Source organism: Saccopteryx leptura, chromosome 3, assembly GCF_036850995.1.
Source record: "Saccopteryx leptura isolate mSacLep1 chromosome 3, mSacLep1_pri_phased_curated, whole genome shotgun sequence".
Lineage (NCBI taxonomy): Eukaryota > Metazoa > Chordata > Mammalia > Chiroptera > Emballonuridae > Saccopteryx > Saccopteryx leptura.
The window spans coordinates 253821665-253943560 of record NC_089505.1 but is presented as its reverse complement, the minus strand read 5'-3'; the positions used below and the strand labels follow the sequence as shown (position 1 = coordinate 253943560).

General features: G+C 37.4%; 1 protein-coding gene across 2 annotated transcripts; it reads right to left on the bottom strand.

Moving 5' to 3' along the window:
* Positions 1-3284: 3284 nt before the first annotated feature.
* PELI1 (pellino E3 ubiquitin protein ligase 1) lies at positions 3285-69312 on the bottom strand. Of its 2 annotated transcripts, none has more exons than XM_066378152.1 (7): positions 68989-69312; positions 17492-17631; positions 15276-15405; positions 11575-11676; positions 6371-6568; positions 6090-6278; positions 3285-5410 (listed from the first exon to the last, which is right to left on the bottom strand). In XM_066378152.1, the coding sequence occupies exons 2-7, from the start codon at positions 17560-17562 to the stop codon at positions 4844-4846; spliced, it is 1257 nt and encodes a 418-aa protein (XP_066234249.1). In that variant the 5' UTR covers positions 17563-17631; positions 68989-69312; the 3' UTR covers positions 3285-4843. The 2 variants fall into 2 exon arrangements, with proteins under 2 accessions (XP_066234249.1, XP_066234250.1); XM_066378153.1 differs by lacking the exon at positions 68989-69312 and adding an exon at positions 44280-44362.
* Positions 69313-121896: the final 52584 nt, after the last annotated feature.

Here is a 121896-nt window from a genome sequence, read left to right as displayed (position 1 = left end):
AAACCATTCTGCTCATAATCTTCTCCACTTCAATGAATGGCAATTCTACCCTTTCAGTTGGTCAGGCTGAGCTGAATCATCCTGGATTCTTCCTTAACAACCACATTGGATCTGCTAGCTAATATTCAGCTCTGCCTTTAAAACATACCCAGATTCTGGTCACTCTTCAAAGCAGCTACACTACCACCACTTTGCTACATGTGACCATCATTTTTCTCCAGGATTACTGCACTGGTCTCCAAACTGGTCTTCTTGCTCTCACTTTAGTCTATTTAAACCTTTTAACAATGTAAGTCAGAAAGTGTCACTTTGCTGTTCAAAATCCTATGGCCTCATCTCACTCAGAAGGTCCTCCAAGATCCAGTTTCATCCCCACGACCCATTTACCCTGTTGCTCTACATCCTACTTTTCTCCTTTTCACACCAAGAGCCACTCTGGCCTCTTAGCTAGTGCAGAAATACTCCAAGCATGCTTCTACTTTAGGACCCTGACAACTATGGTTTCCTCTGCCTAAATGCTTTGCTCCTGAGTAGCCACACCCTTCAGTTCCTTCAGATCTTTATGCAAGCATCACCTTTCCAGTGGGGCTTTCCCTTGCTCTGTTTAATATTGCAAACATTCTACATTGTCCCCACACACTTTGAACGTCCCTTTTGTGCTTTATTTGTCCCTTCAAAGCAGCTCACGTATCATGCTTTAGCTCAGGGGTCTCAAACTCAACTCAGCATGTGGACCGCAGAGCAAGATCACAGCCGTTCGGCGGGCAGGCCGCACTAGGTCTACAAAAGGCAACTGTTACGCAACACTTTTCTCACTGCAGTGGAAAACAAAAAAACATCAGTACAAGCACAATCGTACATGCAGTTTACTCAGTGTCACAAAATGACCAGAAACTGTAGTTCGCATCACAACTGCTGTTAACTAAGCTAATATCTAGCTAGGATGCTAGAGAAATGAAAAATACAAGTAGGCCCCTAGGCTTACTTAATTTTATCCAAAATATTTTGAACTTCGTGGATTAGTCTGCGGGCCGCACAAAATTGTTCGGCGGGCCGCATGTGGCCCGCGGGCCGTGAGTTTGAGACCCCTGCTTTAGCTTTTATTTTTCTTATTCGTTTCTATTTTTCCCACTAAAATACAAACCTTAAGATGAGAGGTAATTTTGTTTTTCCTGCTATATCACTCAATATTTAGAACAGGGCTTGCTACATTGTAGATATTCAAATACCTGTTGTATCAATGTGTGGATAAAATTTGAGGGCATGGTCTTAACATATACAGTGTGTCTGTAAAGTCATGGCGCACTTTTGACCAGTCACAGGAAAGCAACCAAAGACAACAGAAATGTGAAATCTGCACCAAATAAAAGGAAAACCCTCCCAGTTTCTGTAGGATGGTGTGGCAGCATGTGCGCATGCGCAGATGATGATGTAACACCGTGTATACAGTGGAGCAGCCCCTGGCCATGCCAGTCGAGATGTGGACAGTACAGAGGAAAGTTCAGTATGTTCTATGGCTCGCTAAATTTGAATCTGTGACCAAAGTGCAACGTGAATATCGGCGCGTTTATAATGAAGCGCCACCACATAGGAATAACATTACTCAGTGGGATAAGCAGTTGAAGGAAACCGCAGTTTGGTGGAGAAACCCTGTTCTGGTAGGCCGTCAGTCAGTGACGAGTCTGTAGAGGCTATACAGGATAGCTACCTAAGGAACCCTAAAAAATCTGTGCGTGAGCCCACATCGAACTGCACTGAATAGGTATGAAACTGGGAGAGTTTTTCTTTTATTTGGTGCAGATTTCACATTTCTATCGTCTTTTGTTGCTTTCCTGTGACCAGTCAAAAGTGCACCATGACTTTATGGACACACTGTACTTATATAAGAGTAATTCCAAAAGTGGGAGTGGGGAATATAAGAATGCAGTTCTGTTACATAGTACTTCAGTGATCCAATTTGCAAAAGGGTTAATACTCCGAACAAAACCACAAAAGAATGGATCCCAATCTTTTAGCCAGTGGTCTCTAAAATAAGGTAGCACAAGATAATCTCTTGGGATGAGGGACCAAAGTGTTAGAATTTGATTTATCTTATAAACTTTGCATCTCACATGGTTCCTGAGGTATCCTGAGGGAAGAGTGGAGTGGAAATATTCATGTTAGATGTAATTATGTATTTATATTATTATGCATTTTTATTATACATTATAATATTATGTATTATTATTTATTCTTATCCTGTTTAACATGTATTAGAATTTTATATGATGGAAATAAGCAATTTCATCTTCAAGAAGATAACCTGGTAAACAACTCCTCCTTTTGGATATTTACTGTGTCTTGCTTCACGACCCTAACATTTTAGATGAAGGAAAATTTAATCCCCTGTACAAATTAAGGAACATTTAGATATTTATAAAAGAGTTAAGCCATAAAGAATATTTTTCTTGAGAGTGCATTTAGGAGACCTGAATACGACTTTTTCTCCTTGGCCAGAATACTGACATTTCTCTAATAACTGAGTAAGTACAAGTATTCCATTTGACATTGGCAAAATGACAGAAAAAATATTCAAAATGCTTGAACAGAAAAATACCTGACCACTGATTTAATTACCTGAGTTTTCAAAACATGAGCTTGATAGCAAATGAATCAGGTTTTTCCCAGTTGGCTGGAAGAATTTAGGCACTTTGGGAAGAACATGAACCTTTTATAGTCACCAAGGTAGTATTTAAACATTCTGGTATGCAACCTTCAAAGAGCAAACTCTCTAGCAGGACTTTACTTAGAAAAGGACCTCAATTAATCAACCAATAATAAGCAAGAGATGCCTTTCCAAGAGAATCAGAGATTTAGAATTATATCTTAAATGTAAACTCATCAATTTCAAGTGAATATTTCTGAAGTGTAGAGATTTGTTCACAAGTTATCACTCTGATTTTCCATTCCCATTATGCAAAAAGGAACGCACAGAGACAAAATTCAAACATCTATTTTGAAAAGTATTTACTTAGTTTGAATAAATTAATTGCAAATAAAAATTCGCTACAATATATAGACTGAATAGAAATGACTAGAACAAATACAACACAGGACTTGTTTTCCTTGCATTAGTCACAAAGCATGTGACAATCTAGAAAACTTCAAAATCAGTTAGTTATATGTAGTTCTTTGAAAAGGGGGTAACAGCAGTTACTGATACATCACAACTAGTAAATTTATAATACAAATTTCCTGACATGCATTTCCTGAGTGAACCCAAATGATCATTTTTAAAAAGGAAATTTTGACAAGTTGAAGTAAAATAAAATAGTTCATGGCTTCTAAGCAACAGGTTTTGTTTTTGTTTTTAAACCAAAAGAAAATTCAGAACAGTGTTGTAATAGGATAAATTAAAGCTATGCTACAACATACAAAATTTTGCTAGAGTCAATTAAGTATCATACAACTTTTCAAACTAAAGGAAAACAAATCAAAACATCAAAATAATGATCTGTCTAATCTAAAGTGTATTGATTTCTACAAGTGCCACCGAAGGTTTGATGTAGTGCAATTGTCTATACTTTCCTTGTGGTGCATGAAAAAAAGGCAGGGGGGGGACGGGAGGCAGGAGAATAAACTTTTTCCTGCTTCTGAGAGCAGAAGAATTTATTGGAATCAGAGAATAAACAGACCATGCAAGGATGTCCCTCCACTCTGCTGTCAATGGTGCTCATCTGCCAACCAAACATTTCCTTGAGTCACACTGGCAACATTCCTTAGGATTCAAACCCAAAGTTAAGGCTGGTCTGTTAGATTAAAAAAAGGGGCACAGTATTATCACCCAACCCTTTGTATCTCTCTAGATTCCTTAATGTCTGGATAAGGCTAAACTCAGAATAATTATTTCTTTTTCTAAAATCAAATCAAGTCACTCTCCTTTCTTGTTAATTTATGCTTTTTCTTATGAAAATGATTTTTTTCCCTAGAAACAGTGAACAGATGAACCAGTTTATATCTAAAAAATAAACTTGCCAAATGTTGCTGATACTAAAAACAGATTAGTTATCACGGGAGAAAAATAGATAATCTAGATTAAATTGCATATTCAAAGGAGCGTATAAAATGTTTCTTAGCATTAAGTTTTTGTTATAGTACTACACTTGAGAGAAACATTAAGGAAAAAAACCTCTCCTGATTATCTTTAATGTGGTTAAAAACAAACACTTCTTATACAATGCTAATTTATATGAATTTGGTTTTACAAAGTGTTCTACTTTACCAAATTCCATATTTAGATGAGGGTGGGAAAAGAGGCTCTTTTGTCCTTCTTCCTAACTTCGCAAAGCCTTGAGCTATGCTTGCTAACCTACCATTCACACCAAGAGTGTGACACCATCATTACCACGCTACTCTATCAAAAACATTCTAGGATATTTTCTATAATAAAGATAAATAGAAAAAAAGTTAATATACATGTTGCTGTATTTTACAATGTCTGCAACAAATTGTAAACTAACATAGTTTGAACCAACAGTACCCTCAGTTATACAAAACAATTTTTCAACACTGAGGATGGGTGATTCAAAAACATTAAAACGAAGGCATCAAATTAGACTGTCTTTTCTCCTCAAAATAGATTTTAAAAACACAGAATTCAGAAGTCTAGTACTTTTAGAAATTCCTTTGCTTCAATTTCCCAGATTTTTGCCCAAAAATTGCAACTATTTATTATAAATGTTTAAAAAATTCTTCATCTTAATGCAAATGACCAGATCAGAAAAACTGTGACGTGGACAACAGGTTGAAGAACCCAACTCACTTAGCTTATAAATTTATAATGCAGTCCTGGAGGACAACTGTGTTAGTCTAGAGGTCCTTGGAAAATAAGTCTGATGTAGCCTTGTTCACCAGCCAACTGATGTGCACAAAAGGGACAGGCTGCATGGAAAGTATGAGTACCATGAGGAAGTGGGATCTGGGACCAATAGGCAGTTGTCTTTTCTGAACACACATGCCCACATGGGCTAAACGCATGGGTTGGAGGGCCGGCGTCCACATAAAATCCAGCTTCACATCCAAGCCACAGAGGGACATAGGGACCAACAGACCTACACATAGGACATTCACGATCTTTTCCATCACGTTCTTCTTTGTTTCCCCAGTTATGATAGCCATGCACGTGGCCGCAGTTTAGATATACCCATGGTTGCTTCTCATCAACAACATCTTTCCTCTTCATACTAGGAAATGCTAGTGTGTTGAACCCCACAGGGCACTGAGGTCTCGCCGCATTGATTTCCTGTCTTAAAGCTTCTAAATGCTTCACCGTAGGAGTGTGGGAAAGGCCTTCTGCAGTACGCCACAGCAATGTTGCACCACAGAGGTCAATTAATGAGCCATCTTGTAACTGATTGGTTTCAATTTCCACCTAGAGGAAACAAGAATCAAAAAACACATTCATCACTGTGTTTGGGATTTTTACATTTAGAGTGTTGGTCTTACATGCTCCTTACTCAGAACTGACATTTCCTGCAATTGTTACTAAATACTTAAAAAACATGAAAGGCAGTCATGAAAAATATAACTTTGAAAGATTAAGGATAAAATATTGAGCAGTACCATATTTCTTTTTGGTTTTATAGTAAATATAATTTATGATTAAAATAAAAGGGGCAGGCTGCATAAAAGGTATGAATACCACGAGGAAGTGGTATCTGGGACCAATAGATATGTACCATGTCTTTCCTGAACACACATGGTACATATGGGCTTACTTTCCAAGGCTCATCAGTAGGTCTCCTATTTCCAATAAATATCAAGGGCAAAGATAATACATATATAAGCAGAAAATACACCGTGTTGTTTAATTTAGGAAAGCTTAGGTTTTAAAATATATTAATAATAGGAAAATAAGTTTTTAGAGTATCCTAATTGAAACATTAAAATACTATCTTAAATATAGTATTTAGTAGCTAGTGTTTGATAATCAGACTTAGTACTGTGTCAACAAGAGATTTAAGAGTTTCTGGGAATATGTAATGTATTCAGTCCAGCTCACCGTATGTGTTTACTGTAGCTAAAATAAGAAGCCGCACCTCAATACTTACCATTTTTCCTCTCTGCTGAGCTGATCTGGTTTCACGTAGGCTGAATACATTTCCACACACTGATATTTCTCTCCATATTCCAGGCTTGGAGTCTTCCGTGAACCCATTACGTGGATGCATAACAAGGACGCCATTGGTAGTTAAGCCATCCATCTGCCCATCTGATGTCTTCCATTTGGCAGCCTTCTCCTAGTAGAAGAAAAGTGAGCTTCCATTTATTTTTAATTTGGAAATAGGAGCGATTATAAAATAATGCATCATTTAGGCAAAACGCTTTTTACCCCAAGAAAGATGTTCTTTGATGAGTCAAATCCTGCAGCATAAATCCGTGCTGTAAATGGCGGATTCCGTTCACATATGATTCTACAGGCAAATCTTGATATAGTGCTTTGCACTGACTGTGTATCAGAATTACTTTGACTTCCAGGAACTGTGTCAGTTACTACAAAATCAATGGGACTTTCGGTCGACCGACCAATCTAAGGGGAAAAGAAATGTCTATAAACCCATTCAAAGGAACACAGTGAAAAATTCATTCAAGGAAGGCACAATAAGGTGAAATCATTAAGCCTCTGAAATTTCTAAAGCTCAAACTGATCATACTTAACTCCGGTGGCATCTATACCCTTGAAAACTAATCTGTCAGACTTGCTCTGATATAATAATCACTTAGAGCACAGAATTAAGTGGGAACTTATGGCCCAGAATATATGAAACCCTCAGGGAATAGAGTTTAGGATGGTTGCGATTTCTAGATGGCTGTGGATTTAAATTTTAACCCCTTTAGATGGAAATGTCTACCATTTATTACTCTTCTTCTTTAAGAGAATATAGTTAACATAAAAATAAATTTTTTATGATGACCAGGATATTACACTATGAATACCATTTATATTCAGCTGAAATACAGTGGTGTCTTTAGGTGCTATAAAGGCGTACAAGAACACCTATCCTTATGTTAAGGGCTTACACAGTCTTGCTTTGAGTTCTTATGCACTTCATAGATTTTCTTTGTCTTTTCTGTCAGGTTGTCAGCTATTATTTCTTGCTGTAGGGCATACTTGCTCTAGCAGCATACTGTCTCTCCTCTAACCAGCTACTCTTACTCTGCTATGGGCTGAGAAACCAAATAACCAAACTGCAAAAAATAGTACTTCAAAAGGTTACTGGTAAGAGCCTAAGGGGTTTTCCAGGGACCAGAGAAAAGAAATTTCAGTGCTTGGCCTATCTGGCATTTATTTTATATGCCTAGATATCATTCTAATTTTTTTCCTGGTTCTTGGCCATATTTCAGAGACAAGGTTCCCAGGTAAGAGTTCTGGTTGGTAAAGTATCAGAGAATTTAAAAGACTTCAGAGTACTAGCTAGGAAATAAATTAATTTCATTTTGTAAGATGAGAGTTTAAAAGAAGAAAAGGAAATCAGTGGAATGGATGACAGAATTGATGTGTGTGACAGGGTTTTAAAGTAAACACTTAAAAATGATCAGTTCACTAATGTTATTTGTCACAAAGTAATATCATGAAATTGAACATGGGTACTGAAAAAAAATACTGACCCTCTACACAGGTGATGACTTTTAAAAGTCATTCTTTGCATAGTTGAGCCTCAGGAATTCCTCATATTAGCATACTTTTGGATAAAATTCTTTAGTGTTTCTGTCCTATTATCAAGTATAAAGTCTTTATTTAGTTTGGAGAGTTTTAAGGAGAAATTAATTGGTTAACTAATGTTATGACTAAAGGTCCCCTCTTTCCTTATTTTAAACATAATGATATCCAAAGAAAATGGTCTCAGACCTCTGAAAGAACTGGACTGAGAATTGATATTCAGAATCAAGATATTCCAAAGCAGCATTTATTTGGGAAGAGAGAGTGTACCAGGAGAACTGATATTTGATCTGGGCCCTGGAGGAGGAGATTTGGGATATCAAAACAATATTGATAATGACAGGTAAAAGAAGGAAGAAATCTAAGTATCTATAAAAAGAAACCTACATGGTTGTGCTCCAATGGCAAAACACAATTTTGTTAAGACAAACTTTAGTAACTCCTCCTCTAATTGCTTTTAGCTTTAAAAATACAGATCTTATCATGTCATTCTTTCCCATCCCCATTAAAAAAACTACCAGTCTCTTATTTCTGATAATAATTAAAAACTGACTTCACAATTTGCCTCCCATCTAACAATTCAGCCTAATTTCCTGTTATTTCTGTTCACACAAAAGTATTTTCTAGGTACAAGGAGCTTATTCATTCATCTTCTACCACACTGTGTACTTCTTTGTCATCTCTTTTGTCAGAATGCCTTTCCACTGGTTGGATTGGCAAAATGCTATACAACTTGATAAAAAAAAAAAAAAAGGTTCAGATAAAAAGGCACTGCCATAAAGTCTTTTCTTCATCCTTCTTCCATCCAATTAGAAGACTGATCTTCACACACTTAGACTGCCAGCATAGCACCTACGTATGTAATCAACTTGTAATGTCTCCTTTATTTACTTCACAGTGTCAGGTAATGCACGGAGTTGGAATTTGAATATCTGATGTCTTAAACAATAAATTTTCTTGTTCAATTGAGAAGGTAAGCAATCCTTGACTGCTTACTGAATCAGTTCCTCAAAGACTAGCTAATTTATTGGGGTAGTTTCTGACATATTTCAGGGTTGTTTTTTTTTTTACAGAGACAGAGAGTCAGAGAAAGGGATAGACAGGGACAGACAGACAGGAACGGAGAGATGAGAAGCACCAATCATTAGTTTTTCATTGCGCATTGCGACACCTTAGTTGTTCATTGATTGCTTTCTCATATGTGCCTTGACAGTGGGCCTTCAGCAGACCGAGTAACCCCTTGCTCGAGCCAGCGACCTTGGGTCCAAGCTGGTGAGCTTTTGCTCAAACCAGATGAGCCTGCGCTCAAGCTGGCAACCTCTGGGTCTCAAACCCGGGTCCTCCGCATCCCAGTCCAAGGCTCTATCCACTGCGCCACCGCCTGGTCAGGCTTTCAGGTTTTTGATGTAGAAATGTTTGTATCTTCCACAGGTACAATGCATACAGAAAAGATATGATCAATTTACTTTTTTTTTTGTATTATTTTTTTTTGTATTTTTCTGAAGTTGGAAACGGGGATGCAGTCAGACAGACTCCCGCATGTGCTCGACCGGGATCCACCCGGCATGCCCACCAGGGGGCAATGCTCCATCCATCTGGGCTGTTGCTCTGTTGTAACCAGAGCCATTCCAGCACCTGAGGCAGAGGCCATAGAGCTATCCTCAGCGCCCAGGCCAACTTTGCTCCAATGGAGCCTTGGCTGCGGAAGGGAAGAGAAAGAGAGGAAGGAGAGGGGTGGGGTGGAGAAGCAGATGGGCACTTCTCCTGTGTGCCCTGGCTGGGAATTGAACCCAGGACTCCTGCACACCAGGCCGACGCTCTTCCACTGAGTCAACCGGCCAGGGCTGTATTTTTCTTAAGTGAGAAGCAGGGAGGCAGAGAGACAGACCCTCACACACACCCGACCAGGATCCACCCGGCATGCCCACTAGGGGCAATGCTCAGCCCACCTGGGGCCACTGCAACCACAGCCATTTTAGTGCCAGAGGTGAGGGCATGGTGCCATCCTCAGCACCCAGGCCAACTTGCTGCAATGAAGCCATGGCTACAGGAGAAGAAGAGAGAGACAGAGAGAAGAGGGGGGGAAGGGTGGAGAAACAGATGGTTGCTTCTCCTGTGTGCCCTGACCAGGAATTGAACCGGGGACATCCACATGCCAGGCCGATGTTCTACCATGGAGCCAACCGGCCAGGGCCTAAGATAGGAACAATTTACTATTACTGGGGGAAATGTTTTATCTCTTTATGAAAAAGACAAAACCAAAACTGGTGCAATTTATTTCAGGACCTTCATAAGACAGTGACACTGTTCTATAATTCAGGATGCCTGGTTTAATCACAATTTTGCCCCCAACTGACTTTGCAATCTTTGACTCATAAGGTATCAGTAACTATTGACAAAAGATAGGGGATAAACAAATACAAAGTAATTTCTTAAATTAAAATTCTAGTCTATGAGCAAATATCTAGGTAGCATTGTGATTTTTAACCCTTTGAGTAGTACCAACGTTCATTTATGTTCTCGTGCCTCCTGACCATCCAGAGTACAATCATACAAAACTTTTTATTTTAAAAATGCGTAAGGCAACATTAAAAAAAGGCAAATGTATGTTCTTGTTTCCATAAATTGGTTAACAAACAAACATGATTTTAGGTTAATAGAACTGTAACTGAAAACAACAACAACAAAAAAAACAAAAAACTGTAACTGAAACTACTTTTATTTTTTGAAAAAAAAAAAAACCCTCACTCCCAGGGGTCAGCAAGCATGAAAAAAAACTCACTACTCAAAGGGTTAAAAAGCTAATTAAGCATATTCGCCTTAACTGGTTGTCAGTATAATAAAATGTGGAAAATTATCTTAATGCTGTGTTAAGTTCTTGTTAAGGCCCAAACTTTCATCTTCATTAAGGCTGTTATTTATTTTTAATCTTTTGGTAAAAACAACATCTATATTCTAATACTTTAGATACTAGTCTAAAAAATTCAGGATTCCATTAAAGAGGCTAGGGGGGAGTGAGTTACTTCAAAGAATTATTTTGCTACTGGTTATTATTAAAGGTATCTCCAGGCCTTTTCACATTCATTTAACCTTGTTAAGTAAAGAAAAAGTTAAAAAGTCACCGGGATATTAACTGTAAAAGCAACATTATTAGGTACTTAAGTTTTTGTCCAGAAAATCCCAGGTCTTTATAAAACCCAATATTAAGGGAGAACATATGAATTTTGTTTATATCTTTGTTTGGCTGTTCTATTAAGTTTATAGAAACATTCTTTTATACCATTGATTGGTATAAAATCATGATATTGAGGAGAAAAGAAACTTTTATCAACCAAATATGTGCTGAGAAACAAGTCTGACTTGACATATACAATATGTTAGAAACAGAACTGCCTGTACTTTTTGTTGTCTACGGAGGAAGGTAGGGAAGTAGTAGCAAAAAAAATCATAAACATGTACAGAATATTTCTTGGTTCTTTTTTTGGGATAATAATAGCTAATAGAGCTACTATTTTATCTATATTATTAACAGCTAAGTGTTTACCATCTTTACCTGGCATACCTCTGAGCACTTTACATGTACTAAATAAACCATTTAAGCCTCCTAATAGTCATATGAGGGAAGGTCTGTTAACCATACTTCACAGGAGGAAACCGAGGCATTCACGGGCTATGTTAAGTAATGCTTACCAGGAAATCTGATTTCAGAGACCACCTCTTAACTATGCTACAGTAACGTCTATGTATGGGGTTTAAAAAACAATATATAATTTAATGAAATATGTGAAAATATCCTTAATCTGAACAGAGCAAAAGTCACTAACAACAGGTTTTAACTTTTTTTTTTAAATGAAAAAAGAATTTACATATAATACCTGAAACATATCAGTGTTGCAGTCATGCGTATATTCAACCACCACTGTCTGGGCCCGAGATAAGGTATACGATATGCTGTGCTGGTCCTTGTTGCTTATTGCCTAAGAAAAAAAACATTAATAGCAAAAACTAGCTGGCAGGTCAATTAAATTGGATTTTTTAAAAAAGGTATATCTTTCCCCCTGAAATTAAGTTTAGAGATTAATAACTCTGTTAAATGCTTTTCTGATTGATTGATTTTTAGAGAGATAGACAGAAAAACATCGACTTGTTGTTCCACTTATTTATGCATTCGTTCTTTGATTCTTGTGTATGCCTTGACCAGGGATCGAACCCACAACCTTGGTGTATAGGAAGGATGTTCTAACCAACTGTCAAGGGGCCAGGGCCGAGATGAGTAACTCTTGCATAACCTTAGCTGTGAGAGTAGTTTCTCAGGTTGAGTGGGGTGCAGAAGAATACTTTGAAGTAGTTATAGAGTAAGAACATAATTTCATTGTACAAAAACAATAAAATTTGGGTCTTTCTTATGTTTTAAATTATAAGGTAATCAAAACCAAATCCCAAGTAGAATCTGAAAACAGTACTCAGTTTTGCTCTGATAAGAAGAGAATACAAATTCTTATAAGAGGAATTTTATTTCTAAAGTAACTCAAAAAGTTATAAAGTTAACCAATAAGCAGAGTTAACTGGTTTTAACCATTCTGTGACTGCAGATGACAGATATTTGTCATAGGCTGGGCCAGACACAGAAAAATTCATAGAACGATTAAACATTGTCAGAGGAAATGGATATAATGCTTACGACTGTACTTCTGACTTATCCCAAACTAAAAACATTGCTAAATTGAACTTTTCAGTTTTGTTTTCAGGTATGTTCTATGTATATGTGTTGAAGATAACATCAGAGGGGGAAAACCCAAACAAAGGAAGTAGAAACAGGCTGCGTAAAAGGAAAACAGATACAAGATACAAGACACAAAGAATGGTTATATGCAGAGAAGCTAAATGAAAAAAATGTTTCTCAATTAGAGTTTTGGCATTTTACATTTTTACTTGGTTTCAACTTATAGCTAATCTGTAATAAATAAAGCCTTAAAATAATATGTAGCTTTAAGATGAAAAAGGATTATGAAATTTTCATATACTATATAAAGAGAACAAATACCTGGGTACTCATTACCCAGCTTTATTACAGTTTACTAATGCAATTTTTGCTTGTTGTCTTTTAAAAGAAATTAAACTTTACTGATACAAACAAGGCTGTTTGCATGTCCCTCCCTACTCCCCTTTCTTCATAGAGGCATCTGACCTCAAGAACGCAGCATAGATCATTCCCATGCATGTTGTTCTTTTTTATTACACTTCATGTTTTATAAATATTGTATAATTGTTTCACAGGTTTTAAAACCTACAGTTACTTTAATTCAGCATTAAGTATCTGACTTTTCAATCAAATAACTGCTTAGTATTTTGGAAGTTAATTCTTAATTGCTAAAGAGATTTAAAAACAGAGGTTTTGTGTACTTTGAAATTGTAATCCTGTTTTTTATTTATTTATTTAATTTTTGCTATTAAACCTACTTAGATTGAGAACAAGAACTACATCAAGTTAAGTTCTCACTGGACTGGAAGGCAGGGTTTAACCCTTCATCCTAGATGACTGCCAGACTAAACAGTTTTCTTCATGACCTCATTCCACATTTCTCCAAAACTGAAAGGGGAAAGTCAATCTTTGATCCCTAAAAATTCTTGTTGTCTAGTAAAGATGAAAAGGAGCTAACAATAAAAATATTAGAAGCGTGACAGTAAAAATGCAAAGAAAAGTACAGAATATTGCAGAGGTAGGTACTGGAAATATTTTCCCATGATAACAGTTCTCAACCAGAGGTTATCTTAGCTATGTAAGGGGAATCTGGAAATATTTAGGTACATTTTTTGGCTTTCACAATGATTTGAGGGCTTAAAAGGCATTGTCTTGCAATGTGAGAGGGTCCTGCACAAGGAATAATTGGCACAACCTAAATGCCAAAGCACTCGTGTGGGGAAATACTAGAAAGAAGCTTCCTCTGGTTGGACCAACAGGCATTCACTTCCACCGCCTGCCTATTTAGCATATTTGCTCTCTTTAAAGGAGCAAAAAGAAACATCTAAAGGAAACTGTTCCTTTTCTACAATCACTGGGTTTCAAACAGTAGGGACTGAAGCTTTGACCTAAAACAAGGCATTATATAGCTATTTCTGTCTATTATTATTATTATTATTATTATTATTATTATTTTGTGTGTGTGTGTGTGTGTGTGTGTGTTAGAGACAGAGAGAGGCACAGATAGGGACAGACAGACAGAAAGGAAGGGAAATGAGAAGCATCAATTCTTCGTTGTGGCACCTTAGTTGTTCATTGTTTTCTCATATGTGCCTTGACCGTGAGGCTACAGCAGACCGAGTAACCCCTTGCTCAAGCCAGTGACCTTGGGTCCAAGGCTGGTGAGCTTTGCTCAAACCAGATGAGCCCGCGCTCAAGCTGGCGACCTCAGGGTGTCAAACCTGGGTGCTCTGTGTCCCAGTCCGACGCTCTATCCACTGCGCCACCGCCTGGTCAGGCTCTGTCCTTTGTTATTTATCTTACAAAAATATACCCCAGATGGTGTAATATTAATGTACAATATCCTGGGACTGCTTAGCAAAAGATGTAAGTATTTCTGTAAGTTAAGAAACACTTTTAATTTTTGTTCACTCATCATAGAACTAAATTCAGCCTGTGTTATACAATTGAAAGTACAGAAATTTACAAGAAATGTGAAGATCTAAAATTCCCCCTACCACTCTAGGAAAAGTCCTAGTGTCCTGAAATGGTGGCCCAGGTTTTAGAGATTTTGGCAGGGAAGAAAAAGGGGCTAAAAGCATTAGGCAAAGAGATTGAGAAGTTATACTGCAGATATAGTTCAGTATTTACTTTTTCATAGCTTTGATTCAATTTAATAATTATCGAGGTCTACTTTTTTTCAAAACACTATGCTAAAGTTATGAGGGTTATAAGACAAAAAAAAGAAAAAAAAAGAACATCCATAGAATTTTTGAGGAAGACCATAGTTAAAAAAAAAATGGCCTCATCCAGTATATAGGGGGATAAACGGTGATGGATGGAGACTTGTCTTGAGGTGGTGAACACACAACATAGTGTTCAGATGATGTGTTGTAGAACTGTGCACCCAAAACCTGTATAATTTTGGTAACCAGTATCACCCCAATAAATTCAATCCAAAGGGAAAACATTGCCTCACCCAAACATGCTTCTTGTACCTGAATACACTTCTTTATCCACTGCATTCCCTGCCAAGCCTAGGCAAGGGCCCTCTAGGAACAGCAGGAACGCCCGACTTCTCAGGGCAGACAGTTGCACAATTCTAAATATTAGATAAAGCCCCAGAACCACATCCACCCTTTTTAATAAGAAAAGAGAATGTTTCCTTCTAATTTCCACCCACTGATCCTGATTTGTCATTAAAAAAAAAAAAAAAAGTCTAATGCCTTCCATATGGCAGCCCTTCAAATATCATGTCTCCAAAGTGTCTTCTCCCATCCAAACAAAAGGAAACTTCTGGTGCAGAGTGCAAAGGGAATGCTAGAGAATATAAACATGTACAATAAGCCTTTCCATTTCTCCAAGTTAATGTACATTTATTTATTTTTTTTTTACCTTTGCAGCCTGAGGAGTACAAGCAATATGCACAGTGCTGGGCTTCACCCCATTTGCCTTAGGTCTTTTAAATAAAGCAAACCTGCTTTTCCTTCTTCCTCTATCGCCGTTTGGGAGAGACCCATTATACCTGATAGGGGAGAAAAGTTTAGGTGATCTCTTGTAAGAACCACACAACTCTGACAAATGTGTTACTTTGCCTTATATGATCCATCCTCAATTAATGATCTATTAGCACATTGTAAGTATTTAAATTTTTTTTTTTTTTTAAGCAGCAATTGCTGATCCCCAGCTGTCTCAGTATAAGACAAAATGAGATTTCCTTTGACCACATTCTGAATCATAGAGAAGTACCCTTTGGTTTATATATACAAAGCTAGAATTTGGATCCTGGTGTTTATCATGTTTTTCATTCTTATTTTTTTTATGTTTTTCATTCTTTACTTTGAGTTATCTATATTTTTCTTCCCTCTTTTACTCAAGGTAATCAAGAGCCAATTAGTAGCATTTCTGACTCCTTATAACTCACTTTTTTTTCTAAAGGTGACTGCATGTATTAATCTGACCTTTAAAAATGCAGTATATATTGTTGAAAATAGAGTCACCTCTAATTGTGAACCAGTTTAAATAGCTGAACCTTTGAAACAGGAATTTTTAGAGTTGTTTGTTAAGTCTCAGCCACTTGAATACACACATATACAATCATATCCACATATGTTGCCAAAACCTGTAAAACTGACATAGATGCCGCTAAGCCTCAGTTCAACATACTTGTCTTTAAGATCACATATCCTGAAGGTAAGCAAGTAAGCATGGACTGGACTAGTAGGAAGAAAGCTAAAAACAAAATACCTGGGTGCTTATTATGCAGTAGGCACTCTTGGGTTCTACCCCAAAAATCACCTCACTTAAAATCTATCCTCATAAAGGCCCTGGCTGGTTGGCTCAGTGGTAGAGCGTCGGCCTGGTGTGCAGGAGTCCCGGGTTCGATTCTCGGCCAGGGCACACAGGAGAAGCGCCCATCTGCTTCTCCACCCCTCCCCCTCTCCTTCCTCTCTGTCTCTCTCTTCCCCTCCTGCAGCCGAGGCTCCATTGGAGCAAAGATGGCCCGGGCGCTGGGGATGGCTCCTTGGCCTCTGCCTGAGGCGCTGGAGTGGCTCTGGTCGCAACAGAGTGACGCCCAGGAGGGGCAGAGCATCGCCCCCTGGTGGGCGTGCCGGGTGGATCCCGGTCGGGCGCATGCGGGAGTCTGTCTGACTGTCTCTCCCGTTTCCAGCTTCAGAAAAATACAAAAGAAAAAAAAACTATCCTCATAAAAACTCTCCTTTTACAAGCTAGGAATTAAGTTATTCCTCAAATGAATGAAGTTCCTCAGAAATCCAGAGGAATTAAGGTATTTTCTGAAGGCCACACATACATGTGACACTAGCATTTTATTTTTCTCATTCTTTTTTTTTTTTTAAAGATTTTATTTATTCAGTTTAGAGAGGAGAGAGATAGAAGGGAGAGAGAAGGAAGGAGGAGCAGGAAGCATGAACTCTCATATGTGCCTCGACCAGTGAAGCCCAGGGTTTCAAACCAGTGACCTCAGCATTCCAGGTCGACACTTTATTCATTGCGCCACCACAGGTCAGGCTTTTTTCTCATTCTTTACTGGGAGCAGCAGCTTAATAGTAATCTCCCCTTATTCACTTCCACCCCCAAATCATGGTCAATCTTGGGGTAAATGAGGCAGGGAATAGGAACAGTTTTGAGGCTGGGGGAGAATTTGATTGTAAAATGGCCTACATTAGTGGCTGACAAGGAAGAGACGGGAGTTTACTCAAAGACTGCCGTATGCAGAAATTACATTGACCCTTTATAAAAAATAAAATAAAATCAGCCGAGGCAAATTTTTCTAAAACAAGGACTAGGAAGACAAATGGAATGATATGTGACTCTAGACAAATACATTTTTTCATTTCATCTTTAAGCTCTCTTCTTTCTGGTGGTGAGGATAAGGCAAAGTCTATGCAGTATTTGAGCTCTTGTAAGTGATGACATAAAAAGGAGACATAAAGTACTTGATTTAGTAATATTATCCTGTAATCCTTTCTGGAAATAGGTAGGATATAAATTGTAAAAACAAAACAAACAAACAAAGAAAGTACTTTTAACCTAGATGTAAAGTTACTATATATTATTCAATTTCATGTCATCAGATAGAGAGACCTTACCCTAAGACAATGAGTTCACCGTATTTCACTGGTGCTTTGGATGGATGATTTTCTTGATCAGGAGAAAACATGAGCTTGGCTGTCTTTCTCAAATCTCTGTTCACTGGTCAGGAGCCTTGAGACACCTTTTGCATTATTTCCTAGATGAGAAAAATTTTCATTAATAATGAGATAACAGAGACGTTAGAATCACTTGTCAAAGATTTTAAACTGGTCATGATAAAAATTCTTCAATAAGCAATTGCAAACATGTTTGGACAACTGGGGGGGGGGAGGAGGCCTTGGCAAAGAAAAGCTCAGCAGAATAAAAGGGACATAGTAAAGAATCCGAACAACTGAGAGAAAAGAGACTGACAACAAAAACAAAAAAAACCCCAAAATCCCCAGAGCCTCATGACCTGTGGGAACGACAGCAAAATATCTGCCATCTGTATCACTGGAACCCAGGAGAGGAGAGAGAGTGAAGCTGAAAAAGTGCACAGAATCTCTGTTATTATTTCTTCCAACTGTATGTGAATCTACAATTATCTCAAAATAAAAAGTTTAATTAAAATATAAATTTGACACAGTATAAAAAACAAAAGCCCAACACTTCTGATAAGTCAAAAAAATCACTATAATAAACAATCCCCACAATATTCTCATGTCTATTTCATTAGACTAGGTATTTCCTGTATCTATTTCTCTCCCTGGTCCTCCTATTAGGCCTATTACAAAGGTTTTACAACAAAACTCTTATGCTAACCCATAAAAGTCTCCTGGTTTTATAATTCTACCAATAGGTTTCATAGGAAACTCAATGAAAAATGCCTACTTGTTGTTGTTTGTTTTGTTTTGTTTTTTACGGTATAGTAAAATAGAGCAGGTGTATTTTCTCTTTTGGAGAGAAGGCAACACCATATCTGTAGCCCAACAAGTAAAGGAGAAGGCTTAGCCAGTTCTACTCTTTTTTAATCCCTTATAGCTGATATAAACATTTAAACCAGCAATTCAGACATACTTTTACTATTAGTAAATTAAAAAATAACTAATGTTTACTAAATTAGTTTATTTTAAAGAAGTAAAATATACTTAAGTATTATTTTAAGAAAACTCCATTTGCCTGACCAGGCGGTGGTGCAATGGACAGAGCATTGGCCTGGGATGCTAGAGGACCCATGCTTGACCCTGAGGTGGTTGATCGTTTGAGCGCAGGGGCACTGGCTTGAGTGTGGGATCATAGACATGACCCCATGGATGCTGGCTTAAGCCCAAGGTCTCTGGCCTGAGTCCAAGGTTGCAGGCTTGAGCGAGGGGTCACTAGGTCTGCTGGAGCCCCCTGCTCAAGGCACATATGAGAAAGCAGTCAATGACCAACTAAAATGCCACAACTACAAGTTGATGCTTCTCATCTCTCTCTCTCTTCTTGTCTGTCTATCCCTCTCTCGCTAAAAAAAACACACACACACACAAAAAAAACTCCATTCATTCAAACACACTATAAAATCCTCTTATCTTCCCACATGAATTTTAATTAGAATTAAACTTAAATTTTAAATTCAGTTTTAATAACACTGCTTTGTCTTGATTTGGATTTCTATTTTGAGCTACCTTTTATTTTTAGGAAATCATGGTTTTCCATTTATTGTAGCAAATAATTTCCTTTTAAAAGGCTATTTATTTAAAGAAGTCAATTTAAATAGTATTAAATAGTATTAGTAAGTACACAGATATGGCAAAAATTTGAAAGTGATATGTGCATGCCCATAGTTGGCTGATATTAGTATACTGCATGTCTAGCAAGTATTAGCTAATGTCCTAGTTCTAGCTCTCTTTGAACAAAGCAATCTGTTTCTTCATCTCTAAAAATGAAGAGACTAAAGTAGACTGAAGAGAATTTTGGAGCTGAAAATATATGAGACCATATGGTCCTAAAATAAGAATTTACAAGTAACATGCACAAAGCACTATAGATTTAGTCCTACTGCCTCTATAGCAAAAGACACAATTTTTACCTTAGACAAGGAGGTACAGTAGGTGGCAAGTACCCATTATTCTATACTTTCTAGAGCTCTTGGCTAAATTAGCCAAGCAAAACAATGTATTTCTAATTATACTTATTCTGCTTAGGTCCCTTAAAAGGCCTGATTTTGTAATATTTTATCAGTGATATCAAAGTTTCAATCATAGAAACCCACTTAAACTTGGATTTTATTTCTCCCTAATAATTGAAAACCTATAGTAAAACACTTGGATAGTATTAGTTATAATAAGCCCATTTAAAGTTTTCTTAAATTTAAAATGGCATATAATCAATTTACATATAACTGGCATTCTTAAACTACAAATAAAATGTACCATGACAGCTATTACTGCTTGAACCTTTCATTGCAGTTCTAATACATGCTGACAGGTGACAGTTGTAAAAAAGTTGTTGGAATACTATGTATTCTGAGGAAAGATTAATGCTATTCACAGTGATGTTGAATCTTTAATAAAGCCCAGTAACTATACAGTGCTCTAGCACTCACTCTTTTTATATATTGTCTTTGTTTTAAAATCTGGATAAGATATAGAAGTCTTCAAAATCAATTCTTGAAGTCATGCACTTGAGGACTTGAAATGACTACATACATCAATCAAGTTTATTTTAATTTAGAAATTAAATTTAATGGGGTGACAGTAGTCAATAAGAATAAACATTTCTAGCGTGCGGAGGACCCGGGTTCGATTCCCAGCGAGGGCACACAGAAGCACCCATTTGCTTCTCCACCCCTCCGCTGCGCTTTCCTCTCTGTCTCTCTCTTCCCCTCCCGCAGCTGAAGCTCCATTGGAGCAAAGATGGCCCGGGCGCTGGGGATGGCTCTGTGGCCTCTGCCTCAGGCGCTAGAGTGGCTCTGGTCGCAACATGGCGACGCCCAGGATGGGCAGAGCATCGCCCCCTGGTGGGCATGCTGGGTGGATCCCGGTCGGGCGCATGCGGGAGTCTGTCTGACTGTCTCTCCGTTTCCAGCTTCAGAAAAATGGAAAAAAAAAAAAAAAGAATAAACATTTCTATAGCATTTGGACTGTTGATTGCATTGTGTGTCCATCACCCTAAGTCAAATAATTTTTCGTTACCATATATCTGTCCCTCTTACTTCCCTTCCCCCAACCCCCTCCCCAACTGGCAACTTCACATTTATCTATGTCCATGAGTCTCAGTTTTATATCCTACCTATGCGTGAAATCATACAGTTCTTAGCTTTTTCTGATTTACTTATTTCATTTAGTATAATGCTTCCAAGGTCCACCTATGTTGTCATAAATGGCAATACAGCATCATTTCTCGTGGCTGTGTAGTATTCCATTGTATATATGTAAACATCTTCTTTATTCAATTAAGTTTATTCTAATGCTTCAATTACTTGCCCCAGTTGTTGGTATTCAATTAAGTTAGTTGGTCAGACCCACCCATATATTCAGTTCTATCCCAATGTAATCTAGCACAAAGAAAATGAAACAGCACCATTAAATTCTCTAAAACTGGGGAAAAATTGCTAGAGAAAATCTTTCTACAATAATAAGTCTGTTTTCTCTATAATATTTTTACTTGATATTATATAGCTTTACTTGATCCTTGAAAATTAAGCATGTTGCTCTATGATCAGGAACCTTCCCAAGTTCAACAATAACAAAAAATTTAAAGACATATATTCTAGAATAGTGTTTTCTGTGTTTGGTGGGAAAACATAAAAAGTTAGCCAAAAAATATATATTAATTTGAAATAGTCTCATTAATTTGATTGATACAGCACAATATTCTATTCATTTGCTCTTCATTTGCTCTACAATTATTTTCATACCAAGCTTTCCCAAAGTAAAGACTTTCTATTAATATGTGATATAAGTCTGTTTCACTTGAAGGAAAACTGGGAAATCAATCTTTGTCCAAACTGCTCCCTCAATGTAACACATTTTTCTTTTATTATTAACATTACATATAGCCTTTTACTTACTATCTTCAAACACATCTATAAAATTCCTGCCCTCAAGAAACTAAAAGGAAGCAAATACTAAACAAGGGATAGACCTTAGGTAGATGTTTACATGCATCTTTTGAATACTTCTATTTTGGTGGGTGAGTAGGCTCAAAAGGGTGTTGAGATTTTAAAAAAAGGGAAAAAATTTAAAATATGAAAATGTTATGATGCTTTATGGTAATTATATACATGTATAATGTGGATTGCATATATTATCTCTGATGAAACAGATTTCTATCCATACTAGAGTTCCTTTGTGGTTGATTTCAAAAGGATGACAAACAGAAAGAACTGTTTGGTATATTTGTAGTGGAGCTATTTTATAAAACTAATTTAGCTGATGACTGAAGGGAGTTAAATTTATAGCAGTTTCTTGATAAGAATGAAAAATTAATCACCTTCCTTCTTTCACAATTCGCAGGATTAATAAGCAACACCTTTCCATAAAAGGAGAAAAGGGATAGGAGGAACAGTATGCCAGAAGTAGGAGTATGAGGTTATTCCTTTTTGCAGTGTCTCTTAGCTTTCTTAGTACAGCAGTGAAAGAAGTCAAGCATGTTCCTCTTCCCATCAGGGTACAGGGCACTCCCTGGGCAAACTCCTGCCTCCCCCTTCAGGTGGCAAATGACAAGCTAGTTAATAAGACTTTCCTATCTAATTCATAGGGCTATTGTGATATTCTATCACTTACAAGGATAACTTATTTTCATACTAAGAGGAAAGCAATTAATAGCTTTCCCAGGGGCAATATCTGTTCCTCTAAACTAGGGTTTCTCAACCTTGGCATTATTAACATTTCAATATTGTGAGGAGCTGGCCTGTGATAAGAGGAGGGTCAGCAGCAACCCTGGCCTTTACACCCCCTAGATGACAGTAGCTCACCTTCCCATCCCTTACCCTATGAGAACCACGGCCCTATAGCTCAGATTGAAAATGACAGCTTGTTTTTAGGAAGGAAATCTGTCCTATTTTTGGTATAGTGCTAGACACATAGTAAGGTATTTGATAAATGTTTCCTTACTAACATCATCATACTGATGACTTAAGGGGTATCACTAACCCTCGTTTTAGTAAAGGCAATGGCTTTACAGATACCTGCAGTTTCACTATTTTATTAGAATTGATAAGAGTGAGAATGGGATGGTGACTAATTATTAATATTTCTATGCATTTAAATATTTTAACGTTAAAACAACTTCTCTCAAGTGGTTGAAGGAAAGGGGCTGTAGCAGTAGCTATAAGGCCAGTTCTGGGCAGACTGACATTTAGAGAAATGTGGACTTGTAGAGGCCAGATAAGGAAATATCGTCTTGACTTAGGAGACCCATGCCTAGAAAAATTAAAAGCAGGCTTTGGAAAGCATGGAGGAATCCTTTGATATCAAAAGGGATGTCAATCTGAATCAACCTTGGATTAAGGTCTATCGGGCACTTGCACTGACTGTTAATTAGCAAAGTGCTTTCACATAAGATTATGTTATTTGACCCACACGACAGCCCTGTGAATTAGGTAGGAAAGTTATTAACTCCATTTTCCAGATAAGGGAACTGAGTGTGTCAGTCAGAAAGGCCAGTTGACTAGTAAAGGCCAAACCTTATCTGAAAGGGCTAAAACTAAAACCCACATACAAATTCAATATACATTAACCCATTTAATTTCTATCACAACTACATCAGTATAATTATTATCCCCATTTTATAAATGGGGAAATGAAGCTCCTAGAAGTTAAGTTGTCTGGGTTTTCTGATATCACTAAATATACCCCAGACCAGGTCAGGTGGGACTGACTCCTAAATAAGAATAAGAGACCCTATAATGGGGCCATTTAGGAGAGGGATTAGAAATAGAAAATACACCTGTGTAAAATAAACCCTAAACAAGTTATACTCCAGCAAAGACTGTGACAACTATTCAACTATGACTAGTGCTTTTTGAGGTTTGAACCTTTGTCATTTCCTCAATGTCCATTGTATTTGTCAACTCTGTTTCCTGGTAGTGACTAACAATAAAAACTTTAGTAAATAAAGGGGACTTTGCATGTTTGTTTAAGAAAATGGGGTGGGGAGAAAGGAACCCAAGGGGAAAAAAGCAGGGTATTACACTAAGGCAAATTCCTGCATATTGGAAGTGAGTCCAGACAACCTAGGAACAGAAGGTTTCAGACAGTCCCTGAGAAGTGATAGCCAAGAAAAACAGCAGGCGGTATTCCTGATTGGGGATGGGGAGTTAAATACAACTGGGCCACCCTACCCCAAAATAATTACTAATTCTCCACATCTAGAAAATGTTATTTTAAAAGACACAACAAAAGACTAAAACATTTTTTTATTGTCCTTGCCCATGCTTGCTTGGACTATATTCAATTCTTCTAGATTACCACCAAAGTCCTTAAAATGATAACATGCTTCTCAAAAAGCAGGACTAGAAATTCCCTGAGGTTTAATATTAAAGTCCTGAACAAAATTCTACAGAAAGCACCAAATTTGGTGGGGTTAGACAGTTATTTGGAACAAAAACATTGGATGAAAGTATATTCATGGAAAATTCTATCATTTTCTAAAGTCAGCATCCAACACTGGCAGCCAACTCATGCTTATGCTACCTTTTTTTCATAGTGGCTAACACTGGGCTCCGTCCCTGTGCCAAGCACTGTTATAAGCACTTGACATGTACTTACTGATTTATTCCCTGGAACAACCTTATGATATAGAAATTATTATAAACTGTGCTTTACAATTCAAACTCTAGTAACACTCTGGAACTGCTGAAAATATGAGGTGGGGGAGAGAGAGGAGGAGAGAACTACTGAGGGAAACTAAATTAAACAACAAACAGAAAATCATCCCCCACTCTTTCCTACTACATATCAAGTATTAAAGAGCAAAGAGTTCACATATATGCTATTGCCCTAACATGGGAATAAACTCCTATAATATTGACTAACCATTTTAATTTTCTCAGTAATTCAATCAATCATTTAAAGCTGAATTTAAAAGTTCCTTGGATAAAATTTAAACTTGGAAATAATGAATAAAAGATCCCACCCCCACCAATTTAAATCTATACCAATCTATGAAAAAAAAAGTAGATCACTGAGTCCATGGTCATATTTTAATATTCTAGGAGTAAACCATATTAATCTCATTAGGTTATGGGCCCTTCCAAAAAATGTATTAAGGATTATTTTAGATAGTTAAATTACTCCCAGAAATAGAATAATCTGGGATTTCTTTAGTCCTTATAAAACAATGACCAAGTTACATGAATTCTTTTTTTAAATGCAACAATAGCCTCAAAGTAGCTTGCCCAAGATATTTATTAATTATACAGGGGAAACAGTAACTTCACAGTGGGAGCGACCTGGCAGACACCATCTTAATCAACTGCTCAAGCCTCACATCTGTAATGAGATATTTTGCTGTCATGCATCTTCTAATTATGATGCACTGAGGACACATCAGTTGTGTGGTATGCTGCCAAAAAATGCATAACCCTGATCTAATCATAAGAAGACATCAGACTAATTCAAATTCATAAATGTTCTACAAGTAACTATTAGTACTTGTTAAAGGTGCTAAGGTCCTGAAAGACAAGAAAAAACAGAAATCCCCAGATTGGAAGAGATTAAGGAGATGCAACAACTACCGTACGTGGGATGTGGGATCATGAACTGGATCCTGGAATAGAAAAAGGCCATTAGTGGAAAACTGGTTAAATCTGAACACAGTCTATTAGTTCTACTATTAGTTCAGCTAATAGTATTGTACCAATGTTAATTTCCTGGTTTTGATAAATATACTCTGGTTATAAAGATTGCTGAATTTTAGAGGAAGCTGAGTAAAGAATATATAACTTAACTACTTGTATTCCCCATATTTTCTTTAAGGCTAAATTATTTCAAAGTAAAAAGTAAAAAAAGGGAAAACAAAACAAAATAGTCCTTTAAATTTAATAAAAGGCATTAAAATATGTATTCAAGATTCAAAGTTTGCCTCCTTTCAGCCATCTCGCCACCTAAGGGTGCAAGATTTCCAAACTGTACTGATCCTGTCAGCTCCGAGTGTTGTTCGTGTCTCATGTCCTTTCTGAGGTGAAACTGCACCATCCACACACCCTTTGGTTAGGAAAGTGTTACTGCACAAGTGTGACCACTCACTGGACTGAGCAAGACCTGAGCAAACTGATTCAGACATACTGACCAGAATTTGACAGAACCATGCATCATGGATTTTTCTTAAAAACAAAAACAAAACAAAACCAAAAAAGTTAGAATATAAGGGCAATTTTACTATTGAATGCTGTAGATAGTTTTAACAGAAAACACTTTGTATCTGCAACTCCATCACAGCTTCTGAATTAATGCTGTATACTGAAATCTTTAAAAGAGTATCTGAATTTGACTTCTGTCTACCTAACAACATGAATCCTGGTCTTAAAATGTTTATGAAAGGGAACAGAAAGGGGGAACTAGAAGGGAACAGCAGCTGTGGGTAATTTTGATTCTTTTCAAAAAGCCAGAGAAAGTCAAACATTTTTCTGAATTATTCACTAATTATTTCATTATGATAATGTTTTCTTCAAACTAGAAGAGACACTTATGAAGAACTAAGTAAACTGTAACTGAACCTAGGGCCAACTCTGAGAAATCTGTCCCTCGACAGATATATAAAGAGTTCTTTATGAATTATCAAACCTACAAAAGCAGCTCTGTAGGACATGATTTTCTCATCCTAAAACAATGGTGACAGTATTTCCCACACCTAATTGAATTTGTCATGAGGACTGAATGAGAACACAAAGTTGCACTAAAATTTGGATGTTGGGCCATCTGTTTGGTTCACTCACTAACATGTCACAGACTTTTGGGTCTCTTGAAATTATTCAAACTGTGCAAGTAAAACCAGTGATTTTCAAGGAATAAATGTAATGTAAAAAAAAAAAAAATCAAGTATTTGTTAAATACCTAATATGTATTTAGTTAGGAATACAAAGTAGGTCCTAGTAATTCTTGATTAATTTATGGTGATGCTGCCCCATCACTTAAGATTTAATTATTTTCTCAGAGGTTCACCTTATTTATTTCTCAGTATCTAAACAAATATTTTTAATCTGTTCTTGTAGATAACTTTGACACCATGTAGAAAATTCTAGTTTTTCTACTGCTCTTAATATATAACAGGCCCTGAAATATAATCAAAGGCCTCAAAATTAAATGCAATTAGTTTCAAGGTTGAATGCTGCATAAATGTTTTAATCTCAATAGGGAAAAAAAACAGTATATCTAAATGAAGTCAGATTTAGTATATGTAGTTCCTACTCAAACAGGGATGTTAACTAAGTCTTTTACAGTTTGAAAATTCCATTATAAGCTCTATTTAAAAGGTACAGGAAAAATGTACTTGCAAATTCAAATAACTAAATCTCCAATACGTATTATTTCTAACAGTAAAGTTAGCTACTGACAGAGAAATCATTAAAACTATTATTAAGCTCACCAATGAACAAAAGTTTCATCTTATGAGAATTCTAATTTTCTCTTTGGTTCATGATAAGTTCTGAAAAGTAGTAGCTGATCTTTCTTTGACCAAATCATAATGTTTTCCCTACCAATGTTTATAGCATTGTGTGTGGGAAGCTAAGAACATCTATTTTTTTTAGCAGACTGAATATTTTAAATCACTCAGTATGGTATTCCTAGTTAACTCTTTTCATTAGGAAAATGGTACATATATATAGATGGGATAGTTTTACAAATTTTCTCTCTCTACTCTAATTATTGTTGTGTTTTCACATTACAAATACCTCAATTAGTTAAATTATAATCCTTTTAAATTCAAATTATGACTGTAATTTGCAACTTTTCTCTTGTCACTGACTTAACTTTCATTTTATACATACAAGAGTGAGTGAATACTTCCCCCTCACAGAGTAAAAAATTATAAAAAATAAACACACACTACTAGGCAACATGTCAATATTCCAGCAAGCAAATTCAGTTTTTCATGAATTCCCTATAGAAAAAAAAAATCTCAATTATATCTTTTCATTTAATGAAAATAAAATGACTCAGAAAAAAAACAACACTTCTAGGAACTATCATTGTTCATTTTTTAGCAGAAAGAGCAACCCCACCACCACCAATAAATTATCAAATCTAAAATTATTAAAACTCTTTCCACTATATCAGAGGAAGAGCAAAATATTCAGGTAGAAACATTACTTAAAATCCTTATAAAGCAAGACTCTCAATATTTAAAAAATTTCTTATATTTTTCCCTACCATGTGAAAATGTTTAAATAATAAACTGTAGTTATCCCAAACATCTAGATCTCTTTGAGAGCAACCCAGAAGAAGATTTATGGTAAAAAAAAAAAAAGAACACACTAGATACTGAATAAGCTGTCAACAGCTAACCAAAATACAATGACAGCTCTATGATTCTGGCTACCAAACAATTTCCTTCACAGAGCAATATAATTCTCAAATTTAATAATTCAAAAGAAAACAATAGACAACAGTAAATTCTAAAGCATATAAAAAATCACTATAGCTTGGGCTGGAACAATATTATAAATGAAGAGTTTTCAGTTTCTGTCAACAAGCAATAAATACCCAGTTATTTTTCTTATGCTCTTTTAAGACTAATGGGAGGTGAAAGTAAATCCTCCTTAAAAACACAACAGCTTTGGAGCTTGAGATTTATTCAACCTTTTCCGAAATATAGAAGGAAATACAATTCATACATAACACACTTCTAAAGCGGAATGTGAAAAAAATGTGAAACAATTAAATATAAATGATCTGATTCATTATGATTCAATCATCCCTCTTACAAACTTACTTTAACCTGAAGCACTGACGTTACATTTAAAATTAAGCCACAAAACACCTATCTCTTTATTCCATCGCTATCCCTATAAGCCAAACAATCTTCTCACCAGAGGATAAAATCCAGATAGTATTTAAAGCATCTCTCAGTTACACTTGGAATCACACACTGAATAGCTGTCTGTCTGCTCAGCGTTCTTTCACTTAAGCATCTCCTGTGTGGGTGAGCCTGTGTTATGCAAAATAGGTAAACACTAAATAATTCTAGATTCTATTGGCTGAAGTGTGAGCTCACCTCTCTCTCACCTTCTTCATAAGGAAGTCTGCAGCCCAAAAGGGAAGAAACGGAAGTGAGCAGGAATCATAGAATAACGTGTTTTTTTTTATTTAAGTGAGGGAGGGAAGGTAGAGAGACAGACTCCTGCATGTGCCCTGACCCAGATACACCAGCAAGTCCACTTGGGGGCGATGTTCTGCCCATCTAGGGCTGTTGCTCCATTGCAACGTGAGCCATTTTCTTAGCATCTGAGGTGGAGGCCACGGAGCCACTCTCAGTGCTTGAGGCCAACTTGCAGGAGCCAATTGAGCCATGGCTGCAGGAGAAGAGAGAGAGAGAAAAAAGAAAGAAGGAGTAGAGGTGGAGAAGCAGATGGTCACTTCTTCTGGGTGCGCTGACCAGGAATTGAACCCGGGACACCCACACGCTGGGCCGATGCTCTACCACTGTGCCAACTGGTCAGGGCCATAGAGCGATTTTTAACATGGACTTAATTATCTATATGAAACTCTATAAATGTCAGAAGTATATCTGAGATACCAAAAACCTTTTCATATAGTGTAATAGTCTATTTTCACAGGTTTGGTATAATAATCTGTTAAGAAACACTCCTTTAAAAAAAGAAAACAAAAGAATCAATAAAATTCATATGTGAAGAAAGAGCACCCTTTTAGTTCTATCAAATGAAAGAGATTTTTTTGATATTGTTGTAAAATAGTATATATCCCAGGCATAGGAACAGGTAAAAATTCAATCATATTTTCAATTGATCATACTTGTTTATTGCCAGCTTTATACTTTAAAATAAATCAGATTAATTTGCTGCTTATGAACATGGGAGAAATGACGGCAGTACCAAGAAATAAGTTGGGAGTATACAAGCTTCATCAAATAGTAGCTACCGAAGGCATTAATACTTACTAATTTTTAGCTGCTCTTAGATTATCCTACTTGTAAACTTCATTGGAGGAGTTACCACCTGCTACTCCAAATTTGCCCATGTCTTAAGAAATGTGCTTTCTGCCCTTTTTTATACTAACTTTAATTTATTGTATTAGTATGGATTCAAGTGTCCAACTCAATATAACACCCTCACCCCCCAACCACATGTCCCCCATTATACCCACTTTATCTCCCTCTCTGTAACTCCCTCCCCAATTCCCTCTGGTATTTGCTGTCCTGTTATCTATATCTATGTGTTATGTGTATATATATAATTTCACTAATCTCTTCACCTTCTCTGATCCCGTCCTCTCATCAACACCATACAGTTTCCTCTGACAGCTGTCCCTCTGCTCCCTGTGACCCTGCTTTTGCCTCTATTCTGTTCCTCAGTTCACCCTGTTCAACAGATTTCACATATAAGTGAGATCATTTGTTATTTTTCTTTCTTTCTTGGCTTATTTCACTTAGCATAATAATCTCCAGGTCCATCCATATCATCACAAAAGGAAAGATTTCCTTCTTTTTAATGGCTGCATAGTATTCCATTGTATATATGTACCACTTCTTTTTAATCCACTTGTCCACTCACAGACACTTGGGCTGTTTCCCGATCTGGGCTATTGTAAATAATGCTGCAATAAACATAGGAATGCATATCTTCTTTTGAATCAGTGTTTTGGGAATCTTAGGATATATTCCTAAAAGTGGGATAGCTGGGTCAAAAGGAAGTTCCATTTTTAACTTTTTGAGGAAACAGCATACAGTTTTCCACAGCGGCTGCACAAGTCTCCATTTCCACCAGCAGTGCAGGAGGGTTCCCTTTTCTTTACACCTTTGCCAGCACTTACTGTGTGTTGATTTGTTAATGAACGCCATTCTGACAGGTGTGAGGTGGAATCTCATTGTGGTTTTAATTTACATTTCTCTGATGATTAGTAATGTTGAACATTTTTTCATATGCCTATAGGCCATCTGTATGTTCTCTTTGGAGAAGTGTCTATTCAGTTCCTTTGCCCATTTTAAAAATTGGATTGTTTAGTTTCCTGGTGTTGAGTTTTAGAAGTTCTTTATAAATTCTGGTTATCAAGCCCTTATTAGATGTAATGGCGAATATATTCTCCCATTGTGTGGGTTTTTATTTTGTTCATGGTGTCTTTTGCTGTGCAAAAGCTTTCTAGTTTGATATAGTTGCATTTCTTTATTTTGTCCTTTATTTCGCTTGCCCGTGGAGATAAATCAGCAAATGTATTGCTAAAAGAGATATTGTAGAGTTTATTGCCTGTTTTCTCCCAAAATGTTTATGATTTCATGACTTACATTTAAATCTTTTATCCATTTTGAATTTATTTTTGTGAATGGTGTAGTTGGTGGTCTAGTTTCATTTTTTTGCATGTACCTGTCCAATTTTCCCAACATTATTTATTAAAGAGACTGTCATTATGCCATCGTATACTCTTACCTCCTTTGTCAAATATTAATTGACCATAAAGGCGTAAGTTTTTTTCTGGGTTCTCTGTTCTGTTTCATTGATCTGTATGCCTGTTCTTCATGCCAGTACCAAGCTCTTTTGATTGCAATGGCCTTGTAGTATAACTTATCAGGAAATGTGATATTTCTTACCTTATTCTTCATTTTCAAGATTGCTGAGGCTATTCGTGTTTCTTTTTGTTCTATGTAAATTTTTGAAATATTTATTCTATATCTTTGAAGTATGCCATTGATATTTTAATTGGAATTGCTTTGAATTTATAGATTGCTTTGGGTAGTATAGACATTTTAATGATGCTTATTCTTTCTATTCACGAACACAGTATATGCTTCCACTTATTTGTATCTTCCTTGATTTTTCAATGTCTTATAATTTTCGGAATACAAATCTTTTACCTCGTTGGTTAAATTTATTCCTAGGTATTTTACTTTTTTTTGTTGCAATAGTGAAGGAGATTATTTCCTTAATTTCTTTTTCTGACAGTTTATTGTTAGTGTATAAAAATGTCACTGACTTCTGAGTATTAATTTTACATCCTGCAACCTTGCCAAATTCATTTATCACATCTAATAGTTTTTTGATTGAAACTTTAAGGTTTTTTATGAACAGTATCACATCAGCAAATACTGATAGTTTTACCTCTTCTTTTACAATTTGGATGCCTTTTATTTTTTCTTCTTGTTTGACTGCTGTGGCTAGGACTTCCAGAACTATGTTGAACACAAATAATGAAAGTGGGTACCCCTGCCTTGTTCCTGATCTTAAGGGGATTGCTTTTAATTTTTGCCCATTGAGTATGATGTTCGCTGTGGGTTTGTCACAGATGACCTTTATCATGTTGAGGTATATTCCCTGTATTCCCGCTTTGATGAGTTTTGATCATAAATGGGTGCTGGATTTTATTAAGTGCTTTTTCTGCATCTATTGATATTACCATGTGATTTTTATCCTTTTTTTATAAATAAATTTTTATTAATTTTAATGGGGTGACATCAATAAATCAGGGTACATATATTCAAAGAAAACATGTCCAGGCCTGATCTGTGGTGGCGCAGTGGATAAAGCGTCGACCTGGAAATGCTGAGGTCGCCGGTTCAAAACCCTGGGCTTGCCTGGTCAAGGCACATATGGGAGTTGATGCTTCCAGCTCCTCCCCCCTTTCTCTCTCTCTGTCTCTCCTCTCTCTCTCTCTCTCTCTCATCTCTAAAATGAATAATAATAATAAAAAAACATGTCCAGGTTATCTTATCATTCAATTATGTTGCATAACCATCACCCAAAGTCAGATTGTCCTCCGTCACCTTCTATCTAGTTTCCTTTGTGCCCCCCCCCCCCCATAACCACCACACTCTTGTCCATGTCTCTTGGTCTCGTTTTTATGTCCTACCAATGTATGGTATCATGCAGTTCTTGTTTTTTTCTGATTTACTTATTTCACTCTGTATAACGTTATCAAGATCCCACCATTTTGTTGTAAATGATCTGATGTCATCATTTCTTATGGCTGAGTAGTATACCATAGTGTATATGTGCCACATCTTCTTTATCCAGTCTTCTATTTTTTTTTTTTACAGTGATTAAGGCCTTTAAGCAAACTCTTGGCCAATAGAGCAAGAATCCATAAAAGAGTAGTGTCCTTAACATGTTCACCAAGTCCAAGTTGGCACCAACACCATTCCAAATCCCTGCAAATGCAACCCAATACCAGTTTGGTCCGTTAGGAGCTATCACAAGGAGCAGGAGTCCAGAAAAAGTCCACATCCAGGAAAATTCCGCATGGCACTAGAATTGTTGTCACAATTCTATACTTTGCTGCTCATGTCCAAGTCCCAATGACCCCTGGTTCTAGCTGGTAATGATTCAGGTAGACAGGAAAAGCCAGCCCTGGCCAGTTGGCTCAGTGGTAGAGCGTCGGCCTGGCGTGCAGGAGTCCCGAGTTCGATTCCCAGCCAGGGCACACAGGAGAAACGCCCATCTGCTTCTCCACCCCTCCCCCACTCCTTCCTCTCTGTCTCTCTCTTCCCCTCCCACAGCCAAGGCTCCATTGGAACAAAGTTTGCCCGGGCACTGAGGATGGCTCTGTGGCCTCTGCCTCAGGCACTAGAATGGCTCTGATTGCGGCAGATTGACGCCCCAAGATGGGCAGAGCATCGCCCCCTGGTGAGCATGCTGGGTGGATCCCGGTCGGGCACATGCGGGAGTCTGTCTGACTGCCTCCCCGTTTCCAACTTTGGAAAAATACAAAAAAAAAAAAAAGCCATCTGCAGCATGTGTGGAGATGGAGCTTCTGTTCTCCTCTGCCGGGAGAGATGAGACCAGGTTGCTTTTCCCTGGAGGTCTGCGACTGTGGCGTGGTAAAGAGAACCTTGGGATACACTAAGCTGGGTGGCAAAGGTAAATTCATAATAGAAGTTGGCAAAAGGGGGAAAGAGAGTTCTAAATTAGGAGTAGGTCCCAGCCTGAAATATGAGTGGGGCATTGAGGTAGGAGGAATAAAGGAAACACTATATATTAAACAAAGCAGCAGAAAATAGGACTATCAACACCCACAACGGAGATCTTCAAGGGAAGAATAAAAAACCTGACTATTCAGGCAAGACATAGTTAAGTGGCCCTTGTGTAAGTGAGATCAGTTTACCTGCTTCTTGGAAGAAATACCCTAGGCTCGTCCACAGTGTCGTAGATGGGGCCGAAGGCCCTGGGCACATTCAGCCTTCAGGGGCAAATCCCAGCATTCTGGGCAAGGTTAGGTCATAGATGGCTGGAGCAGGGCTGGAAGAGACTGAACCCTAGAGGAGCGAGGGGGAAGCCTACCTTCCAGTATCCCCTTTTCCTCACAGCAAAGGCATATAAGCCTGGCAGGCTTTAGTCAATGACCTTCCTATTCACTATTGAAGCAGGACCCAGATGGAATCCTATGAGACCCCTTTGGGGCATTGGAGCCTTTAAGGTCGTATCCTAAAAGCTGGTAGTTCACCTGATCTCTATTGGGCTTTTTCTGCCTCTAGGTATCTTAAAAGCCATGCTCAGAAGAACTCACTGAGGGGTTTGAGGATCCCCTTATTCTTCTTTTTATGTGATGAATCATATTTATTGATTTGCAAATATTGTATCAGCCTTGCCTCCCTGGAACGAATCCCTCTTAATTATGATGTATGATCTATCTGATGTATCACTGGATCCGGTTTGCTAATATTTTGTTGAGAATTTTAGCATCTATGTTCATCATGGATGTTGCCTATAGTTTTCTTTCTTTGTAGTGTCTTTGCCTAGTTTTGGAATGAGGATACTGCTTGTCTCATAAAATGAGCTTGGATGTCCTCCCTCCTCTTAAATTTTTTGAAATAGCTTGAGAAGGATAAGTGTTAGTTCTTCTTTGAATTGTTGGTAGAATTCATCTGTGAACCCATCCGGTCCAGCAGTTTTGTTTGCTGGGAATTTTTCATAACTGTTTCAATTTCATTTGTTCTAATCGGTTTGTTTAGGTTTTTTGATTCTCCCAACTAAGTTTTGAAAGATTATGTGTGTCTAGGAATTCATCTATTTCATCTAGGTTGTTCAATTTTCTGGCATATAGGTCTTCATAGTATTTTCTTGCAAATCTTTGTATTTCTGCAGTGTCAGTTGTTACTTCTCCACTCTTTTCTAATTTTATTTGAATCCTCTATTTTTCTTGATCAGTCTGGTTAAAGGTTTGTCAATCTTGTTTTTCTTTTCAAAGAACCAGCTCTTGGTTTATCGTTTGTATTTTTTTTAGCTTCCATGGCATTTATTTCCATTCTGATCTTTATTGTTTCCTTTCTTCTACTCCCTCTGGGCTTTCTTTGTTGTTCTTTTTCTAGTTCTTTCAGGTGCAGGGGTAAGTTGTTTATTTGAGCTTTTTCTTGCTTCTTAAGGAATGCCTGTAATACTATAAACTTCCCTCTCAGGACTGCTTTTGCTGTGTCCCATAGATTTTGATTTGGTGTATGTTCATTTTCATTTGTTTCAAGGAAATTCTTGGTTTCTTCCTTGATCTCATTGTTAACCCATTCATTATTTAATAGCATGCTATTTAGCCACCAAGTGTTTGAATGTTTTTCAGTTTTTCTATCATAGTTGATTTTCTATTGTAGTTTCATGCCATTGTGAACAGAGAAGATGCTTGATATGATCTCAATCTTCTTAAATTTACTGAGACTCGTTTTGTGTCCTAACATGTGGTCTATCCTAGATAATATACCATGAACACTTGAAAAGAATGTATATTTTGCCGCTTTGGGGTAAAAGGTTCTGAAGATATCAATTAAATCTAGTTGATCTAGTGTGTCACTTAAGGCCGCTGTTTCTTTGTTAATTTTCTGTCTGGAGATCTATCCATTGATGTTAGTGGGGTATTAAAAACCCCTACTATTATGGTATTGCTGTTGATCTTGCCCTTTAAGTCCACCAAAATCTGCTTTATATATTTAGGTGCTCCTATATTATGTAGATGCATAAATATTTACAATGGTTATATCCTCCTGTTGGATTGCTCCCTTTACCATTAGTAGTAAACTCCTTTATCCCTTAGTACAACCTTTGTTTTAAAGGCTACTTTGTCACATGTAAGTATTGCATGAAATATACTGCTCACAAAAATTAGGGGGTATTTCAAAATGAATATGAAGCAATAAAAAAAGCACTTGATTTTCTTTATTAAACAAAAACATCAGAAAAGCAAACGATAAGTCAAAGAAAGTTGATTATGCAAATGAAATGCAAAACCAACTTTATTTCATTGATGAAAATGTGCTATACAAAAGGCTGAAAGTACTAGAATATCTGCATGTTCCCTGATGTCCTAATTTTTGTGAGCAGTATACTTTTTCTATCCCTTTACTTTTTTTTAAAGCAGCATCTTTCTATTTATTTATTTATTTATTTATTTATTTATTTATTTATACAGGGACAGAGATAGAGTCAGAGAGAGGGATAGATAGGAACAGACAGGAATGGAGAGAGATGAGAAGCATCAATCATCAGTTTTTCGTTTTGACACCTTAGTTGTTCATTGATTTGTTTCTCACATGTGCCTTGACTGCAGGCCTTCAGCAGACCGAGTAACCCCTTGCTTGAGGCAGCGACCTTGGGTCCAAGCTGGTGAGCTTTTGCTCAAGCCAGATGAGCCCACACTTAAGCTGGCGACCTCGGGGTCTTGAACCTGGGTCCTCCGCATCCTAGTCTGACACTCTATCCACTGCGCCACTGCCTGGTCAGGCTCCATCCCTTTACTTTTTAATCTATGTGGATCTTTTGTTCTGAGGTGAGTCTCTTGTAGACAGCATATGTACAGTCCCGTTTTCTTATCCATGCAGCTACCTTATGTCTTTTGAATGGAGCATTTAATCCATTTACATTTAAGGTTATTATAGATATGTCTTATTTAATGCCATTTTATTTTTTAAATCTACAATCCTCTTTCTCTTGATTTCTTTTTTCCTTTGTTCTTCTTACAGCAGGCCCCTTAACATATCTTGCAGTACTAGCTTGGTTGTAATAAATTTCTTTATTTTTTTTTTCATGACATAGAGAGAGAGAGACAGGGACAGATAGGAAGGGAGAGAGATGAGAAGTATCAATTCTTCATTGTGGTATCATAGTTGTTCATTGATTGCTTTCTCATATGTGCCTTGACTGGGGGATTACAGCAGACCAAATGACTCCTTGCTCAAGCCAGCAAACTTGGGCTCATGCTGGTGAGCCTTGCTCAAACCAGATGAGCCCACACTCAGCTGGTGACCTCGGTGTTTCAAACCAGGGTCTTCCACATCCCAGTCCGACAGTCTATCCACTGAGCCACCACCTTGTCAGACCCTTGATTCTTTTATTGCTTGGGAAACTTTTTATTTCTCCTTCAACTGTAAATGATAGCCTTGCTGGATAAAGTAGTGTTGGTTGTAGGTTCTTGTTTTGTATAAGTTTGAATCTTTTTTGTCAATCCCTTCTGGTCTCAAGTGTTTCTGTTGAGAAGTTGGATGTCATCCTGATGGGGGCTCCTCTGTAGGTAATTAACTGCTTTTCCTTGCAGCTTTTAGTATTCTTTCTTTGTCTATTATTAATTATGATTGGTATAGGCCTCCTTGGTTTCTTCTTTAATGGGATTCTTTGCTTCTTAAACTTGTGTGACTCTTTCCTTCATCTATTTAGGGAAATTTTCAGCTGTGATTTCTTCAAACAGGTTTTCTATCCCTTGTTCGTTCCCTTCTCCTTCAGAAACCCCTCTGATGTGGATGTTGTTTCTTTCATGTTGTCACCGAGGTATCTTAGAATTTCCTCAGTCTTTTTGAGCCTCCTCTTGTTGTGCTGTTCTGCTTCTGTGCTTTAGTTTATCTTGTCCTCTAAATTGCTGATTTGATCCTCTGCTTCATCCAACCCGCTGTTGATTCCTTTTAGTGCAGTCTTCATTTCTGATATTGTATTTGTCATGTCTGGTTCTTTTTTATGATTTCAAGGTCCTTTTTGATCCTTGCTATCTCTTTGTTTAGGTACTCATTATGACCATTCATTGTTGCTCTAAGGTCCTTGAGCATCCTAAAAATCATTATTTTAAACTCTGCATCTGGTAGTTTGGTTACTTCCATTTCACTTAGTTCTTCTGCTGGGGATTTCTTTTGGTGATTCATTCGAGTCATATTTCTTTGCCCATTTTGTCTGTGTATTAGGTAGTGCTATCTGACTTTGCAATTTGTTGTGGTGTCTTTATGAAGAAGATGGGCTCCAGGCCACTTGATTTCCTTGCTCTAGGAATGCTTCTTGAGGGTAGTATTTTTCCTCCTGTTGTGAGTATTGAATGCAGTTGGTCCTTTCATAGGTGTGGTTATCCCTTCAGGCTGGCTGGCTCTAAGGATCAACCTTAATCATATGTATTAGATACTGGGCAGTGTATGCACTGTTGGGAGCATTTATCCTCCACAGTGTCTGGTGCCTGCTGGACTCCTCCTTTCGGCATGCTGCTTGTGTAGTTAGCTGAGTCTAGGGTTGGTGCTGTCTGCTACCCACTACTGGTTGTTGGTTCTAGGTCTTCTTGGGTTGGCGTCAGCTGTTGTTTGTAACCTGCCATTGGTTACCTGTCTGGAGCTACTGCTCTGTTCACTGTTTATGTCTGAGTTTCCTGTGTCTGGGTAGTGTTGGAGGGACCAATCTGTGTATAAGGATCAGCTTCCTTCTGCTTAAAGATGACAGCAGCTCTGTAACAGCCCCAAGCTCTGTAAGATTTTCATCCACTTTCAGCTGCTCTATCTCCTCTTGCAGCTGCCTGGTCTTCCCACAAAGTCTTCTGTAGAAAGACTTTAGTGTGGGCTCAGACTGGTCTCCTGAAACCAACCCCTCTACAGGTTGCAAGCTTGGTGAGTTAGGGCAGCTAAGGTTGGGAATACAATGTTAGTGGGACCCCCTACTTTAGGGGTCTCTTGGTCACGAGCTCAGTACAGGGTAAGTGGTCCCTACTTCAGAGCCTAATCCCTCAGCCACTGCTGGCTACTCAAATTTTACTTCTCCCCAGCAAGGTGAGCAGCAGGTTCAGATCAAGTGGGGCTGACAGTCCTCTCTGCAAAAGTTCTTACAGCTGGTAAGACCCTAGTCTCAGGGAGGAAAACTGGGAGAGTCTTCTCCCTGGGCTAACTGTGACCCCCCCTTGAAAGTGGCTAATCCCCTCAACCAGAACCAACAATAGGCTTGCGGGGACCCACACTTTAAATGTCCATGCTCCAAGCCCTCTCCTTTCCCTGTGGAATCTAGTGCAATGGAGAAGACTATCAGCTGACTGTAAGTTCCACTCCATCTAATGCACATGAGCCACTGTTCTGGTGCTGATCACAGAAGGTGGAACTCACCTCAGCTGGGCCAGGTGTGAGGAGCCCTTCCTTAGGATACCACTCTAGCAAGGGTTGTTAGGTCCTGAACCAATGTTCTCTGCAGATGGCCACTGGATGTGCCAGTCCTGGGCCTCCCTGGAGTGAACCTGGCACAGACCAGTGGGAGACACTGCCCGTGACTGACCCTCAGCAACCTTCATGAGTTTGTAGCTGCTTCTGCTCTGCCCAGGTGTATGTGGAACTACCAAGCTGTGCACCTAAGCTGGATTTTATGCACACTAGGTCTGGGGGAAGGTCCACAAAAGGCCAAGGTTCCCTGAGTCCAGCCTCCTTCAGCCTCTGTCTGCTTGTTGGGCTAAGCTACTAAAGAAAACCTCTGGTAGAGTCTAGAACCTTTGGCAATTCAGAGATTAGGAAGGGTGGTGGGTATGGCTCCACTCCTCAGCTTCAAGTGTCAGTCTGTCTAGACTTTTCTCACAGACCTCAGTAGTGTGTGGTCACCAGTTCAGTGGGTATGGCCTCTGAGACCCAGCCGGGTGGTCTGCCTGCAGTCAGGACAGTTTTTACTGAATACTGTGTGAGGTAGAAGCACCAGTCATTGACTCCGGAGCATGCAGGGGAAATCTTCAGTCTCAATGCAAAAAAACTGAGTCATTGACAGGCCCCCTCCTTCCTGGCTTTGTAGAACAACCCAGTCTCCATGGGTTGGACTGGAGAGACTCCCAAGGGCGGGGCAGTTGCTTTTCCTCAGGCTGATACCACACAGAGGCGACTGCTTCACCCATGAAAGATGGCAACTGAAGTACTGGAGAATGACTCAGCACAGGGGTTCTGGTGGCCATCCCCCACAGTGTCTCTCCCTGGACCACCAACTTCACATTCTCCTCATGCACCTGTAGTCCTCTCAGCTCTTCTCTGCCATAGCACTGGGTAAGGGCTGTGAATGAGACTTTCTGCACTGGCCCTTTAAGATGGAGCCTGCATCTCTGAGAACTCCCATCTCTTTCTCACAGACAGAAACTTTGGCTCTTTTCACCACAAAATGCTGTGTGGGCGCCTCTTCCAGGCTCTGGGGCTCTAAGCTGGGGCTCCGGGTGTGGGGCTGAGGACCCTCCCCTCTCTGCAGTTAGAGTCCTTCCAGACCCTCCACCACCGCTTGCCCCTGGGAGCAGGGCAGCTCTTTCCCCATCTCCGCCCTTCCTATCAGTCTTGTTGTGGCTTCTTCTGTGATCCCTGGTTATAGACTCCTCTTCATTTAGGCCAAAATTGGTTTTTCAAGATGATTGTTCTTAAATTAGGTTGTAATCTGATTTGGTCCTGGGAGGTGGCAGTTGAAATGTCTGCCTACTCTGTCATCATTTTGGAATCCCTCTTGTTTTATTAAGAAATTAAAGTTAATGGGTGACACTGATCATAAGAGTAGACAGGTTTTAGGTGAACATCTCCACAGCATTTGAACTGTTGATTGCATTGTGTGTCCACCACCCAAAGTTAAATCATTTTCCATCACTGTGTATTTGTCTCTCTTTATTCCCCTTCCCCTGGTAACCACTTCACTGTTGTCTATGTTTTTGAGTCTGTTTTATATCCCACCTGTGTGTGAAATCATGTAATTCCTGGCTTTTTCTGATTTACTCATTTCACTTAGTATAAAGTTCTCCAGGTCCATCCATATTGTCATAAATGGCAATGTGTCATCTTCTTATGGCTGAGTAGTATTCCATTATATATATGTACCACATCTTTATCCAATCCTCTATCAAGGGACACTTTGGTTGTTTCCATGGCCACTGTGGATAATGCTGCAATGAACATGGGAGTGCATGTGTCTTTGCGTACCAATTTTTTTTTTGAGTTTTTGGGTAGATACCCAGTAAAGGGATTGATGGGTCATATGGTAATTTTATTTTTAATTTTTTGAGGACCTGCCATACTGTCTTCCATAATGGCTGTACCAGCTTACATTCCCACCACCAGTGAATGAGGGTTCCTTTTCTCCATAGCCTTTCCAACACTTGTTATTACCTGTCTTACTGATAACAGCCAATTTAATGGGAGTGGGGTGGTATCTCATTGTAGTTTTTATTTGCATTTCTCTAATAGCTAGTGAAGATGAGCACCTTTTCATACATTTGTTAGCCATTTTCATGTCTTCTTGGTATAACTGTCTGTTCAGGTCCTCTTCCCATTTTTTTAATTGGATTGTTTGCTTGTTTGTTGCTAAGCTTTGTGAAGTCTTTATATATTTTGGCTATTAACTCCTTATCAGAGTTATTGTTTGTACATATCATCTCCCATTTAGTTGGCTGCCTTTTTGTTTTGTTGTTGGTTTCTTTTGCTGTACAGCTTTTTAGTTTGATAAAATCCCATTCATTTATTTTTGTCTTTACAGTCGTCCCTCACCATATCATGGTTCACTTTTCGCAATCTCATTGTATCATGAATTTTTAAATTGTATATATCCAATTTTGTATTGCGGATTTTTTGCTGTATTGTAGGATTTTGCAGCATATAGTTATTTTTATATATTTATTATTTTAATTATCTTTGCAGTAAAATAAGCAAAATAAGTGTGGGAAAGGTTTATAAGTGTGGGGAGATTTTATAAAGCCTTAATATATATATAAATAATAAAATAAATATAAGGCTGCTACTTTGTGAATTTTGCCTATTCCAGGGGGGTCTGGAACCAAACCCCTGCGATAGATGAGGGACCACTGTACTTTCCTTGCCTTTGGGGTCAAATTTATAAAATGTTCTCTATGGCCAAGGACCATAAGTTTAGTGTCTATGTTTTCTTCTATGTAGTTTATTGTTTCAGATCTTATTTTTTTAAGTCTTTGATCCATTTTGAATTAATTTTTGTGCAGGGGACAAACTATAGTCAAGTTTCATTCTTTTGCAAGATATGTTTTCTTATGGTGAATGGTTGTGCAAGGAAATAGTTTACTTCTCTACACAAAGTTGAACTTCCTTTGTGCTTAATCACATTTAAAAATTTTTTTAAAAACATGCTAAATTAAGTCACAAGAGTAAATACTAGGTCATACTTGTTCAATAAGCGGCATATGCAAACCACCTATACCAGCAGTTTTCAACTTTTTAAATTATATAGTACACATAAACTAATTATTAAAATTCTGCACTTCTGCACACCTAAAATATATTTTTTTGTTAATTTGAGAAACGAAAAAGCATAATTTTGATTGATTTACCCAAAAATATATAGTAATAGTAGTAATTACCCTTTTCACTCCTAAGTGACTGTTTAAAAAAAAAAAATCAGGTGCCTATATAGGGGTCCTTGGGTTATGACCATCTTGACAAACAATGTTTTGAGTTTATGACACTCACTTCCCTAAGAACTTAAAAAAATTGAAACCTGAGTGTTTTAGCTTCCACCATTAGCGTCGTACTTACAGACTATTTGAGCGAACTAGTTCCAGACTAGCCTGGAACAATTCTTCAAGAGGGTAGAGAGACCTGCAACAGATCCTATACCCTCTACATCAGCTGCTTCTTGAGATGAAACATCTCCTGCAGGTTCCTTAGGCAATCCTGATTCACCTGACCCAGTATCTACAGTACCTTCTGCAGGTTCTCCTGCCTCTCCAGCTTCCTTCTCCCTATAGGTCACTCTCTCCCATCCTGCAATGCCCCTTCCAGTGTGCAAGCCAACCACAGGAATAAAGGTAAGAAATTCTTTTTACACTCATTTTTGGGTCATTTTTCCTGCTAATACAGTAGTGTACAGTACAGTATCTTTGTCCTTTTTCTTTTTTCTGTGGCTTAGCTGTGTTTCCATGTTCTAAATTATGATTTTAAAAGTGGGTTAGGATAGGTAAGTGACTTAGGCTAGGGTGTGTTTCGACTTACACCAAAATTCGGGTTATATCACTGTTGGAGGAATGGAACTAATGTCGTAACCTAAGGACCCCCTGTACTTGTATATAAGGATTTCTGGTACCAAGAATTAAATGAATCAGATGTAACCTTATAATGCAATGTGACCAGTAAGATGCAACTCTATTATATGACCTATATATTTATGGTCCAAGATAGGGCATTCATACCAGATGGTTATTTTTGTGTTGGCTGTTGTCATTTTTTTATTTGACAAAGGGAAAAGAGGTCACTTCCCCTGACTAAATAGTCAAGTATTATATGTTCTAAAAATTTGGCAGCACATTGGTTGAAAATTGCTACCCATTAAACTGATATTCAACTTGAGTCTAGGAGCCAATCTCACTTATATAAAAACGCTTTTGGTGATCCTAAGTCTAATACCGTGTCACCTAACACCTTGCCACAAGATGAACCACCCTTTACTCTATAGCAAGAAGTTTAATTCTGTTGTTTCCCAGCATTCCACAACTGTGTCCCATCCCCTGAAGTTGTTCAGTGAATCTGCATAATGTTTCTGCTGGCAAAGGCCCAAGCAGGTTACTGTGACATAAATCTGCTCAGGTATCCTGCTTTTGTCCAATGTAGATATACATCCAGTCCAGGAAACATATCTATACAAATGATCTAGGCATATTTTAAGATTCTGCTATTTGGTGAGCCTGCCTGGGTCATGTGATTCTACTCTGATGAAACTGCTCAAGAAGCCGGGCATGACAGGTCCAATACTCATACTAAACAGAATGTAATTGTGACTATGCCACAACAAAACCCGAGGACTTGTAATTCTTTCAATCAACATATTGATTCTATACTAATTATGGGAGTGTATTTCTAACTCCTAGGGCAACCAAGATACCAATAGCTCATATACTATGATCATGAACTACCTTAGTGATTAAGAAGAGCATTAAGTGTATAAAAACTTCTTATCTATATCAAGCTCTATGTTTATATAGAATAATCTCTTGAGGAAATATATTTTTCTTAAAAAGCACTAAGACATTAAAAACAAAACCTCTATATTGTGTGAGTATGTGAACTATTTTTATAATAGGGAAAAGTCCCATATTCATAACGGAGAAAAGGAATAAAATTAAATTTTTAGGCTTTTCTTTCCCAATCTGAATACTGATTTTATTTTTAAAGAACTTTTTTTTCTTTTTTCTTTTCACATATGCTTTATTTACACTGATAGTTGATTAATAACACCAGGAAGGCCAGTCAAATACAGAAAAATTTTAGTTAGCTTTCTTGGTTGATGGGAATCAAAGTTACCAACTTTGACAAATGAACCTGAAACTAAATGACCTTTTGCCCACTCTTAATTATCTGGCCTGACTTATAGGTGTCTCAAAACTTCCTTATTTTCATCTACAATGCCTGAACTTCTGGCAATTATCTCAGTTGAGGTCAGGGACCAATGATAGACTTCCAACACCCTGAAATGTTTAAAACTTATTCCAGAAAAAAAAACAAAAAAACACTAACAAGACAAAGTGCACTTACCTCACAATTTCTAGGTCTTTTCAGTTTTTTTTTTCCTTTTTGTATGGTCCTATTTTTCTTCTTTAGTTGTAGTAGCCTAGGTTTTGATTTCACCCCTTGGACACAAATGATAGCCTAGAACGTGCTTCTTCTCTAATGATCTCTGAACACTTCTAAGGAAGCAATGAAGCACTCATTCCTCAGTCCCTTTGCTTCTAGCCACACCCACAGCAGGTGTGTAAATTATGACATCCTTTAGTTGCACCTCACTGGTGACACTTAGGTCATGTTTCTCTAACACATAAGGCAAACTCACATAGATGGCATTTGTTATACCACAATAATTCTTTTCTGAATATCTACATGTGCCCAGCTTTTTACTCACCCACTCCTTTTGTGGAAAATGTACACTACAGTGTAGGATTTTTCAACAAAGCATAATTAATTCTTCCTTGTTAGGGGTAGGACACAGAAAAAACAGTATCACTGGTTTTACTGTATGATATAATAACATTTTAAAGCTGGAAAGAACCTTAGAGAATATCCTGTTCAACTTGCTCAATTTTCCTTTCAATTCCCTCATTTTACAGATGAGAAAAAAATCTAACTCCAGAGAGGATGTTATTTGATGAAAGTCATTGGGCTAAGTAGTAGAGCTCGTTAATAGATCTTTTTGACTTCTCTATTAGTTTCATTAATTTTAGAGGCAATACCACGAACGCTAAAGAAGAGAGCAGTTAGCCAACAAGTAACTCAATACCTCTCGTTATGTAAGTACTATCACATGAGATGGCCAAATCTTCACCTCTAACTCTATTCTCTGCTGTGTGTTGTTACAATTTTATACCATAAAGAAAAGGCTGAAAATTAGACAAATAAAAGCAATGAATTAACATATCATGGAGATTTGTTTCTTTTTGCTCACAAGATAGGGCATGCCTCCCTGAATTGGCTGCCCACACACACACACACACACCCTTTGCGGTCTATCCTAACCTGGAAGTCTCCTTAAACAAAACAAAGAAATCTAAATAGCAAAAGTATTGCTACACAGGGGACCCGAATAGATATTTCTTCAAAGAGGACAGATGAGCAATAGACATAAAAATATACTCAATGCCACTAATCATCAGAGAAATGCAAATTAAAACCACATGAGATATCACCTCATGACTGTTAGAATGGCTATAATCAATAAATCAACAAACAACAAATGTTGGCAAGGATGTGAAGCCCTCCTGCACTGTTGGTGGGAGTGCAGACTGGTGTAGCCACTGTGGAAAACAGTATGGAGGTTCCTCAAAAAATTAAAAATGCAACCTGGCTGGTGGCATAGTGGATAGTGCTGAGGTCACTGGTTTGATCCTGAGGTTGTTGGCTTAATCATGGGGTCATCAGCTGGTTCCCAAGAGTGCTGGCTCAATCCCAATGTTGCCAGCTTGACCCCTATGGTCACTGGTTTGAGCTCCCATCAGGACACATATGAGAAACAATCAACTAAGTGAATTGAATTGATACTTTTCTCTGCTCCCACTTCCTCTCTCAAAAATGAAAATAAAATAAAATAAATAAAAATGCAACTGCCTTATGACTCAGCAATTCCACTTCTGGGTATATATACCCACAGAAACCCCAAACAACTAATTTGAAAGAATATACAAACCCTTATATTATCGTAGCATTATTTACAATAGCTAAGATATGGAAGCAACCCAAGTGCCCATCAACTGCTGAGTGGATAAAAAATTGTCATATATATACACACACACACACACACACACACACACACACACACACACACACACAATGAAATATTACTCAGCCATAAAAAAAGAAATCTCACCATTTGTGACAGTATAGATGGACCTAGAAGGTATTAAGCTAAGTGAAATAAGCCAGAGAAAGACAAATACCATCTGATTTCACTTATATGAAGAATCTAAAGAATAAAATGAACACACAAAATTGAAACAGACTAATAAGGGGGGTAGAGCAACTGGGTGAAAACAGGGAAGGGATTAAGTACAAACTGGTAGTTACAAAACAGTCATGGAGATGTAAAGTACAGCATAGTGAATATAGTCAACAATACTATAATGACTATGTATGATGCCAGATGAGTACTGGAAATATTGGAACACTTTGTAAGGTTATGAGTGTCTAACCACTAGTTTGTACACCTGAAACTAATACAAAATAATATGGAATGTAAACTATAATGGAAAAATAAAGTTTAATAAAAGGGAAAAAAAAAGTAGTGTCATAGATGACCCACAGAATGGGAAAAAATAAGTTCAAATCACCTGATACAGATATATTTATATCTAGATACAAATACATAAAGAACTTTTGCAACTAAATAATAAAGAATAAATTACCAAATTAAAAATTGGTAAAGAGCCTGACCAGGCGGTGGTGCAGTGGACAGAGCGTCAGACTGGGATGCGGAGGACCCAGGTTCGAGACCCTGAGGTTGCCAGCTTGAGCACAGGCTCATCGGATTTGAGCAACGCTCACCAGCTTGAGCCCAAGGTCGCTGGCTCGAGCAAGGGGTCACTTGGTCTGCTGTAGCCCCCCGGTCTGCCCTCTAGACATAATAGTGAGGATATTATGTGGGAACGGTATATTAATAGGCCGACTAGGGAGATTGTGAAGGCTAGTATTGTGTTCACGTAGGTCAAGGACATTTAATAGTTATGGGTAAGGCCATAGTTTAGTGAGTCGAAATCACTTGTTTTAAACTATCATTACTCAGCTCATTCTAATCCTTCTTGTGATCATTCATAGGCTAGGCTAATGGCTAAGAGGGAAATGATAAATAGAGATATGATGAGTATGGTGGAGAGATTGTTGGTTTGGGTTGCTCAGGGGAGGGGTAGGAGAAGGGCGATTTCTAGGTCGAACAATAAGAAGGTAATGGCTACTAGGAAAAATTTTATGGAGAAGGGAAGCCGCGCAGATCCTATAGGATCAAACCCGCATTCATAGGGACTAGATTTTTCTGCATATGTATTGGTCTGGGGGAGTCAGAATGCAATAATTACTACTAGGGTTACTAGTAGGGTGTTGATGGAGATAGAAATCACTACGTTAATTACTCTTTTTCGGACTTACTACCGAATCTAACTGATTGGAAGTCAGTTGTACTAGTTAATACTAAAAGAGTATGAACCTCATCAGTAAATAGAGATGTATAGGAATAGTCAAACTACGTCAACAAAATGTCAATATCAAGCTGCGGCTTCGAATCCAAAATGGTGGGTAGATGTAAAGTGGAATGAGAAAGCAATCAATGAACAAATAAGAAACCTCAACGAAGAATTGATGTTTCTCATCTCTCTCCCTTCCTGTCTGTCTGTCCCTATCTGTCCCTCTCTCTGACTCTGTCTCTCCTACAAGAAAAAAAAATTGGTAAAGAATCTGAACAGACATTTCTACAAACAAAAAATACAAATAGCCAAAAAGTACATGAAAAAATATTCAACTGATCATTAGCCATTAGGGAAATGTAAATCAAAACTACAATGAGATGCCACTTCATACCACATAGGATGTCTATAATAGTAATTTTAAAAAGACAGATAATGACGAGTATTGGCAAGGATGTGGAAAAGCTGGAATCTTGAGGTAGGAAAGTAAAATGGTGCAGTCACTTTGTACAGCAATTTGGTGGTCCCTCAAAAGATTAAATATAAAGTTACTGTATAACCCAGGAATTCCACTCTCAGGTGAAATAAAACACGTTTACACAAAGATTTGTGCACTAATGTACATAGTGCACATTATTCATAAAAGCCAAAAAAGTGGAAACAACTCAAATGTCCATCACTGATGAATGAATAAATGAAATGTAGTATATCAATATAATGAAATATTATTTGGTAATAAAAAAGAAATAAAATACTGATATATGCAACAATATGGATGAACTTTGAAAACATGCTAAGTGAAAGAAGTCAGTCACAAAGGATTATATATTGTGTGATTCCATTTCTATGAAATATCCAGAAAGTAAGATCAGTGGTTGCATAGGGGGAAGGAACGGGGGAGACTGGGAAGTAACAGCTAAAAGTTATAGTTTTTTTTCACGTGATAAAAATGTTTTAAAATTGTGATGATAGTTGTACAACTCTGTGACTATACTAAAAATCACTGACATGTATACTTTAAGTGGGTAAACTGTGTGGTATATAAATTATATCTCAATAGAGCTGTTATAATAAATAAAGCATTAATCACATTTAAAAAATACCTGCCATAAACTCAAGATCACTGGATGCTGGCAGACACCTGGAAATCAAATACTGATTTTCTGAAGAATAAAAGATCAGAAAAACATATGCAGCTTTAGAACTTACATAAGTTTAAAAATTCTAGATATTGTAACTTCTATTTCTTCTAGAACCAGAGAAACTGAGAGAATCATCTGAACATTCTATAAGATATAAAAGTTTTCACAGAGCTGAAAACTTCTCAAAACCAACTGCTTTTTGTACCAGAAAACAGAAAATTCACAATTAGGGTTGGAATTTTAAATTTCATATTCTGTTTCAATCTAACTTTAATTGTAGACATGGGTTTCTGCTTAATGTTTTTGCTGACACCTTACATCCCTTTCAACAAATGCAACTGAGGGATATTTTCTCTCACTACAATCAATTAATCAATTCTCTAGCCCAAACTGGATGTCCAACAATTCAGTTCAATTCTGACACTACTTGGACTTAGCTCAGATTCTATAAGTTAAAGGCTCAGTCCCACCACCTCAGATGCCAGTCACATCCAGGCCACCCTTACTTTCTGACAGACTGGCTACATCTTTACTTACGTTTTTTCATTTTATTATAAAGGGAAATATTTGTTTATAGTTCTACTTGGCTAAATAACTAAAAATAGTTTTAAAAACCTAATTCTTCTATTTTACCAGATATCTTTCCACAAGATTATGAAGAACTACCCTTCTTCCAATGTTCCAGATTAGCACTTTCCAGTAACTATTAATGACTTCTTTTACTAACATAGCAACTGTGGGCTTCCCTTGCAGTTTAATTAATTTAGGTATTGGAGCAATTTTTAAACTGACAGCTATAGATTCCCTACTTTTAGTTTTGTGCATCTAGAGTCACTAATAATGCAATTACTAATCCAACGAATGTTACTGAGCATTCACTACAATGCCAGAAGTTATGGGAGTATTCAAACTAATCCAAAAGATATGATTCCCTCTACCATCACTCAATCACTTATAGTTATGGGAAAAAAAAAAAGTATAAATCAATCAAGCCAAATCAAATCAGTATAGGACAGGTACTATATTAAAGCAAAAGACCATAGGTACTGGAAGGCTCCAAAGAAAAGTTACTACTTTGGTGGAACAGGATCCAGGGAAAGCTTCACTGAATGTATGTGTTTTGTGGGGTTGTTGGTATTACTTTTTTTTTTATACCTTTGACCATAGAGTCCATCACTGTGTTCACTGAGCCAAGTATCTACAAGGACAAATAGCAAAGCTTCCTATTCATGCTAGCTAAATCAGGTTATTCATACATTTACTGAACACTCGCCAAACTCTTTTTTTTTTTTTTTTTTTTGGTATTAGGAAAAAGCAGTATTATAATAAGAGTTTATTTTATTTTGGAATAAGAAAGCCAGAGTTCTCAAATTTACTGTGTTACTTTGCAACTCTTGCTTTACTTTCCTTCAACATTGTGTAGGTGGAGGAAAGAAACCAAGACATTCAGAACAAAATGTGAAGTCAAAGGAAATTTTTAGACAGTAATAAATTGTTAAAATGACTTAAACTTACTGTTAGAATAATCTTTTATAGAGAAATAAAATGCAGGCACTTTAATACACCCTTGACATTCAATGGAAACATACTAGGCTCAAAATACCATAAATTCAGATCTTATTTGTTCATACTAATTTGGCTTCTTTTTCATATAGGTAATATCTCAATAAAATGCAATTAAAATAGGTTTTAATTTATTCTTACTACTTTAAAAAATATTTAAATTCTTAATAATTCATATTATTCCATTTTTGCTGATTATGAAAATGTTCTTCAGTAAAAATTTAGACTGTTTATAAATTTTCCAAGACCACTCAAAGTCACATTGCGGTTTTGAAGGTCCACTTTAAATAAACCACTCTCTATAAAACAAGCAAATAAATACATTGCTGATTCAAAAAGATGTAGAATACAGCCCACAACTGCTAATATAGTTAAATTCTTATAGGAATGGATAGACATACTCATTCATAAATATTAATATAACGTAAAAATAGAAGAAGCTACCTAAATGATTATATCTATATTAGACTAAAATAGAAGTATCATTTTCTACTTCATTTCATATTTTTGTTAGGAAGAATAACCCCACAAGAGGTATCTTATTTTCCTTTTCAGTAAAAATTGAGCTTTAATTTTCAGATTAAAACCAGTCATAGAAATCAATGCACAAAGGGCATCCCCTCATCACCCTTTACCCCTACCCCATCTCTCCCAAGACCCTGAGAACAGAACCTTAGATCTCATGGTTCTTTATAAATTTCTTGGTCCAAAAGCCCAGTTTGCTTAAGGTGTTAAAGTGTTAACCTAGAAAAACATGGTAACCTGTAAAAACACTGCCTTATATTACAGAACTATCAGCAAATTTGACTACTACAGCTAATAGGAAAATTAGTATTATGGTATTTGTTGAAGCAGCACCAAATTTTATACTGATCTTCAGAGGTGAAAAGTCCTAGCAATTCCCATTTATATATTGCTTTAAAACAGTAATTTGGAAGAGAATTCATACAAACTCCAAATCAGCACTAAGTACTAAAAAACAGAAAAAAAAGGTCTTTTCTAGTTAAGTCCTAGTTAAGTGCTAACCCTTAAAATGGAAAAGGAAACCACTATCAAGTGTTAAGGACATCTACTTTCTGCTGCCCAGCAAACATTCAGCCTTCCTCTGGTATAATGGTATCTTCAGTTCCATTTTTGGAAATAGTTTATTATGTATCTGGTGGAGTTGACTACGCCCTGAAACTTGATGGCTGGGCATATGGCTCAGTCCCAGTCAGAGCTTCATATTTCCCCCCAGTCTGACTGAGCCAGTAAGATACAGTGAGACTTTTGCTGGGTCTTCTAGGAAAACGATGGTTACTCTTTCCAAATATACATGACACTGAAGAGTTAGGGGCTGCATGGCTTGAAGCTATCTTTTGCTCATGTAGGGCTGGAGAATAAAGCCAACACTGAGAAAGCAGGGCTGAGAAATGTACAGAAGTAGAGTCTTGGTGACACTGTTTGAGCCTTGGGCGGAGCCATTCTTGAAGCCACACTTATCCTGGACCAGTTTACACAAACCAATAAATATTTTCCACATTTAAGCCAGTTTCAGTGGCATTTTATTGTCACATTGAGAGAATCTGAGCTGATAGAAACACTATGTTAAGTGTATTTATTCCCACAAGAGTAAATACACAGAATTCAGTTCCAAAAAACAAGGTAAAAACAGACTCTTCCCTCCTAAATGATTCTGGCTTTTCAAAGCTCACTCTTCCTCAAGAACTCCTTCCTGCTAAATTCAAAGGCTACAGGACTTCCTGCTTTTATACCATCTTAATACAAAGAAAAAATTGTTTTTTGCCATAAATAAGAATTTAAAAAATCAATTATAGAAAAAAGAAGTAACAAGTATGGGGGGGGGGACACACGGAACACAAACCATCTATAGAAGTTGTAAATGGGCCCTGGCCGGTTGGCTCAGTGGTAGAGCATCGGCCTGGCGTGCAGGAATCCTGGGTTCGATTCCTGGCCAGGGCACACAGGAGAAGTGCCCATCTGCTTCTCTACCCCTCCCCCTCTCCTTCCTCTCTGTCTCTCTCTTCCCCTCCGGCAGCCAAGGCTCCATTGGAGCAAAGTTGGCCCAGGCGCTGAGGATGGCTCCATGGTCTCTGCTAGAATGGCTCTGGTTGCAACAGAGCGACGCCCCAGATGGCCAGAGCATCGCCCCCTGGTGGGCATGTCGGGTGGATCCTGGTCGGGCACATGCGGGAGTCTGTCTGACTGCCTCCTGGTTTCCAACTTCAGAAAAAATACAGAGAAAAAAAAAAAAAAAAAAGAAGTTGTAAATGGTAACCAAATGTGCTTTTAAACTAAAGGCCTAAATGAGACTCAGAGACTAAAGCTTATACAAACTAAATTCAACTACATACAGACTCTAATACAAAGACACCAAAATACTAAAATCAAAGTTCCTATTAAAAAAGCAGCTAATAAAATGAAAATTAAAAGGAAAACTTGGGAAATAGAAACATTTTAGACTTTTAAAAATGGACAAATCACTAGATAGTTTCTAAAGAGATATCAATTCTAAAATATAAAAATTATTTATTTAGACATTCCATGTGAATATGACATGCTACTGAGCTGCCAAGTCATTCTGAAAATGTTTAGAAAAAGACAACAGAGTGTAAATCACAACTAAAGACACTTAAGAGTAATGTAAAAGTACTTCCATTTTCTAGGAATTTTGGTGACTTAACTGCTAACAAGAAATATAGAAAAACAAACAGCACACATAGAATAATGGAATTAAGATGTACTGTATATCCTTTTGCTTCTCACATCATAATAAAATGAGCTTTTACCTAATATTTTAGATCTGCATTTTAAACACCAGGTTTGAGCACTGAATGAATATTCTTTTTTTTTTTTTGGTGACAGAGAGAGTCAGAGAGAGGGACAGATAGGGACAGACAGACAGGAAGGGAGAGAGATGAGAAGCATTAATCATTAGTTGTTTGTGACACCTTAGTTGTTCATTGATTGATTTCTCCTATGTGCCTTGACCTAGGGGCTAGAGCAGACTGAGTGACCCTTTGCTCGAGCCAGTGACCTTGGACTCAAGCTGGTGAGCCGTTCTCAAACCCGATGAGCCCGCGCTCAAGCTGGCGACATCGACCTCGGGGTCTCGAACCTGGGGCCTCCACGTCCCAGCCCGACGCTCTATCCACTGTGCCACCACCTGGTCAGGCTACAGTATTCTTATGATCACAATGAAACCATTAATATGGAGTCTGCTGTGAGAAAGATGAGACAAATTATTAGTTGAAATAAAATAGAGTGATTAAGGAAGTTCTTAATTAATTTTTTTCTTAAGTGAGAAGTGGGGAGACAGACAGAGAGACAGACTCCTGCATGCGCACCAACCAGGATGCACCCAGCAAGCCGCCTACCAGGTGATGCTCTGCCCATCTGGGGCTGCTGCTCTATTTTAGCACTTGAGGCAAGGTCAGGGAACCATCCTCAGAGCCTGGGGCTAACTTGCTCCAACCAAGCAATGGCTGAGGGAGCGGGAGAGAGAGATATAGAGAGAGAAGGGAGAGGGAGAGGGGTGGAGAAGCAGATGGTCACTTCTCCTGTGTGCCTGACTGGGAATTGAACCTGGGACTTCTACATGCTAGGCCAATGCTCTATACTGAGCCAAACGGCCAGGCCTAGTTAAGGGAGTTCTGGAGTCAGACTGTCTATGTTTGTCTCCTGGTATGTCATTTAATAGCTGTGAGACTTGGACTAACTTCACTAAGGTTCAGTTTCCTAGTTTGTAAACCTAAGATAATAATATTATTAACATGTATGCAGTGCTTATCATAACAGGTGCCTGGCATTTTACAAAGGTCTTCACATATTAATTCTTTAACTCCTAAAAATGTTCTCAGCAAATAAATATTATCATCTCTGTTTTATAGATGAAGAAACTGAGGCCCAGATCAGTAAATTAGCTGAGGTCACACAGCTAATAAATGGTAGGACTGGCATCTGGGATAGGAATCTGGAAAGTCCTGACTAAGAGTCTACACTTATAATCATTACAGGCTATTACTTTTCACTAGTATTACCTAACTCAAGGGTTGTTATGAGAATTAAACAAAGTACCTAGCATATAATATATAGTAGCTCAGTAAGGGTTTATTGTTACAGTACTTCTGATAGCCAATTTCTATTTACTTAAATATATTATCAATTATTTAGAAATGATTAGTATAGAAAAAATTCCTGCTAAACAAAATATTTTGCGGAGGGGAACAATGCTGGAAATTAATTTTATGAAGGGTAATAAATCACTCTTCAAAACCTTCTGTATTTGGTACTTTTGAGGTTCCCACGTGTTTGACCTTTAACATGGGAATATGAGGTACCTTTGAGACATCCATGAGAGGAGTTGGAAATGTTTACACAGGGTAGGTGGGACAAAAGTAAGTTTATAGTAGTGAGTACATAAAACACACAATTTATTCTTGTATTATTAATTATTGTATTACTTCCCATATGAATAACTATAGACCTACTTTTGCCCATTTTGTATATATAGGAAATATAAACCTGGGAAGCTTCAACATACAGATGAAATTACCTAGGGAAAGCAAATAGAGTAAGAGAAAAAAGCCTAAGACTAAGCCTTGAGGAATTAAAAAATTTAGTAATCCAAGAAATCAACAACCTCTAAAATAAAACAGTATCAAGGTGCTGGTTATGGTGTATGGTATCCTGGAAGCAAAGAACATTTCACAAAGAAGGAAATAAGGTGGTCAACAATGTCAAATGCTGCTGGGGCAAGGAAGGAGAGAGGGGGGATGGGGGGAGGGGAGGGGCACAAAGAAAACCAGATAGAAGGTGATGGTGACGGAAGACAATTTGACTTTGGGTGAAGGGTATGCAACATAATCAAATGTCAGAATAATCTGGAGATGTATTCTCGGAACATATGTACCCTGATGTATCAATGCCACTGCATTAAAATTAATAAAAATAAGATTAAAAAAAAACACAATGTCAAATGCTGCTAAGAAGTCAGGTAAGATGAACCCTGGAAAAGTGTCACTGGATTTTGCAACCTTATCTCCACAGCTATTTAAAACAAAAAACCACTGGATTTTATGATTTTATTTTGAGCATATTTATATATAACTTTTTAAAATCAAGAATAGCAAGTCGCTGGCTTAAGCAAGGGGTTACTCAGTCTGCTGTAGCCCCACGGCCAAGGCACATTTAGTTATGTTGATAATAATACTGATCTTCCTTCCTACTGCCTCCAGCCCCCATAATGCCCATCTACCAAGGGCATTACTGGTGAGGTATTTCATAATGAAACTATGATCTAATGGCATTTTCCTGATTGGAAGTTAAGCATCATATTAGACACTAGGAAGACAAAGAAAAAAACATTCAGTTCTGTCTTTAGGACACATATGTAAGACAATTTAATGTCAATTTAATATGATAAAAGTAGTATCTGAACCCTATGGAAGCAAAGAACACTCATCACAGTTCAGGGGTGGAGTCAGACTGCTTATGAACAAACAATATCCACTCATTCATTTTCTGAGCAGCTCCTATGTACCCTGTATGCTAGAACCTGGGAACACAAAAACAGTAAGCTTTACTATGTGTGCTCACGTAGCTCATGGTTTAGTGAAACGTGTCCAAATATGTAAGAAGAAATTCTAATACAATGTGGTAAGTACTGTAACTGAGGTATTAACCCAACGACAGTAAAAAGGCCTGAGACCCTAACTTAGAACTAGAGAAGTTGGAGAAGACTCTAAGAATAATAATATTCACAATAGGCTTTGAAGGATGAAAAGGCTTCGGCCAGAGACATTTAATACAGAATAATATATACAAAGGTTCAAAACTGTTTTGAGAACAGTAAGAATTTCATTATGGCTTAGCAGAGTAATGAAGGGACACTGAGAAAGAAGCTAGAACGGTAAGTTAGAATCAAAAGTCCAACCATTTAAGGACTTTATAAGCCAAGATAGAATTTGGAACAGATTTTATAGAAAATGGGGAACCAGAAAAGGGAATGACATAACTTTTTTTTTTTTTTTTTCATATTCTCAGACTTGACAAACTTAACATGATTCCACCCCCTGCTCCAACCTGTCCTACCCCTAATCTTTCTGTTTTGGTAAATGGCCCCACTATTAACCCAGTAATTGCTCATACTAGAAACCTGGAAGTCCGTTATACCGCCTTCTCATCCCCATATCCTGTCCATCTCTATGCCCAAGCACTTCACTTCTAAAACATATCTATCTCTCCCACCTCAAGATTTCTGCTCATGTTCTATGTATCCTCAGCCTGGAAAAATATTATTCTGCTCTTTGCTTAGCTATCTCCTCATTCTTCATAGTAGCTCAAGTATTCAAGTTTTAAGAACTGCTTTCTCTGACCACCCAATATGATCCTGCTATTCTTTCTCATAGCACGTTGTTCTGATTTACTTGTTTTTAGTATCTATCTCCATTACTAGTTGGTGATTTTCATTTGGAAGGAATGGTCTCATTTTGTTTTCACCTGTATACTCAATGTCTGCACAGTGCCTTCTACATAGTAGCTATTCAAGAAATATTGGTTTAGCCTGACCAGGCGGTGGCGCAGTGGATAGAGCATTGGACTGGGATGCAGAGGACCCAGGTTCGAGACCTCAAGGTCGCCAGCTTGGACCCAAGGTCGCTGGCTTAAGCAAGGGGTTACTCAGTCTGCTGTAGCCCCACGGCCAAGGCACATACGAGAAAGCAATCAATGAACAACTAAAGTGTCGCAATGAAAAACTGATGATTGATGCTTCTCACCTCTCTCCGTTCCTGTTTATCTGTCCCTATCTATCCCTCTCTCTGTCTCTGTAAAAAAGTAAAATAAATATATAAATATATATTTTTTAAAAAAAAAGAAATATTGGTTTAAAAAAAGAATTTTTAGGAAAACAACTCTGAAAGCAGTATGGAGGCTGTGTGAGGAGGAAGAGGAGAAAAGGGAGGATGAAGATGTGAGAAACATGAGGAGGTGAAGAGCAGCAAGATCAGATAAGAACAGCTCAGGTGAAAGATTATGAAGTACTGTACCTTAGGATGGTAGAAATGAGGATAGAGAAAGGCAGAACTTGAAAAACCAAGGCAGAACCAACAGGTTCCTGACTTGGGCATGTAGAGAGTGAAACATTAACTTCCATCAGGATGGAACTGGAGGCAGAACAGAAAAGGAAAGAAAAATAAAGAGGTCTTTTTGATCATGATAATTTAGAAGAATTTTAGTTATATGTCCAGTAGGAAGTTGGAATTTTAAATGTGAAATACATGAGGGAGGTCCTGGTCTGGGGGCAGATCTTTCCTTCTTTTTTTCCTTCTTTACCAAACCAAATCAGGATGTCATTAAGAATAATAAAAATTTCCAATTTTTGAGCACCTACTTTATGCTTGACACTGTGCTGAAGGATTTATATATTATTTCTTTTCCTTTCAAGAACCCTGCTAGGAAGCTATTCAAAGCTTTGAGAGGTTAAGTAAATGGAGTCAACTAGGGAACAGAACTGCTCATCAGTGGGGGAGGGATCTGAACCTAGTTTCTTTCAAACCAAATCCTTTTTTTATTGCACTACCTTACCTCTAATTCGAATGACCTTTCCAGAACCATAAAGCTGGTTCTTCTGGAAAGGAACAACAAAACTAAAGGAGTTGTCAGACTGATCAGACTGTGAAAATACAGAGTGAGTCTATGAGTCTAGGACAAGACACTACGAAAAAGTACAAGTCTAATGAAACTTTTTTTTTTTTTTTGTATTTTTCTGAAGCTGGAAACGGGGAGAGACAGACTCCCGCATGCGCCCGACCGGGATCCACCCAGCACGCCCACCAGGGGGCGATGCTCTGCCCCTCTGGGGCGTCGCTCTGTTGTGACCAGAGCCACTCTAGCGCCTGGGGCAGAGGCCAAGGAGCCATCCCCAGCACCCGGGCCATCTTTGCTCCAATGGAGCCTCGGCTGCGGGAGGGGAAGAGAGAGACAGAGAGGAAGGAGAGGGGGAGGGGTGGAGAAGCAGATGGGCGCTTCTCCTGTGTGCCCTGGCCAGGAATTGAACCTGGGACTTCTGCATGCCAGGCTGACGCTCTACCACTGAGCCAACCGGCCAGGGCCAAGTCTAATGAAACTTGATGTGAAAGAGTTGGAGAGAAAGTAGAGTTCTGATTCAAAGGCCTTCTAAGCCAGAAGGAGCTTCATACCGTAATTTATTTTTATAAAGTGTAGTCCATGGCACACAGCAGCAGAACATCTGGGAGCTTGTTAAAAATGTAGTCTCAAGGCCCACCCAGACTTACCGAATCAGAACATGTATCTTAATGTGATCCCCAGGTAATTCACACAACACATTGTCTGAGCAGCATTGATCTGATACCACTTCATAGATGAAGACACTAGCTGGATTAAAAACAGAACTCATGCCTCTTATCTCTCAGTCTAGTATTTGTTCTGCTGCATTATGTGCCCTCCAAACAGAAACAACATCACTTTGAACTTCGCTAACCTGAGGTTTTTGCCATAGAAACATTTAGGAGCTGAAGTAAGTTTAAATCAAGTTTTCCTTGACCATTTTGATTTGTTTCCACTCCATTGGGAATTTTGAGGGCCCCATAAATTTTCTCTAGTTGTGTTTTTTGTTTGTTTGTTTTTTACAGAGACAGAGAGAGAGTCAGAGAGAGGGACAGATAGGGACAGACAGACGGGAATGGAGAGAGATGAGAAGCATCAATCATCAGTTTTTCGTTGCGACACCTTAGTTGTACATTGATTGCTTTCTCATATGTGCCTTGACCGCAGGCCTTCAGCAGACCGAGTAACCCCTTGCTCAAGCCAGCGACCTTGGGTCTAAGCTGGTGAGCTTTTGCTCAAACCAGATGAGCCCGCACTCAAGCTGGAGTCCTTGAGGTCTTGAACCTGAGTCCTCCGCAGCCCAGTCCGACGCTCTATCCACTGCGCCACCGCCTCATCAGGCTCCAGTTGTGTTTTTAACATCATAACATGTCTTAGTCCATTCAGGCTTCTATACTAGAACACCATAGAATGGATGGCTTATAAACGACAGAGATTTATTTTTCACAGTTCTGAAGACTGGGAAGTCCAAGACCAAGGCACAAGTAGACTCCTGTCAGGTGAGGGCTTGCTTCCCCGTTCACTGACAGCTATCTTTTTGTTGTGTCCTCACATGACAAAAGGATCAAAGAAACTCCCTGGGGTCTTTTATAAAATAACTCACTAATTTCATTCATAAGGGCTGTGCCTTCATGGCTTAATTATTTCCCAAAGGCTCTATATTTCTAAATATCAACATATTAGGGAAGTCCTATAATACTTATATGTAAGTATATTAAAAAATTTAAAGCCCACTACCTACAGGTTGTATCTTTGTGATCAATGATCTCTGACTCAAATTGTTTTCTGACTATTTTACTTGATGATGAGTTTTTCCATGTGACAATTCTTCTTTAGAGTTTAGCCATGATGACTCAGGGCACCTAGATGCTATGAAGGAGCTTTCAGTTTAAGAAGTAGGAGGGAATGAGGGGGCATATTGAATCATTAACAGCCTACTCAGTTCTGAAACCTAGCAAATCCTTTTTAGAAGCCATTTTAAAGACAGCTTCAGGAGGCAAATTCTGGCTAAAGCCTTAAAACACTGGTCTGTAAGAGCTGAACTATGCACAAATAAATTGGCATGCTATTTCTAACAGAGACACAACAAAGAAGCTTTAGCAAAATGTGATTTTCTTTTTGTTGAATAAGTGTCAATAATGAATTAAAAAATAGTTTGGTATTGTTGAAGTCACAAACCTCTTCAATGTTGAACAGTTTAAGAGTCCACCTCACAATTCATTGCTTCTTTGATGAATAGGACTAGTTTAGAGACTGAATCATCCCATTTTGTGAAAATTACAACAGTTTAAGAGCCCACTTCACAATTCATTGCTTCTTTGGTGAACTAATAGGACTAGTTTAGAGACTGAATCATCCCATTTTGTGAACAGTAAAGTAGTAAGTAAATTCAAAAAGCTTTCAATTACATGATATCTGTTTATAGGACTGTGGCTTCTAATTAGAGGCCACCAGTTTTAAAAGGACACACATTTAACACATTTGCTCATAAATTTTAAAGTTAACTAGTTTTATAATTTGGATTTTGTAATTTAATTAGTTTTGGTCCTTTGGTAAATTTAGAGTATGGTAGCCATTTAGAAGAAAAAGGCATTATGTTAACTGTCATTTAAAATGAAAGGAAATCAGCATTTAGCGTTTCCAATACGTGCAGTCCATTGAATCTGTTGCAAACTGTGAGGAGCCTGAAGTACTGTGGACAGTATCTGCTGAGAAGGAATACAGCACTAAGGGTTTGAAGAACCAACAAAGCACTCCCAACTGTTTTCACTTATGGTTAAAAAATAAAATTAAATTTAATTGTGCCTTCTAAAGATTCAGCCAACTACGCTGAACGCTACAATAAGTATCTATCAACTATCAACTAGCAAGAGAATCAGGGCCAATCACCTTGTAATTCATTCCATGGAAGGAAGGAGAAGTTATAAACTTCTTCACCACATTACTGATTTTTCTGTCCTTTCCTCTTGAGTGTTAAAAATAGTTTTTCCCCCAGGCCATTTATAATAAAGCTAATATCACAGTGATGATGAAGACCCTGTTTAGCTGACATTATTGGAAATGACAACAACATACACCAAGTTAAAAACAGCTTTGAAATTCCACTGTGCTGTTAATTCCACTATCAAATTTTGCTAATTTAGGTATAAGTTTTGATAGATGCAGGGTCAACTCATGAGGATTTAAAATCAATGTTTATTACTGTTTCTGACATTTTTCAGTGCAAAAAGTATTGCATTCTATAGGTCACTCAGTTTTTTCTTAAGAGTGTCTCATTGGATGAAGCATCTCTTCACTAGAGCACATAATAACAAGGATAAGAAAAGGATAAAAAGAATCTATTCAGGTTAGACACAAATAGGAAAAGTGTCCTTTACCTGTGACTTATTTAGGGCCTTAATTTATTCCAATCTTAATTTATAAGTATACAAAATGGCAGACAAATGTAGAAAATACTGTGGAAAAGCAACGGGCTCTATTAAGCTAGCAAAGGAAGATAAATAAAGCTAGTGGCAGAGTGAGAAGAGAAAAACATGACAGAGATGAAAGAAGAAAGGCAAGGATGTAGAATACAAGTGGATCTTGCAATGCTGAAAAGAATAACCGTGAGAACTAATGCTGTAAAAATCTATAGAGCTTAAGTAATAAATTGAATTTTTAAATAATGCTTAATTATTGTTCATCATTATTAATTCCAAAATTAAGTATAGGCTTTTTAGTGGTCATAATGTTCAAGTTGACATGAAATTTAAAATGCTCCTTTTACAAAGCAACTTTTTTTATTGAAACGGAATCTGTATTATCATTAGAATTTTCTACTTAATTCATATATTTGCATTTTTGCTCATTAGGTCATGGACTCTTTTAGATCCAAGTTACAATAACTATCCATGGTCATGTTTACCATTTTATGAGAACAAATTTTTTCCTTTCCTTACTTCCATTGCTCCTCCCTTCCCTCTCTCTCTTCATCCCCTACCTTGTTATTTATGCCACAAAAATGGAAATGAAAATTAGATTCATAATCCTACCACCAAATCTACAGACTGAAAGCTATTTCTAAAATGAGCCACATATCAGTATGGTCACTGTCATAGAATTTCAAAGTCCTTCATGAAAAACTGCCATTTTTATTTCACAGATGAATTAAAGATAACCTGTTAAAGACTTTCCTAGAGTTAATGGAAAGCCCAGAGATTTAACATGGGCTCTGTGTTCCATTCTAATAGGTTAGTGTTTAAAGCACTTTAAATAATCCAGTATAACAGCTCAATCCTGATAATACGTGGAGTTTATGAAAAATGGGTCTGGATATTTATCTATAAACACACATACACATACACATATATATACACCAAAGGAACAACATCTCTGACTGAATTACAGAACTAGATTTCTAACAACTTTCTGGGAAATGTTTAAAGTAGAAAGTTTTGTTAAAGTATTCCCTATACAGTTAAATACCTATATTCTTAGTGGTCACATTATGCAATTTATTCAAAGTTCACAAATTCTACTTTATTCTATTAAATTCTACTATTACTGATTAAAAATACAAAAGAAAACACTGTGCCCTCCTATTATGTATAATTAACTAGAAAAAAAGGTTTTCTTTATTCAATGTTATCAGTAGAGTGAAATCTTTCAAATAAGTTTAGTTTCTCAGGTTAGGAAATTTATTCTTACTAGAATCAATTCCTATAAAAACCATTCACAACCAGTAATCTCTATTTGTATGTATATTGTCTGTGACTAGATGTGAAACTTCTGTATTTATGATGAGTTTTTTTTTGGGGGGAGGCTTTAAAACATTTGGAGCATAAGACATCACTTTTCTATAATTTCAATTAGAAAACTTAAAAACAGATCTTTATGGGAAATCAGCATGTTCTTGAAACAGCTACTAACTTGACAACTGAAGCATAAATACAAGATTTGAGAGTTGAATTCATTTAGGAAAAGGTGTGCAAGTCTTTCAGTTCCCCAGTGTATGACCACCAATAAGAAAGTTACGGTTTCATTACATTAGAAATGCCATCTCTTTAGTCTTGAATACATAACACAAATGAAACTTACCTGCATGACTGTTTTGAGTACTTAAGTTTTAAAAAATGTGCATGGTCTTGTATATGTGTTTTACTGTATCAGACAAAACTTAATTAACTATATAAATAAGCAGAGTCTTCCATATCAGCCAATCTCAGAGATTATATCCTTATTCCAAATGATGCTACAATTGTCCCAAATATTATTTAAACTCCTTTACTAATTTTTAAAAAGTTATTGCCTTCTCAGAGTGCATCTGATTTTTTTAGAAAGCCTGAAGTTGTTTCCTGTTGTCTGTCAAAATCCTGAGTCATAGCTGATAAATAAAATGAGATATAATGTGGCTAATCCCCCCTTTTCCTTAAAATCAAAGAGAAAAAAATATATATATAGTAATGAACTATTTTCATTTGTGGCACTTTAACTGGTTTAGAAGACAATTAAGAAAAAGTTCCAAAAATATTTTGAGTAATCTGGTTTTAAAAATAAGAGTACTGTATAGCCCTGGCTGGTGCCTCAGTGGATACAGCATCAACTGGCATATGGATGTCCTGGGTTCAATTTCTGGTCAGGGCACACAGGACAAGCGACCATTTGCTCCCCCCCCACACACACATACACACTCTTCCCCTTCTCTCCCTCTTCTCCTCCCCACAGCCAATGGCTCGATTGGTTCCAGTGTGAACCTCGGTGCTGAGGATAGCTCCACTGGAACACATCAGCCTCAGGCACTAAAAATAACTAGGTACTCGAGCATCAGCCCTGATCGGGTTGCTGGGTGGATCCCGGTCAGGGCACATGCGTGACGTGAGTCTGCCTCACTATCTCCCCTCCTTTCACCTAAAAAAGAAAAAAGAAAAGAAAAAAAATAAGTGTATAGCTTCCAGGGTAGACTAAAGTAGACTTATTTTAGATAAGTGTATAAATAAATATTCTTTCTTTAAAGCAAGGACAGATATCCATGCCCTACACAATCTGGTCTCCTCTACCTTCCCTTTATCTTTCTGACTTAATCTCCAGCTAAAGGTTCTCACCTAGCCACACTGGTCTTCTAGTTGTTTCTTGAATTCTAACCAATCTCCTACCTCAGGGCCACTGATTGTTCTTGTGATTCCCTCTGCCTGGAATGTCTAGTCCAAAATTATCTGCAAGGCTTATTCCCTTACTTCCTGCAGGTCTTTACTTCAATATCTATCACCTTCTCAATGAGGTCTTTTCCGCTTCCACCTCCCATCCCATACTCGCATCCCACATATTCCCTCTTCCCCTTCTCTATTTTATTTTTGTGTATGTATGTCTGTGTGTAAAACTGTTCATTATGGAAAATTTCAAACATACACAAAAGTAGAAAGAATGTAAGAAATATCATGTATCCATCATCTACATTCAACAATTTTCAATAATTGGGCCAATCTTGTTTCACTTATTCTCCTTTTCCCTCCAAATTATTTTAAAGCAATAATCCTAATATCATAGTTTAATTCATATTATATCTCTCGAAGGTAAGGACTCTGTTTAAAAACCGTAATACAGTATCATACCTTAAAAAAATGAACAATTCCTTTTCATCAAATATCTAATCAATGACCTAATTTCCCCAATTTTTCATAAACATCTTTTTATAGTTAGTTCGTACAAAGCAGGATCTAGTAACTGAGGTCCACAGTGCATCTGGTGGATACGTCTCTTGAGTCTCTTTTAATCTTCTAATTCCCTCTCCCTCTCTTATTTCTTGCTGTTTATTTATTGAAGAATCTAGGTCATTTATCCTTAAAAGTATTAAATATTTTACTTATATTTATAGTCTGTGTCTTATTAGATTGTAAGCACCGTAAGACAGGGATTTTAGTTTGTGTGATATCAGCATCTAGACCAGTGCCTGACATATAAACAGCATCTAATAAATACTAAATGAATATGTGACATTAATGCCAAAAGTCCACTGTCCACTCAACAGCAAAAACTAATCACAGCACTCCTTCCTGCTGAGTCTGACCTAGGACTCCCAGTTTTCTGAACATACAACACTCTAGGCAGCTATCGCCAAGCAATCAGATATGGTACCTAAGGTGAAACCTATAAGCTATCTCTGCTTTAACCCCCTCTAAAAATAAGTGTGCTTCTTGCTCCAAAACAGATTCAATATACCCTGTATGTTCAAACTGAGCTAAAGTTTAGCATAATAAATTACTGTCATATTTGTCAAGTATGCTTAAACATTTCTTAGCTTATTTTACAGTTTAGAGGAAAAAGCAAATTGTAGCCAAAAAAAATAACAGAAAAAGAATCTGTAGAAGATGGTGGGAAACTGGGGGTACTACATATTTTTAGAATTAACATCCCAAGAGATTCATTATAAAATAAGAATCAGCAATACATTTTTTGAAAAGGAAGTAAATTACATGTGTATTGAATTAAAAGCTTCTTAAATAACAACAACACGAATGGTCAAAATTAACTACGGAATGACGGATGTCAGGGCTGCCCCATTTATAGGCACCAGCAACACATTTTGTTTTTCTGTAAATGGTATTTTGAGGTGTATAAAAGTATCATAGGAGTGATATAAAGACTACTATGTAGAACCTTATTTTTCTGAAAAAAAAGTTTATTATGGAAAAAACAAACTAAAATATTTTGTATAGTATTCTGAAAAAAATAATCAGGCCTTCTTAGATTCATTTAGAATAATTCATTTCTCTTAAACTACCTGATGAAGCTCTTTTCCTCTAAGTTTATTTCTGAAGAAAGCTATACTAATTTAAAGGCTCCAGTCAGATGTTCATATTTCCATTATTTATTTCTATTTAAAAGGGGGGAAAAATCAGAAATTCCCTAAAATTCACTCAAGAAACCTTGTCCTTTATTAGTTGCAAATTCATTCAGCAGCAATGAAAGTTATACAGGATATACTACGTGTAATACGTTAGGCAATTATTTTTAACCTTTGGAAGAAAAAATTAGGAGTGGTCTTTCAAGATAACATAAAAAGGCTAATAGTATAACTTGAAATTATATCTAATTCTTTCAGTGACCAGTATTTCTTGTTTTGAGGTTCCCACATATTAGCCAGGGAAATTTTTTCTCTAGCAGAGGTCAAACTTTAAGCAAAACAACAATAAATGGCCATTACCACGTGTAAAAAAAAATCTCTGACAACCCCAAGTCCCTGGAAAGAATGATTTGTAGTTACTTTTCCTGTATGATCTATTTAGAGAAAATCTGAAAAAGATGGCTGGAAATCTATAAACAGAAAGTGCTGAGTGGAATCCAATGTTTATAGAGTTTAGCTAAAATTTTGTCCCTTATATAATGTTGCCAGGACTCTTTTAATACTGTACTCTTTAAAAACATCTTCATCAGGTTTCCTTCATTCTGTTGAACTTCTTCCTTCTTTCTACTAGCTCTTAAATTTGTTTTATTCTCTTCAATTAAAAGACGTTAATGTAACTTTTGGAATAACATGATTTTTCCAAAGACACTTCTAGAAACATCTCAGTGCCACCATATATTTGTCATTATGAAATTTTAATATATACAGTTAAAATGTATGTAATAAAATAATCAATATAGGCCTTTCTGATTTAATAAATACTAGGATAGGTTCATATTCATGGGCCATGGTAAGATGTATGTATTTCAGACTGTTAGATAGTTTTCAGTTCTAAGTCTTTTGGTTTAAAATCTTTATCAGCTACAGAAGCTTCTGTCTGAAAACAGATGTTCACAGAGTAGGACTACTCTAGTCCTTATCATATGAGTTACTGGACAACCACAAAAATGACGGAATTCTTAATGTACAAGTGACATTTTGACAACCTGAAAGGAAGCTGAAACAAATTCAAATAGAAACATCCTCAGGCTTCTCCTTGAAACTTGCCACTGTACCATTCAGCAGTATTAGAGACTCAGTTCCCCGCCCTGGACTTTGCAGTCATTTCCTTTCAGAGGTCCCAAAGAACTCAGGAAACCTTCAATGCCAGCCTTTACCGGTCAACACTAACTTCTGCATTTGGACTCTAGTAATCGTGCAAACGCATTGTGTTAGTAGCTTCCATAAAGTACAAATGCCTCTGGTAAATTTGGTATGTAAATGCTACAAAAAAAGTGCAATATAACCAACTGTAAGATCACTTAAATGACAATTTTAAGGAGAGCACAGATTTCACACACCCCTAAATCTGCCAGTAAGACACAATTTCCAGCTCGCTTTTTTCAAGTTAACAAACACTGCTCTTATTTACAGCACTTCTATAACAGTAATAAAAACCTAGATGAGTTTTCATTTTAGAAGTCATAAATTTATTAGATGAGGCATTATAACCAATTCATTACATGCAACTTTCCATACATCTAACTGTTCTATTTTCCAGCTGGTTGTTTTAAACTCAAGATCTCTTTTAACATACTACAGAAAAGGAACCCTTAAGAGAATTGGGAAGAAATAGCAAATGTCTCATTTTCCTTTTCTGATGTATCCATCAGAATGTAAGATCTGAGGGTAACTTAAGTATTACAATATTACATTCATGAGAATTCAGGATAAGTGAAAGTATGCACTGTTACTACAGTTCTGATCATAATTCACCTAAAGAAATAATTAGTAGAAAAGATGCTTGATTTAAATATTTGGTACCTTCCAGTTTGGTTCAACTACCAAAATAAATAAACTTTATCCTCAGAGTTAGGAATTTTCCTCCAGAAGAGGCTGTTGGTATGAATAAAAAAAACACAAGGAATTCATATGTTGTATTTGTATAATAAGGACGTTTTTTAAGCTGTAAATCTGATCACTCTAAGAAAACATTTTCTCTATTAAAGAAACTATCATAAACTGAAACAAATCTGTAGAAACTGAATCTTTCCACAATTCAAAATTTTAAATTCACACTACTGTGCAAACTGAGTAATTTTTTTTAAAAACCCTTGTTTCTCCTCAGTTGTAAAATACATATTAAACATAGGAAAAGACAAAGCAAGTTCTGAAACAAAAGATCAGCTGCTATGAAAGCAAAGTAACATTTTGTAAACTAGTACACAGCCTTTGAAACAAACGAATAGACATTTTCATACATTAAAGCTTCAGTCCTTAGCAAAACCAGCACCTTTGGATAAAGCGCTCATTTGATTATTTGTTGACATTCTGTTTAGTGACTTAGGGATGGGAACGTCGTTGGTGCTGTTAAAACTAAGTAAGACATATCTCCCTGTGTGTAGTGATTAAAAATTGTTAAACCTATATTTAAGAATTTCTGTCCTCCCGTCCCCCCTCATTGCTCTCTTGCCTTCAAGAGACCTGCCATGTACAAATATAAAAGTAGATGGTGAGGTGAATTTACGATTTACTGTATTTTCTCCACTTGGCGCCTTTTTAAAGAGTCCTTTGAGGTTCTAAGGTTCAAACACTATGTAAGAAGAGTTATTGTTTTAACTACCTAACAATTACTCAGACTTCTTTTAGACTTCAGTTAACCTATAAGTAAAATGAGTATGTTTAACTTTTCCACGGGGGCACTGGAGGACGAGTTTCAACTCATAAATGCTTTCAAGGTCCTCAGACACCAGGCGTGGTGGAAGTTCAAGTGTATCCATCAATTAGTGTTCTTCCGGGCCTCAGTTTACCCACTTACGAAAACGGGGATATTAACTTGTTTCGTAGGGGTCTCAGAGATGTAATTAATTAGTGTTTTAAAATACTCTGAGTTCCTGAGATGAAAGGAAATGCGAGACACGCAGAGATGATGACAATAATCATAACAATAAAAAGAATGACTAACTTGGAAGTCTGCCTTATATAAGGAAAGAGAAAGAAGTTACCAGATTCGCACAAACAAAAGAAAAGCCCACCGCCCCCTTTGTTCCTCTTTCATTTCTCTTTTCCTCCCAGGCCCCGCGGAGCTCCCCTCCCGCAGCACGCGGCCGGCGCGGGGCGCAGACTTGGCCACCGCGCGCTCCGCGCCCAGGCGGAGGGGGAGGGCGCTCCGGGCCAGCTCCTGACAAAGGCGCTTCCTCCAGCGAGGGCGCGGGATGCAGGCGCCGCAAACTCCACTCCCCACCGCCTCCGGCGCGGGGGCGCGCAGGCGAGCAGGGAGAGCCGGCCCGCCGCGCAAAGAAGCCACCAAGGAAGTTGCGCGTCCACCTCGCCCGCACACGTCGCCGGCCCTACCGCGACCCCTTCCGCGGCGCGCCGAAGCCACTCACCGGACAATTGCTGGTGGCCGGAATCCCAGCACAGCTCCGAGTCCCGGAGCAAGGGGGTGAAATGTGCGAGCGCGGGGAGCGCGAGCAGACAGCGCGGCGTTTCGCCGCCGCCTTCCTAGCCAGCCGGCCAAGCTGGGCGAGGGGAAGCTGGCAGCGGAGCCGAGCGCTGAGGAGACGGGGAGGAGGGAGAGGCGCGGGGCCGCTTTGTGGTGTGTTCTGGGCAGGTTCGACGCAAATCCGAGCGCGCAGCACGGCTGGAGCTGCTAGTGGAGGCGGCGGCGGCGCCCCCCGACGGTCCCTCCGCCTCACACCGCCTCTCGGTCACTGACACACTCTCGGGGAGTGGGGAGGAGACTAGTAGGAGGCGGGCCTGAGGGAGGGAACAGTTATGGGTCACAGCAGGAGGCGGTGCCGTGGCACCGCGTGGTCTCTTGGGAGTTGTAGTTCTCCCACTGAAGGAAAAAGGAATACATTATTGAGGACTCTTCCCGCTGCCTCTGCACTGCGCATGCCAGGGAGTGGGAAGAGGTTCGGTCCCCACTGTTACTATGGTCACCGACACACTAAGGAAGAGAAAGCGTTTGGCTCTGCTGCTGACTGAACAGGCCCTTCTTGTATTGTGCTGTTAGAGATCCCGCCCTTAGCTAGCTAGTCCTTCTTACTTCGCTCCACCCCCAACTCTTAGCCGCACCACTCACAAGTGCCCAGTGAAATCTTATTTCCTCCAGATATTTCAGTCTTCTCTGCTGTTTAATTTTGTATCACAAATCCTGAACCACAAAACACCCATACCCATTTCCTTCTCCTCAAGCGAAAACTATACTTCAAATTCATTTTTTTTTAATCTAATATTTGTATAGATGTAGCTGCTTCTAGTAACTTAACATTTAGGTTATAAAACTATTAGGAACATCATTACTATTAGAATCCTACAGTTAATTGTTTTCACTTAGACACATCTAAGTCAGCAAAGATAAAGTTCAGGGTTAAAATTTTTGTAATTTACTTGACCAGTGTAAAACAATGCAGATTATTTTAAGGTCTACAACTTTTAAGAAATATAAATTTCATAAATTGTAAATTTAAAAAAATTAGTGCAAAGTTGAAAAACTGTTTACTGGATATATATTGGCAACCTTTCATTTGGCAATAAGAGAAGTCTGAACCAAGGTCTGAGTATGTTGTTGGGCTGGTCAGCTAAGTTTACACCCACAGGTGGTGGCGAAGGGTGGTAAAAGGCAGGGCATGTTACTGGATTTCCGGAGGACCAACTAAAGTCGACCTGTCCCAAGCTCTCATTTTCCTTCTTTGCCTACCTAGAACCCCATATCCAGAAAGAAAAAAAATAATGCTTAGAAATCAGAAACACATTAAAGTGGGGAAAGTCAAGGTTTTCAAATAGACTCAAAATCAGAAATCTTTGTTTGCAGACCACATATTCATTCAAAAAATATTTATTGAGCCTGACCAGGCGGTGGCACAGTGAATAGAGTGTTGGACTGGGATGCAGAGGATCCAGGTTTGAGACCCTGAGGTCACCAGCTAGAGCGCTGGCTCATCTGGTTTGAGCAAGGCTCAGCAGCTTGGACCCAAGGTCGCTGGCTCAAGCAAGGGGTTACTAATCTGCTGTAGCCCCACGGTCAAGGCACATATGAGAAAGCAATCAATGAGCAACTAAGGTGTCACAACGAAAAACTGATTGATGCTTCTCATCTCTCTTCGTTCCTGTCTGTCCCTATCTATCCCTCTCTCTGACTCTCTCTCTATCTCTGTAAAAAAAAAAAAAATTATTGAGAATACTATATCCAGGCATTTTACTAGGTCCCAGAAACAGAGATACAAGAATGTAAAAGAACATTTCTTGTTTTTCAAAGTGTTTACTGTACAAAGGAGGAGACAGATAAATAAACAAACTCAGTGTGATAAATACTATAATAGGTGCTTTAATAAACAGCTACCCAAACTCAAGCAAAGTTAGGAAATGCTTCAAAGAGCATTTGAACTTGAGGCTGAGTAGGAGGTAGTGTGTTTGTGTATTTTGGTGGAGGAGGGGGAAGAGAGAAGTGGGTGAGAGCATAGAGTTGGGTGTGGAGGGCAGCAAGAAGAGCAAAGTGCTAGAGGCATGAGACCAAAGACTGTTTTAGTTCAGCAAAGAATTGAAGAGTGCTGGTGGTAGAATTAAGTTTGGGAGAGTGAAAAAGGAGACATAGAAAAGGTAAATGAGACAACTTAGATCATGAAGAATCTAGTACAGTGTGCTAAGTAATGTGTGCTCTTTTCTGGAAGCAATGGTAAACCCTGCCAGGATTTTAAGTAGATGAAATTTTGGTAAGATATGCATCTTAGAAATGCATTTAAAGAAAGATGAAAACCTGAATTAAGGCACCAGCAGGAGACAGAACTGAGTATCATCAGACATTTGAAGGATAGAATTAATAGAACCTCAAAATTGCCGGTATTTGGGGGTGAAGGGTGAGGGAAAGTTATCCTTTATGCTGCTTTTGGTTTCCAGTAGCAAAAAAACCCCCACTTCTAACTGACTTAACCAATAAACCAGTATTGACCTGTGTAGATAGAAAGGCCAGTGAAAAGATGGGCTACAGGGCTGAATGATTCATCAGTTCAGTGATGTCATTTAGGACATGTTTGTTTGTTGTTTCATTGCTTTTCTTTCCTTAGTATCAACTTTATGGTCAAATGACAGCTGCCAACAATTTCTGTGGCTGAAAGTTTTGCCATTAGGTCCCAGAAGAGACAAAACAGAGAGTCATTTTTGGAAACTCTTTTAGAAAGAAGGGAAAACTACTTTCTCCAAAGCCTCAAGAATTGATTCATATGTCTACATAAACTAAAAATGGTAGTCAGGGGATGACATGCTGTTAATTATCTTAGGATAAAGACATATGCCCTTCCCCTAGACCCAAAGGAGTCAGCTTCCCACAAAGCTGTGATGAGGAGGTGTGGCTATTATTTGCTATCCCAATGAAAGTTGAAATGATTACCCAAAAGAAGAATTGAGGCTAAGAATGGGGTTGGGGTGGGGACCACAATATCTACTACAAGGAAGGGTAAAAAGAATGACCCAGATTTCTGGCTCATATGATTATGAGCTAGTGATGTCATTCATTGAGTTGGGGAACACAGGAGATTGAACATCTTTTTGAGGGGGAATTTGATGAGTTTACTTTGGCTGTGTTGAGTTTGGACATATAGGTGGAGAAGTAGACTGGGAAATTATATATATATATATATGACTCTAGTGCTCTCAAGAGAGATATATACTACAGAAGATATAATTGAAATATACCATCATAAGTATGGTAGTTGATATTATGGGAATGGATGAGATAAAATGCTCAGCAGACACAGAGGAGTCAATAATAGCACCCTGGGGAATGCCAGCACTTAAGGAGGAGGCAGGAAAGTCATGAAAATGCCTGGGAATTAGCAAGAAAACTAGGATATACAAAAAAGTATGAAAATTTAATCTATAACCAGAAAAAAGTTAGTCAACATAAACAAATCCAGAGATGACAGAGATGGTAGAATTAACACTTAGCAACATTAAAACAATTGTTATAAATACACTCCATAGGCTGAAAGAGAGAAATTAAAGACATGAAAAATGGAATTTCTAGAGATTAAAATTACAACTTCTGAAATAAAAATTTCATTGAAGGGGATTAACACTCTGAAGCAGATTAGGCCTTCAGAAGAATAGATTAATAAACTTGAAGGCATAGCAGTAGAAATCTAGCCAAAATAAAACACATGAAGAAAAAAAATGCTAAAAACACAAAAGCAAATATTAAAAAAAGAAAAACAGCCTCAGTGATCTGTGGAATAATACCAAGTATTCTGAGATATGTGTAGCTGGAGTTCCAGGTGAGACAAGGGTGAGAGGGAGTGACAAAAAATTATTTTAAGTACTATAGCTAAGAATATTTTCATATTTGATAGAAATTATAACCCAGAGACTCAAGAGCTCAATGAGCCTTACGCAAGGTAAACAAACACGTTCACACACACACAAACCATTGCAAAAGACATCATTATTAAATTGTTGAAAACTAGTGATAAGAAAATATTACAAGCAATCAGTAATGAGGAAAAAGTGTATTCTTATTCTCTACATAGAGAAACAAAGCCAAAAATATAGAGATCTTCTAATCAGAAATTCTATTAACTAAGAAGCCAGTAAAAGGGCATTGTTAAAGTGCTGAAAGAAGAAAAAATTATTACAGAGAATCTCATATTTAGAGAAAATATCTTTCAAAAATGAATGCTAAGGAAAACAAACTAAGGCTCTGGACAGGTGACTCAATAGATAAAGCGTCATCCTGGTGCGCCAAGTTACTGGTTTGCTCCCTAGTCAGGGCATGTATGAGAAACAATGAGCACTCACCTAAATGGAACAACTAACTAGAACAGGGGGTTAATGCTTCTCTCTTTCCCTCCACCTCTCCCTGTTCCTCTCTCTCTCTCAAATCAATGGGGAAAAAGACAACAAAAAGAAGTTGAACGTTGTCATTAGAACTGCACTACAAGAAATGCTAAAGCAATTTCTTCAGCATTAAAAAAAAATAACACATGGAAACTTGGATTTTTACTGAAGAATGAAGAGTGTCAGAAATGGCAATTATATGAGTAAATATAAAAGACTCCCCCCCCATTATACTGACTATTTAAAGCAAAAATTATAACACTGTATTAAAGAGTTCATAACATGTAGAAGTAAAATTTTTGACAATAGTTCAAAAGATGGAAAGGGGAAATGGAATTGTAAGAATTTACATGGTAAATAAAGTGTTATACTAATATTTGAAGGTAAATTATGATGAATTAAAAATGAATATTCTTAACCTGAGAATAGCCATCAAAAATAAAACAAACAGGTATAGCTAGTAAGTCAATAGTGGAGATAAAATAAAATCCTAAAAAAAAAAAAAAAATGCTGGAATGGAGAAACAGAAATATAGGAGAATTCTGTGTTCCTAATGACCATGGAGCCGACAGGAAGCTTCAGCAACTCTGGACTCGCCACTTCCTGACGTCTTTTAAATGAAAGAGAAATAAACATCTATCTTGTTTAAAGTCATTGTTATTTTGTGTTCTGTGTCGTGTATAGCTAAACCTAATCAGAACAGCCAGTTGCAAGACTATAATAGTTTCATAAAATAGAGAATATTTCTCAGAATCAGGTACACCCACACATTCTCCAAAATTTGCCACATTGCCAGCAATTTCAACATAGTTCTTGGATTCACATATTTGGCACTAAAATTCCAGGGGTACTCCATCCAAAGGACATCATTTACTATCAGTTTGATCAGTTTTTCTTGAAGGGATAATTATGTGTAAAGTGCTTAGTGCAGTCCTGGGAATACAGTAAATGCTCAGGCAGTGTATATACTTTGAACCTGAGCCTCAATAATAAGGTAGCTATACCTCAGTTTAGACATATGTATGTTGGCATTTGTATTCCAGAGTCAGGTGTGGAAAATCAAGGTGATATTCATTTATATATCAAAAACTGTGGATCTCATTTTGAAATTACAGCTTTACTTCTACCATACAGTTCTTCAAAATCTGCGGTGTTTTGAATTCAGGACTGCTCAGTTATGGAAAATGAGTTAGCCTCCAATTACCACCAGCTCCATCTTCATATCTAGTCTAACACCTACATTTCCTTGTCTTTCTGTTGCTTACCTGAACTTTCAAATTTAGTAGAGTCATTTCTGAAAGAATGTGAATCCCAGGGGACTAATCAGTGGATTTTTTTTTTTTTTTTGTCTCTGAAATTATAAAAAGCTTTTCATTTTGGGAAGTTGCTCAGTAACTTCCAACAAGTTTCTTCCACCACTGGACTACATAAAAATCTCTATTTCTACTCTACTCTCAAATATCCATGAAAAAGGCACTCAGGATATGAAATAAGGCAAAATCACAATATTGGCACTTTTCTCCAAATTGTGCAAGAAATATAACTTGCTAGTAAATGAAACAGGGGAAACTGGGCATACCAATTTTATGATTTGAAGAAACTGCTGCAAACTTATTTTTCTCCTTTTATTGAAAAATATAGCCTGGCCTGTGGCGGTAAAGTGGATAAAGTGTTGATCTAGAATGCTGAGGTTGCTGGTTCAAAACCTGAGGCTTGCCCAGTCAAGGCACATATGGGAGTTGATGCTTCCTGCTCCTTCCCACCTCTTCTTTCTAAAATGAATAAATATAAAAAAATTTCTTTTTAAAAGAAAAATGTTTTATCTGCTGCAAATAAACATCTTTTTGTTTTAGTCAAAATTGCTCATATCTTATACTGACAAATTAGATTTTATTAGTTCATATGTGCTAAAAGTTGTTTGTTTTTTATTCGAAGTTCAAGCAGATTTCCCTTTGGGATCAGAAAAATCCTAAACTTCATGTTGGATTCTTGCTGAGAGTCTCATGTTTGAAAGCAATAAAGGTGTGTGTGTGTGTGTGTGTGTGTTCATTTTAATATTCAGATAATAAGTAGATAATCTCTCAAAACTCTTACCTTCCAGCATTCCCCCACAAAATAAAATTATCTTTTAATGTCCTCAAAGTCTCCAAATAGCTCATAGTCAACATGGAACATGCTCCTATTTTAAACCTGTGAATGGCACATAATTTGAAGGCCTGTGCTTTCACTCAAAAGATTTGTAGGCCCCAAATGCTGGCTCTGACATTTAGATATATTTGGAAAATGTCGAAGACAAGCTAGTTAAGATTTTAGTGTTTTAAAGGAATATGCTTGTATGCCAAAGAATGCAGCTTATATATTCTCAATATTAGTGCAACTAACATGTATGCAAGCAGTTACTTTGGAACTTTAAAAAACACTGCATAATGAGACAACAAATTTAGATTGTATTTATATTTCCATCCCTATTGATTAGTTTGCTCATGAAATAATGACATGTTTTTGAATCTCAAATTTTGTGCACTTATTCTTTCATCAAATACTTATTATGTATGCTATGGATGCAAAGATTAATTTGTCATATTTCTAGCCCTCAAGAAGCTTATAATCAAGTGATTAATAAGTGCAATACAATTTTCTAGGTGTTTTTCTAGAAGTACGTTCAGAAGATAGTGGGAATGTAGAGAAGGTAATAATTTTATAAGATAATGCAATCAGAAAACACTTCAAAGAGAAAGTGGTGATTGAGCTGAGTTCTGAAAAATGAGTAGGTGCTCACCAAGGGAGCCAGGACATATCATTAGAACTTGACTTAAGAAAAGACATGAAGAGTGAATGAAACAGCTGGGCTCATTTAGAGAACTACAAGTAGTTCAGTATGGCCCGATTACAGAGTATAATGTGGGTATCCTGAATGATGAGGTTCTGGATCAGATAATAGAAGTCCTGTATGCCATGTTATGCCAAGGAGTTTGGAAATGAGGAACCATTGAAAGAGTATAAACAGGAGAGTGATATAAATCATAGTTAGGTTTGAACATAGTGATCAGTTAAGAGAATATGCAATAATTCAGATGAGAGACGAGGAATTAACCAAGGAGCTGTGGTTATGAATGAAGGGGACAGATACCAAAGATGTTTAACAGGTAGAATAAACAGGACTTGATTGCTGCTTGGATGTTGGAAGTGAAGGAAAGAAGAGGGAAGGATAATTTTTGAGGTTCCTGGGTGTGTAATTGAACAGTATATATTGGAGTTATTCATTGAGATAGTAGACCCTAGAGGAGAAGCAACTTTGCGGAGAAGGATAATAAATTGCATTTTGGACAGTTGAAGTGAATGTGATGCTATCTAATAGGCATGAAATAAATATTTAGGATTCATTTAATCACTGAACTCGAGTGTGGATAAGATCACCCAGGAAGAGTGTGTAGAATAATAATGATGACACTAGTTAACATTATTGCATTATTAAGATCTTACTTGTGCCAAGCATCTGCTATAAGTTATCTCATTTAATCTTTGCTATCACTATCTGAGATAAAAAACTTTTGCTAGTTACTTTTATATGTCAACTTCATTGGGTCATGGGGTCCCCGTATATTTTTTAAACATTATTCTGGGTTGTCTGTGAGGGTGTTTTTTTTTGCATGAGAGTAACATTTGAATTGGTAGATTGAGTAAAACAGATTGCCCTCCCTAATATGAGTGGGCCCCATTCAATCAGTTGAAGGCCTGTTTAAATAGAACAAAAAAGCTAACACTCATGCAAATAAGAAAGAATTTCCTCCTGCCTGACTGCCTTGAGCTTGGACATTAGCCTTTTCCTTTCTTTGGATTCAAATGGACACATTGGCTCTTCCTGGATTCTAATCCTGTCAGCTTTCAGACTGAAACCACATCATCTCCTCTTCTGTCTCCAGCTTGCTGATTGCAGATCAGCCAGCCTCCATAATCATGTGAGCCAATTCCTTATAGTAAATCCCTCCCTCTTTTTCTCTTCTTTCTTTCTTCCTCCCTCTCTCTTTCTTTCTTTCTTTCTTTCTTTCTTTCTTTCTTTCTTTCTTTCTTTCTTTCTTTCTTTCTTTCTTTCTTTCGTTCGTTCTTTCTTTCTTTCTTTCTTTCTCCCTTCCTTCCCTCCTTCCTCCCTCCCTCCCTCCCTTCTTTCCCTCCTCCCTCCCTCCCTCCCTCTCTCCCTCCTCCCCCCTCCCTCCCTCCCTCCCTTCCTTCTCTCCTTCCTCCCTCCCTCCCTCCCTTCCTTCCTTCCCTCCTTCCTCCCTCCCTCCCTCCCTCCCTCCCTTCCTTCCCTCCTTCCTCCCTCCCTCCTTTCCCTCCTTCCTCCCTCCCTCCTTCCCTCCCTCCTTCCTTTCTTTCTTTCTTTCTTTCTTTCTTTCTTTCTTTCTTTCTTTCTTTCTTTCTTCTTTCCTTCTTTATCTATTTATTTCTTTTGTTGGTTCTTTTTCTCTGGACAGCCCTAATTAATATAGTGCTTTTCCCTTTTAACAATTGAAGAAACTAAGAGGCCTGAAATCACTTAACTACAAAATTGTGGACCCTGAATTCAAGTCCAGTTTATTTGATCTCAGAACTTGATCCTTTAGCACCAGGAAAAGACTCTTGAGGAATACCAACATGAAGGACTGGCAAGAGGAAGGAAGACGCACCCATAAAATGAACAGAAGTAACAGCAGAGTAGTAGAAAGAAAACCATTATGCTGTTGAACAAACTCAAAAAGAGATAGGAGGCTTTGGCTATAAATAAATGATAAATATTTATTTTTAGAGTTTGAAAATCAGAAACACAACTAGGCAATACCCAGAGTGTTCTAAAGAAGAAAAAAATTTAAGAGTTCTTATAGTTAAATGCCCATTCTTGCCTGACATGTGGTGGCGCAGTGGATAAAGCATCGACCTGGAAATGCTGAGGTCGCCGGTTCAAAACCCTGGGCTTGCCTGGTCAAGGCACATATGGGAGTTGATGCTTCCAGCTCCTCCCCCCTTCTCTCTCTCTGTCTCTCCTCTCGCTCTCTCTGTGTCTCTCCCTCTCCTCTCTAAAATGAATAAATTAAAAAAAATGCCCATTCTTGCCCTCCATTCTTAGCCTCTGTTTTTTTTTATTTAAATTTTTTTAATTTATTCATTTTAGAGAGGAGAGAGAGAGTGAGAGAGAGAGAGAAAGGGGGGAGGAGCAGGAAGCTTCAACTCTCATATGTGCCTTAGACCAGGCAAGTGCAGGGTATTGAACCGGCAACTTCAGCATTCCAGGTCAATGCTTTATCCACTGCGCCACCACAGGTCAGGCACCTTAGCCTCTGGTTTTGTCTGAGACAATTATCAGTCAGATGTCAGGTGGTCTGAATATATAATCATTCAGTGGATCTGAAGGTCTGGTATAAGTCCAGGTGCTGAGGTCGGACTGGAATATTAAAAAATTTAAGTTCCAGGCTAGTCAAAGCAAGAACATAATCATTTCTTTATGCTCCACTACTTGACTTTAGTAATTTAGCAGCTTGACTATAGTGACTCCATTTCATTTTTTTACTCCATTGCTCAATGCATTAGCACAGAATCCAGAGGAGAAAAGTGTTTTAAAATGGGGGAGGTTAGGTAAGACAAGGTTTGAAAGAGTCCGTTGTATTTGGCAACAAAAAGGTCACCAGTGTTTTTTCCAAAGCACTGTCTTTAGAGTACATATTTCATTACTCACAATACAAAGAAATGAAGAATTTTAAACTATTATTTTATCAAAAACTTTTACTTTCTTATTCAAGATTTTTAAACCTAAGAAAACATTGAAAAATAAAGAATTAGATCTTGGTTTAACTAATAAATTATTTGTTGTTGAAAATCCAGTGCTTAATGGATTCAGATCAGTTAAGTGTTATCATTAATATATGATTCTAGATCTTTGAGATACTCCATTATTAATTACTGATTTTAATAGATACATCATTGAGGAATATATATAGTATGTTTATAAGGTTGTAGTTGGTCCAGGTTTTAGATTAGGTTCCATGGGAAAAGGATGGTACCTATGACTGATATATAGGAAACTGGATTCTTCTTGTAAAATATAATATTCTTATAAAAATACAGATGATAAATGAATATTTTTAATAAAACAAGATATCTCTAAAATCTAAGAGTTTGTGAAATAAAACCAATAGATGTGATGACTTTTTCATGATTTTTTTCTTGCCTTTTCTCCACTCCTTTCCTAGCTTTCACCTATCTGTTCATGTTTCCTCATCCGCCCCCACCCCCTTCATCATGTATCCTTCTAATAACATCCTTCTCAATGAGTGGTGTCACCAATCTCTTAGAGGACATTTAGAAATGTGTGAGGGCATTTTTCATTTTTCACAATGACTGAGTGCTACTGTTGGCATTTCAAAGGCAGGGGCCAGGGATACTGCCCTTGAAACACTGGTTACATTAACTGATGTGTTGGTTATATATGCAACACATCCATTGTTTCAATAGTTATCCTTAGATTTTTTAACAGGGTATACTTATTTTAATAAAGTTTAAAGTTAACATTCTTTAAGCAACTCCTAAACAATACAAGAAATCTAGAAAGATTATGATCATACCTTTCCATAGTATTTAGTTCTACCTTGTTTTTAACTTCCTAAAAATTATTTGTCATCATTATTTTTTTTATTTACAGCAAATACTTATTTTTCCTTATGTGTTCACACCCTCACCAATTGTTATTTTCTGTCACTTTCATTTTAGCTATTTTAGTGAGTGTGTAAATATCCATTGTAGTTTTTATCTGCATTTCCCTGGTGATTAAATGAAATTAAGCAATTTTTTTATAAGACTATTGGCTGTTTGGAAATCTTTTCTTTGAAAAGTCTAAGTTAAAGTTTTGTCCATTTTTTTCTATTATACCATCTTTTTTTTCTTATTGATTCTTAGGAGTTCTTCATATATTCTAGTTACAGTCTTTTATCAAATATCTATATATTATTTTCTCTCACCTGGATTAATTTTTATGTAAATATCTCAATTTGGGGTTCTTTCATTACAAAGACAGTGTAAATTCAGACCCTATACTCACCAGTTTTGGTTTAGATTTCTCCCAGGAGAATTTTTCCTATACTCAGAGCTCAGAGCAAAAAAACAAATTAATTTCTAAACTTGTTCAGTTTAATGGACAAAACTTTTTCTAGCTCCTTTTCACTTACCGTGCAGCTATTTGAAAGTCCTGACATTAGCAGGAGTCTCAGTTTTAACCTCTGCACTGCAGGTGCAAGGGCACATCTCCTGTCCCTCTGTAGGCATTCAGCACCTGGCCTCCAGCCTTTAGTTTAATGCCTCAGATTAAGGGCTCCTGTGAGCACAACTTTTTTTTTTTTTTTTGCAACAGGGATTTCTCTTTCTTTCCCTTAAGCTCAGCTATGTATTTCATTGTTATTTCTGTTGTTATAGCTACCCAGCGTGTCTACTTACTTTTATCAGAAGAGGCGGCTCCAATTAGCTCAATCTGCCATGATGTAGGAACCGATTTTTCACTCATTTTTGAAAACGATTTCAAACACTTTGCCATAACTACCTATATTCTTCCTGTCTAAAACTTTTTACCAGTATTTTTAAGAACACATCCAACTTTCTAAAATACTACTTCATTAGTGTTCAAGTAAAAAGAAATATACGGACTGTTAAGGATAATGATCCCTAGAGTGGTTGTATAGAAAGTCTTGTTACATGGTCAGGGGAGGACTCGGGAGCCAGGATAGGGCAAGGAGAAAGGTTAGGGTAAAGTTATAAGGCTATCAGCTCGCAATACTCGCTTTAATTTTTGCTATTTCATCCTCTCACCTAGGTTGGTATACTATATATGAATCAAGTATTTTCTTGTTAGTTTTTTCTAGTTCTTCAAATTACTTTAGTAAGTAAACTAGCAAGTTACTCTCCAAGCGCCTTGATTTTTAAAAATCTCTGTGTAGACCTGAGTACGGGAATCTTGGACTTTGCCAATAGAAATTTCCTATTTGACATCTCTCTTTGTAAGGATTGATTCCTCACAACTAGCTCTCCCTAACTGGTCCTGCCTTAATATTTTCTCATTCCCCCTGCAGTTTCACATCCTGCCTTAATCATCTGTGTCTCTTCCTGCCTGTCCTATCTTCACAGTTACCTCTCAGAGATCAGTTTCTCTACAACCCCACCCCACTGTGTCACTGTATGGAGCGCCCAGCCTCCCAACCTGAGTCACCACACACCCCCTTCTCGTGTTACCAGCCCAAGTTCCTGCCCCCAGCCTGTCTCTTCTCAGATAAAATCAGCATTGCACATTAACAGAGACACAGTTCCATTTTTTTACTAGATTTAGCCAGCCTGCAGTTTTTCAATTTATAGGAGTATGTTTCTAAAATGCATTATTTGAAAATGTGTTTTAATTTAGAAAGTTTCAAGATCTATAGAAACAGAGAAAATACGCTAATGAACTCCATGCACCCAGCATCCAGCTTCAATAGTTTTCAACTCTTGGTAGGTCTCATTTTACCACTACTTCATCACGCCCACTGGTTTATTTCAAAATAAATCCCAGATGCCATATAATTTCGTCTGTATTTCCATTGGTGTCTCTTAAAAAGTGGGTATCTTTATTTTAAAAACATAGCTATAATGTAATTATCACACCTAAAAATATAAGCCCTGAATATTTCATTAATATCCTTAAATAGCCAGACAGTTGTCCTGAATTTGGATCCAAAAAGGAATATACATGCTGTTGGTTGTTATATGTCTTAAATATCTCTCTCTTTAAAAAAGCAAACTTGTATCATAAAAAAATTTCAAAGTATGCTAACTAATATATGTATTAAACACTCAGCTTCAGCAATTATTAACAATCTGTCATTCTTTTTTTTTTTTTTTTTTTTTTCATTTTTCTGAAGCTGGAAACAGGGAGAGACAGTCAGACAGACTCCCGCATGCGCCCGACCGGGATCCACCCGGCACGCCCACCAGGGGCGATGCTCTGCCCATCCTGGGCGTCGCCATGTTGCGACCAGAGCCACTCTAGCGCCTGGGGCAGAGGCCACAGAGCCATCCCCAGCGCCCGGGCCATCTTTGCTCCAATGGAGCCTCGGCTGCGGGAGGGGAAGAGAGAGACAGAGAGGGAAAGCGCGGCGAAGGGGTGGAGAAGCAAATGGGCGCTTCCCCTGTGTGCCCTGGCCGGGAATCGAACCCGGGTCCTCCGCACACTAGGCCGACGCTCTACCGCTGAGCCAACCGGCCAGGGCCAATCTGTCATTCTTTACTAGCTATACCTCCACCAACTCCTGGATCTTCATTGCACTATTTTTTTACAGTCTTTTGAGGTGAAATGTACATATGTTTAAATATACAACTCTTAGCTGTATAATTTTGACAAATAGATATGCCTATGTAACCCACAACCTTATTATCACACAGGACATTTACATCGGTTCCCTATGCCTCTTATCCCCTCACAGGAAACTACCATTTTGATTTTTTTTGTTGGTTTGTTTTACCTTAGATTAGTGCCTATTCCAGACTTTCATATTCTTATATCTAGCTTCTTCTCAGGATAATGTCTGTGAGATGCATCCATGCTGTTGGATTAGTTTGTTTCTTATAATTACTATCACTAGTACAATATGTTTATCCTTTATCCTGTTGATGAACACTGGGTTAATGCAAGTTTTTGGTTATTGAGAATAAAGCTGTTATAAACATTCTTTTTTTTTTTACAGAGACAGAGAGAGAGTCAGAGAGAGGGATAGATAGGAACAGACAGACAGGAACGGAGAGAGATGAGAAGCATCAATCATCAGTTTTTCGTTGTGACACCTTAGTTGTTCATTGATTGCTTTCTCATATGTACCTTGACCGCGGGCCTTCAGCAGACCAAGTAACCCGGGTCCAAGCTGGTGAGCTGTGCTCAAACCAGATGAGCCCGTGCTCAAGCTGGCAACCTCGGGGTCTCGAACCTGGGTCCTCCGCATTCCAATCTGAGGTTCTATCCACTGTGCCACTGCCTGGTCAGGCATAAACATTCTTTTATGAATCTTTTTGTGGATATGTTTCATTACTCTTGTATAAATTTCTAGGAATGGAATTATTTGATCCAAATGTAGGTTTATGTTTAACTTTATAAGGAAATACTAAATTTTCCAAGGTGGTTTTACTATTTTACATTCCTACCAGCAATGTATGAAATTTCAAGTTGCTATGTATTTTTTTAAAAATATTTTTATTCATTTTAGAGAGGAGAGAGAGAGACAGACAGACAGACAGACAGAAAGGAGGAGCAGGAAGCATCAACTCCCATAGGTGCCTTGACCAGGAAAGCCCAGGGTTTTGAACCGGCGACCTCAGTGTTTCCAGGTTGACACTTTATCCACTGCACCACCACAGGTCAGGTCATATTCTTGCCAACATTTAGTATTATTAGTACTTAAGTCTCTTTTAAGCTCCAAGTCGTGTGTGTGTGTGTGTGTGTGTGTGTGTGTGTGTGTAAGGGTTTGTTGTTCAATTGAATTGCTGTTATGGTTTTTGCTGATTGCATCCACATATGTTTCATATATTCCTCTTTCCTTTGAATTTTCTGTAAATTGGTAGTCAAGTCTAAAGGCATAATCAGATTAAAGTTTAGTTTTGTCAAGGCTGTTTCAAAGGTGGTATTATACAATCCCATTAGAAGGTTCATAGTGATATTTATTTATTTATGTATGTATGTATGTTCTTTTGTTTGCCATTATAACTTTGGGATAGATTTTTAAAAATACGATTGTTGGATCAATGAATAAATGTATATATAATTACACTAGATTTAATTTATAGAATTTTAGAGGCTTATTATAAACTACAATATGCTGTTTAGGAAAGTATTAGCTAGCTGCAGCATTTTACTACATGAAAATGCATACATGTACAATCAAACCTCATTATACATAGTAGTTACGTGCTGTAAAGTCATTGTGAACACTGAATCACAAATATCAAATCATTGCTTCTAGAGGAAATACAGGAATAAGATGCAAACATCTGGTCATGACACTTTAATTACCTGATCAATACATAACCTTGTTTCATGTTTACTTCTGTTTAAAGATGCCTTATTTAACATAAATTATTTACTCATTAACATTGAACTCACAGTCAACAACACTACAACTCATGCCTGAATGAAGCTTATCTAACACACTTATTTATCTGTAAGGCAACATCACAGTCTTCTTGCACTTAGGAACACTAGACAGCACCTCAGTACTATAATTGTGGGCCATTTTATTTTTTTATTTATTTTTTATTATTTTTTTCATTTTTCCGAAGCGGGAAACGGAGAGACAGTCAGACAGACTCCCGCATGCGCCCGACCGGGATCCACCCGGCACGCCCACCATGGGGCGAAGCTCTGCCCACCAGGGGGCAATGCTCTGCCCATCCTGGGCGTCGCCATGTTGCGACCAGAGCCACCCTAGCGCCTGAGGCAGAGGCCACAGAGCCATCCCCAGCGCCCGGGCCATCTTTGCTCCAATGGAGCCTTGGCTGCGGGAGGGGAAGAGAGAGACAGAGAGGAAAGCGCGGCGGAGGGGTGGAGAAGCAAATGGGCGCTTCTCCTGTGTGCCCTGGCCGGGAATCGAACCCGGGTCCTCCGCACGCTAGGCCGACGCTCTACCGCTGAGCCAACCGGCCAGGGCATGGGCCATTTTAAACAATAAAATCACCAACAAAAAGCACAAAAATGTGAAACATGGCACTAACTGGACCTCAAAATAAGACACTTACTTAAAGTGTGAGAGCTGAATCAAGAAGGCAGAGCATTATCTCATTCCACCCTCAGCCAGGAATGGAAGCATCAGACGACTCAAATTTCAGTTGTTCTGTGCATGTCCATGATTGATTTGCAGAAGCACTACAGGTATTGATTTGGGGGTTATAAATACTATAGTGAGTAGGCAAATTTACAAATATGTACCCCAGGAATAATGAGGATCAACTTTGTATATATCTAACAGGGTTCTCATCTGTTCCCAATTAACAGAAGTTGGACAACTAAAAAGAAGAATGAACTTCCTACTTTCTGCAAACTTAATGAGACTCTATTGCCATGAAACTTGGGTTTAATGTGGTATCCTGCCCCCAAATATGTATAGATTTAAGGATAACCATGACTCATTGTGATAGGAGAAGAATTAAGGAGATAGGATATTAGATATGCTAACCTTTTTACTAACAAAGAACTCTGCCTAGGTGAGAAAAACAATGTGATATGTAGAGGTGGAAATGACATGAAGTTTAGCAACAGAAATATAAAAGTGTCTAAGAGAGCTAACATTCTGATTTGAAGAAAGAGAAGATTAAGAATTGTGTACTTAATCAAGGCAAAAAGTCCAGTTCTAAGATATTCCAGGGAATGGGAAATGAGAGACATATTACCTAATGAGGAGGTCTGGTGACTAGAAGAATCAGTTTACCTGGGAGTTGAGAAGTAGAGGTGAGATGCAAACAGAACAGACTTTGCCTCACCAGTGAAAAAGAAAATAATTTTGACTTTGACTTGAGAGTGTATGTATGGGAATCCGTAGTAAGAATAGACCAATTGACTCCAGAATATGGGTGGGGAAAAAAATGCTCTCAACCTGAGTTTGAACCTTGGAGACAATTTGTTAAGAGTTTGGTTAATTAATTTAGTAATATCAAATTAGTATAAGAAATAAAACCAAATGCCTGTGATTTACATATTGACATAGATTCGATGCCCAACAAGACCTCTGTAAATTGTAGTCATATATTTCACTTTCCTACTAAGCAAATGCGATAGTAAAGAACATGATCAGGGATACTACAGGGGATACATAAAATAAGGGACATATTCTCCAAATATTAGTATTACAAGTACCTTTCTCACCTCTAACCTCTAGTAATTCAAGAAAACTTTTTCACTCAGACGTAGTTTTACCAATTGCTAAGAATAAAAAGAAATTCAATAAAAGGCTTGTCTTGTACATTTAAAGTGGTAGAATTGATATAAAATAAGAAAAAGAGTTCTTTTGCTACAGGGAAAACAATAAGACCTTGATTCTTGTCTTCTTCAGAGAAAGAATTCAACCAAGAGAAAAAGCACAGCAAGTAAAGGAAAAATTTATTGACTGTTCAGGAAGAAAGTCAGAGAAAAGGGGATCTTGGAGAAAGATTCAGATGAGCTGCTGCTGCGCACTGCTCCCCTGGTTGCAAGTCTCCTGGGGCCCCTTAGACTTAGAGCCTAGGAGAAAGAGAAGGGCGTGGAAAATGCACCTGGATAGAGGAAGAGAAGAAGGAGGGGGAAGGGAAAGGCACAGCTATGCTCCCAGAAAGGAGAGAGCCCTGGGACCTCTGTCATAGGGGATTTTAATGGTGGGGATTTTAGGGGAGGTTCCAGGGAGAATCCTATTCTCTGGTTTTCTTGTTTGTTCTCTAAGGGGCCACTGGAGGGTCTAAAACCACAAAATGGCAGTGTGCCAGGGGATGAAAGGTTCGGGGTGGGAGGTGTCTAAATCTCATGACCAGTGATTTGAAATCAGAGGGTCTAAACCATATGACCAGCTAAGGGAAGAAAGGTCACCTTGGGGGTAAGGTCCTTGTTTTCCCAGTTTTGCTGTTGCTAGGCATCTGAATCTTTCTGCCCTGGTATCTTTTTGCGTCTGGCTTACAGTCGTTGCTCTGCTCATGTCTATCTAACTGCCTACCACACTTTCATAATTGTAAGTTCAGTTTGAACTTTTGTTTACTTTCTAAATTTTATTGTTCAATTAGAACCACATAATACTACTTACAATGTTATTTTTCTATCCAAAGTAATTTGTTGCTATTCATAGCTCAACCATAGCTATCTACCCTCATCATTTACCCTCCAATTCCAAATTTTAACAGATCTTTCAAATGGAGGAGTAGACTGGGCTAGGGGTTGCAGATAACTAAGTGACATGTAATAATAAAATCAGAACAGGTCAAATTACCTTGAAGGCAGGGCCTGATGTAAAATTTTGACAGATAACGAACAGCCTGATTAGTGGTTATGTGGACTGTTAAATTTAGAGTCAGATCTAAGAATTGGGAATGGTCTTTAGCCAACAATCACTGTTGCCTCTCAACTTCCTCCTTGGAAAAATATCTGCTTTGCTGCAATCATTGCGCAAATGCCAAATACTGTCTGAGATGTTCTTATCCTGCCAAGAATACCCCCTCCCCCAAGCTCTCATAGACTCTGTGAGAAAGGTTTCCAATTTCCAGTCTCTAACATGCCACACCTAATTCCTGGTCAAGCAAACCTCACAAATATGTTAGTTCAAGTGGTCCCTTAGATCACTAGGGTGGCCAAAAATGCCCAGGGAACAGAAGAGAAATAGAGCCTCGTAGATAACATGTGCCTGTTTAGCTCTTATGTGTGACTCTTAACACAAATAGAAAGAAGAAATTGCCATTAAAATTCTACTGATATTACAAAGAAAACTGGATAGAGGGTGACGGAGGATGGTCTCTCTTTGGGTGATGGGTATACAACAGAACTAAATGACAAAATAACCTGGAAATGTTTTCTTTGAATATATGTACCCTGATTTATTGATGTCACCCCATTTAAATAAAAATTTATTTATTTTAAGAATAAAAAAAAATTCTACTGATATTGAGATCAATAGTCATATTATGTCTTGATTGATAAGCATAAAAGGAGCACAGTAAAAATTTGTTGTATGGGTGTAGAGTAGTAAGATTGATACAAAATAAGAAAATAACCCCTTTCATAAATTGAAGTTTAGTTAACACTTTTGTTTATCAACTTTCTAGATTTAATTGAACCATGAATATATACCACTTATGACATTATTTTGCTATTATAAAAAATTTGCTGCTATTCACTCCTCAACAATAGCTATCTACCCTTATTTTTATCCCCCATTTCCAAATTTCAACAGGCTATTCAACTGGAGGATTAGACTGAGCCAAGAGTTGAGGCCAAACAGGTGATACTTAAACACAAAGAAATGGAATACATAATGTAAATATTTGACAGTTCTATTTGACCATGAAATGAGTTAGGTGTTAAGATTTAGAAATACAACTGCTTTGAATTTTTATTGATGATATGCTGAATTGTGGTCTTGGCTATTGATATGGTTGGCCACCTGTGAATAAAAGGTAAATATTTGTACGTGAGAGCATAAGCAAGTTGGCTGGCTTAGAAGAAATTCCAAATCTATCATTATAATTGTAACAGAGAAAATGCAGTCAAATAACATAGTAAGAATAAAAAAGAAACGATAGGCACTTTCACCTAAAAAATCTCAATTATCTTGAGATCATTTATGCAGCAATGAAAATGGACCTGCTAATGCAGAGGTAAAAGTAAACTCCTGAGCTGCTGAAAAAGGACAGAAGGAGGAGGAGGAGGAGAAAAAAAGAGGAGAGCGAGGGGGAGGGGGAGGAAAGAGGAGAAAAAATAATTTATAAACCTTACTTTAAAAATGAATAGAAAATTCACTAATATTTATACTCACTTATATAAACTTGATTATTATATTTCCCTAGCCACAGATTAGAAGCAAAAATCATTTTTTTCTCCAGTCATTACAGACCCTAAAATATCTCGAATGTTTACTGTGGTGAGGAGTAGTTGCATAAATAGTGAATTTAATCCTCTGAGGTATGTATAATGAGTCCCCTCATTTCACAGACAAGGAAACTGAGGTAGGGAGAAGTTGATAAATGTGCCCAAGATCACACAGAGAAACTGGTAGGGTCAGGATTCAAACACATGTGTTTAATCAGACTCCACGCTTTTGGATATTAATGGCAGATGTCAGGGTCTGTGAATACAGGTTAGCAGGGGTTCCTGCTGTCACAGTCTACAGGAGACAAGGAACTATATGAGAAAAGTGAGCTGTCAGGAGCTAGGACTGATGGTGACAACAGAACAAGGAAGAGTCTGAGGGTTTGGGGGCTCCCAGACCCTTTACAGTTTATATTTTATTCACTCTTTGCAACCATCAACATCAGCACTTTATGGATAAACAATTGAGGCTGTAAATAGTTAAATAAATTTTCCAAAGTTGCATAATTAGTAAACAGTGAACCTAGGGTTTGGATTTTATCTTTCTGACATGAAAACTTAATTTTTTTTCCTTCTGTACCTCATTACCCTAGCAAAACCCTACAAACCCAGGAACAGAAAAAGTGTTTCAATCTGGGCCACTCTGAATAAAAGGAAACGGCCCTGAACAACACTACTCCAGCCTGTAAGGACTTGGTGAATTCATAAATTGGTTGAATGTAAAATTGATTCAATAATAAATATATAAAATTTAGACTCTAATAATCAGGAACCAGTTACATTATATTGATTACTCTCATTTTATGAAATTGGGAATATATAGCATATTTCTAAAAGTGTAAAAATAGGTAAGATTAAAATAAAACTCATTAATGGATTTAAGAGAATGAACTTTAATTATCTGGAAAATTCTCCTTTGTGGAATATCTCTTTTCTTTTTAAATAATTAAAAATATAGTTTTTTACAGTTGACATACAATATTAGTTTCAGGTGCACAACAGAGTGATTTGACCAATTATAAATATTTCCTTTCTAATGACACCAGATAAATAAAGTTTTCTGCATTGGGAAATAGTACAAATAGACATGTTAAATAAAGATTAATCCTATTTTGTGTCACAGGGCCCAACAAAAATAATCTCAACATTTTAATGTCAACTTGGATTATGTATTAATGCTGAATCGCACAGTATCTAAAAAATGTTTCTATAAGTTAGAAATTATAATTTATCAGGAATTAAAACAATTAAAATGATAAAGAAGGTGGCTTCCCCCATACTATGCTTTTGGGAAGAAAGAAGGACGCCAGATATTCTTCAAAGACTTCCGAACTTAAACTTCAGTTACTCAACCCTGGCTAATCCAAGGATTTACTTTAAAGAAGAATGTAGATAGTATGTCATAAATGCAATATTTAACTGTATTTCTTATACTTTTCTCATCTATAGTGCTTCATTGATTATTGATCTCATAATAATAATTAGGATCCATTATGTACCCTCTGAGCTATAAAGACAGAACAGCTAAAAACTACAATATATTCAATTTAGTTTTGAAAGTAATTTCTTTTTCTCATTTAAAAAATTAGTCAACTATTGCTGATCTAGTAGCTTTCAGATAACTCAAATATTAATTAGAAAACTTCATTTTCCAGTCTATTAATGGAAACATTTAAAAAACTTTTTATGGAAAGTATTCCTGTAAATATAAGAAGATTGTGTTTTTGTCTATTGCACATTACTTTCATTGACTTGCATGTTCTTTAAAAGTCCCATGTTCTGCATAGGTGTTTGATGTATTTAAAAAATTTTTTTTTAATAATTCAAAAATAGCTACTAAAATTCTTCACTTGGTTAATAATGATCATAGACAACATTTAAATAAGCAAAAAAACCCACTTGTTATTGAATAGCTTTAACATTTTGTTTTTGTTGAAAGAAAACTTTCTGTGAGAGATAACTACTTAATTTAGACCTATATATGTGCACTCAGAAGTGGTGCTTTATAACAACAATAAAAACATAATTATGCATGAAGATTAGTTTGTTCAAGCCCTTTTTTAAATTGTGGGGAATAAAAAAAAAAATCAAACAAATGGTTGTAGTTTAAAGTATAAGAGAAAGAAAAACAGTTTCTTCCTGAGCATTTACATTGTAGATGTGTAGCTACAAGTATTCTTTCTAGATTTTCCAAGATGGTTTCAATTTTAGTATTCCGTTTTGCAACCGTGTTAAACCATGCACTTTGACTTTTGTTTCAAAATGTTTGGACATCATAGAAAGTAATAATCTAATATGTTTAGGGGAACCTTACTTTTACTTTGATTTCAGATGGCATTTAGAAACATCAGAGAGTGTTTAAAGGTGGATCTCATACTCATTTAAACCTTAGCATTTAATTAATAAAGATGAACTCATTTGGGGCACAGCTTCTGATTGGCCTCAGGAATTTTATAAAATATGATCTGAGTTTATAACAACATAGATCTATTTATAAAGCTTTATTATGCCAGAGATACTGAAAAGTTTTTCTTCTAGTTTAGGGCTTCATATAGTACCTTTATACTGATTAATCTGTAAATTAGGAAGACTCCATCATCTTCTTAGGACAGCATTTCAATCATGTCAGAGAATGTACTTCTCTTTTTAAAAACATTTACTATCATTATATTTTCTAAGAAATCATTAAAATATTGAATTAGTATGACAGGCTTTGTCAAAGCAAAAATTGAGTAACTGGCCTAGAATAGTACTTCGCATACCTAGATTAGGCTCAGATAGTAGACTCATTAAAAGAACATAATGTTCTGGTTTTTTGTCCCTTTTAAAGAAAATGAAACATTTTAGCAGTATTGATGTGAAGATAGGATGTACCTGTTTCTTGCTTATTAAAGAAAATCTTTAAAGGGAAGCTTATTTCCACCTGCTTGACATCATCTCAGAAACGACCAATACTTTAATTTCCTTTTCTTTTTCTTCTTACAAATTTTAATTGGTTTACATGTTCCAGACCTCAGAAGACAATGTCATCTTTCTTTTTTTATGTCACATATCCTCAATATTCTAATAACTATGCACACACAATAGGTGTAGTATTGGTGGCTCCTTAAGACATATTTGCTTTTGTGTCATATTTGTGTTTAACAACCTTTGTGATGATTATGACATACTTCTTGTATAGCAAATAAAGATTTTAAATTATCTCCTTTCTTGAGATTAGTGTATATAATTACACAAAAATTATGTATTAGTGTCATTTTCACCATCTCATATTATGATCCTGAAGAATTTTTTTTTTTTTGTATTTTTCTGAAGTTGGAAACGGGGAAGCAGTCAGACAGACTCCCACATGCGCCCGACCGGGATCCACCAGGCATGCCCACCAGGGGGCAATGCTCTGCCCATCTGGGGCATTGCTCTGTTGCAACCAGAGCCATTCTAGCACCTGAGGCAGAGTCCATAGAACCATCCCCAGCGCCCGGGCCAACTTTGCTCCAATGGAGCCTTGGCTGCGGGAGGGGAAGAGAGAGACAGAGAGGAAGGAGAGGGGGAGGGGTGGAGAAGCAGATGGGCTCTTCTCCTGTGTGCCCTGGCTGGGAATCGAACTCAGGACTCCTGCATGCCAGGCTGATGCTCTACCACTGAGCTAACTGGCCAGGGCCCTGAAGAAAATTTTTAATGACAATATCATATATATGTACCAAACTGGAGAACTCTTTAAGACAGTGTACATATTCATAGAGATTAGATCTAAAAGCTGTCACAAAAAGCACAAAACTCAATTCATGTCAAGGGACTGGAAGTGAGAGAACATTTTTGTTTGTATTTGATTTCTTTTTTTTTTTTTTTTTTTTTTTTTTGGTATTTTTCTGAAGCTGGAAACGGGGAGAGACAGTCAGACAGACTCCCGCATGCGCCCGACCGGGATCCACCCGGCACGCCCACCAGGGGCGAGGTTCTGCCTACCAGGGGGCGATGCTCTGCCCCTCCGGGGTGTCGTTCTGCCGCGACCAGAGCCACTCTAGCGCCTGGGGCAGAGGCCAAGGAGCCATCCCCAGTGCCCGGGCCATCTTTGCTCCAATGGAGCCTTGGCTGCGGGAGGGGAGGAGAGAGACAGAGAGGAAGGAGGGGAGGGGGGTGGAGAGCAGATGGGCGCTTCTCCTATGTGCCCTGGCCGGGAATCGAACCCGGGTCCCCCGTACGCCAGGCCGACGCTCTACCGCTGAGCCAACCGGCCAGGGCCTGTATTTGATTTCTTGATGCTGTGTCTTTATATAGCTAAGAAGTGATGTGACTTCTCATAATCACGACCAATAGCCAAATCTTCCACAAGCATTTGTGAGTGTATGTTATGTTCATGAATAGATATATCAAAGATTCCTATCTTTGTAATTCATAAACTTTTATGTTTAGATGGAGACAAATACAATGCAGTGCTTGAGCATTATTTCTGATGAGAGTAATAATAATTTGCAGAGACTATTGAGACAGACTAAAAATTCTCCTAAAATTTTTCTCTTTTTTTAACTCTAGAAAAAAATAATTTGCTCTTTTACTTAACTATTTCTTGCCTGTAACTCAAGGGAATCCATGACTTGAATACATTTTTCTTGTAGGCATTTTATTTGTTTGTTTGTTTATTTACTAAAATTTTCCATTGATTTGAGAGAGAGAGAAGCATCAACTTGTTGGTCCACTTAGTTGTACACTCATTGGTTGCTTCTCATCCAGGGATTGAGCCCACAACCTCTGTGTACCGGGACAATGCTCTATCCACTAAGCCAGCTAGCCAGGGCTTTTGTAGGTATTTTAAAGAATGTACTATAAAAATAACATAGATTCAAATTCAATTATATAGAAAAATATTTAAGAATGTAGCTTTTAGGCAACACTCTTTCTTGAAATTTAAACGATACTTTTCTAGAAATTTTAGTAAACTTCAAAATTTGTATATATTTTTCCTTTTCTTAAATAGACCATCATCAAATATATAATTGAAAAGTAAAAACTTACCTATTATAGTATAATCACTGTCTATTCATTGTATATGACACTACTTATGTGATTCACCAATTTAATCTGTGAGTGACTTGTGTAGCAACTATTAGCTGCTTGAAACAGTAATATTGAACTAGATGTTGAATTTTAAACTTAAGAGACCATTATTAGTAGTTTACTATATTTCCTCATTTTAAGTTCATCATCTGGGCAGAGCAAGATCTTTGGCCATCCTTTATGGTGAAAATTTATTCTGTTATGTCATTCTACCTTCCTCAATGTTCACCTAAATAAAATTCAGCAACAGCTGTCAAAGTCCCTGTTTCACCACCATTCTGTCTCACTAAGCTCACAGTACTGCTTCTTTTTTGCTATACTTTTGATATCTCCCGAGAGCTTTTCTGCTGACTTCTCCTAAAAATGTCCCCCTGATCCTATACTCTCCTTTAGCTGTTGCCCTATCTCTCTTCTTCTCTTCCCATTCAAGTTTCTTGAGAGAGGGCTACGTTCAGTCCCTCCATTTTCTCATTTCTCATTTACTCCTTTATTCTCTCTTTTTACTTTTCCTTTTACTAGAATATACATACCATAAGATTTGCCATTTCAGCCATTTCAAAGGTATAACTGTGGCAGTAAGTATACTTACATTGTTATGTAACCATCATTATACTATCATCCTTCTCCAGAATGTTTTATCTTCCCAAACTGAAACTCTACACTTATTAAATAATAACTCTTCATTACCCTTATTTCACCATGAGTCCCTGGCAAACCACCATTCTACCTTTTGTCTCTATGAGTTTGACAACTCTAGGTACTTCATATAAGTGGAATCACACAATGTTTGTTGACTGATATTTCACTGAGCATAATGTCTTTTAGGACATGTCTCAGCCATGTTTCCTTTATTCTGTTTGTTCTGACCATGTCTTACTCATATCATTGAGGGGTTCTTTGCCATGGTCACCAGTGATCACCTACTTACCCAATAGTGTGGAACACTGTCTTTCTTTATATTTCATTGACATTCAGTTGCACATGGAACTTTTTTTGTGTGACAGAGACAGAGAGAGGGACACATAGGGACAGACAGATAGGAAGGGAGAGAGATGAGAAGCATCAATTCTTCATTGCGACACCTTAGTTGTTCATTGATTGCTTTCTTATATGTGCCTTGACTGGGGGGCTACAGCAGACCAAGTGGCCCTTTGCTCAAGCCAGAGACCTTGGGCTCAAACTGATGAGCCTTGCTCAAACCAGATGAAAGCACACTCAAGTTGGTGACCTCAGGGTTTCCAAACTGGGTTCTCCGTGTCCCAGTCCAACACTCTATCCACTGTGCCACTGCCTGGACAGGCCACATGGAACTTCTTAATACGCTCCCTTCTTTTCACTTCCAAGATATTCCTCCCTCCTGATTTTCCTCCTATGTTTCTAGCACTTCTTGTTGGGCCTCTCTTCACCTTAAAAACTGGTTTTATTTCTGTGTCTGTGTATATTTTAGAGCATGTGCATGAGCTTGTTCATTCCCATGGTTTCTACTACTATCCATGTGTTGACTCTAACTCTTTATCTCCAGCCTAGATTTTTGAGCTCCAGAGAAGGGCTAACATCTGCAGCTGGAGATCTCTGCATGAATGCACCACAGACGGTATGTTCAAAACTGAATTTACCATATTTCCCTCCAAATTTGTGGATGGAATAAATACAAATACAAATGGATGGTGCCATCCTGATTCACTTTTGACTTTTTAATTTTCCCAAGCCACATATAATTGATTTCTTAAATTTTCTCAGTTTTTCCCACTTAATATCCCTGGAATATTATGTCCTTTTCTATCCATTCTCACTGCTACTGCTACTTGTCAATTCAACTATTATTCTTCTCCCTGGGATCACGGTCACAGCATCCTATTGAATCTGCTTGTCTTCAGTTGTATCCCCATCTGATATATTCTCCACCTGTTGCCAGAATGATCTTCCTAGAAAGCACATCTGATTATATCACTCTCTGAATAAAAATTTGAATTCCTTCCTATTCCCTTTGGGAAGAAGTCCAAACTCCTTAGCATACCTTGCACATTCTGCAGGATCTGGCCTTTACATCAAACCTCAGCACTTGCTGCATTCCTTTTGTATTATTTGTTCCTATAGGTATAATAAACTGCCCTGAATGTGCCATTCTCCTGAATAACTGCTACTTGTCCTTTAGGACTTAGCTCCATGGCTACCTTCTCCAGGAAACCTTCCTTGCAGGTGAGTATAGTGGATGTGATGGTATGCTTTGGATTCCTCTACCTCCTCAGGACTGAAACACTCATTCCTCTAACTGCTGAGAGTGTAGGCGATAGATCTGAGCTAAATTTCGTTTTGGAGATTTCATTTTGGAGTGGTTGAAGAGAGCCACTTGCTTATGTTTATGCCTTCATTCTTAGGGGCAGCCCATATGCAATGAGTCACTGATACAGAAATATAAAAGCCTGGTCCCACTGCCTCAAGTGGGACAACTCTGCAGACTATCCTAATGTAATTCTCCCATGGAAAGGTTAAAGTCTTTGGTGCAACTGCATCACAGCCCAACTTCTCATTCTGCCCAGTTCAGCTTCTTCACTTCTCCCTATAGGTGTTGATCCTGAAAGAATGCCTCCTATACACAAATCTCATCTTAGAGTCTATGTCAGTGAACTGAATAGCAACACTGGGTTAGGACCCTCAACACCACTTGCTTATTCCTATAACTCTTATCCTACCATAGTGTAATTGTCTGTTTACATGTGGGTCTATGCTTAAATGTAGTGAGCAACATGAAAACAGAGATTTTCAATCTTTTCTCTTTTTTTTGGTCTACACTTCTTTTTTGTCTTCTTTCATTGATTTAAAAAATAAACTTAGTATGTAATGGCCTAAAAGATCACCTTCTTCAAAAGCCTTGGTGGATTTTCTAAAATTAATTCAATTCTTCCTGTACCTTATTTCTTTTAAGAATAGACCCAGAAAATCTGTGTTGTCTTTCCCAGAATGTATTTTAGGTTTGCTGCTGCTCATGCTTCATGAAAGTGCCAGAAGGTCTGGAAGGCTGGGTTGAATCTCACAGTCATTACAGTTGTGTGACTTTGGGCAAATAATATAACCTCTTCATGTCTTGGTTTTATCAGATAGAAAATAGTAATTTCTACTCCATAGATACGGCTTGGTGGTAAATAAATGAGATAATATTTATGGGAAACAATGGCACATACTAGATATTCAATAAGTTTTATCTCCTATTCTTTGATTACATTTACTTTTCTTATAATAATTTTCAAAGAAGTAAATTGCATAGGTTGGTCCTATTGAGATTATCTCATTAGCTCTCATTATCTCTCTCCCCATCCCACCACCAACTGGCAAAAATCCATTATTCTCTGCTACTGTTCTTATTTTATTTTTTCTTTGGTTTGAGAGAGAGAAAGAAAGAAAGATAAAGAAAGATTAACTTGTTGCTTCACTTAGTTGTTGCATTTAGTTGTGTTCTCATTGACTGTTTCTCATATGTGCCCTAGGCAGAAATTGAACTCACTACTTCAGTGTGTCAGGATGATGCTCTATTCACTGAGCTACCTGGCCAGGGCTTCTGTTTTTACTTTAGAAAGGGAAAAAAAAGGCTGTTAAAAGCATCTACTTAACAATGTAAGTCCCTGCTTGCTACAAGTTTTGCTATTTATCATGAGGTGTCAAATTTACTAGTGGTAAAAGGTGTGGCTGGGTGTGCCTGGGAGTGAATCAAAGGTGAGTAAATGACATGAGCATAACACTACCTGATGGGTTTCAGTGAAGCACAGGAGAGGTGAAATGATTAACATACTACACCCAGAAAAGGTTAAAGGTATCTCTCATTTAGGCACCTGATTTATCCATATTTCCAGTTTTAGTGTTTTTTTTTTCTTTCAGTACTTAGAAAATCACATTTCTCAGTTTCTTTAAAATTAAGTGGATCATGTGATAAGCTCTGGGAGTAGAAGTAATAAATCATATATTTAGGGAAAGTATTTAATATTGAAGGACATATGCCTTGAACAGCTTCCAGACCCGGAGCAGATTCTGCAGAAAGTGAAATAATCTTTTGTTATGTTAAGCTCAGATACTCATGTTGCTTGTTACCACCACGATAATTAGCCATTTCTGACTAATGCATAAGGGTTAGGAGAATTCAAGATAAATCTGAATAAACAAAACATATTGGGAATAACAGAAACCATAGCCAGCTGATTCAGAAAATAGAACTAGAATGTTATTCAGGACCCTTGTTGTGGGTCTCTACTGTCCCACCACAGAAGTAATTTAGCTTCTCCATTTAAATCTGATTTTTTTTCTGTGTCTGTAGACTTCTGCTCTCACTTCCAATTGCCAGGTGTCTTTCTCTGCACCATTGCATCTCATCGTCATTCATCTTTCAAAGGGATAGAACTTAGTTGGTCTAATTTGGACAACCATCAGAAAATGCTCCTGAGTCAGACTACTTCATCTGGCATTATGTATGTATAAATTAAACAAGTACAATCATTTAAAATCTGTGTATATGGGACATTTAGTCAGCTAAAGTGAATCAACCTTCAACTGGAAAACTTAGGCTGTACACAGGTCTTCCCCAGTAAAAATAGATGTCTGTGCAATTTTTCTTATACAATCTTACATCTATTAGAATAAATTATAAATGTTGAATTTGTTTTAAAAATTATAAATATGATTAACTTTCTTTTTATAACTCCATTGAACCTGCATATGTAGTTTAAATACATTCAGAAAAGATATTTTAATTCATTTGGCCATTTTTCCTGATAGGATAACAATAAGTCATATAAATTACTTAATAAATGCTTGACCCATGAGACAGACTATCTTGCAAATGTGATATGATATAACTTATGTAAGGCTAATGAGTAATTCTGATTTTTAACTAAATATTTAGAGAACCAACTACACAAAATCAATTAGTTATACCTCTAATTTCAGTATTAGCACATGACAACACATTACTTGCTGTTTATGTAATAGAGTCTAGTTATCGATTCATTATTTTTATAATAGTTTATTGAGGTCAATATTCATTATTAAAGCATTCTCTAATGGAATCTAAAACTCAAGACTACACAAGCTCAAGAAATATCTTAAATGCAAAAAAATAATTTTATCATATATTCTGAATGGAAAACTATCTGGCAAGAGCAGGAAATTGTCAAAACTAAAATTCCCTTGCAGTGGCCATTTATGTTTTACTTGCTATTTCTCCACAAATTATGTTTAAGCAGATGTCTAATCAGATGGCAAGATTTCTATGTGTTTGGATGATCAGTTTAAGAAGGCTAAAATAGGTTTCCAAAGTACTCTGAATAATTATTTAAAATCAAAATGCTTTCTGTGCTTCATGGAATAATATTCTACTAATTGAATCTTTTTGTTGCTGCCTGTTCAGGGAATTTCAAAAGACGTTCCTATATTCAAAACACTATTGGAGTTCCTTCGATGAGACCGGGGATACAATCTGTTCAGGTACTTTCATGATATGAAAGAGTCGTCACTGTGAAATGGATGGCTCCATCATAACCTAATACACCACAGTGATTTGCAGTATGGTGATTACTTACCACTGTGATTTGATTCATTAATTCTCAGTAACAGTTGTTAATCAGCTTATTAAGCAAGAATTGTATGGAAGCTTTCAACTAGGGGAAACCTCTTAAAATCCACTAAATATCTTCTTTTGCAAGGATAGGGAAACAGGTTTAATGTAAGGGGAATAGTCTATAAATATGGCAGGTTTTCAACTATGGCAAAGTTTTAAATAATTATCCTCTTATAACACTATAAACACTATAACACTGAGGACTTTGTTTCTTTTTCTTTTTTTTTTTTAAAGATTCTTTTCTTTTTTCTTTTTTTTTTTAAATTTTTTTATTTATTCATTTTAGAGAGGAGAGGGAGAGACAGAGAGAGAAAGAGAGAGAGAGAGAGAAAAGAGACAGAGAGAGAGAAGGGGGGAGGAGCTGGAAGCATCAACTCCCATATGTGCCTTGACCAGGCAAGCCCAGGGTTTCGAACCGGCGACCTCAGCATTTCCAGGTCAACACTTTATCCACTGCGCCACTACAGGTCAGGCCCTTTGTTTCTTTTTCAAAAAAAAAATGTTCACAGCCAGAAAACTCCCTGTATTTGGCTTTCCTGGATTTTGCAACTATTTTATTATTAAGATATAGAAAGGACAGAAGACATATTCCAGCTTGTCTGTCTCATGTAGAAAGATGCCATAATTTGACCTACCCAGATAATATTATAGACTTCTATAATATAATTATGTATTTAGTATAGCTGTTTGAATAATGCCATTAGAACTTGCAGGCCTATGTCATATGAGCTGACCTATATCACAACTTACCACTTTTTTATTACTGTAAATTTTCTAGACCAATCTGTCTGCAAAAGTCCAGTCTAAGCCTCAACGGACAAATGATGTACTGTTGCTAGACATACTAGGTTTGAACTTTGGAGAAAAGGAGCTCAAGGATCTAAGATTTGAGCAGGGAAATTTAGAAAGCCTTATTCTATAGAGAGAATTAGAAATACTATAGTTACTGAGATGGAGATTTGCCAGATTACATCAGGGAGAAAGAATCCTCTCCCAGGGGAACCCCCAGTATAGAAGGAGTAGAAATAAGTAACCAATAAAAATGTTATTAAGATAGCATTATTGGGGAGACTCTAGTTTAATCGGGGCTCCAAATCAGATACTTCTCTGGTGTAACCTATTTTTCAACTAGACTCCTTCAAGCTTCAGGGAAACAAACATAGCTAATGCAAGAAGATGTAACAATAATCCCCTCAATTTCAGAGAAACAAGTAAGTATTGCTTAAATTTATCTAGGTCATTTGGTCATTTACTGGAATGGTTATATATAGTAAAGGATATATCAACTAACACCAAACCTAAATGAAACCTTCAATTAATCATAATTCATTGTGCTTCCACTTTTATGAAAAATAGGTCAATCATAAGAAAACAAACTAAGATAGAAGATTTAGTTAAAAAAACAACTTTTAGAATTCACTCTATGTTTTTCTGAATCATCAAAAATAATTTATTTATAGAAAATTATATTTATACTCAGCCAATAAAGTTTTCTAACATATTTTGAATGATTTTCTGCAAGGGAAGAAATAAATGTTATATTAGCAAGGATCCTTTTGAACGTAACTCACAGAAAACCCAACCCAAATTTGCTCATGTAACTAAACTCCAGATGGATCAAAAATTATTGGATTCAGCTCATCACAACATACCCTTTATCTTTTAGCTCAGCATTTATCCATTTGATTTGATCCTCAGACTTCGTGCTGTGATATATAATGGCTGCCAGCAAGCCCATAATCAGCTCCTCCTCCTAGATTCAAATCCAGAAGAAGGAGTGGGCACTTCTTTCTCAACAGTCACAGATTACATCTGATTGGCTTTAATTGAGTCTCTGTGCTTAGGACATTATGACTTTCTGATTGGCCAGAACTGGGACAGGAAAACATTAAATGTCCATTGGGATTACTAATTGTTCTTTGGACCCTATGATAAAGGAGCACATGGACTTGGTTCTTATGGGTATTTTTTATCTCTACCATTGTATGCACTTGATACATGCAAATACCCAATAAATGCCTCCTTTTTTATTTTTTTCATTAATTAATAATTATAATTATATATATGCTAAATCTATTGGGAAACATTTTGACCTTAAAATGGGTAGCAGAACATCCAAATAGAAATGAATGGAAGATGGTGATCATGTGGAATCAGAACAATGTTTACTGAAGTGCCTTTCCAGAACAGAGGTCCTTGAAATGCTCTGTGAGGAAATGTTTGGAGAGGGTGGCTGCTACCATCTCTTGTAGATTAAAAAGAATTATGACTATATTAAGAACTCCAAGAATCCATGAGTAACAAAGAATGCCTACTTTGTTATTCATGTTTCCCAAACTTCCATGTTGAAGGACTTGTTTGTCATCTTGGGAGGCAATGGGGTAGAAGTTTACAAGGGAGGACTGGAGATGTGACTGTCAGAGTGGTTGCTCAGGAAGGAACAGTGGGTTTTTAGATATGTGATGACAGTAAGAAAACATTTTCAAATAATATAAATGTTCCTAAGTAGGAAATTGTTTAAATTAAGGATAAAAGAATGAGATACAATAAAACTGTAAAATTACAATATAAACACTTGTATTTAATAGCATGAAAAGAAGTCAGTGGCAAATGCTCTATAATCTATATAAAGCAGGTTGTAAAATAAATGCCTATTGTCTCATTGATTTTTCTTAATAAAAAATGAAAAAGACATTTTATGCAAAAATCTTTAAAGTTGTACAACAAAAACTTACAAATGGGGCTTATGGTTGATTTTTAGTTTCTTCTTTGAACTTCTTTGTATTTTCAGGATGCATTTGAGTGTAAAAAATTTGTTACTATAATTTTTCCAAAAGCTTACTATTAAATATTATTGTACAAGTTTTCATTTCTTCCCATTTCTAATTTGAACATCAGTTGATGCATTTTTAACATCAAGTAAAATTTCAAACCCATAAGCCTTTATTCTCTTCTCAAAAATAAAATAATTTCTTGGTGCTACAAAAGTAAAAAAGAAAGGTTTGTAGGCAGAACACTTCAAAAAGTCCTCAACCAATTCATATATCAGCTGCCTCATTATCAGATTTCAATAGAACACATGAATCAGGACAACTTGACATTAACATCAGTCCAATAGAGATGTCAAAAGTAGAAGGTGCAATTAGGAGCTGAAAAATAACAAAGTGATGGAATTTCATCAAATCAGAGCAGAAATTATAATAACACTTGACACCAGCCACCTAATGAAACTGATTTAACTAACTATTCAACAGCTTTTATTTCAGGAATGAAGGGGTGGAGGTGGGAAGGACCTTCCTGGGCACTGGAAAGATGAAATCCCTAACAGAATACCCTCAAAAAGGAGGTCTTTTCAAACTGCTGAGTTGGAATAAGTCTGTTACATTCTGGGGTCAGGACAGGCTTGAGCTGTGCATTATCAGGTCAAGGAGGCACCAGGCAGCCAGATTGAATGTTTACCTCTAGGTCTGGGAGAGAAGATTGGTTTTTCATCATTCATTGTAATAGAAGGTTCCACAGAAAACTGAAGCTTCTTCCCCTTGTCTCAATTTTTTTTCTCTATCTGATACAGTGTCTGGACAAAGAAAGAATTCCTAGGTATCAGAGGTGAAGGCATACACTAACATGGAAATTTTCTTGAATTCTTCCAAAAGGAAGAGAACATGGCAGTCTTTAAAAAAAATTTTATTTAGAAAATTAAATTTAATAGGGTGATATTGGTCAATGAGAGTACATAGGTTCCAGGTAAACATTTCTTCTGAGCAGAAGGAGAGAGAAAGATATTATTTAGGACAAAACAGTCAAATTGGTCTCACATAACAAAGAATTAGGCATTATTCTAGAAATGGAAGGCTCATCATAACTTCTTTCAATTAGAAAGCTGTCTTTTTCATCTCTTACTGTATTACAGTACTAAGTATAGCCAAAAGGAATCCCCATCTACATCAAAAGATATTACTTCATTATAGAAGGAGAATACATAGATATTAATGAAAGCAACTGGACAACCATGAGGATGACCACAGTCTTCTCTTTAGAGTATATAAGGCAGAACAGGGTGAAACAATCTCTTCAAAGCACTGGGGCAGCAGAGAAAGAACCATCAACCCAACATTTTATGCCCAGCAAAAATTCCTTTGTAAATAAAGAAAAAAAATTTAATTGTGGATAAACTAGTGTTAGGAGAATTCATCACCATAAGACATACACTACAAATAATTGTAAAAGGAAGTTGTCAGGCTGAAGTGAAATGAAGGAAAGTTGAATTTTCACACACAAAAAATAAATGTGTCTAGAGATCAGCTACTTGCACTGGTTTCAGTAATTAAGGGATTAGCTAAACATACAATGAGAATTTATTCATTCAAATCTTAATATTGCCTCTTGGGGTAGGAGTGGAGGGGAATAGGTAGTCTAACAAAACTATATGGAACCCAGAAAGGTCTAGAACAAAGTAATATATTTCTGGACTGATTTCATTCTGAAAATCATCTTATTGATTAAATTCTGAGAGGCATTGGCTTTGCTGAGATTTTTATCTTTACAAAGACTGCACTGGGAACATTGCATCCCTTTGAGTCATTTCTCCACGAACAGCTTTCTAATTTTTAAAGGTAAGTGTCTGTTTGCATGACATTATCTCTACAATTATATAAAAACAATGTGTGGGATTGTTCTATGGAGTATTACACTTAAATTTCTAATCAAGGTGACAGTATTACTGGTTATTTCATAATTCCATCCTTGAGAAAGTTCTTTCAGACATGATTGAAAATGATTATTTATGCCTTAAAATCTACTTAAAGTATCAACTCTGTTGAAACTAGGCCTTTCCATACACATGGCAACTCACTTAACAAGTATTTATGCAGAACACTGAGCTAGGAGCTGGGTTTTAACTTGGAACCTAGATGCTGCCTGAAGAAATGATAAGAAGGACAGAGAGGCAAATAAACATAATGACAATATAATGTGATGAGTGGCACAGCAGCTAAGAGGAGGGTTTTTGTTTGTTTGTTTGTTTTTAGGAAAATACCATCTAAACCAGGGGTTAGGAACCTTTTTGGCTGAGAGAGCTATGAACGCCACATATTTTAAAATGTAATACATGAGAGCCATACAACGACCTGTGTACATTATGCATTATCCAATAAAAATTTGGTGTTGTCCCGGAGGACAGCTGTGATTGGCTCCAGCCACCCATAACCATGAACATGAGCGGTAAGAAATGAATGGATTGTAATACATGAGAATGTTTTATATTTTTAACGATATTATTTTTTTTATTAAAGATTTGTCTGCGAGACAGATGCAGCCATCAAAAGAGCCACATCTGGCTCGCGAGCCATAAGTCCTGACCCCGGATCTAAACTGTGACCTCTATCATAGCACACATGATCCAGCTATCAGCAATAGTTTTCTTATAAATGAGGTGACCATTTCACAAATTTTCTTCTATTAAATCTCCTATGTTTTCTAAATATCTCACTTCTGGATGATGGCTGTATTTCATACTCACAAAGAAAAGAAAAACAAATAATTATTTCTTCTCACTCCCAATTCCACCAACGCTCCTGCATCAGAAGCCAGGTAGCTGGCCCTAAGCATGTGCATTGGAATCTGACCCCTCCTACCTTCTCAGGTACCTTGCTCCCTTCCTCTCCTGCAATGTCAATCATAACATCTTTACTAGATCCTTCCTCAGGACTGCCAATCATGTCTTAATAATAAGCATCTTTTAAAACAAGATCCACCTTGTGCCACATCTCTAGATATTTAGATATTCTTTTACTATCCTAGCAAAGTTCCTCAGAAGGGTTGACTAATCACTTCCTTCTCTTCCTTACCTCTTATTATCTTCTCAATCCATTTTAATTGGTCCTTTGTCTCCATCACAAAACAGAAGCGTCTCACCTGACCAGGCAGTGCGCAGTGGATAGAGCGTCAGACTGGGATGCGGAGGACCCAGGTTCGAGACCCCGAGGTCGCCAGCTTGAGTGCTGGCTTATCTGGTTTGAGCAAAGCTCACCAGCTTGGACCCAAGGTTGCTACTTGAGCAAGGGCTTACTTGGTCTGCTGTAGCCCCACGGTCAAGGCACATATGAGAGAGCAATCAATGAACAACTAAGGTGTCGCAACAAAAAAACTAATGATTGATGCTTCTCATCTCTCTCTATTCCTGTCTGTCTGTCCCTATCTATCCCTCTCTCTGACTCTTTCTCTGTATCTGTAAAACAAACAAACAAAAAACCCCAGAAGCATCTCTTATCAAGGTCACAGTAACCTGCATTTTACCAGTCACAGCTTCTTCTCAGCATCAGGTAACATGGTTGACCACTCTCGGTTTCTCTAGGCTTCCCTGATGCCACATCCCCCTTTTCTTCCTCTTCACCAACCACTCTATTTATTCTCCTTCATCGGATTTTTCTTCAATACTATCTCCCTCAATGTAGGAGTATCTAAGATTTGACCTTTGCCTTTCTTTTCTATCAACACCTTATGGGATTTCATTAAGTCTTGTGGCTTTAAATGCCACCTATATGTACATGACTCTATACCACAATCAGACATCTCTTCTGTATGCCAGACTCTTGTATCCAACCTTCTGCTCAACATGACCACTTGGGTATTCATTCACCCCTGCAATGGGTGAGCAGAGCGTCTCCAGTTCTATTACTTCTCCACCGAGATGAACATCATTGTATATGTGTTTTCTAGGCCATTGTGAGAACTGCTCTGGGTTGATATTTAGGAGCAAGATTGCTGGGTCATGTATTTGTGTGCATCCATACCCTATGTGAGTTTTTCTATCCCAGTGGAGCTCAAGCCTGACTGCATATTAGGATCATGTGGGGGAATTTCAAAACTCCAGTTATAATTCTTATTAATTAAATCAGAATCACCAGGAGTGGAACTGAGGCAGCTGTTGTACTTAAAGCTTCTCGGGTGATTACAATATGCAAATAAAATTGAGAAGCACTGCTCTATTTTCTGATCCTCACATATCGTTCCCAGCTTTCTAACTTTGTCAATATCATAAGTGGTAAGTGTGGTATTATTATTATTATTTTAATCTGCCTTTAACCTGTAGAAATCTTTATTTTTGACATAATGAACCAGGTTTCCCAATACTGCCTTCTGAAAAATTAGACATTGTCTCAAGAATATATAGTCCTGTAAATTGCCAAGCTCTTTGTAACTCAAATCTAGTAAATCCATTTACTTCATAATATCTCATCAAACATTTAATTCTGAGAAAACATTTCAGACAGGCTGTCTGTCATAATTGTTTAAATATTGGGTGCACATCTGTAGCTTGTGTATGTATGTTGTAGTTCTGTGATGAGTGTGATTTTGGAGATGGTATCACCAGTATTTGAGGGCTCCCATTTTGGAATCAGATGTACCCGATTTGAATTCCAACTTTGCCATTTGCCAGCTCCATGACTTTGGGCAAGTTGTGAAATCTCTCTCTGAGCCTCAGGTTCTTGCGAGTAGAATGATGGCAGTAAGTTAGACCATATATGTTTGTTGTGAAGATTAAATGAGGAAGTATAGCTAAAGCATGAAACACAACGGCTTACACATTATTAAATGCTCAGTAACTGTGGTTTTTGTTTTACTGTTCTTTCTGATTTCCATTCCTCTTGCTGTGTTAGGTGCTGCATTACAACTGGAGTTTGGAGCACTAGCTCGTTCCTTCATTGGAGCACATCGAACTTTTCCTTTTGAGGGAAAAATAATGCCATCATATTTTTCAGGTTCATCTATAGCTCATTTTGGTTGACAGTAGCTTGACTTAGATAACAATAAAAACACAGTCTTAAAATTTTTACGCCAGTATGACAACTGTGCAACTTGCATGTCCCTGATCTATAAACATAAGTTATCTTTGGAAAACAAGAGTGTTAACACTTGGAGCTCACCAGAGAATCTAATTCAAAAATACCACGAGGTGACTGAAGAGTATTGTAGGAGACCATCCAAGGCAATAGTTTCCCACCCTAGGCAACCAACACATGCAATCAATTGCTGTGTGGTCCAGGTCTTCTGATTTTCAAAGAATCCATTAAAAAAAAGTAATTTTTAAATGGATCCAAACATGCTAAATCATTGCATGAGCAAAACAAAACCTGTGTACTAGTCAGACTGGGCCTATTGAGCATTAGTTTCAACGTCTTCTTTGTTCTATGGATCAAGGCTGGTCTTGCCAATTTACCAAGAAGATTGCAACTGGACTGGAGAGTTTTAGCTTCCACTGAATCTTATCTTAAATCGCATCCTAATGTTATAGACAGGGCTAGGTTCCATGTTTCCCAGGGCTCTATCCCTTTTTATTATTGTTGCTGTTGTCATGTTTTATCCTAATATCTATCTTAGGAATTGTCTTCTCACTAACCAGAGAGTTCTTTAAGGAGAAGGACCCCTGATCTAGACCTCAGCACCTTGCATAGGCCTGAGACACATTGGTATTTAAAAAATTCTGTGCACTGACTGAATGACTAAATCCACAATATCCTTGATGTCCTTTCAAGAGTTATTAAGGAAATGTCCATTGATGCAACATGTCAATGTCTTTTACAAAATAGTTATTAAAGAAACTAGCAATTTAGTTTCTTAAATATATATTAAGTGTCACATAAAAGGTAACATTAAGGGTTCACATAAAAATTTTTACAGGTTTTATGAGAAAATTCTACTTCTCAGGGGGTGTTAAATGTTTTCCCCTCTTTTCAACACCAATTGTAACACCTTTTTTCGTTGGCTGCCAGTATGCTCAGAGCACATTTAGCACTCAGCTGTAGCAATGAACTCACTGCTGAAAGAAGATCCTTCCTTACCCTTCTTATTTCCTCCGATATTTTCCATTTTGCTTTTATTGTCCTGTTTTATGCTTCTTAGTTGTGTCACTCAAGTAAAATATTTTATGGAAGCAAGTGACATAGAAATCATTAGAAAACAATTATAAAGGAAAATATACAGCAATTTGCCTCAGGACTAACACGCCCCAGACGCTTTACCTTTTGGCAATTAGCATCCAGCAGGTTTTAGCACCCATTCGCCCTGTGTTTGGTAGTCTTTCCTTTGTACTTTGGAGCACTCATGTTACAGCAAAGGGCCTGGTTTCTGCAGTGTGAGGTGCTTGGAGTCTGGGGCCAGAGAAGACTATAGTATAAGGACCCTGCTTTCAAGGAGGTTACCATCTCATTGAAGAAAGCAGGACAAATATTGACAAAAAATATTTAATAAGAAATCATGGTTGGTATATTAGTTTCCAAGAGCTTAAAACAATAGTAATGTATTCTTTTGCAGTTCTAGAGGCCAGAGTCCAAAGTCAAGGTGTCTGTAGGGCCATGCTCTAGCTGAAGTATCTAGTGAAGAATCTGTTTCACTTTTTCTCTTAGCTTTTGGAGTTCCCAGCAGTCCTTGGTGTTCGTTGGTTTATTGACTCATCACTACAATTTCTGCCTCTCTCGTCACATACAGTTCTCTCCCTTTGTCTCGTTAGGTCTTTGTTTCTTCATCTCTTCTCTTATAAGGACACCAGTCATAGTGGATGAAGGGCCTTCCCTACTCCTGAGTGACCTCACCTTTACTTATATATTACATCTGAAAGACTATGTTTCCAAATAAGTTCATATCCATAGGTTCCAGGGATTACAGTTTCAATACTCTTTTTAAGTACACAATTCAACTCATACCATTGGTATTCAAGTAAGTGCCAAGAAGCATAAAATTGGAAAGGTTCTCAAAGATAGGTTGGGCCTTAATGAGGAACCTTTCTCACTGGCTTATCTCTTAGTATGGCTTCAGGAACTCGCCCCCTTGCTGAAAACTCTGAGATGTTTGTCTGTGTTTTATTTTTCTACTAAGGACACCTTATTGTTATCCTGTTCGCTCATCTTAGCTCATCCTCTGCTACAAAATTCCTCTCCTGAATACCACTGTTTGGGGAGCAAGCCCATTTTAGCCTTCAGCATTCTTGGTGTGCTCTGTATGTAGAGTTTTTATCAGTTTTGCGTGATGAAAAATTTCCAAAGCACTTGTTACAGGAAGGACTTCCTTTACTCATGTCCTTATCTCTTATTGCTATCACAAGGTTGGGTGATAGCGTTTGCCAGTAGTAAATTCATAGGTTCTCTGAAGTAAAGAGAAAACATACACACCTGATTTGTTTTTCTTTTGCTGCTCACAGTACATGGGCAAATAGACAAAGACTATTAAATTATACTCCCAACTATCAGCCTCACTGCAGTTGATATGTATTTAAAACACCACTTTGTTTATCTCCCTTTCCTCATGGGTTTTTTTTTTTAAGATTTTATTTATTCATTATAGAGAGGGAAGAGAGAGAGAGAGAGAAGGGGGGAGGAGCAGAAAGCATCAACTCCCATATGTGCCTTGACCAGGCAAGCCCAGGGTTTTGAACCGGCAACCTCAGCGTTTCCAGGTTGACACTTGATCCACTGCACCACCACAGGTCAGGCTCCTCATGGGGTTTTTTAAATAGTCTTTGCTGGTCTTCTTTTAGGGGGGAAATGTTCACTTTCTTCTTCTTTTTAAAAAGATTTTATTTATGATTTTAGAGAGAGAAGAAGAGAGGAAGAGAGAAACAGAAACATCAACATGTTCTATAGGTGCCCTGACCAGGGACTGAACTGGCAACCTCTGTGTATTGGGACAATGATCTAATCAACTGAGCTATTCCGCCAGGGCTTCCTTTTCTTCTCTTAAGGTCTTGACATAATCATCTCCATTCTCTTACCTGGTCAGGCAGAAGGACTGACTCTAAAAAGTGCTGCATCTTTTCCCATGCCATGTCTGGTCAGCAACCTAATTTGTAGATTCTCCTATTGTCCTCCTTCAAATGAAAATAATGAAACTGGGACATTATTAACTTATTACTACTTGGTGTGCATTTAAGCTTATATCAATTGTGAGAATAAGTATTTTGTTAGACATAATCACAGTTGCAATCAATTAACATTTTATTGAGTGTTAATTGTGTGGTGTTTTGTTAGGTGATAATTATGACAAATAGTATTTTTATATAAAATACCAGCTAATGCAGTCACAAGTTCATGACCTAAAGTATATTTGGAGGCTAATAAACTAAAAAAGATATTTATCATATTAGCTGGAAACTGGAAGCTAGACTACAGCAGGATTAAATAATTTCAGTTCCTATATCTAAATTTTCAGTTCCACTAGAGTCATTAATGAATGTAGTCCAGTTGTTGTCCCCTCACATATGAATGCTGTTAATGCCTGCTTCTCAACCCTCTTTACCACGGTCAACACTACGTGCAGAGGAATATTAAAACACCACTGCCTGTTGTGTTTGTAATGGCGTATAGTTCATCAAACACTTCTATATCCTTTATTCCCATTGCTCAGTCCAAGGCGGTAGGTAGCTTTTCCTATGGAATCTGGTCATGAGGTGCAAACATGAAGGACCATTCAGACTTTGGGATTTAAGTCTGGGAATGGTCCCACTACTCTGCTTTGCCTCCTTTACCCACTGCCGTCCCATTTCTATTCTACTTAAAAATCTTCCCAAGTTCCCTATTACCTTTCATATCAAATTGGACCCTTGGCAACAAAAGTACTCCTAACAATTTCTTCTTCAAAATACCTACCTCTCTCACCTTACTGCAGCATCAGTAAGTAACCCTCACACCGTCACTACCACCCCTAAGAGCTACCCAGGCACCTGCTCTTTTTCCTCATCCTTTCTAGTTCCAATTTTGCCATCCTCCCAGGCCCTTTAGAGCCCTCCATGACAACTTTAGGCCATATTGACACCTCTGTTTTAGACTTTATGTTCCCTTAGCACTTAGATTTTTATATCAGACTATTTAGTGCTTATGCCTATCTCATTATCATTGAAATGTTGGCTATGAGTGTTAATTTTATTCTCCTAACCAGATTGTAATATCTTTGAAGAAAGGATTTTGTCATATATTTCTTTTCTATTTTGCACATTTAAATATATACTTTGATGATTGATAATTGATATTTCTTAATTTCCTAACCTTTTGGCATTAAAATGTAGGTGAACACCATAAAGAGTAAAACATTTAACTTCACGCCATGTTCTTACAATGATGCCAGGTTGATATTAATATTCTGCCCTTCAAAATTCTAATTGAAGTAACCCATGAATATACTAATGTTAGTATATTTTTGATGCCATATTTTTAAAAAAACTTTTAAGAGAAAGTTATAGAAATATGTACCATATTGAAATATTTTTTTACAGTTCTATATAGAATAGAATTGTTGTTCTTGCCCTTTCTGTTTTATCTAACTGATGTTTTCCATAAGCATTAATCTTTGTGAGACTGTATTTATAGTTGGTCCAGTAAAGCTTAGGTTCTGCATATTTTCTGAGCTCTTCATGCATTGTTTAGCAATCTCTTCCATTTGAGATTGCCCCATTCTACTGAGGCAAGAAATTGAGCCTTCTGTTTTGTTGATGTCTTTGAGAGGTAGTGAGAAAAGGCTTTTAAGTGGAGTGACCTTAACAAGATAGAAGTTCTTTGGGCGCCAAAGGGGGGAAAAGTTAATTTCTACCCAAAGCTTCATTAAACAGACTCTTTGTAAGAAAAGCTAATAAAAGCATGGTGATCTCATTAGTTTCTGGGGAACTCCACACTGCAGTGCCTCAGACCGAGCTGTTGGTCCTGCTCTGTCAGTAAAGCATCCTAGAAGTCCAGTAAATGAGACTTCTTTCTCTGACTCTAACGTGATGATGTTTTAGGGGTTTTAGACCATTAGCCAATGGCTGACTATCTTTATGGGATTTATGCACTGCTGCAGCTACAAAATGCAGTTTCATTCTCTGAATGTGCGGAAGGTCCCTAATAAATTAGAGCTTCCTCCTTCTCCTGCTCCTACAGTCTTGAGGATTTCAGTCTTCAGATATTAACATTTGAAAAACCACATTGCGAAGATTCGCTAGCAAAGAAACAAAGCCATGTCAGGCTATTAGGCTATTGTAATATGATCTCAGATAATTTCATTTAAAATTTGATAGATTTTTTCCACTTTATTTCCCACTTGGTGTCTGTTTTATACACAATGAAATGCATTTGTCAATTTGTCTGATGAATGCTTATCCACTTATCACAATCTAGAATTTAGAAAGCTTCCTTTTGACCTTCCCCAGTTTGTATCACCACAGTGTCCCGGTCTCACACACCCATGTCTCCCAGACGTGTTTCTGGTTTCAGAAGAGGATCTACAGGCTCAGTTAACTCATCTATCCACCTGCAACAACAGTTTTGATGTCAGAATGCCTCGGCAAAGAAATTTTCCAAGAAAACTTCCCAACCATGCACCAAAAGTTTATTTGCATTTTTGAGAATGACATACTACAGGTATGACACCCACCTACTTGTGTTTCTACCCTACTTTCTTATACTAACAGCTAGATAAATGAGAATGCAGAGAAGTGATGCTTTTCACTTATCATATTACTTTGAAGTAGTTGAACATGTGATAATTCAGCTTCAGATTTATACCCCCAACACCCAAACGTCACAAGAATCAATTCTTAACGTCAACAAGCTATGGCACATAAGATTCTAGTTTTTTAACCTACAGTGTATGTGTGATTATATTATACATGGTATCATCAAGATGATCTTTTATAATGAAGTCCAAATGTTTATATGCCTAAGGACTTAAAAATTTTAAACTTCAAACTGCATATCTACGTAGATAGAAAAGATCATATATATTGAAGGGCTAAGGCAGGCATGATACTTAATTTAGCAAAGGGCTTACATGTAAGCAACAGAAAAGTAGCCTTTTTAAAAGACATCTTCATGCTGGTTAGAAAGAAAAAGAAGAAGGTGCCAACTTCATTCCTGGCTCTCTGCAGTGTGCAGGAAATCAGAAGAATGAAATGAGCGCCATTGAATCATAGCACCACCAATCCTGGTCATGGTCTTTTTCTCCAAATATTTGAAAGACTGTCATCTGAAACAGTAGTTAATTAGACTTACTCTATTTACTGCACAGGACAGCACAAAGAACAATGAAAACAAGTTCTAGGGGAGACATTCTTTTGCCTTAATACAGGGAAGTCTTGAACATATAAAACTTTTTATATACATATATATAAACAGTTGGGCTGGATTCTTTTGCTAAGTAGGAAACTCCCAGGTTCTAGAAGTGTTTAAACAGAGTCGTAATGACCTCTATCCAGAATAATGGGGATGGAATTGTTCTAGTGCAAAGATTTGCTTCTGTGACCTCAAATTCATTTCTATTCCAAGATTAACTGACTCCTTCTACTTGGTTGATGAGAGAGTATTAATCTCTTCTAAATCAGCTTGTTCATTTTTCAAATTTTCTGGTAGTTAAGAAAGAATTTTACTCTTATTTCCACCTGTCCTCTATATTCTCCCAAATAGAGAAAAAAAAAAAGAATTTCAGAAGAGCTCTTCAGTATTTTCTGTGATATGATTACCTTAGGCAGTGTTACACCTGTGATTAAAATTCTGTTTGCATTCCTTGAAATATAGACAAGCATCACAGAGTGTGATCGCTCTGCAATGGCAGATATCTGGGCGGTTACCCAATCCAGGCTGCTAATAGTCTGAATCATTTCAGATCCCCGATTTTGAGACTAACGCTATTTCCTGTAATCCCTGTTAAACCTTAGGCTATAAGGTTACACAGGTTCTAGAACAAGATTGTCTTGCAGTAAAAATGAAGCTGAGGAGATTGTGGCAGAAATTTAGCTATTTACTGTGTGTAGATGCTTGTTCTAACAAAGCAAGCTGGATTTTATTTTAAAATAAACATTTTAAATGTGTGTTCCAAACCAGGCAGAGAGCCACTTCCATACCAATTGAGTAAAACAGAGCTGAGAAGTGTAAAAAAAAAATAAGCCTACTGCTGCCTTCCAAGAGTCAGTAAGTATAATAACTCACATTATGAGAAAGGGCGGAACAAAATTACTTGTGAAAGAACAAGTAAAGACTTCTTGCTTTTACTCTTTGGCTTTCTTGCTACCAATTTAAGATCTTAGAAGGAATTACATTTCATCTTAGGTGGAACTGATGGAAACACATTTCAATGGCCAGCAGGTGACAATAGAACAACAATGCCAGTGGTTTTTAAACAAGTTATTTCTTGCTCTACAAAGGTGACTATTTATAAATGGCTGAACAAGATCTCTAATAAATAATATATTCTTTTCAAAAAATATAAATGCTATCTCTTTGGATACTGGTACATTTTAACTTACACTTTTCTGGTTTCTTAGAGTCCCAAAGGGAGAACAAGTCACTCTAACAGAATTATTTGACTTAAAAAATATTAAATATTAAGTACAACCCAAGGGGACCCATTATAATAAACAAGGTTATCATTCATTTCTATTTAAGGAAAGCAGAATTCACAATTTTGTTTTGTTAATATTATTGTGGCTGATGCAAGGGTCATACTTCTTAGGACATTTAAGCATTTCAGTATAAATAAATAAATAAATAAATAAAATATAAATAAAATAATGAATGATATTAATATAAGTAAATGATGCAGGTTCTACAAAGTAGCCTTATGGCTTAACCCCATAATTTTATTTCTAAGCTATTTCTGCCTCTCATTCCAAAAGCCCTAAATACTACCCAGAAATATATTTCAAAGTTAAAAAAAACAAAACCTCAATTTTTCCCAAGTTAATCTACACAATTGGACTTGTACTCATAGTTGTATTAACTTGTTTTCTTTTTGGAGACTTGGATTTTCAGTCAAGTTATTTGTAAATTAAAAGCAGATTCACCAGAAGAGGATTTCAATGGGCTTCTTAATTATTCTTCTGAAAGACAGGTGGAAAAACTACTCTGTGCTCTTCTTTTTCTTGGACTGTTTTTCCTAACAGTTCCCAGTTGTTTGGAGTGTTTTAAGATATGAGTTAATGCTCACATAGTTAACTTAGATTACCTCCCATCTAAGTTGAAGGTTTGAACGATTATCTCACCACTTTTTTCCTTCCTTGATTCCATTAACTTTAGGATTTCAAAGCAATCTAATTTTGGATAAATTGTTTTCCTGTGTTTTGGCTACTAGTTTTTGACAAACGTGTTTTAAGTTTCACTCAAAGGCTAATTTTAAAAAAATTTAAACACTGAATGCTTTACAAATTATGCTAGCAAGATGTTTTCCTATTTCTCAAGTTTTAGTTAATGACTCAGAAATTATAATTTTCCAAAGCTACAAAAAGCTTGAAAACTTAATACTGAGCTAAATATCATTGACTAGATTAAATAGTTAAGAATTTATTATTAGGAAAACCAGTTTTGAGTTATTTTCTAACCCATAATGCTCTAAAATACTGGCACATTTAATTGCATTTTGTTTATTGGTGAGAATGACCAGTCTCTAGAAGAATTTATAATTTTGCTTTGGGACTGTAAAGTTAGCTGACTCTTTCTCCTTTCCAGAAGTTGTTCACTATACCCACCCCCACACACCCACACCAACACTCACACACACACCACCCACCCCTGCACGCGCGCACACACACACACACACACACACACACACACACACACACTCATACCAACACAGATACAACATTTGGGTAAGAAAAGAGAATAGTTGTGTTTCTTTTTCTTTTCTTTCCTCTTTCTTTATTTTTAAAAATAATATAAATAGCCATTTAAAGTGCTCACAAAAGAAATTAATATAAATAGCCATTTAAAGTACTCAGAAAAATTGAGAAATATTTAAGTACCATAACATTGTGATGAATAAAAACAAAGAAACATAAGATATTTGCTTATCATAACCTTCTAGTTAGGAAAGTAAACTTGACTTCTCCCAACTAAAACAATTTGTCATAAGTGAAATATGAGGAGTAATAATATAATAGCTACTAATCTTGAGCCCTTTCTACTGGACTGACACTGGACCAAGAGTTTTATATAAGTTATATCAGTTGATGGTCACCATAGTAACAAGGACATTGTTATTTCTACCATATAGGTGAGAAAACAGAGACTGAGGAGTCAAATAGATTGCCCAGAGATATACAGCCAGTGCTTGGCTACAATTTAAATCTACATTTGACCTCAAATCATATGATTTTACAATTTTTGTTAATTCTGCATTTCAGAATATTCTAAATGTAGTCTTTTACAGATGAGAGACATCACTTTCAGAGACAACTTCACTGAGAAGCTAGTATTTTGTTAAGAAACAAAGGGCAGGCATAGAAAGAAAGAATGATGATAGAAATAGACCTTAAGGAATCTATTTGAGGCAGCTGGAAATATACAAACCAAAGTATGAGGTTAGAAGTGTAGAGATGTTTGGGGACCAACAGCTAGACCAGTTTGGTTAGAATGCAGTTGACTGGAAAACATGGATGGGACAAAGGAAACAGTGGGTAGTTTCTAATATATGATGCATGTTCATTTATTAGAAATTTAAGAAATTAGCAATCGAACATAAAAAACAATTAATAAAACTGTAACCCTACATAACTGGGATTTAGAGAAATCTCAAATTATCATCTAAAATCAACTATGTTTTTCTTCTCACGTGAACAGTCATTATTGCAAAAAGAGATCTCCAAAGTAATTTTTATTCTTTGGTAAGAGAATATAATATTTTTAGATGCTTTAGTAAATTCTTAATTGTGTTCTATTTTAGAATATTAAAAAATATATTTAACATAACTACAAATATTGTGCTAAAATAAAGGATAGATTAGTTTTTCACACAATCTCATTATTTATAATTCTCCAGAAAGAATTTGTTGGCCAACAGATATATGAAAAGATGCTCATCTTCTTTAGCTATTAGAGAAATGCAAATCAAAACGGCAATGAGATACCACCTCACACCTGTTCGATTAGCTGTTATTAGCAAGTCAGGTAACAGCAAATGTTGGAGAGGCTGTGGAGAAAAAGGAACCCTCATACACTGTTGGTGGGAATGTAAAGTAGTACAGCCATTATGGAAGAAAGTATGGTGGTTCCTCAAAAAACTGAAAATAGAACTACCTTATGACCCAGCAATCCCTCTACTGGGTATATATCCCAAAAACTCAGAAACATTGATACGTAAAGACACATGCAGCCCCATGTTTATTGCAGCATTGTTCACAGTGGCCAGGACATGGAAACAACCAAAAAGCCCATCAATAGATGACTGGATAAAGAAGATGTGGCACATATACACTATGGAATACTACTCAGCCATAAGAAATGATGACATCGGAACATTTACAGCAAAATGGTGGGATCTTGATAACATGATACGAAGCGAAATAAGTAAATCAGAAAAAACCAGGAACTGTATTATTCCATACGTAGGTGGGACATAATAGTGAAACTAAGAGACATTTATAAGAGTGTGGTGGTTACGGGGGGGAGGGGGGAATGGGAGAGGGATAGGAGGTGGGGAGGGGCACAAAGAAAACAAGATGGAAGGTGACAGAGGACAATCTGACTTTGGGTGGTGGGTATGCAACATAATTGAACGACAAGATAACCTGGACTTGTTATCTTTGAATATATGTATCCTGATTTATTGATGTCACCCCATTAAAAAAATAAAATTATATAAAATAAATAAATAAATAAATAAATAAATAAATAAATAAAAGAATTTGTTCATTTTCACCTGATTCCATGTTTTATTTTCTCCTTTAAAAGGTTTACATAAATATTATGGAACAGTAATTTATTCATGGTAATATTGAAGTCAATTCTTATTGATTGCATGGACCTCTTGAATATTCAAAGCCTTTTGGAACTATTTGTTTTGTTTTGCCCTTACAAAGATATGTTTTTTCCTCAGTGTCACAAATATACAAATGGTTTTGTATATATTATATTATTTTTTTACTGGGTTATTGGTGGTTATTTCAAAAACACTTAATAAAACCTTTATCAATTCTAGAAATTCATTTGTTTCTAAAATGGAACAAGTCTGCATATTTTTGGACACCTTTATCTTCCTTTTCTTCCCCATTGTGAATTACTAAAATATTATTTTGTGAGGATAAAACTTGTTCGCCATACCAACTGAGTCAGGGACAGATTTTAAGATCTAAGTTGTTTTCATCAGAAAAGAAGAACATAAACAAGCTCAATCACACTTGGATTCTTCTAGTGGAATTCAAATATAAATGCAATTTACGAGTGCTAGAAGTGCAAAACTCGTGTCATTTTCGTGGCAAGTGCAGGGTTAAGGAACAAAGGGAGAAGCAGAGAGGCAGCTTTCAGAGAAGCTGAGAGGCAAGCCGGAAGCATTTCATGGAGCTTCTCAGAAATGAGAGTTGATCAAGCAATTAATATAAGTTAAAAACACAAAAGCACACTTGGATTTTAATCTACCTGAGGAAAGTGATCCAAACCAAATACGTAAAATTGATTGACTAAGACGACTTTCCAGTGGGGTGGAAAAGTTCCATAAAAACCCAGAAATGGAAGACACAGAGCAAGGTCATTTGGCTCCTCCTGTCAGCCCTGAATTATTTCAGAGCGATTTAACTCAGCGCAGTTGACCAGGGGGGCAGTTCATTGGCACCAATGAGTCCACAGTGAAACTCTGGCTACAACAATAAACTTTATATACTTAGAATTTTTTTTCAATCCCACTTTCCACCCATCCCAGCCAACCCATGTGAACATGCTTGTTTGTTTTTTGTAAGACTAAGTCAGTATTAAGGATTGGAAAGATTGCCAAACACGTGGTTGCAGAAAACTCAAGGTCATGACTTTCATAAGTTTCAGCTATTGAAAATACAAAGTGGCACTGGATGTTGTGATTCCAATGCAATAACGCTAATCTTAACTTTATCCCTCATCCTGGGGGATGCTAGATGACATATAAGCTTTGGAAATCTAGGAGCCGGGTCTGCACTTGTCAACCTTAGTATCCTCCATGTCACCTCCAGAGACTCAGTGCTCAATGACATTTGTTGACTTTACAGATTAGGGTATGAGTGTTATATAAAGGCGCAAGATAAACATCTTTCTTAAGGATCAAATTTCCTGAAAAGTCTGAGTGGACAGTTAAGTATTTTGGATGGTATGCAAAATTGACAAGAATCTGTAAGATGAAAACTTGAGACTTCAAAGCAGTTTCACCAGGTAGCTGCTTCCAGCGCTGCCTCAGACCAGTTCTCCCACCATCAGAGAATCTGCAGGGAGTAATGCATGGATCACAGAGTACACGAACAGCGTCTGAGACCTAAGCTAAGAGACTCAGAGGACGGATTTATGATATTTGACAAGCATTTGATAATTCACACTTCAGAGTGGACACCTTGTCTTGCTCATTTGGTGCCCAGGCAATGGCACACCCTTGCACATGGGAGACCTGAAATGTACTAGGTGAAGGGACTTGGGAGATGACATCAGAGAGGAAAACATTATTTTCCTTTTCCCTTCCTGGCCTCTCTAGCCGAAGCCTTGTAAAATTAGACTGATAAAGGCAGATTAATAAGAGAAAAACCACTTTTTTAACATGGGCAGTGCCTAGCTCATGGGAGAAACATCATGAGTACTAACTCAAAGCAGTGGTTAGCATCTTAGAACAATAACTCTTTAGAGAGGTGACAAGACAAAGGAAGGGGTGTGGGCTTCCGGGGTTTGTACACTGTAGATAGGTAACTATGTGGGAATGGACAGGACAAGGTTTGTTTGCTCCATGTCAGTTTGCCTTCTTTTCCTCCCGTGGTTGTAACCCTACTCCAGGAGAGGAGGCCCCACTGTTCAGAAGTTTCTGCTTTTAGTCAGATAGGAGAAGCTTCTGGAAGGTATATTTCTGCATCTATTGGTTTTCATTTGCCATCAACTGAAAATAACTCTTCTACCAAAGTGGCGTATTTGGGATGGCATAGTCTGGTCCCCTATATGGGAATGGACAATGTGGATACATCCTAGACACTGAGAGTCCAGAAGGAGTGATGTTGTGAGTCCAGATGGGGTTTGAGGCCTGTGATGTATCTAATACAAAATGAACCAAAGTGTGTCTGCTTATGGGAGACTCAAAGACAAAGCTACTCATTTTTGTTATTCTACTATTGGGCATCGGGAGGGACCAGGAGCCTGGTGGGGGAATATCCATCTTCACAGTCTTTGTCACCTGAGTGCTGAGCATGTGCGAGTTTACAAAAGCAGCACCACATTGAGGGAGAAAAAAGTCTAGGTGGGACAGGTGTGACAACGTGCCCGGGGAGCCAGGCTCTGTTTGGTTGCAGGCGCAGGCATGGTGGGGCTGTGCCTCTCTTGGAGAAACTGAGTGCTTAAGGACAGAAAACATCTATTAGATGACTCTTGCCAGCTGGGTGTTCATAATACCCAGCCTCCCGCTCATCTGAGCCAGTTGAGCAAGAAACAGATCCTATTTAGGAGGGTCTGTTAGGTGACTCAGAAAGCACTGCTGGGACTGGCAGAGAGTCATCTCTGAGCCTGTGGGGGGCTATGTACTGTTGTGACTGCAGCAGGATGTAGGGAAGGAGGACACAACACGGGCCTTAAAACTGATCTAAAGTCTATTATAAGCAGGGCCTAGCTGTTGAGGGCTGCTCCTAGAAATGATGAGACACTGGCTGTTAGAGCAATTTCACTGAAACCCAGAAACATTGCTGGTTTCTTAGGACATGTGAGCTGTACAGCTAGCGGCACAGGCACTTGCTTAGAAGGGCCCCACATAACTTGAGGCTCTGCTGTTGCTGCTTCAACTCTTAATAATTTTATCTTTGATCTTGTGTTTTGTAAATAAAGTCTGATGGGACAATACAGCATGTGCATGTATAGGGGACACACAGTGCAACATGCATGTCTGCCTTTGACATAGAGCATTCACAATGTCCCATGAGCACCGAATTCCGGTGCATGCATGGTGAGTGAAAGTTGAGTAAGACTCAAAGTGAGTATAGTGAGCCTGTTATGTCCATGTGTAAGTAAGTGGGGAGGCTGACCATCCTGAGAGGCCACTCTCTCCATTTGAAACAGAGCTTGTTTCAAACACAGAAAGAAGGTGATGGTGGTCTTTAAGAAACACGGACCAGGAAGGAACACTAACATGGTCTTTACTATGTGTGTTAATTTCCTGTATTAGCCAACCAGGTACATTAACTGAGAAGGACAGGGAAAAGTTGGGTGACCCTTACTTCCTCCCTTTCAGTCCTTCCTTACTCACCAGTGAGCTTAGGGTAGAATGTTGTAGAATATGCCTACATCAAAAGGAGTTGAT

What these genes read in the sequence shown, in the direction of transcription:
- PELI1 (XM_066378152.1), bottom strand. Translation starts at nt 17,562, where the DNA reads ATGTTTTCTCCTGATCAAGAAAATCATCCATCCAAAGCACCAGTGAAA. An exon ending in GTACTCCTCAGGCTGCAAAG is followed by an intron (nt 11,677 to 15,275) that starts GTAAAAAAAAAA and finishes TTTTTTTCTTAG; the next exon opens with GCAATAAGCAACAAGGACCA. An exon ending in GCAACACTGATATGTTTCAG is followed by an intron (nt 6,569 to 11,574) that starts GTATTATATGTA and finishes TTTTCCCCTTAG; the next exon opens with ATTGGTCGGTCGACCGAAAG.